The sequence below is a fragment of the Pomacea canaliculata genome, linkage group LG4 (assembly GCF_003073045.1).
Source record: "Pomacea canaliculata isolate SZHN2017 linkage group LG4, ASM307304v1, whole genome shotgun sequence".
NCBI classification, from domain to species: Eukaryota; Metazoa; Mollusca; class Gastropoda; order Architaenioglossa; family Ampullariidae; genus Pomacea; species Pomacea canaliculata.
Window position 1 is genome coordinate 32,436,522 of NC_037593.1, and position 123,755 is coordinate 32,560,276.

At 42.0% G+C, this 123,755-nt stretch overlaps 10 protein-coding genes across 21 annotated transcripts in view; 5 read left to right on the forward strand and 5 right to left on the reverse strand.

Annotated features, from left to right (window-relative positions):
- LOC112562552 (glycoprotein-N-acetylgalactosamine 3-beta-galactosyltransferase 1-like) overlaps positions 1-17 on the reverse strand; it is a 4,938-nt gene extending 4,921 nt beyond the window's left edge. Inside the window, exon 1 of the mRNA XM_025235845.1 lies at positions 1-17. This exon is cut by the window's left edge and continues 244 nt beyond it. The gene's annotated coding sequence lies outside the window, so the exon portion shown is untranslated.
- Positions 18-3,645: 3,628 nt separating this feature from the next.
- On the forward strand, positions 3,646-6,532 carry LOC112562553 (galactoside 2-alpha-L-fucosyltransferase 2-like). The gene is made up of 2 exons (XM_025235846.1): positions 3,646-3,690; positions 4,728-6,532. The coding sequence occupies exons 1-2, from the start codon at positions 3,666-3,668 to the stop codon at positions 5,684-5,686; spliced, it is 984 nt and encodes a 327-aa protein (XP_025091631.1). The 5' UTR covers positions 3,646-3,665; the 3' UTR covers positions 5,687-6,532.
- A 7,502-nt stretch (positions 6,533-14,034) lies between these two features.
- Positions 14,035-32,335, forward strand: LOC112562549. Its single transcript, XM_025235841.1, has 9 exons — positions 14,035-14,922; positions 18,544-18,626; positions 21,603-23,227; positions 24,783-24,935; positions 25,373-25,633; positions 26,486-26,607; positions 27,229-27,325; positions 28,329-28,493; positions 31,136-32,335. The coding sequence occupies exons 2-9, from the start codon at positions 18,553-18,555 to the stop codon at positions 31,369-31,371; spliced, it is 2,733 nt and encodes a 910-aa protein (XP_025091626.1). The 5' UTR covers positions 14,035-14,922; positions 18,544-18,552; the 3' UTR covers positions 31,372-32,335.
- An 11,002-nt stretch (positions 32,336-43,337) lies between these two features.
- On the forward strand, positions 43,338-45,091 carry LOC112563277 (protein ABHD15-like). The gene has a single exon (XM_025237120.1). The coding sequence runs from the start codon at positions 43,454-43,456 to the stop codon at positions 44,561-44,563; it is 1,110 nt and encodes a 369-aa protein (XP_025092905.1). The 5' UTR covers positions 43,338-43,453; the 3' UTR covers positions 44,564-45,091.
- Positions 45,092-55,068: 9,977 nt separating this feature from the next.
- LOC112562974 (tenascin-like) lies at positions 55,069-76,649 on the reverse strand. 4 transcript variants are annotated; one of them, XM_025236622.1, is made up of 17 exons: positions 76,449-76,649; positions 76,193-76,285; positions 72,060-72,274; positions 71,454-71,527; positions 70,932-71,083; positions 70,471-70,623; positions 68,797-69,054; positions 68,080-68,214; positions 67,612-67,764; positions 63,934-64,191; positions 63,218-63,352; positions 62,750-62,902; positions 60,955-61,206; positions 60,044-60,165; positions 59,090-59,186; positions 57,597-57,782; positions 55,069-55,687 (listed from the first exon to the last, which is right to left on the reverse strand). In XM_025236622.1, the coding sequence occupies exons 4-17, from the start codon at positions 71,516-71,518 to the stop codon at positions 55,482-55,484; spliced, it is 2,325 nt and encodes a 774-aa protein (XP_025092407.1). In that variant the 5' UTR covers positions 71,519-71,527; positions 72,060-72,274; positions 76,193-76,285; positions 76,449-76,649; the 3' UTR covers positions 55,069-55,481. The 4 variants fall into 4 exon arrangements, with proteins under 4 accessions (XP_025092407.1, XP_025092406.1, XP_025092408.1 ...); XM_025236621.1 differs by lacking the exon at positions 76,449-76,649 and having other exon boundaries at positions 76,193-76,421; XM_025236623.1 differs by lacking the exons at positions 68,080-68,214; positions 68,797-69,054; positions 70,471-70,623; positions 76,449-76,649 and having other exon boundaries at positions 76,193-76,422.
- A 7,785-nt stretch (positions 76,650-84,434) lies between these two features.
- LOC112561851 (protein HGH1 homolog) lies at positions 84,435-96,548 on the reverse strand. Of its 4 annotated transcripts, XM_025234647.1 has the most exons (7): positions 96,413-96,548; positions 95,214-95,354; positions 90,067-90,222; positions 86,949-87,200; positions 86,152-86,595; positions 85,138-85,328; positions 84,435-84,658 (listed from the first exon to the last, which is right to left on the reverse strand). In XM_025234647.1, the coding sequence occupies exons 4-7, from the start codon at positions 87,163-87,165 to the stop codon at positions 84,440-84,442; spliced, it is 1,071 nt and encodes a 356-aa protein (XP_025090432.1). In that variant the 5' UTR covers positions 87,166-87,200; positions 90,067-90,222; positions 95,214-95,354; positions 96,413-96,548; the 3' UTR covers positions 84,435-84,439. The 4 variants fall into 4 exon arrangements, with proteins under 4 accessions (XP_025090432.1, XP_025090434.1, XP_025090433.1 ...); XM_025234649.1 differs by lacking the exons at positions 90,067-90,222; positions 95,214-95,354; positions 96,413-96,548 and adding an exon at positions 88,013-88,101 and having other exon boundaries at positions 86,152-86,290; positions 86,956-87,200; XM_025234648.1 differs by lacking the exons at positions 90,067-90,222; positions 95,214-95,354; positions 96,413-96,548 and adding an exon at positions 88,013-88,101 and having other exon boundaries at positions 86,152-86,320; positions 86,956-87,200.
- Positions 88,243-94,333, forward strand: LOC112561850 (3-oxoacyl-[acyl-carrier-protein] synthase, mitochondrial-like). Its single transcript, XM_025234644.1, is given in 8 exon segments — positions 88,243-88,517; positions 88,846-89,046; positions 89,592-89,749; positions 90,766-90,950; positions 92,021-92,147; positions 93,150-93,378; positions 93,934-93,972; positions 93,975-94,333. Coding segments are annotated over 8 exon segments (1,317 nt in total). The 5' UTR covers positions 88,243-88,348; the 3' UTR covers positions 94,184-94,333.
- Positions 94,485-101,862, forward strand: LOC112561852 (2-oxoglutarate and iron-dependent oxygenase domain-containing protein 2-like). 2 transcript variants are annotated; one of them, XM_025234651.1, is made up of 5 exons: positions 94,485-94,915; positions 96,976-97,086; positions 98,248-98,341; positions 100,244-100,368; positions 100,508-101,862. In XM_025234651.1, the coding sequence occupies exons 1-5, from the start codon at positions 94,913-94,915 to the stop codon at positions 101,066-101,068; spliced, it is 894 nt and encodes a 297-aa protein (XP_025090436.1). In that variant the 5' UTR covers positions 94,485-94,912; the 3' UTR covers positions 101,069-101,862. The 2 variants fall into 2 exon arrangements, with proteins under 2 accessions (XP_025090436.1, XP_025090435.1); XM_025234650.1 differs by lacking the exon at positions 94,485-94,915 and having other exon boundaries at positions 96,932-97,086.
- Positions 101,410-112,300, reverse strand: LOC112561849 (solute carrier family 22 member 13-like). Of its 5 annotated transcripts, none has more exons than XM_025234642.1 (12): positions 112,143-112,300; positions 109,146-109,368; positions 107,427-107,586; positions 106,850-107,080; positions 106,123-106,319; positions 105,149-105,382; positions 104,814-104,948; positions 103,897-103,985; positions 103,131-103,251; positions 102,714-102,786; positions 102,421-102,565; positions 101,410-101,984 (listed from the first exon to the last, which is right to left on the reverse strand). In XM_025234642.1, the coding sequence occupies exons 1-12, from the start codon at positions 112,210-112,212 to the stop codon at positions 101,863-101,865; spliced, it is 1,800 nt and encodes a 599-aa protein (XP_025090427.1). In that variant the 5' UTR covers positions 112,213-112,300; the 3' UTR covers positions 101,410-101,862. The 5 variants fall into 5 exon arrangements, 4 of the variants coding, with proteins under 4 accessions (XP_025090427.1, XP_025090426.1, XP_025090425.1 ...); XM_025234641.1 differs by having other exon boundaries at positions 109,146-109,371; positions 112,143-112,289; XM_025234640.1 differs by lacking the exon at positions 112,143-112,300 and adding an exon at positions 111,341-111,750.
- Positions 112,301-116,595: 4,295 nt separating this feature from the next.
- On the reverse strand, positions 116,596-120,022 carry LOC112562682. Its single transcript, XM_025236082.1, has 4 exons — positions 119,911-120,022; positions 118,459-118,774; positions 117,979-118,114; positions 116,596-117,581 (listed from the first exon to the last, which is right to left on the reverse strand). Exons 2-4 carry the CDS (start codon positions 118,703-118,705, stop codon positions 117,521-117,523), a joined length of 444 nt encoding a protein of 147 aa, XP_025091867.1. The 5' UTR covers positions 118,706-118,774; positions 119,911-120,022; the 3' UTR covers positions 116,596-117,520.
- Between the last annotated feature and the right edge of the window lie 3,733 nt (positions 120,023-123,755).

Here is a 123,755-nt window from a genome sequence, read left to right on the forward strand (position 1 = left end):
ACAAGCATTTGTGTCATGTCGTGATGTAATATGTAGTGGGTTGCGTCATACATGGCAATGACGAAGTCCGCTATGTATATTGCGTCACCACAGAAGGTGCACAGGTACTCAGCAGAATTGAAGGCCGGTGTCACGTGCTCGGAAGTTCACCTTGCCTCACAAATCCGCCTCTTTAATGAGCATGCTCATATTGAAATGAAAGTTAGTCCTTTGCTTCAACGAAATCTCGTTCTCCGTCACGTGACCTTATGACGTATCCCCGAGAATGTTTAACAAGCGAAACGAAGAAGTGAGCTGCCAGCAGATTGCATTCTGTCAGGCTGCGTTGGTGAGAAAGAGGGGGGACTGGGTGTTGTTGAGCCAGCAAGTGAGGCTATGTTGTGCCAGCCCTTGTCAACAGATGCCGCATCCACAGAAAGTGTAGTGTGTTGAGACGAGGTCCGAGAACCCTGTGCAGCTCATCCTGACTGTATTTGTTCACTAAACATTTTGTCAACAGAAAAAAGCTTGTATGCTGTGCAATCAGAGGGTTAAGGTTATTGCCCTCTTGCGCTGACACTTAAAATATAATTTTTTTTTCTAGATGTACCTGTTGTAAAACGGTGATATGAGGGCACATGTCAAGACAGCAGCATTCTCATTATTTAGGAACCGTATATATATATTTGACATTCACATGAGTTGCTTTCATTTTATGGTAGATGACTTAGTATCCACTTCCTAGATACCTACATACCTTCCTACCTACATAATGAAGCGATTACATTTTGTGTAACCCTGTCTAAAACATTTTCTAAACAAAACTGCTGGTATTTATATTGACAGATTCACTAGGGATGCTCTATGCTGAAATTTTTACTTTAAGCACATGAAAACTCTCATAATTATATCTAAATACCAGCATCATAAGATCAAGGCCAATGACCAACGGCTTAATACCATGAAGAGGGATGATAAAATTTTTATCACAACCAAGATACATTTAAAAGCTATACATGGAAAAAGTTCGCATACACAATCATGACCATGTTCGTATTGCAACAGAGGATACATCTATATAGTGCTTTGAAAAAAAGTCAACAGAAAGAAGACCGAAGTGATGAGAATCAACAACAAGCAGGAACTCCCAATCCAACTTTAAGGAGAGAACATCCTGGAAACAGACTGCTTCCCGTATCTGGGGAGCTTTGTCAACAAAGATGGCGGAACTGAAGATGACATCAACAAGGCCAGGCATGCTTTCAACAGCCTACGCCCCATCTGGAACTCCTGAGCATATTATCCTTCCACAGTAAGACCCGCATCTTAAGCTCCAATGTGAAAGCTGTCCTACTGTATGGTTCTGAAACCTGGAGAGTGACAAACATCAACAAAAACTCCAGACCTTTACCAACCGATGTCTACGCCATATTCTGGGAATAAGATGGCCTGAAAAGATCTACAACAGCAGCCTGTGGAAAAGAACCAACCAGAATGCCACTAGTCAAGACATCAAAAAGCGCAACTGGGACTGGATAGGACACACCCTGCACAAACCAGCTGACACCAATGCCAAGCAGGCACGTGACTGGAACCCTCAGGGAAAGAGGAGAGCTGGGAGACCAAAGCAGACTTGGAAAAGAACAGTAGAGAGCGAGGCAAAGGACCTGGCAACCACGTGGGCCGAACTGAGGGGACGAACCTATTTAAATCTATTCACCAACCAAGTTCCCTGGACTGCTTGCAGACGATTTTTTTTCAGTCAACTGCTAGAACGAGGCTGGTCGGTAGAAAGCTTCCGGTTAACCCACCGTGGTTTAGCGATTGACATCAATGGGTAAGTCAGCAAAGTCTGCAAGACTAACAACAATAAAGAAACACAAAAGGGGTTCACACTGCTGATGGTACAGTGCAACCTTGCAAGTATCAAATCTTTCGATCTCAGTTTTGTTTTTTTTTGTTTTTTTTTTTTGTTTCTCTTCCGCGGGCAGGTAGGTGTATGGACAGAGCGAGACAAGTGGTGAGCGGCTCTCATTCATGCTACAGGCCGCTCAGACAACAGTTTCAATCCACTGAGAGCTAAGATTTGTTCAAGGCACTTTCAAGAAGAATGCATAAAAAAGGTATTGAACTTATTGTTGTCTCGCTTATTTACCTCTTACTCTTCTCTCTCTGTACATGTTTTAGTTCGCGACCATAAGGCTTCGACAATTCTCACATAGCCGATGACATACCATTTAAAAAAAAACAAATTTAGTTATTAACAATCACTGCATTCATTAAATTACTCTAGAAGTGTATTGATTGAATATTCTTCTTGTTGTTTAAAAGCTCGTTGTTTACGAATAAGCCAAGACCAACACCAGTGCTTTCAGTGCACACCAATCCTCCTTCGCCGACACAGATGATTTAAGCCGTTATTTATTGACATCTACACATGGCAGTGGCGACTTCAGACTTCCTTCCTGCAGCTGCTTCACAAAGTTGTGATGTGGAGCTGTCACAGTAGGATTTTCATGCAGTAAGGCCAGTCTGACATGATTGACATCAGGTGTCTCCAGGAAGCTCAGCTTACAATGACCGTTGGCGTGTTGCTCTCACAAAACTTGAGTTGATGGAACGATGTTTGTATCTGCCAAAGTTGGGCCAGGGTTAGATGCGAGATGAGCTTCCATACAAATGTCATAATAACTTTCAGATATTTTTGGATTCAGAACTGTATTGACTTATAGAAGAGTCCGTGTACTGGCAAGGCTGCATTCACCACATCTTTTCAGTGCGCCTCACCTTCCATTGTCTTCCTTTGTCATCACTGGTCAGCGCAGAGTGCGACTATCTCTGCAGTAATGTTGCGCGTTACAGGTGCAGAAATGACAAACCTTTGCTCTCACTACCGATTTTTTTAACAAGACTAGTACTATCCTGAATATGTAACAAGCAATCACCATCCTGAAAGACAATAAAATACTAAATTTTGAGCAAAAATAAAAACAGAAGGCAAGCCAAGCCACACGTACAAGCGGGGTTTATTTATAAGCGAGGGACCAAGGTGATGCTCATATGTGAACACTTCAGTGATAGTACATCTCCATGTTTATGTGCGATTCATATTATTTATTATGTTATAAGAGAGATTTCAGACTAGTGAAGCAAATAGTTTGTGTTCTAAATAGGTAAAAGTTTGGTTAACAGTGCAACAAAGCAATGCACTTCGGGTAGATTGTCCCAACTGTAAAGGACGCCCAGAACCAGGTCCGATGGCGGGGTGTGGTTGCGGCCCTGTGCTCCACTGGGGGCGAATAGGAACAGGAAGGAGAAGAAGAAGAAATATATTGTCGACATCAAAAGTCTCGTTAAATTCTATTTTCTCGCTGCTCTTCAGGAAGTCAGATCGTCTTCTGGTTCGCCGAGACTGACCGCAGAGAACTCCACAAGAGGCCAAGAGTGAGTCTCGGCAGACATTAGTCCACCTATCTACGTCCATGATATTTTTAACTACGACGCACGTGTACTATACAGGTTGATTTCTGAACACGTGACACGTGACACCTGTCTTGCTGTTCACATGGTTGTGCTACAGCCTTTCTATGACGTTTTCTATTCTTGAGAATGACGTCATCTGAATGACGCACACACAGACTATGACGAACAATATTCTTGGTGAGGTCAGCAGAGGTCAGTCTGCTATGAAGAAAAAAAGGAAATGTTTTGGTAAGTTAGTTTTGGTTTAAACTCAGTGTTTGTGTGTGTGTGTGTGTGTCCATGCATAGAACATGTCTTTAATCCTTCAGTGGAACTGACGAGGGACAAGAGCAACTTTAAAGAACTCCGCCTTAGAGTATCTCTTCTCTCTCCTTCTGTTACAGCTTTACAGGAGACTTCTCCTACATTCCACCTGTTGTTCCTCCACAGACTTTGAGTTTTACATCAGGACTCACAGACTGGTATCCCCTCGGGTGGGGCGTGGGGAGCTCTTCTTCTCTACTCCTACTTTCTGTTTAGCCAGATATCACTTTCCACTCCTCTTAAGGATGTTGCTACCCGGGTTACTGTGGGCAAGGCTACCACAATCTGCTGTGTCTGTCTTCCACCTTCTCCTCGGATCTCCCGACAGGACCTTGATGGTCTTCAGACCCAACTTCCTTTTCCCGTCCTTTTTTTTGAGGGACTACATTGTGTTCTAGGAGATAGACTAGGTGTGATCTGTTTTTATGGAAAGTGATCTCTGCCTTTTAAATGATGGTTTGAACAACTTTTGTTGACCATAAAGCAGCCCTGTGTCGTCATCCCCACATTGCTGCTTGACTTTATCATGACGAACTATATGACAGCGATCATTTTCCCTTAATTATAACAATTGTAACTACTCTGGAACAGGATAACAATTATTCCGAAGGGTTAGAATACGTAGTGAGTGCCTGGCTCACCCAGAATCTCGAGTTTCAGATTCTCCTCTCCAGCCTGCAGTGTGGCTTTAGACAATATCATAGCACCCTGACCATCTGGTCCGTTTTCAAACATTGATAATGGATGTATTTGTGTGGACAGAGAATGTTCTTGAGGGGTAAGACTTGTTGGATTAAAAGATACCAAGAGAATAGATAACGATCTCAAACATTTAGTGTGAAGAAGTCAAAGACAACCATACAGCATGAAATCACTACACACGACCGTCAAATAGTCTTCGTTATCGTCACTTCCCAATCTTTATTAGGTTTGTTAAATTTCGTTATTTATTTATTTTGCAGTTTTGATTGTTTGCGTCCTTCTTGCTGTTCTTGCCTGTGAGGTGTATAGAGGACGCCATCATGTCGTGGAGTTCACACTCTCTGCATTTGCTAGCCTTATGAGCGCTCTAACTGTTGATTCGTTGGACAGGCTCAAAGGTTCCAAGGTTCTCTGCGTATTTTCGTCGGGCAGATTGGGAAATCAGATGTTTCAGTATGCGTCTCTTTTAGGGATTGCACTGAAAACGAACAGGATACCGGTCTTTCTGGAAACGTCGTCTGGTTTACGAGATGTGCTGCGTAATACTTCGATAATTGACAATTCTGTCAGATACTCCAGCCATTGCAACGAGAATTTCGTACGGGAGCGCGTATGTTGCAAATCTTTCCCAGGATTCTTCCAGCTGGATCCAAACAAGAATTATAGGATTGGACGCTACCTGCAGTCGTGGCGATACTTCTTTGAACACGAGGCGGAAATACGCCAAGCGATGAAGTTCAAGGACTCTGTAGTGTCCCAGGCTCAGCAGGTGGTTGACAGCCTGCGACAGAAATACAACCGTACGCTGACAGGCGTCCACGTACGCAGGGGAGACTACCTTTATGTAGAACATCAGGGATATAAGACAGCTCCTTTGACATATCTTTTGCACGCCATGGATTACGTCACAAAACGGTTCGGTGACGTCACTTTTGTTGTCTCCTCGGATGACGTCAGATGGTGCCAGGAACAGTTTGCAAACACAAGTGACGTCATTGTGCTGTCGGCCAACTCAACGCCTGCTGTTGACATGATGACTCTTGCGTCACTGGATCACATGATCATGACGGTGGGCACGTACGGGTGGTGGGCTAGTTTTCTGAACCCCGGGGTCACCGTCTACTACCGAGACTTTGTAGATCCGGGTACACCTCTATCAGAAAGTTTCAACCCGAACGGAACGGACTTCTACTGTCCAGTGTGGATTTCTTTGTCGTGAATGACATCGTCATCGTCATCAGTAGTGTTGCTAGTGAGGGCGTCGCCAATACATCCGGGACAGCCGTGTGGTGATTTCACGTACTTAAGACACTACAATCTCATGTCATCGTTTCTTACTTTCAAATATACTAGTTTTTATAATATTTTTATCATCTATACTCTTTATATGATATTTTAAAGAACTTTCCATAACATCTACAAGTCACGATTTTACTCTGTGACATTATGTGGAATTTTAACAGTCCTTAGTCGGAGGGTATTTTTAATAGGAATATAAATATCTTTTATCTTTTCTGGTCCCTTGTGATCCTCTAAACTGTAAAGAAATCCTAGACATTACAGATTAGAATCCCTTTCTCTAATGTTTATATCACTGCTATAATATAATTTCCTTCATCGTGTATATAAACTTTAAAAACTGAAAATTCAAAATTGTGATTAAATAGGATTAGCAACCCACGTGAGGAAGAAGCATATGAAGCAAGAAGGCAAGAGTAACCGCATTCTGCAGAAATCATTGTTTTGTTCCTGTGAACATATATCACTTGACTGATTTGCATTGAAAACAAGTACCTTTGTTTACACACAGCGAGTGATAGATGCTTCTAATTAAAGACTATTGGAATAGGGAATATATCAAATCAAAGCTACAATTGGAAATGCAGGACATTACTTTACATCATCCTAAAAGTAAGAACAATATAAATAGTATGACACAAACATTTAAGCAAATAAGAATTTTCACCTTGACAAAAAATTTCCATTCATGCCTTCATGAGTGGTAATACATTTCTGGATCTCATCTTTGTTCTTCAATTTCTAAATAAAAAAAAATCTTTTTCTACTGTTTGCTGTGTTCACATATAAACCAGGTCTATGATAAATTTGAAGAACCAATGTATTCATAAACTTAAATCGCAAATATAAAATTGAAGAATACTCATAATCTCAAAGCAAATACACACACAGTACTAGCAGTCATTACTCCTACTCAAACTTCAGCTAATATAGAACGCACCAATACTATACGAATTCTTACTGTAGATTTCCATGTCCTGTCGATTCCAGTGTCAACTTACGCGAAAGGTACCAACTGATACGAGTAGATGTTATTCATAGACATCTTATTCTTTGATACACCCTTCATTGTACGTCGCAAGCAGGTCCTTAACCTTTCTGTACTTGGTTGACCTCATGTCCTCTTTATGTGAGACCACAACCCAGATTCTTGGTCCCGAATGTCTGGGCGATAAATGATGATCAGCCTTTGTCAGGTAGTGTTTAAGCCTTTAAGGTATTAATTTGCTAATTTACCTTCATCTTTTACTTTTTTGTGTTCCAGACATTGTCCTAATATAGCTGAATGATTTCCAGTTAGATCACTTAAAGTAACAGTCAGGACTTAAAGATGACTTTTTTAGGGTATGAAACAAGATTTACATTTTTTTAAAGTTAAGTCCAAGAAGTTGAACAACGAAGTCAAAATATTTTTTTTTTTTTGACGTTTGTTCACACCTTGGTTGCTCCCTGACTTCAGACAGTTGTTGTCGCGTGCATTTAATGTATTGGAGTGTGCCTGCTTCATGAGTGTACACATGAATAAAATCAGCCGATGATCTGACTTCTCATACTATCTACTATATTATAAAACATCATGAGCTCGAAGCAAAGAAAACTAATATTTATGACCTAATTCCATTGTACAGAATAAGAAAAATAAATCAAAAGAAAAAAACAGATTGATCTATTTCTGTAATACAGGGATGGCGAACCTTTTTCAGTCCGAGTGCCAATTATTTCAATTTCCAAGCAATAAAAATTGCTGCGTGCCAAGTCGGTCTACTTAATGACGCCGCTATAGAAACGAAGTGCTACAGCCAGTAACCAGTAAGTTTGCTGCGCGGAAAAAATAAAGCTGCTTAGTATAAAATTATAAATTATAAAATAATACTTATTTATTCAACGTTATTATCCTGACCTACAGATTTTGAAGTCTTGGGGCAGGTCAATCAATGCGACTTCTGCTGTTGTGAGGTAGATGATAACAGTTTGTTATCTGGGGTATACCGTGTATTCTTCAAAGTTACACACGCCGCACTTAAATCATCGGTCAAGTGATTTCTCGCATCTGAATTGATATAATTCATTGTAGAAAATAACGATTCGCATGAGTACGTAGACGAGAAAATTGTCAGAATGGATGCTGCTACTTTTGTCAGAGAATTGAAAGTTTGAGACAGGTCATTCCAGACTTGAAGAATCTCATTTTCTGCCAATATCTGAGGTTCTAATGATCCATTTAACCGTTCACCTTCAATTAATTCAAGTCGTATTCGTAAGTCAATTAATTTGTGTTTCCAAATTGCGCTGGACTGAAACTCAACAAGTTGCATTTCAAAGTCATCTAATCCCATCCAAGAAAACATGGTAAAATCCAGAGTTTCGAAATCTACTGTATCTGGATATTTTATAAATTTGAAGGTGTCCTCGAATTTGCGAAACTGTTCAAAACGCAATGAAAATTGCTCAGCAGTTGTGTTAATTATCTCTAAAAACAACCTTTTCTGAGATTCTTTGCCAGTAGTTTCATGAATTTCTAAATCATCATAAAATTTCTTCAGTTTCTGAAAATATTTTAATTCTTCCTCCTCCATGTCACGTTTGTAAATCTTCAACTTTTTCTCAAATGCTTTCAATATGTCAAATGCCTGATCGATAGATTTTCCGAAGCCTTGCAACTTTGTAATAAAAAATTGAAGGCTATTACTTATGATAATTTGAAATTTTGAAAAATCCATCAGCGTTGTCGCGTGCCGCACAAAATCGTTTCGCGTGCCACCTTGGGCACGCGTGCCATAGGTTCGCCATCCCTGTATTAAAGTATAGCTACGCTGTAGCAATTCCCATAATCGGTGCACTTTGCCCTCATGTGATGACGTGATGGTAACGGTTGTGTTGAGGTCTGTTGACACCTCCTTCGCTTGCTGACCTCAAACACCTGTTACAGCGGACAAGTCGTGCACCTGGGCGACTTTTACTTGGTTCACACATGTACGTGCGTTAGTATTAAAAAGGTAAATACAATATTGCAATCAGTTTCGCTATAAAGTGTCTAATCAATACTAATTTAAAGCCGAAAAATATTGTTGCACACTTTCATTAAATACATCTACTGTGATAAACAAGCTGTTTATTTGCTGGTATCACTGGTAACATGTTCAATGACACTATCATACTTGAATATTTTGTTTTACCAACGTGTCATAGTAAGAGGGAGCACGAGACAAAATCTGATCCCACGACCTTTAAATTGCAGCTGTTGAGGTGACAAGTGATAGTTCTGATCAGTGTAACAACGGGTGCCGCTTCTTTGTCAGAATTTGTTTGAAATATAAATAAATATCGACAGAAATACAACGTGTACACAATGTTTAAGGTTAAGCTGTCATTAAAATTCCTGTTCAGCAGCTAAAATAGTTGTTTACTCATACAAACTCAAAACACGTCCACAGTAGTAGCAGACGAGTTGATTCTGTTTCTGTCCTCACACATTGCTAGCTGCCTACACAAAGCTCTGTTTTCAAGATGCTTGGGCACTACTCAAAAGTCCTATCATTTCACAGTTTCTTTGTGTGTGTGTGAGAGAGCCTGTTTGTGAGTGAGTAAATTGAGAAAGTAAATATGTCTACTTCGGTTTGTTGGTATACTTTATGTACTTGTCTGTCTGTCTGTCTGTCTGTCTGTCTGTCTGTCTGTCTGTCTGTCTGTCTGTCTGTCTGTCTGTCTGTCTGTCTGTCTGTCTGTCTGTCTGGTGGTCCTTATCCGCCTGGGTGTATCCCCACTCAGTACGGTGAGAGTACCGCCAGAGTGGCCCAGTGACCACAGGGTATCGGCCTACGGTCAGAGTGTCTGTTTCCATACTCCAGACTTCAACCTATCCACCCTGTCTGTCTCTCTCTCTCTGTGGATGTATAATTATGTCTGTGTTCGTAGCTTGTATAGGGAATCGCGTGGACGTGTATATAGGATCGTTTTTGTCGTCTAAAAGGCGGTTTTGGGCCAGTTCTCTTTGTCGACAGGGATCTGCCATTATCCTTCTAGCAAATCAAGTTTGGTGAAAAATGTTATATTAACTAGCTTTACATATTTCTGAGTTCGGAACTGGTTCAGCGTCGAATCGAGTGATTAGATTTAACGAGCGATAGTCGACACATGTATTGTCCTCCTTCTTAACTAGTAGGACTGGTGAAGAGTATGGTGTTGATTAAGGCTCGAGGTCAAGCATGGCATCTACTTATTTCTCTATCTGTTGCTGGAGTGCAAATGGTACTGGGTATAGCTTTTGTCAAATCACTTTGTCCTCGGTCAATTAAATGTCATGTTCAATAAGCCCTAGAAATAGACCTGGACCAGTGGTGAGCATTTGCTCGTAGCGTTTAGGTAGTTTGCAATGAAGTAAAGCTATGTTATAACAACTTCCATAATAATTCAAATAATTGAAATTTAGCTTTTTTAAAATGAAGCCAGCCTCTACATGTAGGTAATCTGAGCAAGAAGTCCTCAGTAAGTCGTATTCCAGCTCTAGAAGCTTTTGCTGTCTTCTTACTGCGGGGATTATATCCAAAGTTTGTGTGTGTGTGTGACCAGTTATTTTAAACAGTGTGAAGCAGTCACAGGTGTGGAGAAGACGGGGTAACATACAGCATTTGAGTGATGTCTTGTCACGCCTCCCGGTGCACTTTGCCCTCATGTGAAGATGTGATGCTTGGTTGTATTGACATCTCGTTCGCTGGCTGACCTCAAACACCTGTTACCGCCGCCAAGTCGTGCACCTGGGCGACGCTTGCTTGGTTCACACAAGTACGCATGTTTGTTAACAAGTCAAACAAAATACCTAAATCAGTTTTGTAATAATCTAATTAATAGTCTCATTAATATTAATTAAAGGAAGAAAAAGATTAATGCGCCCTTTGATTAATTACAGGACGGTTTCTACTGTGATAAACAAGGTATATATATTTATTTGATGGTATCACTGATAAAATGCTCAATGACACTGTCGTACTTGAATGTTTTGTTCTACAATGATCTACAACAACTATCAGTGTTTGTTTTCTGCCTGCACAACATCTACTTTGAAAATCAGTACATAAACTCGTCTGTTCCGTTTCAGCGGTCGGGAAGTATTGTACAACGATGAGTCTTTTTCAATTCTGTACGACGCAGAACAATGTGTTTAATAAATTGTTAACACCAGTCCACAAACTGTTCTGGTTTCTAACATTCTGTTTGCCTTTCTTTTATCAGGAGATCTTCCTATTATTCTATTCAGCAGGTCGAGATGGTCTGGCAGGAAAGTGTTTCGTCCTAGTTGTGATGTAACTGTCAGAGCTGAGAGTGATGGGAGGAGGAAGAAAAACATAAGTAGGTTGAGAAAACACCCGAAGCCCACTCTGTGAACAGGTGTCTCGATCAGCGAGTGTAATGGATAATAACAGCACTGTGAACACGTGTGACTGTCAGAGGGTGTAAAGGATACAATCTGGGCCCACGACTTCTAGTTGCAGGTGTAGAGGTGACCAGTTTTAACCACTGTAACAATAGGCCCCCCATCCTTGTAAGCAAGTGTTAAAAATATAAATAAATATACGACAGGAAACAAGACGTGTATACAATGCCTGTAATACAGTTTTAAAGTAAAGCTGCCATAAAATCATAAAATTCCTGTTCAGCCACTCAGATGTTTGGCTATAACTAGAGACCTAAAGCATGTTCATTGTGAAAACTACAGAAGTAGGAGATGAGTTTCATTCTATGTCCCTATGTCCTCACCCATTGTTAGCTGTCTATTCGAAGCACAGTTTCCAAGATATTTGGTCACTATAGAAATGCCATAACTCATCCTGGAAACCCCTCGGGTAACCTACCGGTCCCAAGCCCGGAAGAAGGAGGAGGGCTGGGCGTGGGGCTAGCAACCCCACCCTGTAAAACAACACCTGCTACAGAAACCGCAAACACAACACAAGCACAACAAGAGCCTTAACGGGAAGATTCCTCGTCGGAAGGACCATGACGCATGTTGGCGAAAGCCCTCGGGAAGCCAGCTGGCCGACCCATCTTGTCACGGCCAAGGCAAAAACCAGGATAGGGACCTGGAACATCAGAACCCTATACGAGAGAGGGAAATCATCTCAGGTAGCACAGGAAATGAAGAACTATAATATCCAGCTCCTCGGCCTGTGCGAGACAAGGTGTAAGACCCTGACCATGACCACTCAGAAAGAGTAGCTGTACTGATGACACCAAAGGCTGTAAGAGCACTAATAGCATGGGAGCCAGTCTCCCCACAACTCATGTCAGCAAGGTTCAACTCCACAGGAAGAAAGATCACCATCATCCAGTGCTATGCACCTACCAACGCAGCTAAAGAAGAGGAAAAAAAGACTTTTACAACTCCCTACAAACACTGGTTGTTCGTACTCCAAAAAGAGACCTTAAGATCATAATGGGCGACATGAATGCCAAAGTTGGACATGACAACACAGACAAAGAACACGTAATGGGAAAGCATGGTGGACAACCGCAATGAAAATGGTGAGCTGCTCACAGACTTCTGCTTGTTCAGTGACCTTGTTGTTCGAGGCACAGTTTTTCCACACGAAACCATTCACAAGACCACCTGGACTTCACCAGATGGACATACAGAAAACCAGATCGATCACATCACCATTAATCGCCAGTTTAGAAGGAGTCTGCTGGATGTCAGAGTAAAGCGAGATGCAGATGCAGCCACAGACCACCACCTGCTTGTGGCAACCATGAAGATAAAGCTGAGGTCTGTCCACGACTCATCAGACAGACCGCACCACAAGTTCAACGTGCAGTTTCTTGGAGACCGAGGAAAGCATGAAGAGTTCAACTGCGAAGTTAAGAACAGGTTTGCGACACTGGAGGGACTCCTGGAAGAAACAGTGGCCAACCACTGGACAGGATTACAAGAGACGTGGAATAATGCCTGCACACAAGTTCTGGGGAAAAAAAGGAAAACAGCACAAGGAATGGCTGACTTTAGGGATCTGGTAAAAGATAGAGAAAAGGAAAGAGCTGAAGCAGATCAACTTATGTAGACCAGCAGGAAAAAGATGAACTCATAGTCTTTGAATTCTGGCTAGGCAGCAGGTCCAGATGGCACTCTTGCAGGGGCACTCAAGCCAGACCCAACAGCCGCAGTGGAGATGCTACATCCCCTGCTGCAGAAAATTTTGGGACAGGAGCAAGTTCCAGCAGACTGGAAGTTTGGGTACTTAGTAAAGCTACCCCCCAAAAAAGGCGACCTGACAGTGCAGAAATTGGCGTAGGATTACGCTGTTATCCATTCCAAGCAAGATGCGTACCTCAGTTATCCTGAAGAGACTTAAGAATGGACAAGAGACTGAGAACAGGCAGGCTTTTGGCAGGGTAAATCATGCACAGACCAAATCGCTACACTACGAATTATTATTGAACGGTCCATAAAATGCAGTCGCCACTCTACATAATATTTGTGGATTTTGGTAAGGTTTTTGACTCCGTAGACAGGGAAACCATCTGGAAACTGATGCAGCACTACGGATTTCCACCAAAGTTCATTGCCATCATGAAGCAGCTGAATGAGGACTCGACATGCCAGGTGATACACAAGGGTAAGCTGACTGACCCCTTTGCAGTGAGGACTGGAGTAAGGCAAGGTTGTCTGCTCTCACCAACAATCTTCCTGATCGTCATAGACTGGATCATGAGGAGAACAACCTCTAACAGCAACACAGGCGTTCAGTGGACCTTCGCCAGGCAGCTTGAGGATCTTGACTTTGCGGATGACATCAGCCTGTTGTCCCACAAATAGCAACCAGCAAACAAAGCTTACTCAGCTCTTAGAAGAATCAGCAATGACTGGCCTGACCATCAACATCAAGAAGACGGAGATAATTTGGGTCAACAACAAGCAGGAAGCCCCACTACAACTACATGGGGAATGTATTACAGTCTGGCCGTTTCACCTACCTTGGCAACATAGCAAAGATGGAGGTGCACATGAAGATGTAAGAAGCCAAATAAATAAATCCAGGCTTGCATTTGACACACTGCGACCTATCTGAAACTCCAAGGCTTTATCTCTACACACCAAGATCCGCATCTTTAATGTAAAGTCAGTCCTTCTATATGGATCTGAGACATGGCATGTAACAAACACCATCACCAACAATATTCAGACTTTCGTCAACAGATGTCTTCGACACATCCTCAACATCAGATGGCCCGAGAAGATCTCCAATACAGATCTGTGGGAGAGATACCAACCAAAAACCAGCCAGCCAAGATATCAAGAAGCGGAAGAGGGGTTGGATCGGTCACACCGTGCGAAAATTTAACAAGGTGAGCTCTGGGCTGGAACCCACAGGGTGATAAAAGGGTGTGAAGACCCAGAAAGACGTGGAGGAGATCAGTCCACAGAGAGGCAGAGACAGCTGGCATGACATGGTCCCAACTGAAAGGAACGCCCAGAACCGGGTCCGATGGCGGCGTGTGGTTGCGGCCCTATGCTCCACTGGTCGCGAATAGGAACACGAAGAAGAATATAAATGCCATAAAGTTTCCCCGTTTCTTTCTTTATTTTGTGTGTGTGTGCCTGTATGTATATGTGTGAGTGTGTGTGTAAAATGAGGAGGGAAATCTGTTGAGTAGTCCGGTGACTTTTTAATACATTTATGTGCATATATGGGGAATTGTGTGAACGTGTGTGTAAAGGATCGTTTTTGTGTGTATTTTAACTACGCGTGTGTTTGTGTGATTGGATGGTCAGTAAGTGAGAGACAGTGGTTTGTTTCCTGAACGTTAGTAGGTAGTGTTGCTCAGTGTGTTTTGCCCTACGGCGGTGATGTGACTGTTGGTGACGTCTGTTCACACGTTGCTCGCTCGCCGACGTTGACGCGTGCACTTCATGTATTAGAGCCTCCTGTGCTTGGTCCGTGTGTGTGTGTGTGAAGGGTGAGTGAGTATGTGTGTGTGTGAAGGGTGTGCGTGCGTGTGTTGTGCGTGTGTTGTGCATGATGCTGCCGTCGTTGCTGTCTCCTTGTCTCCTGTGTTATCCCCCCTGCCAGATGTGAAAACTATAAAAGGTTCAAATCTCTCCTCCTTCCAGACACTGCTTCGGCGGGACGTCCTGTCAGTGGCAGCGCTTGTAAAGACCATCTGAAGGTAAGTAGTTTAAGTCACTGTCCTACCTACATTTTTTTACTCACTCTGCTTTTGATCTAAAGGTGAATTTTTTAGTCACTCTGTTTCAACTAACTATAGATTATTTATTTTGTTCGATATGTTTGACCTATATGTAGGCTATTTTTGTCACTGCGTTTGATCTATATGAACTTTTTAGACACTCTGTGTTTGAGCTTAATGGGAGTTAGTTCAGTCGTCACTCTGTGTTTAGTCTAAAGGTAAATTATTTTTGTCACGAAGCTTCTCCCATATTGCGTTTGATTAGTTCATGGTTTATCTAGCTGGCAGGAAGCCTGTTATCTAAGAAAAACGGAATAGCTAAAAGAGGTTTAAAAGAGTTATCAACACCTGAGGCATCACGCAGCAACGAGCATCATCCCAGACTCCTTTCCCTTGTCAGAAACACCACACAGACATACACTTGGTTGCTGACACACGTTCTTTCTCTCTACAAATAACAAAACTTCCGTACATGGGCTTCACGTTGGTCAGTATTTCGGTCACCACCCCGGTCTTCAGGCTTAGTGCTTCTCTTTCCTAGTTCTTTTAATTATTTTCTGCATTTACTTTTTTCGATTGTATACTTTCCTGCTGAAGCCAGCCAAAGTACATGATGCAAAGAATTTTCCGGAATACTTAGACAGCTCTCTCCTATAACTGCATAAACTATTTTCTAACACTAGAAGTTACGAAATTCCTTCTCACATCACTCACCCAGGCTCCAGTCTCACAAGATGTAGGTCCTGAATGAAAGTAACTACTAGATTACACAATAATTCTTTATTTCAAACAAATTTTACACACAGACTTCACAGACAGTTCACTTTGATTGTCACAGATTATCCGCAACAGCTTTGAGAAAAAACATTGATACAATGGCGAGAGAAATGTGTGAGCTAATGGTTCACATGAGGAGGGATAGTGAGAGAGAGTTCACTGATACATTGATACAATGGCGAGAGAAATGTGTGAGCTAAGGGGCGTCACACACTTGACTTCGGCTAAAGGTCCGCGTGAAATGCCGAAATGAAGTGCCCCGCGCCAAAACGTCCGGCGGCGAAACGTCTGTGTACCCTTTTGATGGGGTACAATGCAGCGACTTTTGTAGATTCCAAGGTCGGCTAAGTGCGGGTGTGCAGTAGATGATAAAAACAAAACAACAAAAAAAAAAAAAAAAAAAAAAACAAACAACCCACACCAACACAAGGCTAGGTACATTAGATAACGCACCCGACGAAGGAAAGCCAGAATTTCTACAATGACTCCAATGCTACAAGGTTGTTCTCCACTTAAAGGAAGCTGCTTATCTCTACTGTCTGCTCATTCAAAAGGTTTCTGTTTTGCTGACTCTGTTGTTCTGTGGTCATAGGTGTCTTAGTGTCACGGGACGGCTCTCGTCGCTTGGACTGATTCCATCCTCTCCACCCGCGGTCTCGTAGCGGGAAAAGATACATCCAATACATATTAAGAAATGATATATTTACGAAAAAGTTCTATATTATTAGAAGTTAAACGTTAAAGTCCCAGAAGTAACCAAGACCTTCATATCTGACCTTACTTTTAGAACGGAAGATGACCTCTTGTATCAAGTTCACTCACACAACAAGCAGCCCGTACTATCCACAAGCGAATGGCGAAGCCGAACGCGCCGTTCAAACCGTGAAATCAATCCTGAAGAAGGCAGATGATCCTTATTTAGCGATTCTCACATATCGCGCTACGCCACTTCAGCAAGGTATCAGTCCAGCAGAACTGTTGTTCGGGAGAAGACTACGCACCATGGTCCCCACCATACCAGGAAAAGGAAAAAGAAAGGAAGGACTTTCATAAGAAAGACGAGATGCAGAAGTTGAAATATAAACAGAACTTCGACAGAGCACACCGTGCCAGATCAGCCGCTGAGTTGGAACCAGGTCAGCCAGTTTGGGTGAAGCCAACCCAGACACCAGGGACAATCATCAAGTCCCTGCCCAACAGGTCACATGAGGTAGAGACTCCCTACGGTCGCCAACGACGCAACCGCCGTCTCTTGATTCCCAGAGATCCCAATCCCGAGAATCCCAGACCTATCCCAAAGAATCTGTCCTCCCTTATTCCAATAAACCCAAAGTCCGAAGAGGATCCCGACCCCTGGTCTGGTACACACTCAGACGATCCAGATGTTCCTGTTGCCAATCCAGAGCCATGTCCAGGAGCAGCAGCCAGGAAGGTGCCAGCGTCCAAAGTCATCGCTCCTCCAGTTCAGCCTGTCAAGACGACCAAGAGTGGTCGCACCATCAAGATCCCACAGAAACTTGACTTGTAAATGATTGACTCGAATCAAACGCACATAGACTTGAATAGGAAATTCAAGAATATTAAAAGTTGTGTTATAGAGTAAGGAAATTGCAAAATTAATAAATGCACTAACTAGGAAAGTTAGGCTTGAAGGATACAGGCTAAAATTAATGTTAATTAAGTTAGGTTGAAACATTAATGTCCATTTTAACTAAAGAAAGGGAGATGTGACATAAGGCAAGTGTTGGCCTTATTCCGAAATTGTAAGAATCCGGAAAAGGTTTTGTTCCGTTTTGGATTAAATATACTTGGGCGGGAGCCGACATGAAGCTGTCTCTTGTGCGTGGTCTGACTGGAGAGTTTATTGAATGCAACCACTCATAATACCCACAAACCAATAACACCACATGGTCAGAACTCCGAACCTTTGTGCTCTACTTGGATTTGTTATGCTTTTAGTGTTATTGTACCGATCTCTACTTTTTAGAACATCATCGCCACTTTGCTAGAAGAATTTTTCAAGATGCTCGTGATAAAAGTACCACAACAAGCATAAACCATAGTTAAGATCATCAGTCAGACAGATGGATTTAGCTTGTTCATTGCAACACACAAAGGATGCATTGAATTTTAAAGTAATCAGGAAGGTATATAAATAATACATAGTACAGTTTAGGGGCGCATTTTCGCGAGAGGTATACACCTATATGTAAATACTGTAAGGCTTGAAAGCACTATCGCAGTGGGCCAATTTGAGTCTATTCTCTCAAAGTTTTATCCACACTTAAATAAGTGTAGATTTTTTTTGTGCATCAAAAATAAGACATCTCCAAGAAATAAGCTCTGGTGTCTCTTCTGGAGCAAAAAGACCGGCTTATGGTTTAGGGGAACATGGTTCACCCCACTCTTTTAGAACCTGCGGGTTTCTCTTTCTTGTATGTCTTTCGATGTACCTCTCTGCTCTGGTTTGATGTCTGTTCGTAGGTGTGTGATGTGCATTTTGTATCTCTCTTTCTTTGTGTGTTAGTCTTTCTCTTTAAACCTTAGCAGTAGGGAAATGCGCTACACAAATACACTTCTTGTTTTATTATTATTGTTATCTGTAGGTATTATAGCATTGGTGATCGTTCTAAGATTTTAAACTTTGATTCTGTAATATTATTAGTTTTGTGTACTCGTTAAAACTACATAAGTTGTTTAAAAATGTTTTCTATACTTGAAGCGTGAGTTCAGTTAGCAAACAAATGTTAATTAGAAAAACCACGCAAGTAGCCTTCATTACGGGTAGACACTTAATACATCTTTACTTTCCTGTGGCTACAGGTCGTCAACATGTGGACAACAATGATTTTACCCCTGATACTTCTCACTGTGCTCTCTTGCCTTCATGCTCAGAACAGCGGCAGGTATGTCACGTGACCATAGCAAACTAACATATTGTATTAAACTTGTATATAATGTCAGTCTTTGGGCAAAAGTGTCTTAGATACATTTACTACATACTATCACTGGAGATCTGCGAAATCTATATTTATATACAGTAAGTCCGTAAAAAATAATAACAGTAATAGTTAAGTGCGTACTCACAATGTCATTGTTTAACACCGCTCACATTTGAGGTTGTACTCACGGCACAGTTGCTGTCAATGAAGACTGATGCCTCCTGAATCCTCAAATATGTACTTCCCATAAATCTACATAAAAAAATGTCGCTTCTTGGGAACGGGCTTCTCTCTGTACCGCCGTATCTTGGGCCAACAATATCGAATATGTTGAATTCATTCATAAAACCTTCACGGTTCGTATCTCCTCTTAGGATTAGTTGCTCCTAAAATCATTCTTAGTTTCTAGCGTCATTTACTCTTATTCTAGTTTCTTCTAGAGTAATTCCTTGGTCAGCTGCTTCTACGGTCATTTCTAAGGTCCGTTGTTGCGCTTTTTGATAAGTTATTAAACGGGATTAATAATAGGAATTTACGAAAGTGCAAAATTTTGATACAGTAGAACATCGAGGTAATGACCGTCATCGGGCTAATCAAAAATCGCGGATAATCGAAAATAATATAAAAATTTGCGAATGCTACAATAGGTGCTCTACAGTGAAAATGGGTTGCATGAGCCACGTGACATTTGAAGGGAGATAAGCCACGACAACCAGGACATTGCTTGTTCTCAGGAAGAAAGGGAAGGAGCTTTGTCCAGTAACACAGCTAGCTGTCTGTGGCAAATGTTTCAAGCATAGATGGTCTCCAACAGCAAGAACAAAGTGTTTAACAAAACAATCTTTAAATACCTCTCTGTTCATCCATGCGTTGGTCTGATTGAAGTAAAGGACAGGAAAATGGCACAACTGTGTTTTCTTAAATGTCGGTGGATTCTGAGACTTTCCGATGCATACGAGTTTCATTTTCATTTTTCAAGATCACGTGACTGTGCCGTCACGTACTCGTTGGTATTGTGTCTTGTCTTTCCAAATTTGCGTTAGTATTATTATTCGCCTAATATAAACGTTTGCGCTGCTTTTGAAAAAGGCTTTTATATTTAACAAAATTGTCGGTTGTCTTGGTGGGCCGGATCAAATGACTTCGCGAGCCAGACCTCCCCCATCTCCTGCGCTATATAAATCTTTATTATTATTGTTGTTATTATTGTCATTGTTATTGCTGTTATTATTAGCTAGCAAAGGAATTCGTTTAAGATACCTTTTTATTGCATGTGTATATAAATGATTTTACCTTGTACAATTCTTTTTTCTCAGTCAACTTGAAATTTGGTCTGAGGATACACACAGATTGCATGCATATTAGTTGGCCAGTCAGCTTATCAAGATATATCACTTTATAAAATTGAAGTTTATCACTGGTTTTGCCCCAAACTGTGATTTGTGCTGTAGGCTTAGGAATTATTGTCGGATTCAACAGCCAGTATAATATAAATTAGATTAAAAAATAAAACAAACGGAAATGTAGAAACTCTGTATATTTTAAAACCTTTGACACATTTTGTAGAATATTTTTCGGTATTTTTTTTATCTTAGATATACAACGAGAAGACAAGTTCCTACGGTTACGAAAGCATTATCAAACTTTTAAATAATAACCCCAAAACGTGTGGAATAAAAATCAATCAGCCATGTCGTTAAAAATCATATCCTAAATATAAAACGCGATTGAATTGGAATGATAGAATCAGAGAAATATATTCTCCATAAATCTTTGAGCTGGACAGATATGGTCGGTCTCATTAAATCCAAGCCGTCCGTCCGCCTGTGACCGACACATTCAATAATATTTCTTCCTATATTATGTCAACAAAAAAGGAAGAAATCCAAACATTTTGTTAGATGACTCACATTTTAATAAAATTTAATTCCTCAGCAAGGGGATAGAAAAGCATAAATTAGAAGGTTTGACTGGCTGAAGATGTAGAGGGCGCTCGGGAGTGTAGTGGTTAGAACATTCGTTTGTCATCTTCAGAGGCCTAGGTCCAAATACTGAATGTTACATGTGTTTACTTTCTCTGCTACACCTCTAATTCTCTCTTTTACACCTGTTTACATGGCTGACCATTGTGTGTGTGTGTGGGGGGGGGGATTCTCCGATGAGTCTAATTACTTCCCTTTATTGAAGTCCATAGAAGACACAGGACTAGGCATCGTGTTAATAGGGCGTGAGCTCTTATCAAACTTTTTTGTGGAAATACGATTTGATCTACCTAATTCTCTCTGAGTTTCACAACAGAGCTATATTTCAAATCGCAATAAGGTAGAAGGGGCTTTTGTCTCTTTATTTCTAACTTTAATTTTACATTTGATTGATCCTTCCAGTTTTCATTAAATATTTTAAATTTCGACTTAAGTGATAAGAACCTTTTACAAAACCTTCAGTTTCTGAGGGACTTTGAAACTAGTGGAACTTTACAGTCTCATAAAGCTCCGAAAAAAAACTGACTCTCGCATCCATACAGTGCAACGTGTGAGTGAGGTTTTTATAATCGTTTGTATTTACAAGAAGACTGGTTTAATCCAAACTAAAATGGAAAGATATTAAATGTGGAAAGTACTTAAAAAATGATAGTCAAAACATCTATAAGCAACACGTGCATGTATTTTTACGTATTTCAAATAGAGGCACAAACACAAACACACTTAGATACACAAATGCAGACTTGAAATTAAAGAATACATATTTTTTATAAATATATTTTCTATTTTTTTAGATTATTTGTTAAGATGTTTACCACCTCGGACTGGCAAGCACAGACAGACACATAGTCTGTCAGTCTCATAGATGCTAACAGTCTTGCAGACTGGATGATAACATTCTCACAGACACTTTAATAACAGCCTCGCAGAAGTACACAATAATGTAGTTTTCTTGCAGCGCCCCCTCACAACAAGTCCAGCTACAATCCAATGGCATGGACTACGCGCTGTTTGGCTACAACAGTCTCAAGGGATGCCCTTTGACACTAGGATATGACCGGGGCTTTACTTTTCCCATCTTTTCTGCACAAAGTCACGTGACGGGAGACAATGGCGGGCCACGTGGCGTGGTTCAGACCCAGGATGTGTCATGTGACACGTCGTTTACGTCGACGGTGGTAGAGACGCCGTACGACCTGACCACGCTGCTGACTGGCACCGCGCGACTCGGTGCTGATAAGTGGGGGCCTCCCTTCTCGGCCAGCCAACACTTTCTAAAGTTCTCAGCGGAACTGAAACAAAATGTGCTGGTCTTTTCTACCGCTGTGTGCAGTATCTATCACGTGAAGCTGTTACTCTGGCAACCGCCGTCTTTTCATTCATCGTTCGTGGACTGGATCATTAAGCTCAACAACACTGATGACGAGGACATGTACCTGAAGTTCCTTGACACCTACGGCACACACTTCGTGTCACGGGCCCGCTTTGGGGCCTCGATAACAGTCGTGCACAAGATGGAGGATAAGGTTTATCGGCGCCTCAAGGAGGGTCACGTGACGTCAGCTGCTAGCTATGTGGCTGCTGCGCTATTTGGACAACCCCAGACCTTGACCTCTGATCAGCAAAAGGCAGCAAACGAGTTTCGAAATGAAGTGGAGACAACAACGATTGTTGTAGGTGTTCCTCTGTCTTATGCAGGTAACAGTCTGACTTGGTTCACAGCAGCGAAAGATCAACCCTCCGTCATCCACTATGACCTGACCTCTGTGGAGGTTCTCTTCTCAGACACCCTCATGGGTAACTCGAGTCTCATTGGCAGTTATGGTATTGACCACGTCAGGATCACGAACAACATCCTGGCTGTCAAGGCAAAGTACTGTTGGACTCTAAAGAGACAAGACCTGACAGGTGAGTGTCAAGGTAGTTCAGGTAAGACCCTGCTTTCCACAAAGTTGATGGGGAAGTCGGAAGACAGAGCCGCTGAGTCCGCTGACCAGTGTGTTGAGGGATGCTATCAGCTTCCGGGCTGCGTGGCTGCGAGTTTTTGTCCTGAGTGTAGACAGACAAACCTCAGCAACAACTGTCACGTGTTCAGTGCTGGCGACATACAGAGAGCAGTGAGCGACCCCAGGTGGCAGACGACCATTTTAGTTGACAAAGTGGAGACATTTGTAAAACTACAAAACACCACGGTGGTTGTTAGTTCTAGTTCTCAGTCTAACATCTCTACTGTCACCTCCGCACAGGACTGCTTGCCATCTTGTATTGAAGATGCCACGTGCTTGGCCTTCACCTTGACTGACACTTCCGGGTCCTTAATTACATGCACGCGCCACACAGACATACTTCTGTCTTTGACACAGAGAACAGGTGTCGCTGTGTACTTCCTCTCCCCGCTGGTAAAAAAAATTCTCAGAAGTGGACAGACGAGAGGCCTTGCTCCCTCCTCCATGTACAACGACTGGAACAACGCAGCCTGTGTCATCGACGACGAGTGTCGTCGGGAAAACTCGATGTGCTTTATGAACAGGTGTCGCTGTCGTCCAGGGTTCTTCTCAACACTTGACTACACGTGCTCTGCCAGTGAGTATTAAGCTGTTCGGACAGTCTAGTACATTATAACTCGATGTTTTCTTACAACACTCACACAATTTGTTTTTCTTTTGTCGTTTATACTTGAGTTTTTACTTATAAAAAAATTTGGTTTTTTCCTATTAATGATTCAAAAAGAACTGCTTAACACAGCGAGGTAGGTTAGAGGTCAGAAATGTGACCTCACGCCATAAGAAGAAAATGTCCATGTCAGACGTTTTAACCAACGCACATTAAGGGAGGCCACATGTTAGAAGTTTGAGCCAAGTTTTGAAAGTTTGTCTTGAGCCTTGACATCTAACTCATTGCGTTAGCGTAATGTTTACACAAGACAAAAAACCTTTCAGGTTAAGGAAAATGTTTTGACTATTCTCGTACTTGGTTCAAACTTCTTGGAGTTCAGTTTAAAAAAAAATAAACCCTGTTTACTACTCATAAACAAGTTTTATTGTAAGTCTTGACTGTTACTTTTGTTATCTAACTGGAAACCATTCATATACATTAGTTGAATATCTGGGATACAAAAGTGTGAAAATTGTTAAAAAGCAAGTTCACATCCTATACATGTATATATACACATACATATACATATACATATACACATACATATACATATACATATACACATCCTAAAGCAGCACTACCTGAAAAAGGGTTGATCATCATTTAACACTCAGACATTCGTGACCAAGAATCTGGGTTCTGGTCTTCTATACAGAGGAAATAAACTCAACCAAGTCTGGAAGCCTACACAAAGGTTAAGGACCTGCTTGCGACGTCCTCAATATTTTTGTCCCTGAAGAATCTTGTGGTCTGCATTATCCAAGCATTGTAAAAAAAACTCAGTGAGTCGTGTTACTCAGTAATAACTATCAAGGAGACTTCTGTCACACAACAGTCGTCCGTTAAATGTGACCACACAGTTGTCTGGACTGCTTGACATCTTCTACTATAACATTATGTTTAAAAAAAACTCTGTCATACCCCTTTCTGTCACTGAACAGAATCTGGCTCATCAATACCGCCATTAGCCTTGCTACGAAGAACCCACTCTGTAGTTTTTCATACCTCCTATCAGGCTGTGTAGCACAAGATGTGCACTTGGTAGATATTTTTTAAGCCTAAGAATTTATGGCTACGCTTCTGAGATGGACACGTCACCATCTTTTCTGTAACGAAGCCATTGAGATTTTCCTAGAGCAGACCCTGGGATGAGGCCGCAGCTGTAGAACACATGGAAAAACTGAAAACTATAACAAAACTAACGTGTACTGGACATAGCATTCCAGTAGTGACAACTGGTACCAGCAGTGTAGGTCATAACCTGGCGCTAATCCAATGTTGAATAAATTAACAATTAAGAGTCCAGAAGACAATAAAGAAAAAGGAATTTGTGTATTTTGTTATCATAGAAAGATGTATATTTAAGTACTGCTCACAATATCAGGTCTGAAAAAAGCTGCCAAACATAGTTTTATTTCAAGAGGTTGTTGTGTGTGTGTGTATATATATATAAGTAATTACTAACTACAGTGATGTGTATCAGCTTGTAGCCTAGCTGACCTGCACACCACCTTCACGGAGTACCCTGACAGCGGAATAAGGGGACACAGTATCGTGACACGGGATGGAGTCAGTTTGCAGACGTGCAGCAACCTGTGTGTCGGCAACAGAGTTTGTCAGTCCTTCGATTTCAAAGGTGTGTCTGACTATGTACTGGTCATAGTCCTAACAAACTGACCATTGTGTCACGTGATGAGACTAGTTCACTCTCTTGATTTCTCTGTCCACCCCCAACCACTTGAATTGTAGTTTTAGACTTACGTTTGGGGGTTAGTTTCTTTTAACTAATGGTTATATTTGTACAGTTTTGATTACATTTTCTATCAGTCATTCATTAATTTACAACTTAGTGATCAATGGTTATTTTGTATTGCATACTTGCAAACAAATTATATAGCTTTTTGCAGAGAGAAGCACGCCAATATTTTCCAATATAATAAAGAGTATAATCGTCCAACACAAAACTAGATGCTCTGTGGTGTCTTTGGCTCATTACTAACTTACTTCCTGTTTGTTTACTACTATCTACTGATATGATGCTAAGTACTGACCGTATTTCTCTTCACGTGTTAGTCACAGGAGGGCGCTGTCAGCTTCATGAGGTCACCTCGCTCCAGGCTCAATCAGAGTGGTATCCTCAGAGCAGTCGAGGCTGGACCCACTACCAGAGAACCTGCCTGCAGTTTCCCACCTTATACCCTGGACCTCAGTGGTACAACTCACCCTGCAACATCAACGCGGTTTGCCCTGAACCCAACAGTCAGTGTGTGTCGGGTAGATGTGTGTGCAGATCTCACTTCTTTTTATCAGAAAGTACTGCCGCCTGTTACGCTGGTAAGTTACATGCCACTGACATTATTTTCACATTAACTGATCAGCTTATATTTAAATATAATTTTTAAAAAATAAATATGGTCTAAGTGTATTGGAGTAGCTTCAATACCTCACTGTTAGTGAAAACACTTGCATATATTATGAATATTGCTTTAGCTTTATATCCGCCGATCAGATTATGTCATACAAAGCTTGAAGGAAAGAGGAGTTTACAGATCTCAACAACTGATGCAGCTGAGTGGTGGTTGTGGAATGGTGTAAGTAGTGAACTTTCTCCCCCAAACTCAACTAGATACAGGAAGACAGCCGGCAGATACCTTTATCAAAGAGTCCGCTTTGCCCTCAAAAACTCCTCAGAGAGCTAAACTTCTATACCCCTCACAGAGTTAGACTTATATACCCTTTACGGAGCTAAACTGTTTGCAATGCTCATATAGACCTCCTTCAATGAGAACCCTAATCTTAACTGATCAATCACCGCCGAGGACCTTTTGTTCGCGTCAGTGTGCATCTCCCACTTAAATGTAATTCATTGACAGAGTACCAGCTACCCTCTACACTGACATCACAAATACAGTTTATGTTGTCAAGAACTATCCTTGTTAGAAAGTTGGTTTAACAAAGCAGCATAGTCTTCTGTGTAACACTGAGGATAGCACTTGAAGATAATAATGTTGAAAGTGCAGTTTTTATTGTATCAACATGTAGCCCAGTCCCTGTAATGTCAGTTAAACAGTAAGGATTGTACAGGTCTGTAAGCGGTGTGTTTACTGCAGTCTTAGTTAACTGTAATGTAATGAGTAGATATGTTGATTCAATTGATGCTTTAATGAACAAGCATTTGTTTGATAGAGTCATGTCGAGACTGGCAGACAACAGGAGGCAGGTCAGGTGTCTACTCCATTCAACTGGCAGAAAACAGTAACCAAATGAGAGTCTGGTGTGACATGGACTCTGGTGATGGAGGGTGGCTGGTATGTCTCTTTATGATTGTGTAATGTGCTTATGTTTGTTAGTGAGTTAAGCATATGCTTACATCCGTCGGTTTGTGACACAGTAAGGTCATGGACGTGTATTGATGGACTGATGTCTTTATGCCGAGACTCACTCTTGGCCTCTTGCGAAGTGATCCGCTGCTAGTCTCGGCGAGCCGCAACAAAAAAATGTGACTAAACTGGAAGCTATGTCGTCTAATGCCTCGTTTTAGCAGTTAACTGGAAAAAATCGTCTCCAGCAGTCCAGGGATACTAATTCGTGGTAAGGCATAACGAATTGTGGCTAATCCTGAGACAGTGAGATATAGAACAGGTAGTAAATGTTAATGCGGACTTAAAGTCTTTATGTGCTTAGTAACTAAGTTAATAGTCAAAACAGAGCCAGTAAGTATTGTATAACATTATAATATGTTAATGGTCTTAACACAATCAGTGAGTACCGTATAATATTAATGTTAATTATCTTAGCACAATCCTTTAACACTTTTACAAACTTGATTACGAGGCAATAGCTCTCTTAATTTCAGATGTTCGATGAGAAGTGTTTGATGATGTGAGTTCACATGGTTCCAAGGTAACGACCTTGTCTGTCCCGGTCAGGTGTTCCAGCGACGTAGAGACGGTTCTGTTAGCTTCTACAGGAACTGGACGCAATATGAAAACGGCTTTGGTGACATCACCGGGGAGTTCTGGCTGGGCAAGATTTCATTTTAGTATTCCTCTCACTATCTTGCTCGTTTTTCCTCCTGAAATAAAAATAAAAAGTCTGTGGGATTATAAACCAATGAAAGGGTTTATGTCATCTATTGTTTTAGAAATATACATATTGCATTTTGTTTAAAGGTTTGTGTATGTCCTTCATCAAAAAATAATAATACTAAAAAGAATAAGGACGAGAAGACAAAAAAAAAAAGTTAGAAGAGGAACAAGGAAAAAAACGGGAAAAGAGGACGACGAAAAATAAAGCAACATAAACTAGTATTCAAATTTGCTAACATTAAGTACGCTTGAGTATCCTTCTTACTCAACTTGAGTAAGAAGATTTCTCACTACATCGACAGATTGTCATTTATAACAATTGATTTTAAAAGTAGTAGATTTCCAGTAGAAGATAAAATTTTCAGTGTTAAAAAATAACAAGGACACAGGAAAAAGCAATCGCAAATTGCTCCAACCATCGCAGATACGTTGCACAGAAAAAAAAAGAGATTCACCGTAGTATCATCAGTCTTCGTGTCTTGTTGATAAGATTTATTACAATTAATTTTAAGGGAGAACAAAAAATAGTATTTTAAGAAATGATAGGTTTATTTAGTAGGAAAGTGCTTCCAGCTTGCGACGATTTCGTACTATGGGAGGGTACCTGATGGCGGGTGTCACATACATGGAGTTTTCCGAGACAAGATCTGAACCCTAAGCCACTCACTTCAATAGTTTTAAGCGAGTGTTTTAGCCACTACACTCCCGGGCACCCCCTTAGAGAATATTATTATAGCCCCCCCCCCCCCAACCAAAAAAAAAATCCGTAGTTAAGTTTTTCTAAAAGTGGTTGTTTTTAATATATCATCTTTTAAAGATATGTATATATATAGCTCTGCAAAAGAAATGAGGAACCGGATAATCTGTCCTGTTTTAGTCTAATTATGGCAGACAGTGTTTACCATGTTTATCACTTATTGACGTTTCCATTTTTTCCTTAGGGTTATCGAACCTGTACTTGCTAACCAAAGGGAGACAACAGCAACTCCATGTTGAGATCGAAGAGAAGATTGGAGGACGTCGCTACGCTGAGTACTCGTCATTCAGAGTGGAGGGTCCTGAGACAAACTACAGACTGCACGTGTCTGGCTACTCGGGTAATGCAGGTACGTGTGCAGACAATTAGTAAAAAGCGTGACTGTTTGGATGGTTGACTGTCACTAAGCTCGAAATAGAAAATATCGCTGCTTGTTCCAGGGCTGACACAGATACCCCGTGTAGCAACTCTCATCTCCACCTCATTGCCTCTAGCGGCTCACACAGCCATCACGTGCACTCAACTCACGAAGGAAAACCTCGCGTCTCTACAATGAAGAGTCTCTAAACTTTTCCCAGGGAGATTCGTGGAAGCTGATTTTTCTCTCTCAATTTTACGTATATCCGCTTTGCATTATAACTCATTTCATGAGTTCCATCACCCCACTAGAACTCGATGTTCACCTGTGTTGACCTTGACTCGTAGACACGTGGTTGCTGCTCTCTCCAGTCGTAAACACTTGTTCAGACTCACACTACCACCGACCACTCTAGCTGTCATTCCTATAGCAATAGCACTTGTCACACCAACGATGGAGTTGCTGACTATGTATGCCACTCTCCTGTAGTAACTACTCTGAGGAGGCTTCAAGCTGACGGTCCATAGTTACTTGTTTGTGAAGTTTTGTGTTATAAATACTCGATTATTTTACATTTGAATGTTTGCACGGAAACTGCTGAGAACGATTCCTCTCTATCATCCTGTGTTGAGCAGCTCCGTGTCCTCTGGGTGACGACCTTCACTAGCTGTGATTTGTGTGTGTGTGTGTGTGTGATGCATGTGCGCGAGAGTACATCAATACCATGAATGCATTAATGTCGTTGGACAGTCGTTTCATTTTGTAATAATATATTCAAGGTCCAGCAATGCTGTCACTTAAAGTTCTGCTTTAAAAGAATCTAATACACACATGTGCCCAATCTTTGAAAGGATAAAAGTAGAGATGTTTATTGATAAACAATTATGTGTACACAATCGACTGTTTTCACATGCGAGCAGTTTTTAATCTGTTTGCATGCCTTTCTGTTTATCATTGGCAAAGAAAAACGATGTTTCCACCACAAATCAGGGTCTTGGTTGCGCTGCTATTTTCCTGGTCGTCTATTGAATAAGTGGATTTTTTCGAACATGTGACATTTTATTTCGATGATGTCACAACAAAAGATATTAACAGTTGAGGAGGGAGATCATTAAGCGAATGCACGTACTATACCTACATCAACTATAAATAGGATGCCTTTACATCGTCGAATGATTTTGACGATGACAAGGCAAATCAGTAAGAGACTTCATGTGTATCGGTCAACCTCCGTTGTCAAAGTCCATGTCACACCAGATTCTTTGGATCTCGTTGTTGTGGGTAAATCAAATAAATCAAACGCCAGACTTTGCCCCCTACATTGATGCGAACCGTAGGGAAGGAGAAGCGGAAGTTGGGGTTAAGCCATTCACCTGCTTTTACCGAGACACTTGAGCGTAGAGAGGGTGGAAAAGATCACTGCTGTGTTGTAGATTGCCGCAAGAGTAAACTTTTAAAAGACAGGAAAAAAAAAAATAACACGATCTGCTTTCCAGATGGTAAATGCCTAAAAACTCGAGAAACGAAAATTGTGGTTACGTTGTATGTGGTACGAAGAGAGAACTTCATGTTGACAGAAGACTCAACAAAAATGCACCGACATTTTGTATTATGATTTTCACAGACGTGACATGTGTTTACTCAGCCACATTCCAATATTACACCGTGGGAATAAAAGTGAGACACACGTGTCACTGCGAAAGGCAAAACAACTGCCTACAGTGTCCGCTCGAACTTTTTTTGCCAGGCTTCAAGACAAGTTATATATCCTATATATATATAGAGAGAGAGAGAGTGAAAGAACTTTTTTATTTCAATGGGTTTTTTTTTCTCCGTGTTAATGAAGCTGAAATCGTGAAATCCATAGAAGCCCAAAGTGCAAGACTACCACAAACCAAGCAACACATATAGACTCACCCCGACTTCCGACTAGCGCTCCGCAGTAAGAAACCTGCTAAAAACTCATTTGCATGTTGCCATAGATCACCGAGCTTGACAAAATACCCTTATTCTTTTGTGAAGCTTACTAACCTTTTATCTGTTATAATTTTATGCTGTATTTAATGTTAGTATACAGTTTGTATTGTAAAGTACTTGACATTATGTCTACTTAATGTATTTAAAATCAAAATTAGGCAAATTGGGTTCTAAGTAACGCTTAATCACGAATACCTTAGTCTTGAAAACAGAATAGTATATAAAAAAAAACAAACTATTTTTGCACGTGTTTGTCGTGACCTAAAAATAAGATTTTTTTTTTTTGCCTTTTTTTTCGCAAAAAGAAGCAAATTCATTCTCAAGAGTTTTAATTTTTTTTAACATTTGCAGCACGCAGTACTTGCTAATAAGAGCAGCTTCTCTCAATATGTATTCTAGATGCTCATGTAGGGCTGTCTTGAGATGACTATGGTATATTCTAAATGCTCGCTGTACGGCTGTCTCGAGGGGCTATAGTTTATTTTAAATTGAACTAGAGTCGCTTTCTCTTGAGCTGTCATGCGTAGTGTTTGACTCTGCAATGATTACCAACATGGAGATAATATGTTCAAAAATTGTTTGGTTTTGTTTCTTATTCAAGATAACTGCAGTTCCTGTGTGTGTATGTGTGTGCGCGTGTGTGTGTGTCTTTGCAGGTGACAGCATGGCGTTACATAACGGAGAGAGTTTTTCAACTTATGACCGAGAAAACGACAAGGATGCGAGAAGAAACTGTGCCTCTACGTTTTATGCTGCCTGGTGGTACAAGGCTTGTTACAACGCTAACCTTAACGGCCAGTACAATGGGGGTGAAGACGGAGTCGGGTGGTATCACGCGTACAATGATTGGAGAAGCTTCGCATTCGCTGAGATGAAACTGAGACCAGCCTAGCATCTCCTTGTCTCCTGTGGTCTCACTGTTCTGACGGTCAGTCTGCTGTACACAAGTTTCACTGACGAGGTCAGCTCTGTGCAGACTTCTCTTGTCATAAGTGTATTGTAGACTCAGTGTAACCTGTAAACATTGATTGTTTATTCTGATGATGATGCTACATTTTTACTAATCTTAAAATAATTTTCCTTGGATAAATCAATAGGCTTAAAATGTAAAAAAAAAACAATAATTAATTAAATAATTGTTGTTGCTGCTGTTTAGTCCTTATTACTCCTCGAAGAGCATAGGGCCGCAAATGATTGATTAATACAAAATATTTATTGCATGTAGGTCTCAGAAGACATAATTGATTTTGCTTGTATGGTATTTTGATAGTGTTAAACGACAATGATGGACAAAAACAAAAGAACAAAGAAGGAACCATAAAATTAAATTTAGCTTGAAAGTTTGCAGGTAAGCAATGAAACAGAGCACTGCAAGCTATAGAAATTCGTGACTTTTTTAGATTAACAAAATTCTATTTTGAATCTTGTATTTGTTATCTCTTTGTCTTGATTATCAAAAGTCACAAAAGTGTTTCATTCAACAATTGCGATTTTACACTAAAATAATGGACTATCACACATTTAGTTCTCAGACAGACAACGGGAAATTAAGTTTATGACTTTAAGAATAAGTGCAAGTTTTTGTAACTTTAAAGAAGTAGTGTGAATGAAAGGATCACCTCTCAAAATAAACTGATAAACTGGGTGTCCAGTCACTTAATCCCCAGACACTTCATACCAGACACTTAAACCCCGATAAACTGGTATGTTATATTACCAGACCTTAAAGTCAGAAAAATTGCCAAATTATGGTAAGTGCATGATGCATTCTGTAATAAGTTTTTTTATGTTTTGTTTTTTCTATTTCCTTTCAATTAAATATTTTATGCTTGTCTTGAGCAAACTATACAAAGTGAACAGCCTTTTCATGAAATAAAATGTTCATAGAATGAGATATGTCTTTATTCGACTGTTGTTGCTATTATATAACAAAAGACTCACACAGTCGACGGAAAAAACACACAACAGTTAAGAATATTAAAATCCAAACAGCAATTTCTTCATATCTTCGAGACTCCGTCAGATCAGGCTCAAAACAAACACACAGTCCGCTCGCATCCACGTCTATGTTATATTCCACCCAGTCGCTACATCTCTTGTCTGTCTCTCTCTATCTTCATCCCGGAGTCTCCTTATACATTTCAAACTCAATGACAATGACAACGATGACAATAATCAACTGTATTTGTCCCAGTGGGTAATTTAAACATGGGAAGATGATCTATTTACAATAAGTTAAAAATAAAGTAGAAGAAGCTCACTGCAAGGTACAGCGTTACGGTGCACTGGGAAAGGGAGCCAAAGTATATATATACTACAAAACAAACAACAACTTGCATCAAGAATAATCATGTTTGCATCTACAACATCACACACACACCACTGACATTTCAAGTGTCTGTTACTTTTACATGTTGGCAGGGAATAGCGTTTACCTGAGTTTAGTAATACAAATTCTCTCGTTAGTAAATGTTCAGGTATAGACAAAATGCATGAAGCTTTCCTGTTTGTTGATCACAAAAAGAAGCTAAATCCCTCTGTACTACACCAATTATTAGAACAGATGTGGACAATACATGGACAGAGAGATTTCGAAACCAGATACAAACGAAAAAGACTCTCGATAAACGACTGTACAAACGGCCTAAGATTGCTTGACTAACTGGAAAAACTATTTAGCTCACGGAGAAGGTACAGTATTTGTTGGCCACGTTTAACAATGTGCTTGGTGTTTAAAGTCCATTTGAGCTGGCAATCAAAAATAGTTCCCAGGAGTTAAAGAGTTAACATTTTCATCAATTCTACCGTGCACCACACTGGGAGCAACAAAATCATCTTTGACTCTCCTAAAGTCTATATTTATTTCTTTTGTTTTGTCTACATTTAACTCCAGAAAGTCCCCTTCGCATCACTGTACAAAATTTGTTAAGGCATTGCCGCGACCTTTCCTTTGTTCCCTCAAAAGAGTTAGCAATGCAGTATCATCAGAAAACTTAATGAGGAAGCTGTTCTCTGGACTTCTGCAACTGTCAGTGTACACGGCAGGGGTGATAGACAACAGCCTTGTGGGGACCCAGTGCTTGTAACAGCATCAGAATATTACTATTTACATACACCCTCTGTTATCTGCAAGTCAAAACATCCGCTATCCACTGAACCAGTTGATATGGAAGATCAAAATCAGAAATCAGTCTCAGAGCCAGAAAGTATATGGTTTCACTGTATTGAATGCAGAACTAAAATCAGTGAAGAGTAGTCTTGGGCTTATCCAAATGTTTGTACAGTGTGTTCAGAATGAACAACTTGGCATCGAGAGAGTTGAAAGAGATGTTGAAACACTCCTCCCAACATCACAGCACAGTAGTGCCAGACACACGCACAGATCCCATCAGCCCCTGCCACTTGACCCGCCATCACACAGATGTGAGAAATAACTAGGTCAATGTCGGAGACAAGTGACTGTCTGAGTTCCCTAGCTTTATCGGAAAAATCATGGTTCTTAAAACGTGCACAGAAGTTATTAAAAACATTTGGCAAGTCTTGATCGCTCACACCATTGAGTTTGACTGATTTCCTAGTGCGGTCCGTCTTGTGATTAACAGATGCCATAGAGGTGACCTCCTGCCAGGCATGCAAAAGGTCACCGGCACAGTCACGTGACTCTATCTTGTCTTTATTCTCTCTTTTAGTTCATTTGATTGCCTCCCTTACCTCTCTGTCCGCAGATCTTTTAGCAAAGGCATCACTTTGTACTAAATACGGGTTTTCTTATTCAGTGCATGTTTCAAGCTCCTGGTTACCCACGCTTTGTTGTTTGCAAATATGAGAATGGTTTTACTAGGTATTACAGAATCAACACAGAAAGAAATGTAAGAGGAAACAACATCTGTCAGTTCATCAAGGCAATAACATGCGTTACAGAAAACATCCCACTCTGTACAATCAAAACAACCTCGCAAACATTCAACACTTTCATTCGTCCAATGATTCGCCGACTTAACAACAGGCTTCATACGTTCATGCACAGGCCTCCACCCGGGAGCCAGAAATACACTGTGGTGGTAGGAAGTCTCAACAGATGGCAGAGGTCTGGCTTTGCATGCTGCAGGGATGGTGCCATAACATCAATTCAGTTTGGTGTGTGTCTGGGTTGTTGGTCAGGTCACATACTGGTCAGACGCTTTTAAAATCTTAGGTCACAGCTGTTGAAGTGGCCGAGAATAAATTAAGATGCATCTGGTGACACGGAGACTATAGTCTGTTTGTCACATCTGCGATTACCCACCTGGCAGACGCAGCATTTGCTGTAGCGTGAATGTACACAACTGTAAAGAACAGTTGCGGAAATTCCCCAGGAAGGTAGAAGGGGCAAAGGGAGACTGACAACAGTTGGATATCAGGTGTGCAGCTTGTTTCACGCACTTTAGCAATTTTACTGTACCTTTTGTTGAAATACAAACAGACACCCTCCGCTGGATATACCGGTGATGGTTGCTGAGCGGTCGCAGCGATATGGAAGACCAAATCTAGAAATAAACAGCTCGTCGCCTTCATTATCTTTTAGCCACGTTTGGGTGCAAGCATATAGACAGCTCTCACGATCCTCCTTCATACACAGGACATGCGCCTCCAACTCATCCACCTTGTTGGGCCCTGACTGCTTGCTGCGAGCATCACAGACGTAATGGTAGCAGTCGCTGCTTCTTATTCAGTCCATATCTCGGCAGTTTGCGCTGTGTGCCTCCTCTCCTTCCTCTCTTCCTGTTAGACCACTCCATTGCAGTCATTTCTTGTGGAGTGTTCAAAGAGATGAGGGGATGGTCGGAAGAGATCTCAAGGAGAGTAGAAACTCTCCCATAGATGCAAAAAAATAACGGAATTCTTTGTTTAGTTAAATATGCAGACATGGCTCTGATTGGTCACCTGAGAGATGAGAAATCTTTGGCCCACTATACCACACAAGTGCAGGCCCTTTGCGAGTGGTTCCAAAGCAGCTACTTAGAACTAAATGTTGGAAAAACGAAAGAACTAGTTATAGATCAGAGGAAAGGAAAAGCAATGTCCATTCCATTAGTAATCGGAAATGAAGTGGTTGAAAGGGTGACAACATTCAAATATCTTGGAACAGTAATAGACGATAGTTTGAATTTCACTGAACATGTAGGGACAGTGCATAAGAAGGCACAACAACGGTTGTATCTGATCAGGAAGCTTCGTAGTTTTAATGTAAGCGAACACATCTTGGTAGATGTCTATCGTGCGCTGGTAGAAAGCATAATGACATTCAATATTGTGTCTTGGTATGGCCAGACAAGCGTGACAAACAAGAACAAACTGAGGCGCGTCATAAACACAGCCAGCAAAATCGTAGGCTCACAACAGCTAACCCTTTCCCACCTGTACGATTCAGCCCTTGTCCGGAAAGCAACACAAATCATGCTTGACCCCACCCATCCACTCTACCCCCGCTTCGAGCCTATGCCCTCAGGACGGAGATTGAGGGTCCCTCTTGCGAAAAAGAACGTTTATAGAAGGTCATTCATTCCATCGGCCATCTCTGCTCTCAACAAACAAAAAACTATAAGCGACTAGTAGACCGAACCTGACGTAATACCATCTCTGTTATCACTGTTATTATGTAGTCATGGAAACTGGTGTATTGTCCTTTTGATGCGGGCGTGTGTGTGTGGGTGTGTGTGTGCTCACTTCTGTCATTGCTGATGTTATTGTTGATGTTTTTGATTTTCTCTCTGACTGCTTGCATGCTGGAAGACACATCTCCTTTGCTGGACAATAAAGTTATCTTATCTTAGACAGAGCGGCCGCCATCTTGTTGTTGTCCTGACGCCAGTACAGCACAAATCCAAAGGCAGACACTATAGTCTTCACCACAAATCCCGAATTCGTGAACTTTCCCAGAAGTCACATCCACTTCTGTGCATGAAATGAATAGCGAAACTAAAAAACTACACACACCAGATAAAAAAAGTAATAATGAGCACATGGTCTCCCGTCGCTGCACGTGCGTAAGCGCCCTTGACTTTTCCTGCTGAACGTTCTCGAAAAAACTCTTTCCTACATTCTACTCACCGCCATTTGACCTCACTCACCACTCTGCTAGGCGTAAGTTTAGGTGTGCACCTATAAATCTTTCTAGCTCTGCCACCTTCTCTGAGGAAAAACATGCGATGCGGATGCATATAAGGCGCCAAGAGGAATTAATTGTCTCTAATTTTTTCCCTATAGCTATACAATTCATTTATACTTATATAATGCATTCTTTATTTATACAATTCAATTGTATGACTACAGTATGCGTGCAAGCTGTGTAAATATTATTTATGTATAGGTATGTTAGTGCTAAGTATAATGCGCTCACAGCATCGAGTCTCTCTATATATGCTAAATGCATATATTTTTATCACAACCAAGATTCATTTAAAAGGTATAATTAAAAAAAAAGCTCACATACACAATCAGGACCATGTTCGTATTGCAACAGAGGATATATCTATATAGTGTTTTGAAATCTACGACATAATATCTTTAAATTATAAAATGTTTTTCTGTGTTAGGCGCGTTTCGCCTTTAGTCAGCGAGTGTCGCCTGTAGTCAGAGATGTGAAGCATGTGTCACTGCTGAAGTAGCAAAACTCTCTGCTAGAGTAGACTCAGCGAGTGTCGCTGATTATTGTGTTTCCAGCGTGTGTTGCTTATTTGCCAGTGTGTTTACAAGTTAAAACCAATACAAAAGAGACTGAGGCGAGAACAAACAGGGTTTCGCCAGGACAGTTCATGAACTGACCACATTGCCACTCTCCGTATCATCAGTGAGCTGTCTATTGAGTGGCAGTCCTCCCTCAATATAACTTTTGTGAACCTTGAGAAGGCATTCGACAGGGTAGACAGGTACGTCATCTGGTGGCTGATGATCGACTACGGCATTCCACCTAAGCTCATAAACATCATTCAAGGGTTGTATGAAGACTCGTTCTGCCAAGTTATTCACAACAGCAAACTCACTAAACCTTTCGCAATGAAGACCGGTGTAAGACAGCGTTGAATATTATCAATAACAATCTTCCTGATGGTCCTAGATTGGATTATACGCAAGACAACCCAAAACAACGACACCGGTGTCCAGTGGACTTTCACCAAACAGCTAGAGGACCTGGACTTTGTAGATGACATCGGTCTTCTATCTCATCGGTAGCAGCATGCACAAACCAAACTGAGTAAGCTATCAGAGGAAGCAGAGAAGACTAGCTTAAAGGTCAACAGAAAGAAGACCAAAGTGATGAGAATCAACAACAAGCAGGAACTCCCAATCCAACTTCAAGGGGAGAACATCCTGGAAACAGACTGCTTCCCGTATCTGGGGAGCATTGCCAACAAGGACGGTGGAGCGGACGATGACATCAAAAGCAACAAGGCCGGGCATGCTTTCAACAACCTAAGCCCCATCTGGAGCTCCTAGCATTATCCTTCCGCAGTAAGACCCGCATCTTCAACACCAATGTCAAGGCTGTACTGTACTACTGTTGTATGATTCTGAAACCTGGAGAGTGACTAACGCCTTCAGCAACAGGTTCCAGACCTTTATCAACCGATGCCTACGCCAAATCCTGGGAATAAGATGGCCTGAAAAGATCTACAACAGCAGCCTGTGGAAGAGAACCAACCAGAATGCCAGTAGCTAAGACATCAAAAAGCGCAAATGGGGCTGGATAGGACGAACAGCAGAGCACATCAGTTATCATTTTTACAGGGATGGGGAGTAGCTGTAGCCTAGCTACAGCTACTGTAGCCGGCTACAAATTTTGTAGCTTGTAGCTTAGCCAGCTACAAATTAAAAAAAGTAGCTTGTAGCCGTAGCTACATTTTAGAAAGTAGCTGTAGCTTGGCTACATGTTGGCTACTTTCACGACTGTAGCACTCTAGTAGTGTACAAAGTATAATGTCTTTGGGTTGTAGATTTGCATCTATATTCCAGAATGTTCAGCACGGCAGCAATGTAAAAGATAGAATGTCTTTGTGCGAGGGAGGAAATGATGTTCAACAATGTAGCGATGTTCAAAAATGTCTTTATTGCGACGAAATAGAATGTCTGTGCTAGAATGTTCGAGGGGAGGGAGAATAAATAGCAGGGCTGACAGTGGTGTGGGACCTCTTTGTGAATTGGAGAGAGAGAGAGAAGTTAGGCCAGCTGCTGAGGAAAAAAATACTGAATTAAAGAAAACTTCAGTGTGGAATTCAATCTCTGTGTTATTTCTGGTACGACAGCCACTCTACGTAGCCATTTGACGTGTTGCTTACACGACCATTCGTCGACAGCGTGTCAGCAAGACGACGACAGCCACTGCTCTCACTGCTCGGTGTCTTGACAGCCAGACACCCACGTGTCTCGCACGCTCAGTAACCGGAAGTACCGGGTCGTCCATGTGGCGGGAGCGATTTGAAAAACGAAGATGGACGTACCCATCAATTTCCAGCCTTATTTGAAATTTTTTACATTTTGCGAAGCCACAAAATGTGGCTATAGTTTCAAATGCAAGAATGGGTGCGGCAGCACGAAAAAGTACTCAACGAACAAGACGTTACCGGCACCCCTGAGACAACTACCTTCCTGATGTCTGGATTGTCACAGAATGTCAGTGAACTGGACAAATAGCCCACGGTCAAACAAATTTATTTGCGCACCAACACCGTCTTGGCAAGCAGTGCTGCGGTTGAGATATAGTTCAGTCTGGCAGGACTTATCATGACAAAGCTGCGCACTAGGGGGACAGACAGCAACTTCGAGGCCAAAGTTCTGGTCAAATTCAATTCCATGAAGGACTAAAAGAATGTAGATTTGTTTTAAGGTTACCGGTACACTCCAAAAATTAAAATCCATATTTTAAATATCTTTAAGGGTTTTTAAATATAGAGTAACAAAATAACATAAATATAGCACTTTAAAACTGGTTTTGAGTACCTAAAGTGAAAATTGTGACTTTAATCAACGTTTTTGTTTCAAAACGTACAAGCATTTTAAAAACAAATTTACACAATACCATAAGTCATATACCAAAGGTTTTGGGTTTTTTGTAAACTAGAGGCACTGATAAGAAAACTGATGCATAAGGCGTTTTGATATCTCAAGATTTCTAGGAGATATAAAAAATCAGACATGGTACCCCCCGACTCAGTGTGAATGTGGCAATTAAATATTTAGAAAAATGTTAATTTTATCAAAAGTAATGTTTATATCATATTCTCAAATGCATCACTTTGTAGCTTATGCATTTCTAAACAAAATTGCAAAATTGTACTGCTGTAGCACAAGCCAATCTTGAGAAATATGTTTTTATAGTTTAGGACTGGATGTCAAAAACGACAAACAGAGAAATTCAAGCTTAAAGATTTAAAATAAATATATCTTGTATCAGATCATTTTTGAAAAATATATTTCAGTGTTTATATGCTACATTTGACATCCTACTATATAATTAAAGTCTATTCTAGTATGTCAGGACTATACTTTTCACCCTATCAGCTTTTGGAAACAGTTTGTGTTCCTTTCTTTGTTTTCAGTGTCAGTGTTAGAAAAAAAATGCCTTATGATCTGCTTGCCTAAATTAGATTAAGCAGTGTTTTACTTATATTCCATGCAAACTCATTTATTTCAATGGTCTGTTGTTCATTGTCACAGTATTGATAAGAGGTTGACATTTTTCATCACCACATAACCTAACTTATTGAAAATTCCACCAGGTACCTGATACTTAAGCATCTGTTTAGTTTTCATTTCTAAGTAATAGGGAGCAAATAGTTATAGAAAACAAATGTTTATCGGAAAACTTATATAATTTCTTTTGTCACTAAAACAGGATGAGGAAAAAGATCCAGAAATGTTTAATATAATCGTAAAATACGTGTACTTATTGTGTGAAAAAGGCGTGGGGAGGAAGGGTGCAAGGAATGAATGAAAGCATTTATGGATTCACTAAATAAAATTGTCGGTATATCGCAGTTCTCCGTTTTATTATTATAATAAAAACTTTGTAAAGCAAGTAATAGTGTTTAGTGTGTATGTTTGATGTTTGTGTATGTTGCTACAGCCAGCTGGCTACAGCTAACTTGTTATAACATCACGCTTTTAAAAGTAGCCAAAAGAAGCTGGCTACATTTTAAAAGTAGCCCAAAGTAGCTGGCTACTTTTTGCAAAATTGTAGCTGTAGTGTAGCCGGCTACATTTTGAAAAAAAAGTAGCTGTAGCCTAGCCGGCTACAAATTAAAAGTAGCTTGCCCATCCCTGCATTTTTATCAACTTACATAACAAACACGCAGCACCTATCGAAAGTCCCTTCCTATATTATTCACACACCTGCCGAGCTGACATCACAGACAGCTGACAGTGAAGTGACGCACGACGGTAGAATATTCTGGATGTGTGCACCCTGGATACACCAAGCTCTCCTCATTCCCACCTTCCAGTAGGTCTGCCTTCCCGAGATGCCGCCGTCATAATGCGCCCCCTGTCTTCACAGCCACAACAACACCACCACCAGCACCAAAAACAACAACAACTCACACTAAAATCGTCGTTATGCAAATAAGGAGAGGGTTGGAGGCTAAATGTCATAGTTCATGTGTTGCCATGGCATGTCAGCGTCCACCCGACATTCTGTGTCTATCGTCTGTAGTTGTTACCAACCGATCAACTGTAGCTTGTCACCAGTGTGTCATGTCATGTAACCTGACTGTAGCTTGTCACAGTGTGTCATGTCATGTGACCCCACTGTAGCGTGTCACCAGCAAGAAACATGTTTGTGTGACGACGGTGTAGATGTGTACCTGTTGGTCTACCTGTACTTAGCAGACGACAGTCCAACAGATGCTCCGCCGTTTGTGTGTAAAACACGGGAAGTGTGTATGTACAATAATAGTGTCGGTCCTGTGACAGGCAAGTGAGGCACAAGAGGACATGACTGTCATGGCTTCCTGTTGTCAAACAGGTTGACACATTTGCTGCGATTGTGTACAGTGTACAGTGAACACCGTTGTCATGCCAATGACCTGTGGGCTCCACTGACATACACAGGAGCTGTATACTGCTCGATATAACTGTGAGTGTGGGGCCGCGCAGTTTGCTGTGAGTGAACAGTACAAGGGGACTGTAATGTGTCACTAGGGGACTGTGAGAGTGTCACTAAGGGACTGTGAGGGTGTCACTAGGGGACTGTGAGAGTGTCACTAAGGGACTGTGAGGGTGTCACTAGGGGACTGTGAGGGTGTCACAAGGGGACTGTGAGGTGTCATTAGGGGACTGTGAGAGTGTCACTAAGGGACTGTGAGGGTGTCACTAGGGGACTGTAATGTGTCACTAGGGGACTGTAATGTGTCACTAGGGGACTGTGAGAGTGTCACTAAGGGACTGATAGGGTGTCACTAGGGGACTGTGAGGGTGTCACTAGGGGACTGTAATGTGTCACTAGGGGACTGTGAGAGTGTCACTAAGGGACTGTGAGGGTGTCACTAGGGGACTATGAGGGTGTCACTAGGGGACTGTGAGGTGTCACTAGGGGACTGTAATGTGTCACTAGGGGACTGTGAGGTGTCACTAGGGGACTGTGAGGATGTCGCAACAAAGCATTGTACAGACGCACGTGTCATCAGTCAATGAGGAGACAGCGCCATCTGTTGGACACGTGTGTTAACATAGCACCAGCCCCCTTCATGCATACTCTCATAGGTGTGACCTTTCTCTACAGGTCAGGGGTCAATGAATGCACCCAGCAGTGACACCATCATGGAGAGCATGCTTACAGTTGATTGTCTGTTGACTTTGCTTTGTAAAGTAGGAAAACAGCTTTTTCACTCCCTGCTTTCTTCCACAGACCTCAGTCGTCATCTGTGTTTGTAGCCAGGTGGTGATGAGGTGAGGTGTGAGGTGTGATACGTCACAGGTTACTGGCCACACGGTTTACAGTCGTCCGGTCACACTAACTCCTGCTCACTCGTTATTCTGAACTGTGAACTCTGGGGAGCAAGTCACCGAGCTTCAGTCTACAGATTATTTTCTTTTCTGCAAAACATAATGAGCTACACACATAGCAAAGTAGTAAAGAGACTTAGTGGTATCGTGAGTGGTTCACAGTGCCAAAAGCATATCAGGTGAATGCTAAAGTCCAGCCTCTCCTTTCGTGACTTCCCCTCTTACATACTTTCTTACATACACACAAACATCCGAGAGATGGACTATGCTGATTGAAAAGGTCAAGTTCCGCGACCCTACATCTCAGGTCAGGGTTTGTGAGGGCAGTGAGTGAGTGAGGGCAGTGAGCGAGGGAAGTGAGTGAGTGAGGTGTCAGAGCCTGACAGCAGCTCTTTGTGGCCTCACCCAGGCTGTCAGGTGTCACCTGTCACCTGAGTCCTGCCTTCCTCTCATGTGCAAACAAACAAACAAACGAGAAACTTGTTGACAAACAAACAGCGGCTGGTCTGGTCGTACTGTATAGAGTGTAATAGGTCACGTGTGTGGTGGTACTGTATAGAGTGTGGTAAGGTCACGTGCTCCTTGTTGCAGGTCCCATGGTTGTGGGGGAGGATGGAGCGAGCGGGTTGCGGGCGGCTGTGGCGCTGTGTGTGATGTACTGGCTGCTGCTGTCCTACCCACTGACACTGGCTCTCACCTGCCTGGGCACGCTGCTCATCACCGTCCTCATCTACCTCAAGGTAAGACTTGTTGATTGTCCTCATCTACCTCAAGGTAAGACTTGTTGATTGTCCTCATCTACCTCAAGGTAAGACTTGTTGATTGTCCTCATCTACCTCAAGGTAACCCCCCCCCCCCCGTCCATCATTGTCCTCACTGACCACAAAGTCAATGCTTCTCCTCGTCATTTTCTCTCCTTTGCTTGTCTTGTGTTCCTTCATCTGCTTCTCCCTGTCTTCCTTCTGTTAGCACCCTTCTAGCTTCGTTACCACCCGATGTCTCCCTCCCCAGCCCTCAAGGAGAGCCGGCCACGCCCTCTAACCCCACGCCCTGTAAGTTGTCTGGGCCTGCTTGCCTGCCGCCAGGGGGCGCACTTTGCGCGCGAGTACCTACAGCTGCACGACGGAGGGCTGCTGGCCCTGGACTGGGCGGTGGGCAGTCAGTACGTCTCGCCTGCTCACCCGCTGCTGCTGCTGCTGCCGGACCTGACAGGAAGTGCCGTGCAGCTGTCGGCGCTGTGCTGCCAGGCCTTGACCTTGGGGATGAGGGCAGTCGTGATCAACAGACGCGGACAGGCGGGTAGCATTGTCAGCACCCCAAAGCTACCTGGTTATGGAGACACCTCTGACCTCCGTGAGGTCATTGGGTACCTGCAACGCACCCACCAGAGAGCCGCCCTTTGCGCTGTCGGGGTGGGGACCGGGGGAGACGCGCTTCTGTCTTACCTGGGGCAGTTCGGCTCTTCCGCCAGGCTCTCGGCCGCCGTGTGCATCTCCCCATCATACAACGCGGCTGACACGCTCCACGGCCTCCCCACACCCTACCTGCAGCTCTACCTGTCCCACCTGAAACAGGCGGTGCTCAGCAACGCCCAGGTGTTCGGGCCCCTGGTGCAGCGGGCGCGAGGCGCGTGGTCCGTGAAGGAGTTCGACCAGAAAGTGGTCAGCACGTGCGCCGGTTACAATGACCTGGAGGACTTTTGGGAGGACAACGAACCGCTGCGGGAGGCCGACGAGGTCAGCGCCCCCGTGCTGTGCGTGTCCAGCCTCGACGACCCGGTGTGTCGCCCCCAGCACATCCCCTACGACCTCTTCCGCGCGCTGCCCAACTTCTTCCTGCTGACTCTGCCCCACGGGGGCCACGCGGGCTTCCGACAGGGGCTGGGCGGCCTGTCCTGGGCCGAAGCCGCCGCCATGGACTTTGTGCAGGCCATGCTCAGCTTTCAGCCATGCACGTGCTACGTGGCCAACGGCGTTCACGTGGCCACGCAGACCAACGACTTGCTGGACTGGACGCCGGACCCCCTGACCCTCGACCTAATGACCTTAGAGCCTGAAGACACGAGTCGACTTCCTCGGACGCTGCCTGCGGAGTCGCACGGGTGACGTGCGTGCTGGTGACGTGAGGCTGTGTGACGTGACTGCTTCAGCAGCGTGCTGTGACCTGCCTGTGACCTCACACTAACTTGGAGGTAACGGAGGGGTGAGTACCCGGATTATTTGGGACTCCCCCCACCCTGAGTACGGTGCGCCATACCCTGAGAGACCTTCACTTGTGACCCCGACGCCCACCACCTGGACAAGAAGAGGGACAGGATGGACACGCAGGACCTGCCACATAGACTGCAGTGGTCACGTGACGGGACGCCAGGACCTTGACTGTGATGGCGACAAGCAAGTCATTGACCTCTGTGTCACTGTCATGTCACGAAGTTGTATGTCATATGTTAATTGGAGGTGTAGAGGATGTTGACAGACGACTTCCTACTTCTGGGAGGAGCCTGCTGCCTCGCTCTGGTGGTCAAGGTCGTCAGAAAGGTCTTGAGGTCAAGGTCGTCAACATCGAGAAGAAGGAGACGAATGAGAACAGGTGTGACACTGTAGGGAGTCTGTGTGTGAGTGTCAGCTAGGATGTACTAGTCAGTGACTATGTCAGCTAGGATGTACCAGCCAGTGACTATGTCAGCTAGGATGTACCAGCCAGTGACTATGTCAGCTATGTCAGCTAGGATGTACCAGTCAGTGACTATGTCAGCTAGGATGTACCAGCCAGTGACTATGTCAGCTATGTCAGCTAGGATGTACCAGTCAGTGACTATGTCAGCTAGGATGTGCCAGCCAGTGACTATGTCAGCTAGGATGTACCAGCCAGTGACTATGTCAGCTATGTCAGCTAGGATGTACCAGTCAGTGACTATGTCAGCTAGGATGTACCAGCCAGTGACTATGTCAGCTAGGATGTACCAGTCAGTGACTATGTCAGCTAGGATGTACTAGCCAGTGTGTGGATGTACTAGCTCTCTGCTCGCCAGGATGTGTAGAGCCACTCGTGTGTCTGCTGCAGGATACACATTGTGTACAGACTAGGATCTCGTGCATCCCAAACAATAAATAACAACATAAATAAACTATTAACATCTTATCACAAGTACAACTCGTGACTCGTCTGTTTCCTGTCCTCGTTATTGTCAATGTGCGAGTGACTGCGCATGTCTGCATAGTGACTGACATGAACTTCCGGCAGACACTGTGACATAGCAGACACTGTGACACAAACACATGGCAGACACTGTGACATGAACGTCTGGTTGAGGTCAAAAAGCGCAAAAAATCAACTGTTTGCTGTGTCATACGGGTATGTACATCTCTTGTATGTGGGCGAGGTGGTGGGAGGGCGAAGTAGGGGACTGTGTGCGCATGCGCTGTGAAATGGAAACTTCCTGACAGGAGGGCTCTACACGTAACACTTACGGGTGGAAGGTCGCCATGTTTCTCCAAAGTCTTACCCTTCCCCCACCCACCCCAAGTCAGGGTCGTGACACTGTTATCATGACATGGGGTTGCGTCGTCACGTGGTATGTGTCTCACGTCTGTCCTCGTCAGTCAGTTCTGGGCGTCACCCGCAAGTCAGCACGTCACCGTTGTTGACACGGTGATGACGTCTGTTGAGTACGTCACTCTAATGAACATGGCGGGTGTAACGTTGACACGTGTGTGGCCCACCTGTCTGTGCGTCACTCTACTCTATTCACTTGAATGCAGCACGTCACTACTGTGTCATAGCTTCACGAGACTGGAGCAGAGAGCTTAGAGAGAGAGAGGGTGCACTCCTCCTTTGTCCTTACTTGTTTGAAAAGTAGTGACGCAGTTACGTCCCTTCGCTACGTGATGCTACGCGCAGTTGCTACTAGCAACCACTACTAAACAAAGTCGTCGCTAGTAGTGTTTATCTTTGGAGTAAATATCTAGGTGTTTGCGATATCAAATGTCTTTTATCTAAGAACAGATTTTTGTGTCTTTTATTCATGAGAATTGCTTAGATGAGGGCAGTTTGGGAGAGTTTTAATACATGTCTGACAGCTGACTATATTTAAAAAGGATAAATTTAATAAATTCAAACAGCACATCCATGAGCACAAATTTGCATTTATTTCAAATCCATAAAATTCTAATTTATGAATATGAGAAAAGCAGTTAAAAACAGACTTACACATAAATATAAACAAGCCACATTCAGAAGACTTGCTCACATACTGAGACAGAGATTTCTGTTTACATACAGCATGAGCAATAAATTCTCACACAAATCATAATAATCATACTAACAAATCATAATACTACTATTAATAATAATGTACATATTTATGTACATTCATATCCATTATTGTAATAACATTGGTTGACAATTTAAAGATAACAGCGATGCTTACTATGAAATATACAGCAAGCAGATACTCAAAAGGGATCATTCACACATGTCCTTTAAATAAAGATTTATAATATTTTCTTTCACACTGTTCGAAAATAATTGTAAATTACTTTAGCTTAAAAGCTACAAATGAAAAACTTCAACATTTTTTTATTTCTTTTTGTTCCTTTCTCAAAGAAGACACAGAGCTATCTTTCAAGAAAAATGAAGGTGAACATTAATAAATTAATTAATCACACTTCCTTTCAGATCACATGCACCAAGTGGACAACAGAGGTCAATGCTTTTTAGCTCTTCCCACAGAAGTGGAATCAACTGAGATTTAACTTTTTTCCCAGGAATTAACTGGTCAATATTTTTACAATAGGCACACTCTAATATCTTAACTGTCTCTGAAGACTTTTTTTGGGGGGTTGGACAGTTGTACTGACTTTCCTCGAAATGATCCGAGCAGAGAGAGTATCCTTGTCTACACATCAGATGGTGTAAGATGGTCAACATCTTTCCTTCTCGTAAAGTTCATCCATATTTTGCACCTGTTGTAATAATTTTTTCCAATATTAATAACAAATATTTTTATAACACCAGTGACGAATGCCTTAAATGAAAATACTATAACAAATTTAAATAGGTTTGTAATCAGATAAGTGAGAATTCATCACACAGTTTCACAGTATAATCAGTAAAGTCCTTTTAATAATCACAGAAATTAAGCAAACGTGTTATAGTAGACTGCTCTCAACTACAGCACACTTATGGATCGTAATTTGAGAATAAATTTGTAGCTTACCCCTCTTCGTCCTTTGGGAAATTGTGGAAACGTTTTTCTTTTGAGGTTGATTTAAATCTGACATTCTGACAGTTAATTGCAGAACAATTTGCCCACCTTGCCTCAAACGATCGCCTTGTGTCGTGTTGTTTCTTAGCATCCCATTACGAAAGATAACTCTAACCAACGAGTTTTCCCTGCGGTCACGAGTGAACCCTCTCTACATCTAAGCTCTGTGACTGGAGTCGGGTCACGAACCGCGTGCGACTTGACTTCTGTCACGCATGCGCAGACGTCTTGTAACCTGTCCTTTGATGGTGTTGAAGGAAAGTCTTAAGACTTTATTAACCGTGCGTACAATGGAGTACCCTTGAGGTTAACACCGGGGAGACGGACAATATGGCCGACGTGACATTTCTCCTGTGACATGTTGACGTCATTAACCGTCAAGGTTTGTTTGTTTATTGGTGCTTTATGCCGTGCCAGCAACTAGGGCTATATCACGGCAATAAAAGTAATTTTAAGTTTAAAGGTTTCGAGGTAAATCTTCTCCAGTCATTTATCTTTAAAAACAAACCAACATAGTGAGTGAACAGTGAACAAGATCAGGGCTTCTGCTAAGCCTAAATTCTTTGGGGTCCCAGGGACCCCTTCTTCAGATTTTTAAGGGGTCCCTGTTCTTCGCCCAAGTTTGAATGGGACCCCATTGACGAAAATTGAAGGGGTCCTCCGAACTTTTAATGCGTTCTGTACGCAATTTTTTGCGTAAGCAGAAGCCCTGAGACGTGAAAGAAAAATGAAGTGTAAGAAGGGTGGTGAAGCCCAAAAAAGGTCACCAACACACCAGAAATCAAGTGAGAAATATCAGAATGTAAAAACTTAAATTTGTTGAAATAGTCCTATCCTTTTTAAAAAGGCAAAGACTGCTGCCGATGGGACGGACCTAAATAAGACAGATAGAGAATTTGATGTAAAAAACCGTCGTCGGATGGTCCGGAGCTCTGGACAGATAATCAAAAGGTGTGACACATTAAAATTTCCCTTACACCAGGGGCAGCCTGGTGGTAGTTCACCTCGCAAGAGGTGTCCTTGCGTGGCATAGGTGTGTCCTATCTTTAGTCTTGTAAGGACCACCTCCTCCCGCCTTGTGGTGTGACACAAGGGTGGGCGGTCAGAAAGACAGGGAAGAGTGGCGAATAATTTATTTTGACGGAGGGTGTTCCAGAGGTCTTGCCATAAAGTCAGAATGTAGGTTGTAAGTAAAGTTTTGCAGTCAGATGAGATGAGAAATTGTATTTTACCAGGGGACTGACATGCAGCCTTAGCAGCCTGGTCTGCTCGAACATTGCCTGGAATACCAGAATGGCCAGGAGTCCAGATAAAGACAATGTCCTTATTTCGTTGGATAAGTGCTGCATGAATTTTATGAATCTTGACCACAAGGGGGTGGTCAGAATCATTTGAAATGAGAGCTTGGAGTGCAGAGAGGGAGTCTGAAATTATCAGAAAGTTATGCTCCGAAGAGCGGTGAGCATGCTGCAAGGCAAGCAAGATGGCATAGAGTTCTGCTGTAGCGGCTTCTAAGCCGCAAACCTGTTTGGCAAAGTCCTTCCTGTAGTCCAGCGATACGTCACGACACCACAAGGCCTCGCGTGACGTCACGAGATCATGTGTAGGGCTCACCCTGACTCTCACCACACCAGGAAGTCGATGACAGGGCAACACTTTAGTTTCTAGTGAAAGAAATAAAATATGTCAACGATGGAGGTTTTTGAGCCTGGAGCACACGCACGTGACAAAGGTGTGACCTCTCATGACCTACATTTGTCATGTGACTTTCCGATGACGAGGAAGCCGCTGAAAGTGTTGAGGGGGATACAGCCCAGCGTCCTTCTGGGTAAAATAACTTTGAACGGCTGCCGTGGACAGACAGGTGTGGGCTTGTGGGACAGCAAGCTTCTGACAGACAATACCGCCCGACAGATGGCGCTTGTTGCACTGGGCGTGTGACGTCGACTGCTGAGGGTGGCGGTGCATGTGTGCCCCACACTTTGTCCTCAGGCTGTTAGCTGTCGAGGGACAATATCTCACGGGACCAATGATTGTATAACTTTGCTACAGCCATTGTCAGCAACTACACAGTTGGAATGTCAGACATGTTACAGCTGACGGCCTGCCTCACCTTGCTGTACTCCTCCTCCCTGCAAGCTAGTCGCTGGTCACGTGACTAATGTCCATCAGCTGGGCGCCGGGCGCTGAGCGGTCTAACATCAAGCTGTGGAGACCAACATTTAACTGTGGGACTGGCAGTAGGGTCCGAGTTGTTGCCCATTGCACGAGGCCCGTGCCAACAGCTGGGATTATGTATATATAAAGATTATACTGAGGCTGACCGGGTGACACACCTGCTGACTGTAGTGTGTTTACTGTCTGCAGCAACAGGTGATACAACATGCTGCACGCTGCACGACTCTCACCACAACTACTGACAACGTAGACGTGGTGACCACATCGCAGCCACTGTATGGCCATCAGCAGCAGCACCACAGTTTTACCTGTACCGGGCGGTCCGGTGACAAAGAGTGTGGGAGGCGCCGTGTGTAGCAGGTGAACTTGCTCCGGGAAGAGTGTGATGACAGCAGTACAGTGGAACCTCGGTTAACGAACTTAATCCGTTCTGGAAAGTTGTTCGTTATCCGAAATGTTCGTTATCCGAAACAATTTTTTCCATAAGAAATAAAGGAAATAGATTTAATTGGTTCCCAGCCCCTGTTGACTCGCTAATATTTGAAAGTTACAGGCTATATAGGTGGGTTTTAATGAGAACAGTTATAATGCAATATAAATGGAGTTAAATAAACATAAAAACATTAACGAAAGCATTTAAACATCAGAAAACTTGCCGTTTTGACGGCGTGGGTGGAAGCAGGTTTGGGGAGGAAGGGGTGGAATTACTGCTTTGATTCCCCCTCCATGAGCACAGGTGACATTGTAAAATCGAGGGTGACTTCCCTTTTCTGTAGCTTTGAAGTTAAAGGACAAAACCTGTCCAGTGTCTGTTCCTTCTGCCTTTTTTGTTAAACTCTTCGGTAATACGACATCACATATCCGACAGACGCATGCCACCTTCATACTTTGAAATCATTTCCTTTTTCAATTCATTTGTTGGCCGCTTCCTTGTCATTACCTCACTACTATTAATTGCTCTTAATCTTCTTTGGAGCCACGATTGAGGATTATCTTATTAAAATAAAGCACAAAAATCACTAAATAAGAAGGATGCGCATAGATAAGGAACGACTGATCGTAACTGTGTCTCAAGCGCGAATGATGACATGCTGGTCGGTCACGTGTGGTTCACGTGGCTGTTCGTTATCCGAAATTTTGTTCGCTATCCGAGACAAACTTTTAACGAAATTTTTGTTCGTTAACCGAAATATTCGCTATCCGAGGCGTTCGCTAACCGAGGTTCCACTGTATAGCACTCTCCTGTCCACCACACGGCCTGACCCAGGGTCTTGACACTCACACGTGGAGGACACGTGCATGGCACACTCACTGTTGTCGCCGGACCGCAGAATCTACTCAAATCAATCAAAAATGAAGTTCAGATTCTTCTTTAAGTCGTTAACATTGAAATAAAATCTTTGTGAGCACCTGTAGATAAGTAACAAGCTATAGAATGTATTGTGAAATCAATTACTTTTTCCTTTTTGCCTTTCTTTTTTATTGTTTCCACGAAACATTCGTCGTTGCTGTTTTAAAGATTTAAATTAAAGGGTTCTGTCGTCTTAATAACCCAAACTAAGACATACTTACACAGTTGTTTACAAGGACAGTAAGAGCTGTTGACATTTCAATACTTAGTCACTACAGCAAAGAGTACAACTCAGGATGAAACTTTGCACATTTTTGTAGAATGTAAAATACATGCAAACAGCTGGCACTGTCAGGGTTACTAGAAGATAAATAATATAACCTGATAAAAGTGATAGAAATGATATTTTTATTACTGTGACATACATTAAAAATCATGTAACTGTGTTTAATTAAGCAACCAAGTGCTGTGCACCCTACACAAGACAGACCTCGGGACTGTTTGCAATGTTTACTGATATTCTACTGAACACGACAGACATGTAAGGTGCTTCCTTCACTTGAGGCTAAAGACACATCGACAGTCGACATTATCTTTTTCTCCTGCTGTGTCAAGAACACCATGTTGTCAGGAGAATTATAGTATCAAGTGTTAAACCTACAACTGACCATTGCAGGACACCACATCTCAAGACAAAAGCATGTAAGTATATTGCATTCACACACAGTCTGGGTTCGGTCCATGAGACAGGATCACTAGTAGGACAAAGCAACAGGAATACCAGAAGAGTGGAGAAGTCTGTGTAGAGGTATACAATAATCTACACTACAGTATCAAATGCAGCTGACAAGTGTAACAACCAGAAATTGTTTTGCCGCCATGTTAAAGATGAAGACAGTTTAGAATGGTTTCGGGTATCTCTTGTAAAAACTACCCTGGGACTCCAGTGCATGTCTATGAGGGAGCTGTGCAGTGTCTACACCGTACAGTCTGGGGTTCACTCGTGTCTGAGAATTAGAACCGCAGTATGAGTGGCCCACCTGTGTTCTCATAAGGTGATTAACTTACCTGTAGACTTCCTTTGACTACTCGCACCGACAGACAAACATGGAGCGCATGTAGTCAGTCCTCTAGCCAACTAAACACACCTGGCAGTTCACATCTCAATCACCATGTTTGTACATATTGTAATTTCTCTGTCTGCCTTTTATCGCCTTGTTTCAAATTTATGTATTTTTTAAATTTCTGCCACGTAGTCCGAGAGCTCGATGTCAAACAACACAACTCTTGCTTTTTCTGTTGCCCTCATCAATAAAGATTTGTCATTTATCTACACATGTAGGCTATAAATAGGACGATCTCAGTTATTGCAGTTTCCCGAAAATGGAGAAGAAATTGTCTTTCCTGTCTCCTGGCTCGTTTGCTGTTCAAGATAACTAAAGCAGTTCATTTTATTTGAAAGCAAAGGACAGTTGAAGAGGTTTTGCCTCTTAATTTGTAAAAATTGACTTTGTAAAGTGTGAAATACATGCATTCAGGTAAGATTTATTTGGTCAAGAGTATGTTTGGTAGTTGATTGTTGTATTTGTTGTTGGTAAGCAACATGTTGCCGCCATTTGCATGGGTAGGGCGCAGCTCCTTTATCTTGTCTCATTCTGATCACCGACACTTGTGAACAATGTCTGTAGGTTGTTGTCCCACTGACAGAAGCAGGACAACAAGGACTGCAAACCCTTCACGCTCATGACTTTCAGTCTCTCACAAGCTGCAGTGTTCAACCATCCACATGTTCCTACTTGAACATATCCCATAATAGTGCATGGTCCTCGCTTTTTAATCATTATACGCTGCCTTATTATAGCAAGAAATTCTTACATTTAAAAAAATTCCTAACGCCCCTGTCCATAAAAATTGAAAGATAATTAGTGTTGTCTGCAATCGTTTCCTACTTTTAAGTTTCTTTTGTAAACTGAAGAAATTTAAAGACGGCCTACTAAGATGGAGTAGTTATGATTATTTGTTTGATCAGCAAGACAAAAATGTGTTCCTCTCTCTGTCTTGATATTTACAAAATAGTCTGAAGTTTATGTTACATTTGTTCATCTGATTGTCTTGGTGTGTACACAGTTATTATTATGTTACCGGTGTGTTTGTGTTTGTGTGTGTGTGTGTGTGCATACACTAGGTTATCTTGTTTCATGTTAAGAACTTTATTATTTTACTTTGTTATGCTCTTTGCATTAGGACACATAAGTGATTTCTATTGGTTAGGTGTGTCGTACGCCGAGCGAGCTCTTGATGGTCTTTGTCACCCGGGGTAGAAATCTTTGAAGCATTGTGTTCCGGCCACTTGACGAGCTCCAGACACTTCAGCTCGTGTTTCTTCACCATCTGAGTTGCTATGGTAGCACAGTTATATTCTGTGTAGAATGCCAGGCCTCTTCCCTCTTGCGATTGTCAGTAAGACGACACACAGTACATGTTATCAACCAGGTCAAAGGTTATCTGTGAGGGCCACACTTCAAAACTGCGATTGATAACCGAAGGGGGAACATGGAGTGCACGCTGGACAACTTCACTGATGTTTGAAATACTTTCCTTCAACTAAACACTAGTCCTCCCTGCTTTAGAACATTAGAGAATGTTCTTGTTCTAGAAATCCACTGTGATGTTGCTAAATGATGACAGATGTGTTTATTTAACTCTCCTATAATCTCAGTGAATGTTTACAAACATGTTTAATGGACTGTGATCAGTGTGTCAGGGAAGCGTGTGTACACGGCACGACACCCTGTCGAAGACTGTCCTTCCAGGCAGCTTGGAGGGAGGCCGGCATCCCGGTGGCCACAGGAAGAACCGACTAACGAACCTCTGAGTTTCTTTCTTCCCGTGTATCAAAGTCAGGTGTTTGTAGAGGAAACAAGTAGAAGTGAGATAAACATGAAGACCAGTACAACAACTGCACACCTCAGTAAACTTCAGCAAGGACGGGTTTGATTGTACAGGTTACAGAAATATTCTTTTCTTGAAAGCTGTTTATTAAGAGTAAAGAGTGTGTGACGAGTGAAGAAAAAGATATAAAGGAATCGAAAGATGGAAAAAGTGAGTAAGGACAGACAGACAGACAGAGTGTGACGAACTTCCCGCGGACATGCGCACTCTTTCAAATAAACAACAGGAGATGGCTTCAGTTTAGGACAAATACTTATTAAGCAAAGCGTCACGTGACATTTTAGAATACAACACAGCGAGGCAGTGCAGGCAACAGTCCCTCCAGAGTTTAGTGGGGACCAAAAACTAGCAACCTCCCTCTTGAATATTGTAACAGAAAGTTTCTCATGGAAGTTGTACACAGAGAATACACAGGTGTCACCAGGTGCAAAATCCAGGACTCGGTAAAGTTTGACAACATAACACAAAATAAACTTGAAGCCTTTTAAACACCAAATAATTAGAGAATGTAGCAATCTGAGTCATGGTCAGTCCTCGTCAGCAGGGAAATAATGAACAGCAGTGTTGGATACAATCAGTATCCGTGTTTTGCATCATTGGGAAAATGAAACTCTCGGATGATTGCCATCTTTTTCACACTGAGTCAGCTGCCAACATTGCATAAACTATTAGATGTATAGCTACAGGTCATTACATGTCTACTATAAACTATCAGGTGTATAGCGACAGTTCATGACAAGTTTACTATAAACTATCAGGTGTATAGCTAATATGTAGTTCATGACACGTTTACTATAAACTATTAGGTGTGTAGCTAATATGTAGTTCATGACACGTTTACTATAAACTATCAGGTGTATAGCTAATATATAGCTCATGACACGTTTACTATAAACTATCAGGTGTATAGCTAATATATAGTTCATGACACGTTTACTATAAACTATCAGGTGTCTAGCTAATATATAGTTTATGACACGTTTACTATAACCTAGGCACAATTAAATGCTGAATTAATTAATTAAACTTAGACTTTACGTTTGTAAATATGTTAGTTCAAAGCACATCCAAATGTGAAAGAAATAATACAACACGTGTATAATAGAATCACCAGGTAATATACTCAAAGTAAACCATCAAACTACAGTATTCTTCACTAGGGTCAGATGCTAGACTATTGCGAAAGATTAATGTACACTGAGCTCACATGGAACCTGTAGTGAACAGTGAACAGTGGACTGGTGGTGTAAGCAGTGGGTACAGGAGACAAGTGGTGTTAGTACCATTCTGGCTTTATCTTCATCTCCGAGAAAGTCAGGGGGCCGATCTTAGCCCAAGTCATGAACCTTCTATCAGGGCTGTTGAGGTTAACGTGGCTGACACAGTCATTCAAGTACCACCAGGGGCCCTTAGTGGATGTCACACAGCCGTAATCGTTTCGGTCATAGGTATGAAAGATTTTACCGCCATCTAACCAATCTCCTGTAAACACACAAACACACACAATTGTGTACTAGTAGACACACAAAGTCCTAAGCACAAATATATCATCACTACAACACATCTATAAAAACTTTTGTTATTAAATGTGTTATTTCTGTGTTGTTCATCATAACAAAGCCAAACACCACGCAACACAAATACAAACAGAGTTTTTTAAAAATTCCTAATGATGCTTAGCCCAGCATATCATCCAGAGCATAACAGTTTTTAAACAGAAGAATGTCTCAGCTAAAATATGTAAAAATGAATGAGTATCACTAACTCTCCCCTGTGGGACCCCGGGGTATGCTTGCCTAGCGAGCACGGTAAGAACAGGGTCCCTGCCATCCAGCCAGGCATGTCGTAAGAGGCGACTAAGGTGGACACCTCACCTAGAGGTACAGTAGGTTGTGGTAGGGCTAACAACCCCACCATGTGAAAAAAATCATGTTACAGAAACTAAAACCAGAGAACTCGTCACAGATGGCGGAGGTAATGAAGCACACCAGGAGACTGGACTAATGACGGACGACAGCCAAACCTGACAGTGGATTTACTGAAGCCGAGGCAAAAGTTGAGGGTGGGGTGCTGGAACGTGCAGACCTTGTACCAGACTGGCAGGATGCTCCAATTAGTCAAGGAGTTTGACAACTACAACTTGGACATCCTGGGAGTCAGTGAGGTCAGATGGACCGGCACGGGAAAGAGGAGACTAGCGTCAGGACATACCATCTTGTTCTCAGGAAGATCAGACGCTCAGCACTCTGAAGGAGTAGCTCTACTCCTCAACAAGAAAACGGAAAAGGCACTGCTGGAATGGAAGCCTTATGGACCTAGGCTTTTGAGAGCAAGATTCCATTCAAAGTACACCAAGCTGACAGTGCTAGCCTGCTATGCACCAACAGAAGTCTCCGAGGCAGAAGACAAGGATGCTTTTTACGATCAGCTCCAAGCAGCCTCAGAGAGCGTTCCAGCCCACGACATGTTGCTCATCATCGGCGACCTCAATGCCAAGCTGGGAAGTGACAACACCTGCAGGGAGCATGTCATGGGCAAGCATGGAATTTGTACCATCAATGACAACGGAGAGAGACTGGCAGACTTTTGTGAAGAAAACAACCTACTGATTGGAGGCACACTCTTCCCACACAAAGACATCCACTAGTCAACGTGGACATCACGTGTTGTCACACCGCCACCTATACATGCAGGAAAAAGCTAATGCCTTCTCAGAAACAGCTGGAAACCTTGGCTTGAAGGTCAGCACAAAGAAAACGAAAAGTATGAGAGTGAACGCCAGAGTCCAAGACAGCATCAAACTCAATGGAGAAGAGATTGAGGAAGTTGACAGTTTCACCTATCTTGGGTCCAAAATGTCAAACACCGGGGATGCGGAGGTGGAGATGCGAGCCCGACTGTTGAAAGCCAGCCAGGCCTTCGCCTCACTCAGGAGCACATGGAAGGCAACAAAACTTCAGTCAGAAGATCAAGCTGAGAATATTCCAGTCAGCTGTGATCAGCATCCTCCTTTACGGATCCGAATCATGGAAGATGACCAAAACCATCTGTAACAGACTTGATGTCTTCCAAAACAGATGCATCAGGCGCATACTTAACATCTTCTGGCTCCTAAGAACACACACACAAACACACAAACAAATCCCAGACAAGAAAGAAACCCGCGGAAATGTCTTTTCCTTTCTCTGTTTCCCTAATCATCACACCTGTTGTTTCAAGTTACATCAAAGGAAACGCACGCGATAGGAGGCGCTGTCAGCCTCGCACACATGCACACAAACCTACACACTCACAAATGTAGTCATCCACTTATTTCTTAACCAGCCAGACAGGCAGCCTGCCAGCTAACCTGCGTCTCACTCTTTCTTACTGTTGAGTGGTCAGTACGTACCTGCGTCACCAGAGTAGCGCCACACGTCAGAAATTGCGTAGTAATCTGACTCCTCCAAAAAGAAAGACCTGTATTGTGCCCAGTAGCGTCTCCCGGACTCAGCCACCAGGTCCACTCTCAAGAGCATACCATTTGGACTCCATGACAGTTCTCTAAACCTTGACAGTTCGTAAATCGCGTGCAGGCCTGAGACAAGACAAGGCAACGACCTCATGTCAACAGACAAGTCCAGCAGTGAAATATTTGTGTTGATCTTGCTCAAGTTCTCATGAACACAGACATGTCGCTGGTCATTACCTGTCCTATGATGTCATAAAACTGTTGACATTATTGCTAGACTTCAGATGATAAAAAGGTAAATCACAAACTGAGTTTTCAGCTCTGTTGTTATTACTACCAATAATAAAGTGTATTCTCCATGTAAGTACGAGGTCCATGCGCTGTATACAAACAACAACAAATGTACAGTCATCCATACAGAAACATTAGGATAAACATCAGAAAGCAGACATGAACATAAACTGTACAACAGATAACACCAGCACTGGAGGAAGAATTAATTAGTGGGTAGAGCTGTACTCCTGATTACAAAATATATTTCTGAAAGAGAAAGGTTTTAAGGAAGTTTTTGAAGGCTTCAGATGTCGGCACAAGGCGAGGAGAGGGAGGACATGTCAAGCAGTGTGACCTGAGTAGGAAACTGAGAATTTGCCGGTCTAGTGTAGGACACAGAGAAGAAGCAACACAGACTAGGTGGTAAAGTGTCAGTACACACACATACAGACACACAGGTGCAAACTCAGATATATAGAGTTGTTTTTACACACAAAGCGATATAGCTTTAAAATGGTATGACACTATGATTATGACACATATACACAGGTGTTTATAAGACCATTCTTACAGACTACATGTAGACTAATATAAATAAATAGACAGGTTGAAGGACATTTTTACACACTATATCCTATATCACAACAAAACAAAATTATAGACTGTAATACAACTACACGAAATGTTAAAGCTCCTGTGCTTTAATAAAGTTCGGAACCTATCCACACCCTGCAATCAGATAATCCTACAGAAAACAAAACAAAACAAAACAAAACAAAAACAAACCACATGGTATGTCACAGTGATTTATTTCCTCGCAACCTTCGTGTTTCTTTCTATTTGAGACTTTGTCAACTGAGACACTACAGGATCATCAGCCATCCATTCATTCCATGACTAGCATCATCATTATCACAGCAAACAAAGCATGCTAAGGAAACAGTACACAAAATAGTGAGCAATAAGCATCGTAGGACAAAATTATAATAGAACAACAGAAACAGCAACCTGTGTATTGACCAGTGTACATCACACAAACAACACAATAAAACACAATACTGACTACAGCCTGACTTTGAATGTAAAACAAATGTTGAGGTTACAGTTATGCAGGAGGAGGGATAATGCCAGAGAATGCAAGAGATATGTCAACATCTTACCCAGCCAGAAGTCTCCAGAGATGTCACCAAAACCGTTTACATATTCTGTCCAGTTCCGGTTGAAGTCAACTGTGAAGTCACGACGTCTCTGGAAGACCTGCACGTGACACAAGTTCACAGGTCGTTACTATGGTACCAGCATGCTCGACAGGATTCAGCACTAATTACAGTTTAATGAGTTGACAAAGGATGAGTCATAACTTATAAAATATAACAGCTTGTGACTTTATTAGCTGTTGTTATGATTATAATGTCAACACTTCACGGTTACGATAAACTATGTGAACATGATGTAATAGTATATAGTGTAGTATATAGTGTAGTAGAAAGTGTAGTATATAGTGTAGTATACAGTGCAGTATATAGTGTAGTATACAGTGCAGTATATAGTGTAGTATATAGTGTAGCAGAAAGTGTACTATATAGTGTAGTATTCAGTGTAGTATATAGTGTAGTATACAGTGCAGTATATAGTGTAGTATATAGTGTAGTATATAGTGCAGTATATAGTATATAGAACACAATGTACACTTTCCTGGCTGTAAATGTGTGACATCAAGTCGCTGTGATCAATTACATGGCAACATAATAAACATTACAAAAAGCATTTTATTTCAACTCCTTATCAAACCTACAGTCGCTGATCCTGAAGCAGGAATGGATGCAAGGGGTTAAAGGATGCGACTACAAACAACCGACACACACACACACCAACACACTAGATGTAGGTCTGTCTACAACCACCCTCAACACACGGAGTCTACCAGCGAGATAGACAAACTGTTGGAAACAGAAGGTGGACAAGCATCTCTCCTGCTTCGTGTTGAAAATGTCGAGAGAGCTGTAAGGATGTGACCCTGGGTACAAGTGGTGTCGCACTGTTGCGAGCAGGATACAGTGTGCAGGTGAGATGCTACCTGAGTCGTACACACTGACAAACACGACCACACGTACCAGCCAGCCGCCGCCCGCAGTGTCCATATCACACCACACTGTGAGAGCTCCTTTGTTGTCTGCTAGCTCAACGGTGTAGACACCACTCTTTGCGCCAGTCGCCTGCCAGTCTTCACATGACCCTATTTGTACACAAACAAATCATTCCACTCGTAAGTGATTGTTACAAAGGGCGCAGTGAACTTCGTACAATGACGGGAACAATGGAGGACAAGTAGGGCAATAACCATGACAACTTCAATAGTTAATAAGACAACAGTCAAGGTAAAGACTCAGTCCCTCAGGCAAACAGTTTCTATGTGCATGCATCACACAGTTCACACTGCTCTGATACAAGACAGTCACACTTGCTGACCGCCGGTAACACTAGCCATCCCATAATTTTAGCTCTATGTCTACCAGTATCTGACTGCCACGTGTACATATCTTATTCCTCCTCCTTAATATCACTTCTGCCTCCTCATCTTCATAGCCACTTCCTCCTCTAACCTTTACAATCAGTTTAGTTATAAAGTAATAAAGTGACAGTTAGTAACGACTTTCACTAGAGTAGACAACAAAGATATGTGGTAGTGGCGGCTGTGATGTTCTTCATCGACACATTCCCCTCTGTGGTGCACTAGTGCTTTAACCCTTAAAGTGATTAACCCAATGTATCTGAGGTTAACTGCCATCTTACAATTGTTAGAAAGGAAGAAAACCGTTCGCTCGTGGACATGAATAAACACTGAATGCTAAACTCTGTAAATCCGAAATATTATGTAAACATTGAGATGAAAGTTGTTTGATGAAAATAATTACTGTAAACAACTAACTAGAGTATCTTTACTGTAAGAAACACACAAACTGACGGTAGACAACGTGTGTAGACAAGCTGAGTACTACTCATCCTTCTACTGCTTCTCACTTACTTGCAACACGACACTTCTTCTCGGTTTCATTGAAGGCAAAATGGCATACACATCGTCCTGACAAACAATCGCTGTATGGGTCAGGGCAATCAATCTTGTTGTGGCACACTAAGTTGTGCCAGGTATGGTGTGTGGCAAAAGTGGACTTGCAGGATTTCTGGTAGTGGGTCCAGCCTTTACTCGTCTTAGGATACCAGTTGGAGGGAGAGTCATGAGCGGTGACATCATGAAGTCGGCATTGACCTCCACTGGCTGGAACAGAAGGTAGAGAGACAGAGACATAACTGAACATGATGCAAAACATTTTGAACACAGAAGAGTGAAAGCAAGTTATGTGAACATTTCACTAAAGGTGATTGTGTTACTTCAAGGTTTTCAGCAAAAGGCGCGGTACGTAGTTGTTTATTTGTGATTGTTTACTGTTGTCTTGCTAGGAGCATGCCTGTCACACACTTGTTTGACAATAAAAATAAAGTGGAATGTTTTCTCCATTCCTGCTGTGCTCCCCCAGTGTTGTCAGTCCATGGTCCTGATGCTAGAGTCCTGGATGTCTTGTTGTCAGTGTCAGAGCTGCAGGGCGAGCTGAGGAGGTCTGGCACTTATCTATCATTAGCGATGACAAGACATCTCCCACAGATGACAGTGTAGTTTCCTAAATAGCATTCTCTTGATAAATGTGAGATAAGTGTGACACGATAACCACTATCCAAGTTCTACATATTTCTAGATCGTTGTATCTGAGCTAAAGACTTTAAAATAGTCACGATACTTGTTTATTGTTTAGCTAAACCACTTGTCATTCAATGTTCACGCAACAACAACTGTATGCAAGGAGTGCCAGATAGATAAAGGTTAGTTCCAAGTTGGATTAAGTAACAATAAATAATAAGCCTATATCACGGCAAGCAGCCAGCCCTGTAAACAGATGCCACGTGCAGAGAAAGATGAGCGTGCCCGAGACGAGAAATGAACTCAGGGCAGCCAACCTTCACTGTATTGGTGACAGGCGTTAACCATTGCGCTACCGGACCGCTGACAGAAGAAGGAGACAAGGACAGCAAAGGAAGAGAACGATGAAGACGACTGATGACTAATAAAAACAAATGAAGGAAAGGCAAGGAAAACTTAGAGAACAAGAACTGAGAGTGTCGGTATTCAGCAGAGGAGGACGACGAAGGAAGGAGCAATAAACGGAAAAAGTGGAGGAGTGGTTGACAAAGGACAAGCACGATGTGGACTGTGTGAGTATTGCTCAAGGTGAGGTGTGTCTTCAGTGCCAAGTGAACAGATTCCTTGATGGACAGGTGCGGAGGTAGAATAGAAGAGTTGTATTGTCTAGCTGCTCACGAAGTAAATAAGATCATTGGTGGACGATTCAGTGATTCTACCTTTACACTTTCTTCCTACAGAAACTAACAACTATCAAAAGTTACTTATCACATTAGCAATGTTATAATCCATGTAATTTCACTCACTTTGTTGTATCCTCACTAAATGTATTAATCACCTTTTGTATTCAAAATGTTTGTAGATTATGGCGCGTGAAGTTTGCTGTGAAAATGTGTTTGTAGTCTTTATGTAGGCGACTACAGATGGTAGAAATATACAGACAACATATTTCAACAGTGTTGCCATTGTTTACGGGTTTCCGTTGATTTTGTTGACAAAGCGTGCTATTAATAGAACAGAGCGCAGGACACGTGAAGCAGACTTTAGCAGTTGTAGAGTGCACAGTCACCTGCCATCTCTAACATCATGTTAGTATACCAATGTTTCAAGCTTTTCCCATACAGACCTTTGAAGTCAAAGGTGAGGCAACGCTTGTCAGTCAGGCACCTGTCCTTGCAGGCTTCCACAGTGAGTCCATCCGGGCTACCAATGAGGTTTGCACGTAGAGCGCTGTCAGGATAGTCTGTGAAGCTGTCCTGCATGTCGTCTGGGCTACAAGCTAATGTAAACAACTGTGGTAAGCAACTATTTACACACTGTTTAAGTTGAAGTTAATTGTTCTATATTTACAGTCATTTCCAACAACATCCATAATCAAGTGAATACATTTCTAATTTGTTTTCAGCCCAGGTGTTGTCTTTCATCCTTTCTTCCTTTTATTCAGTCTATCTACATGCGGCTATGTTGTTTTACAATTTATTTCTTTAAGAATGCGAAAATCATATAAAAGCTCTTCCGTCCCTGACTGTAACAAGCCGACAACAAAGTGGAGTTTGTTGCTGTCAATCACACCACAGAACCATTGTCTACTCACTGTCAGTACACGTGTCCTGTGTGGTGTAGAAATACCCGGGTTCACACCGACAAACACGTTTGTAGCACTCGGCGTGGTGCACATCGCAGTCGTCGTCAGTGGAGCAGCTTGTGTTGTGCCACTTCTTCAGCTCGCCTACAAGACAGTCACACTTGCTGACCGCCGGTAACACTAGCCATCCCATAATTCTAGCTCTGTGTCTACCAGTATCTGACTGCCACGTGTACATATCTTATTCCTCCTCCTTAATGTCACTTCTGCCTCCTCATCTTCATAGCCACTTCCTCCTCTAACCTTTACAATCAGTTTAGTTATAAAGTAATAAAGTGACAGTTAGTAACGACTTTCACTAGAGTAGACAACAAAGATATGGGGTAGTGGCAGCTGTGATGTTCTTCATCCATACATTCCCCTCTGTGGTGCTCTAGTGCTTTAACCCTTAAAGTGATTAACCCAATGTATCTGAGGTTAACTGCCATCTTACAATTGTTAGAAAGGAAGAAAACCGTTCGCTCGTGGACATGAATAAACACTGAATGCTAAACTCTGTAAATCCGAAATATTATGTAAACATTGAGATGACAGTTGTTTGATGAAAATAATTACTGTAAACAACTTACTAGAGTATCTTTACTGTAAGAAACACACAAACTGACGGTAGACAACGTGTGTAGACAACCTGAGTACTACTCATCATTCTACTGCTTCTCACTTACTTGCAACAACACACTTCTTCTCGGCTTCATTGAACTTGAAGCCTGGACGGCATAAACATCGTCCTGACAAACAATCGCTGTTTGTGTCAGGGCAATCAACTCTGCTGTCACACAATAAGTTGTACCAGGTGTCGTTTGAGGCAAAAGTGGACTTGCAGGATTTCTGGTAGTGGGTCCAGCCTTTGCTCGTCTTAGGAGACCAGTTTGAAGGAGACTGATGAGCGGTGACATCATGAAGCCGACACAGACCTCCACTGGCTGGCACAGAAGGTAGAGAGACAGAGACATAACTGAACATGATGCAAAACATTTTGAACACAGAAGAATGAAAGCAAGTTATGTGAACATTTCACTAAATGTTATTGTGTTACTTAAAGGTTTTCAGCAAAAGGCGCGGTACGTAGTTGTTTATTTGTGATTGTTTACTGTTGTCTTGCTAGCAGCAGGCCTGTCACACACTAGTTTGACAATAATTATAAAGTGGAATGTTTTCTCCAGGGCTTCTGCTTACGCAAAAAATTGCGTGCAGTACGCATTAAAAGTTCGGAGGACCCCTTCAGTTTTCGTCGATGGGGTCCCCTTCAAATTTGGGCGAAGAACAGGGACCCCTTAAAAATCTGAAGAAGGGGTCCCTGGGGCCCCAAAGAATTTAGCCTTAGCAGAAGCCCTGATTTCCCCATTCCTGCTGTGCTCCCCCAGTGTTGTCAGTCCATGGTCCTGATGCTAGAGTCCTGGATGTCTTGTTGTCAGTGTCAGAGCTGCAGGGCGAGCTGAGGAGGTCTGGCACTTATCTATCATTAGCGATGACAAGACATCTTCCCACAGATGACAGAGTAGTTTCCTAGATAGCATTCACTTTATGAATATGAGATAAGTGTGACTAGATAACCACTGTCCAAGTTTTATATATTTCTAGATCGTTGTACTTCAGCTAAAGACTTTAAAATAGTCACGATACTTGTTTGTTGTTTACATGAATCACTTGTCATTCAATGTTCATGCAACAACAACTGTATGCAAGGAATGTCAGATAGACAAACGTTAGTTGCAAGGTGGCTTAAGTAACAATAAATAATAATAATAAATGTGTGATGTGCATAGTTCACACTCCTGCTCCTAAGTAGCCTGGTCTTAGCGATTGATAGAAGAAGGAGACACGGACAGCAAAGGAAGAGAAGGATAAACACGACTGATGACTCATAAAAACAAATGAAGGAAAGACGAGGAGAAATCAGAGAACAAGAACTAAGAATATCGGTAGTCAGCAGAGGAGGTAAGAAGCAATAAACGGAAAAAGTGGAGAAAGGAGTGGTTGAGAAAGGACAAGCATGATGTGCAGTGTTGTCCATAGGAATGGGAATCCCATGGGAAACGTCCCATGGGATGGGATGGGATAGGACAGCACACATTTGTATTTCCCATGGTAGTCGATACTTGATATTGCAAAATAAATTTACTGTTATTTCATTCATCAAGGATTTAAATCTTTCCTCTGAATCATCTATTGTATGTGAAGTAGCAGGAATTATAGAACAAAAGCCGAAAAGTGGTTTTCAGTGTTGTCCATAGGATTGTTAATACCATGGGAATCCCATGGGAAACGTCCCGTGGGATGGGACGGGATGGGACAGGCATAAATTGCCATGGGACGGGATGGGATGGGATAGAAAAATATGTCCCATGGACAACCCTGATGATGTGGACTGTGTGAGTATTGCTCAAGGTGAGGTGTGTCTTCAGTGCCAAGTGAACAGATTCCATGATGGACAGGTGCGGAGGTAGAATAGAAGAGTTGTATTGTCTAGCTGCTCACGAAGAAAACAAGTTCATTGGTGGACGATTGAGCTATTCTTCCATTTGTGACTTGTATTCAGTCGTAATGAAAGTGGAAGTGTGTAGTAAACACAGGAGTTTATCTCTGTCTATGTGGTGTAGTACATTGACACTCACTGCAGTAGTAACTAGATAGTCGTGGGTTCACTGTGATCCTACCTTTACACTTTCTTCCATGTCACGGATCAGTCCGTGCCTCCTTTGTTTTTCGGCAATCCCGTCTGAGTTTGGTGAAAGGAAGTAGAGGGGGGAGCGGGGAGACGTAGCCAGCCCTGTGTGTGTGTTGCCCCTCTGCCATGGACAGGCAACTGAGTAATTAGTTGACGGATGTAGAGGTCGTGAACCCCACGTGAGTTTCGGACCTCACGTGCGGCAGGAAGAATGTGAGAAAAAGCATGCATGAGTGAGTGAAATGTTCACCAAATTGGTAGGGTTTGAGAAAAGTATTGAGTCGAGCATCCCCGTAAGAGTTGTCAACTAAGACAGACGAATGTAATTTGAGATAAAGAGAGTGCGGAATCAGTATAATTCCTTGCCTAGACAAGGTATGTAAAGTGATGTTTTAATATCTTTGTCTACCTCCATGTGATGTAATAATATGTGGTTGTTGAGATATTAATTAGCCCCATATGAATATTTAAAAGAATATAAGCGTTTCAGGAATTACCGGCGAGGAGGAAGTGCCGGAAAGAGGAATTATCGATAAAGAGAGATTCTGAAAGCAGCCGCCAAGACGGGTGATACGGGTACATGTGTGAGTACCAACCAAGGAATTGGTGTTGGGAGTTCCTTGCCAAGGAACGGAGCTTATGTAGAGGGTCGAGTAAGGAGGACCCGCCGAAACGGATCTCTAACGACCGGAGGGCCTGGGAGCCTGGTATCGTCTACCAGCATTGGTGTTATTTTTCATGAGATACGTCCAGTGTTGTGTGAGGGAAGTTGTTCGCAGGAGGAACATTCCTAACGCTGAGGATCGAGAGAGAGAGTATCCTACATCAAGTGGCAGATGACAGGACTGGAAAGAGTAAGCTACACGAGGAGAAGTAAGTGAGGATGTTTACCAAAGGACAAACTAGTTGTGTATTTTGAACTATTTTGTTAACAGAAGGAGAGACTTGCGTCTACTTAAAGGAACTTTAGAGAGATTGAAAGTTACTCTTCGTGTGTGTGAAAGTTAAAGATTCTGTGACATTTTTGAATGTATTAACGTGCTTAGAAAAGTTGTAGTTGGATTTTGTTAGCAGTTTAAGAAACTGCAGAAGACCTGCCTGCGAGCGGTCTTGGATTAAGTTAACAGTTTCATTGAGTGTGCTGTGTTCATTGTAGTTGTGTGCGGTGTGTATGTTGGACGTTTTGTGTGTATATTAAACGGACGTCCTGAGCTGAGGAGATCTCGTATTGTTTTCTTATTCTTAAAGAATGCGCACGTCCGACATCAGGTCGTGACATTCCTACAGAAACTAACAACTATCAAAAGTTAATTAGCACATTAGCAATTTTATAATCCATGTAATTTTACTCACTTTGTTGTATCCTAACTAAATGTATTAATCACCTTTTGTATTCAACATGTTTGTAGATTATGGCGCGTGAAGTTTGCTGTGAAAATGTGTTTGTAGTCTTTATGTAGGCGACTACAGATGGTAGAAATATACACAGACAACATATTTCAACAGTGTTGCCATTGTTTACGGGTTTCCGTTGATTTTGTTGACAAAGCGTGCTATTAATAGAACACAGCGCAGGACACGTGACGCAGACTTTAGCAGTTGTAGAGTGCACAGTCACCTGCCATCTCTACCATCATGTTAGTATACCAATGTTTCAAGCTTTTCCCATACAGACCTTTGAAATCAAAGGTGAGACAACGCTTGTTAGTCTGGCACCTGTCCTTGCAGGCTTCCACAGTGAGTCCATCCGGGCTACCAATGAGGTTTGCACGTAGAGCGCTGTCAGGATAGTCTGTGAAGCTGTCCTGCATGTCGTCTGGGCTACAAGCTGATGTAAACAACTGTGGTTAGCAACTATTTACACACTGTTTAAGTTGAAGTTAATTGTTCTACATTTACACGCATTTCCAACAACATCCATAATCAAGTGAATACATTTCTAATTTGTTTTCGGCCCACGTGTTTTCTTTCATTCTTTATTCCTTTTATTCAGTCTATCTACATGCGGCTATGTTGTTTTACAATTTATTGCTTTAAGAATGCGAAAATCATATAAAAGCTCTTCCGTCCCTGACTGTAACAAGCCGACAACAAAGTGGAGTTTGTTGCTGTCAATCACACCACAGAACCATTGTCTACTCACTGCTAGTACACGTGTCCTGTGTGGTGTAGAAATACCCGGGTTCACACCTACAGACACGTTTGTAGCACTCGGCGTGGTGCACATCGCAGTCGTCGTCAGTCGTGCAGCTTGTGTTGTGCCACTTCTTCAGCTCGCCTACAAGACAGTCACACTTGCTGACCGCCGGTAACACTAGCCATCCCATAATTCTAGCTCTATGTCTACCAGTATCTGACTGCCACGTGTACAAATTCTTATTCCTCCTCCTTAATATCACTTCTGTCTCCTCATCTTCATAGCCACTTCCTCCTCTAACCTTTACAATCAGTTTAGTTATAAAGTAATAAAGTGACAGTTAGTAACGACTTTCACTAGAGTAGACAACAAAGATATGGGGTAGTGGCAGCTGTGATGTTCTTCATCGACACATTCCCCTCTGTGGTGCACTAGTGTATTAACCCTTAAAGTGATTAACCCAATGTATCTGAGGTTAACTGCCATCTTACAATGATTAGAAAGGAAGAAAACCGTTCGCTCGTGGACATGAATAAACACTGAATGCTAAACTCTGTAAATCCGAAATATTATGTAAACATTGAGATGACAGTTGTTTGATGAAAATAATTACTGTAAACAACTAACTAGAGTATCTTTACTGTAAGAAACACACAAACTGACGGTAGACAACGTGTGTAGACAACCTGAGTACTACTCATCCTTCTACTGCTTCTCACTTACTTGCAACAACACACTTCTTCTCGGCTTCATTGAACTTGAAGCCTGGACGGCATAAACATCGTCCTGACAAACAATCGCTGTTTGTGTCAGGGCAATCAACCCTGCTGTCACACAATAAGTTGTACCAGGTGTCGTTTGAGGCAAAAGTGGACTTGCAGGATCTCTGGTAGTGGGTCCAGCCTTTGCTCCGCTTAGGAGACCAGTTTGAGGGAGACTGATGAGCGGTGACATCATGAAGCCGACACAGACCTCCACTGACTGGCACAGAAGGTAGAGAGACAGAGACATAACTGAACATGATGCAAAACATTTTGAACAAAGAAGAGTGAAAGCAAGCTATGTGAACATTTCACTAAAGGTTATTGTGTTACTGAAAGGTTTTCAGCAAAAGGCGCGGTACGTAGTTGTATATTTGTGATTGTTTACTGTTGTCATGCTAGCAGCATGCCTGTCACACACTAGTTTGACAATAAGTATAAAGTGGAATGTTTTCTCCATTCCTGCTGTGCTCCCCCAGTGTTGTCAGTCCATGGTCCTGATGCTAGAGTCCTGGATGTCTTGTTGTCAGTGTCAGAGCTGCAGGGCGAGCTGAGGAGGTCTGGCACTTATCTATCATTAGCGATGACAAGACATCTTCCCACAGATGACAGTGTAGTTTCCTAGATAGCTTTCTCTTGATAAATGTGAGATAAGTGTGACACGATAACCACTATCCAAGTTCTACATATTTCTAGATCGTTGTATCTGAGCTAAAGATTTTAAAATAGTCAGGATACTTGTTTATTGTTTACCTAAGCCACTTGTCATTCAATGTTCACGCAACAACAACTGTATGCAATTAGTACCAGATAGATAAAGGTTAGTTGCAAGGTGGATTAAGTAACAATAAATAGGTATAATAGTTTAGCTGCACACAAGTAAACATTCCGGGACCTCAAGAAGTCAAAGTAAGTCATTGGGTGGAGGGCTGAGTACCACAGACTGTGCAGGTATCAAATGATATTAGCCTCGGTTCATACTTTTGTTATTTATGTCTTTATGCCAGTTCACCTGCAACTGTTTGAGCATCATTTCAGGCCAGTACACCAAAGAAAACAAGTTCATTGGTGGACGATTGAGCTATTCTTCCATTTGTGACTTGTATTCAGTCGTAATGAAAGTGGAAGTGTGTAGTAAACACAGGAGTTTATCTCTGTCTATGTGGTGTAGTACATTGACACTCACTGCAGTAGTAACTAGATAGTCGTGGGTTCAGTGTGATTCTACCTTTACACTTTCTTCCTACAGAAACTAACAACTATCAAAAGTTAATTAGCACATTAGCAATGTTATAATCATGTAATTTCACTCACTTTGTTGTATCCTAACTAAATGTATTAATCACTTTTTGTATTCAAAATGTTTGTAGATTATGGCGCGTGAAGTTTGCTGTGAAAATGTGTTTGTAGTCTTTATGTAGGCGACTACAGATGGTAGAAATATACACAGACAACATATTTTAACAGTGTTGCCATTGTTTACGGGTTTCCGTTGATTTTGTTGACAAAGCGTGCTATTAATAGAACACAGCGCAGGACACGTGACGCAGACTTTAGCAGTTGTAGAGTGCACAGTCACCTGCCATCTCTAACATCATGTTAGTATACCAATGTTTCAAGCTTTTCCCATACAGACCTTTGAAATCAAAGGTGAGACAACGCTTGTCAGTCAGGCACCTGTCCTTGCAGGCTTCCACAGTGAGTCCATCCGGGCTACCAATGAGGTTTGCACGTAGAGCGCTGTCAGGATAGTCTGTGAAGCTGTCCTGCATGTCGTCTGGTCTACAAGCTAATGTAAACAACTGTGGTAAGCAACTATTTACACACTGTTTAAGTTGAAGTTAATTGTTCTACATTTACACGCATTTCCAACAACATCCATAATCAAGTGAATACATTTCTAATTTGTTTTCGTGTTTTCATTCATCCTTTCTTCCTTTTGTTCAGTCTATCTAAATGCGGCTATGTTGTTTTACAATTTATTGCTTTAAGAATGCGAAAATCATAGAAAAGCTCTTCCGTCCCTGACTGTAACAAGCCGACAACAAAGTGGAGTTTGTTGCTGTCAATCACACCACACAACCATTGTCTACTCACTGTTAGTACACGTGTCGTGTGTGGTGTAGAAGTACCCGGGTTCACACCTACAGACACGTTTGTAGCACGTGACGTAGGGCGCATCGCAGTCGTCGTCAGTCGAGCATCCTACATTGTGCCAAGTCTTTGGCGGACATTCAGTGCCTTGGCAACTAGAATTTGTACTTTTGATAATTCTTAATAAATCATTGTTATTAATTATTTATTGTATATATACTATTTATAGCACCTCAGACATCACATGATACATCAAGTAAGACATTAAATGTTAACATACATAAAAACAAACAGAGAGACAGGGCGCTCCGGGAAGTGAAGCCAGCAGTGTGAGACAATAGACTATGGTGAAACATGTCACTAAAACAACAATTCTTATTTAAATGTTTGTCATTATTTACATATTATTTAGACGACTAACAAACGATCAGTGTTTCAGTTTGTTATTGACTACATAAAAAGCTGATTGTTAAACCTTTGGCATGTATTGTAAGCCAAAAGTCAAGAAGAGTCAACACGGTTTACCTTCCTGTCGCCTTCGTGAACACGAAAGGAGCGAGTGAGAGTAGAAATATAAAGAATCGCAGCATTGTATCCACCTGTTAAGCACATGCAACAACGAGAAGTTTCGTGAGTCTTTCTCGTGTAATATTTCTTTATTATATTAATTTAAATCAGAAAAATATTTACGACTTAGAATATAAAAAATTCATAATAAAATAATTTTCAAGTATCACTCGTACAAACATACACAAAAGGAAGCGATCCCTCAAAACTTAAGACTAAAACTAGGTTAGTGTGTCTGGCATGCATGAAGACAGAAAGTACAAAAGACACAGTGTCAAAGGTGACAACAAATAGCAATCAACAAAGGTTTATAGGAAAGACAGCCTATTCAAGTGATAGGAAGCTAATAAATAAGAGAAAAGGTCAGTAATGTAACTTGTTACAACACAGTAGGTATGCTTCTCCCTTTGATACATTATTTCATAAAGAGTGTACAGACAAAAAGTGACTAGTAGTGTCTAAGAAAGTGTAGAAAGAAGAAAATACAGGAAGACAGAACAGCTTATAGCAGAGAAAGGAAAGCTGAAAGAAATCTGCTAACAGTAAAGAAACAAAACTACAAACCTTTAAAAATCAAGTCTCTAGAAAATGCAGTCAACAAACCAAAGGCCTTCTGGGAGGTGATGAGGAGATACAGAAGACAGCCTGTAGTGGACCAAATCAGTGAAGAGGGTGGGTGAAGCACTTCTAAACAACACTAAATAAAGGGATGATGGATGTGGATGGTCAAGATAACCCTTGTGAAAGTACCAGTAGTCCAAAGCACCTGTATGTCCAACCTGTGGACAATCAGATCACAGAAAAGGTCAAAGAGGCAATTAGTTAAAAACTGTTAATCAGCAGGCCCAGATGGTATTGTCAATAATATATTAGACGCTGCATTCCCTGTTATTACTCCCTTGCTAAACTGTTCAATGCTATGACCCAAGGAATGAACTCAGTCTATTACTATCCCACTATACAACAAAGGTGACAACAACCAGTCAGGTAACTACCCAGGTATCTCTCTTACTAATACATTTAGGTAAAGCCTTTACATGCTCTCTAAATAAAATATGAACGCAGTGGGCAGAAAGCAGCCAATTCAATGACAATGACAAAGGTAATTCCTTATTAATGAGAGGTAAAATAAGTAAGAAAATGCATTTTCCATTTAGCCTCCACCCTTTACAGGGAAAGAACTAACTGAAGTAATTGTAAGTATTATGAGATTAAGGTAAGGTAAGTGGAAGCTGAATATGTACAAAAGTGGTGGTTACAAAAAAACATATATTTACAAGATTTCCTAGACTTAGGAGGTATCTCTAGAGGCCTCATCTAATTTTCTTGAATGTGCTGAGGTGGAGTTCATGAAGTTCAATTGCCTAAGATGGAGAGGGAGGCTGTTCCAGAGTATTTCATATTTTATTTAAAAATGTCTAGAGACTAGAAATGGAAAGAGTAAGTTTTGGAGAAGTTGTAGTGTTCTTGGAGGAAAATAGTAAAGACAGTGTATGATACTGTTTACCCGTCAGTATTTTGTACATGAAACTGCATTTGTTAAGTTTAAGTCTGTTTCTGAGAGGAAGGACGCCTTGACAGGAACAATGAAACACAAGCAGGTTTGTGTCGGTTTATCCTATTTTCACACTGTAGGCGGCAGTAGAGAACCAGTTATCCCAGAATATGGAGCTACACGTAGCATTGATACACTGTCAGAAAGCCCACAATAGTGTGCAACAAGCAATACTACTACCCGAGCTATCACAACCACGTATGCAGAGTAAATTATAGAGGATAATAAAAAGCATGTACCAAGTGTCACAGACAGAAATCAAGGCCTTTGTACAAGAAAACATTGTAAAGTCGCCAAGAATCACGCACTGACCCACGTGGCTTGTGATAGTGTCCGGCAGTCATCCGCTCACACTAACAGAACAGGGAGCCTGTCCTGTCTCAACAGACCCTAGTGGTCGCCACCCGGCTACTGAACCTGCACCAGCCCCACGGATTTCTACTGACTCCTGGTGGTCACACCTGGCTGCTGTGTCCACTCACAGTACCCGCCTTACAGTCCACCCTAGTCTAGTGGTCACACCTGGCTGCTGTGTCCACTCACAGTACCCGCCTTACAGTCCACCCCTAGTCTGTGGTCACTCCTGGCTGCTGTGTCCACTCACAGTACCCGCCTTACAGTCCACCCCTAGTCTAGTGGTCACACCTGGCTGCTGTGTCCACTCACAGTACCCGCCTTACAGTCCACCCTAGTCTAGTGGTCACACCTGGCTGCTGTGTCCACTCACAGTACCCGCCTTACAGTCCACCCCTAGTCTGTGGTCACTCCTGGCTGCTGTGTCCACTCACAGTACCCGCCTTACAGTCCACCCCTAGTCTAGTGGTCACTCCTGGCTGCTGTGTCCACTCACAGTACCCGCCTTACAGTCCACCCCTAGTCTGGTGGTCACTCCTTGCCCAGACTTCCTCTCACCTGTCACAACCACCCGCTCCTCTCAGCGTCTCGGGTAGATGCACCAAGGGACGCTACGCTGTGGGGTTCACTACACTGTCTCCCAGGGGGCGGGAACCAATGGCCAGCGCCCACAACATCCACGTGACTAAAGCGCCTGAAGGCTTTTCACCCAAACTGCGGACTGGGTGGGGAGGGGCCATGAACACAAACATGGCTGACACGCCACAGAGAGAAAAGGAAGGGTAAGATTAATGATAAATATGTGAACTTTAAAAGAAAGTATTCAAGAAAATAATGGAGCCTGTAATCAGTGCAGTGAAATGTGTTATTAGACCAGGTGTTGACAAACTATAATTAGTATTTTTTTAAGGACAAGCAGATGCTGAGAAGAAAATCACAAAGATATCAAGACATAGCTATAAGGCTATCAGGAGAGAGCTAAGATGGCGTCTGACATAACCAAACATTTCATCAGACGTCAGGTCGCTGCTGTCATCTTCCCGTGATGCCGTGCGTGTGCACGTCAGACAACGCACTGTCTGCTCGTCACCGTTGTAACGACTAGAGGGGAGATCATCTTGTGAAGAATAATAAAGAGAGGAAGATGCCTTCTTGTGCCTCTTTGGTTTTGTATATTCTCCTATGTTTTCTCTCCATCTCTATTGGTTTTGTTTCTTTGCAATCTAAGATTACACTGTATCCCAGCAACAACGAGAAGACTGCTGCTGCCTCCTGCTGCTGGTGGATTCCTACATCATCACCAACCGCCCTAACGGCAAGTCGCCTTCCTTCTTTCAACACAGACGAGCTTCCAGTGGGTGTGGAAATAACAAAAATACTCCAAACTATTATCACAACTAGTCAATGGAGGAGCATGCTCTCAGTGCTTAGCAACAAGAAGGAAACATGGACAGCATACGAGGGACAAGAAAGCAAACGAATAACGTATGAACTAGTAAATAATAAACAACAATACTAATGTTGAATAAAAACAAGTACAGAAAAGAAATACATTTTATCTTTCTGCAGCTCAGTCCATCAGGTAGAGTCCACAAAGCCCGTCACACACGAGCAAGAAAGGAGCAGAGAGCTGTTCAATCATGTGTATTTATTAATATTTATTATAGATTATCCTGGAACTGACCCGAGCTCTGTGTGTAGATAGACGATGACAAACTAAATGGTTGATGCACAGTGGCTGACATCTCACATGACCATGACCCTACAGCCAGGTGGGGTCAGATCATCAGGTAAACGCCCAATGTATAACACAACAAACAATATAGCACAGTGGTGATGGTGGACAAAGGATTCTTGTCACGTGACGCTGATTGTCCTACTAACAACCTCTTATCTCCCCTGTCAACAGCTGCTGACTGCGGCATGAAAATGAGGTAAATATTCAGAGCATGTAGATCACGTGACTCTTGATGATCTTCTGGAATGTTTTGATATCTCACCAAGCGTCGCTCGACAGTTCCTACCTGTCATCGATGTTGTCAGGTGTAAGAGGGCAAAGCGGTTTACGCCGAGGCAGCAGCTAAGACCACGTGGCGGCAAAACTAATGACACATTCAGAAAAAGAGCCGCGACCCCGAGACGAGACCTGAACCCAGTAAAGCTGCTTCTCATTGTATTAGTGACTGGTGCTAACTGGCCACGGCACTCGTGTCAAGTACAGAGAGGCAAGTTTGGACAAAAACAGTAAATTAATAAATAGTCAAGTAGGCACAATGTCCTCCATGTCAGCGTGCTTGACAAGGTCGGGTGGCTGCGACCTTTGTCTTTACAGCAGGACGAGCATCTCCGACTGCATCAATAAGTAGTAACAGTTGCCATCTCCACACCTGACAGTCTACTCGAGGCTTCAGGTGTGGATGACTTGCTGTCGACCTCTTGTAACTATTTCCATTTGCTCAGGTAACAGACGACCTTTGACGGGGATATGCCGTGTACATGTACTAACCAAACTTAATATTTGAGAAGCTTAATGACAGAAATAACTTACTTTACTTTAAACACACAGTGAGTTAAATATCTCACCCATAGGTCAAACATAAAATAACAAAAATGTCTTCAGGTCGACGATAGAGTCTCTAATATAAATTCTCTTCACATAAAACCAGCGGACTAAGTAAATTCACCTTGAGAGGGAAGACAGTTACTAAAATAACTGACATTTACATCAAAACAATGTGAGTAAAATAATTAACCGCAGATCAAACACATCATGATTAAAATAACTCACCCGGAGATGGTCTTTGTGAGAAAGCTGTTAGTGGCAGGATATCCCGAGGAAAGCAGCGTCTGAGACGAGGAGAGGTTGACAACTGCTGGTAGTCTGCACGTGTGGAGAGGGAGATATACCAGGAGCGAGTGAAGAACCAACGACAGCAGCGATGCTGGCAACATGAGCGTGCAAGCCCCTCCCCCACACATACATCAAGTACAGGAATGAAGACAGCGATGCTCACATGAGTATCCAAGCCCCTCCCCACACATACCTAAAGTACAGGAGGCTCCAATGCATGATGTTCACGTGTCTACAGGTCAGTGAGGTCAGGCAGCGGGTCAGGTGTCAACAGACGTGGACGACAGTGAAAACCTCATCACCGGAGAACGCAATGGACTGGGCAACCTGCCAACAGAAAATACCGGAGTGAATTCCGTTCTCCACGTACTGACGACTAAATCACACACACAAACACACAAACACACACATCACGAAGCCTTGACACAGACACACAAACATGAGCGTGAATACACGTCTTACATCCCAGCAACACGCAAGGTACGAACACACGGACACACAGACACACATATATAGAGAAGCACGCACACAAATGTATAAAAATACATTTCCTCCCTCAGTTACTCTCTCTCTCACACACACAAACACACAAAGACAGGGTACAGTCAGGATATGACAATGGTGTCCAAGTGTCTGAGACACAGAGCTCTGGCAGCAAGCTGTGGATGAGGACAGAGAACATCTCATGAAGCTCATCCTTACTTCTGTAGTTTACACAATGGTTGTGGTGTTGTTGTGTAGCCAGGTGTCTCAGTTATCTCAGGTGTAAAACACAAACTGTCGGCAGCTTAGTATATTTATTAGGTATTTACAGACATTGCTTGTGTACACATCTTATTTACTCTCTTTATTTATATTTACATTGTTATCACAAGAGGAGCCATGTTGAGGATAATGAATATGAAGGACAATATACTTTTTTTGGACGTTCAATTAATATTCATTCGTTCGTTCACACCAAACCTTCTATAAATACTTCATTTGTCATTTTTAAAATCAACTTGCTGCTACATGTACAGGTGCATGACCTGTCTGTCAACAAGTCTTTGAGGTCAGGCAGCGAGCAAAGTGTCAACAGACAACAGGACCGACATCCAACCACCACGTGCATTGGCAGCGTGACAAGAATTCACTCACATACCACACAGATGCATGACCTGTCTGTCAACAAGTCTTTGAGGTCAGGCAGCTAGCCAGGTGTCATTGGTGTCAAGAGACAAGTTAACAGCACCGACATCCCACCACCACGTGAGGTCAAAGTGCACTGGGCAGCGTGACAAGAATTCACTCACATACCACACAGATGCATGACTTGTCGGTGTCAACAAGTCTTTGAGGTCAGGCAGCGACCCAAGTGTCAACAGACAACAGCACCGACAACATCAGACCACCACGTGAGGTCAAAGGGTACTGGGCAGCGTGACAAGAATTCACTCACATACTGTATGTATTGCATCGTCTTCTCCAGACCACTGAGTGATGATACACACTGAATGACTAAAATACACACACACACGCGCGCGCGAGCACAGGCACAACTACATACACATGATCCAAACACACGACGCTCCCATGCATGAAGTACTTGTGTGTGTGTTTGTGTGTGTTTGTGTGTGTTTGTGTGTGTGTTTATGGAAGATATTTGTGTGTTTATGATTTTGTTCTTGATTTTTTTTCTCCTACTCTGTACAGTGAAAAGAAGCCAAACATATTGATACTTTCTCTACATGGACCTTCTGTCGTGATATGTATGACAGAGGACAGCGGGAAAAACGCTGTCACCTCTTAGAGTTCATTCAGGGGAGGCCATTTCACAATGTAATAAACTGGGGAGTTACTGCCCCTGACTTTCTATGCCCGAACTTTGTTTCTCGTGAAAGAAAAAATGAATAGAGCCATCGAGTGAAGCAATTGTATTCCTGTGTTCGCTCCATGCAACACGACGTTTTGTTGTTATCCTTGAAACCTGTTGGAGCGTGACGTAGTGTAACGGTCGTGATGAGCGGGTGTCGTGACGTCACTTGTATCCGGGGCAGCGTGTGTGAGACTATCTGTGTGATAAATAAACACGTTAGAAACAGTCTTGTGAAGAAGATAGTGTGTTAGTCACGTATGTCTGTAACTTTTAATTACAACGATGTGGCGTCATTGTTTTTAAAGGGATGCTCAAGGTTTGTGATTAGGTTGTGTGACGGTCAAACGTTTCAAAACTATATTTAGTTACAATTACAGAGCACGAGAGCAACACAGGAGAAATAAAGGATTCGTTCCTCACTTAATTACCACTTATTAGCACTATTTCGGTCGCCGATGTTTATAAAAATTGAAAAAAATCCAGTGAAATCGACCCTTGTGTCCTTCCGCCGAGTAACCGCGATAGCTTCCCGAGATGGACGACTAAAATTGTCTCCTTATGACGTCACTCTCCTTATGACGTCAGTCTCTGACATGCAGTGTCTGTGGTCATTGCGAAGATTTTGTTAGATTAGTGATATCCAGACTAATCTACAATCAAGATGGCTTGCAGCATAACACGTCCCACTCTCTGGACTCCCAAAGCTTGTTCGTACTGGGATCGAGTCTTTCTATGGGTACGACCCACTCCTTTTGTATCGCCTTGTCTTTCGGAAACTGATGAAAAGAAACTTTTGAATCTTTTCCCATCTTTTCGTGGCAGTCGGTGTCATGTGATAACTAGTATAGGGCTATAGTGTTGGTGTCTCACTTCTGCTCCCTCCACGAAACAGGCGGACGAGCTGGTAAGGAGACTGTCAGAAGGTCGAATGGGTAAGTGTAGGGTGTGTTTGCGGTGAGGTATGTCGAGACGAGTAGTCGGCCTTTGGCGGCACTGGACCGTCGGGTGGACAAAGGGCCAGGAAGTCTTACCACTGTTTATCTCCCCTGGAATCAGTAAGCCCATGACCACGGACCGCTTACATCACGACGGACAGATCAAAGTCAGGTTGGAATGCGGGATGGTAGGTGTCGGTGTAGGGGATCTCTCAGAGTAGTGGAGAGCATTGTCAGCCTACGCCCGTTAACTATAGAAGTCCGCGACGCACCTGAAGCAGGACAACAGCGCTGGACACAGGAGTGAATAGGAAGCCAGACTGGACGGCGCCGGAGTCGCCGATCGTGTTGCTAGTGAGAGGGGGGTAAAGAGGGGGTGTAGTTTGGGCTGGAATAAGCCCCAGTGACCACCTGTCTATCATGCGTTAGCTATGTATGATTGCTTGTAGCTAGGTGGAAGAATGGTTGAAGGTAAGACTGAAGTATGTTTGACCAATCGCGAGAAAGGAGGATCCTCGCAGATGAGGATTTAGTAGGGTGATCGGTCAAGACTCGTGGTCTTTTCGCACTGGTGCTCGAGGAGGAAGGTTGTAGCCGAAATCTGTTCAAGGCTGTTCAGATTCTCTGCTGTGAGTTCGTCTGGGAATCGTGACAGCTCCAGCACAACCGACTCAGAGGTGTGGAAGACCTGCTCTGTCGCAGAGTGTACGACGCTTCATCTCCACTATCTGTTAGTCCGCAAACAGTAGAGGGAGGCTGGTAGATAAGTGTCGGTCCTGTAGGCGCTGTTAAGCTTGAGACAGCAGTCCGGCCTAAGGGACGTGAGACAGACACGTGGTGGCACGTGGTGGTGCCAGAGTCTCAGCGCTTGCGAGGGAGTCAGCTACGACCGACGGAGCATCATCAACGGATTCTCAGACGTCAGCATCGGAGGGGGCCCTCAAATGACTAGAGACTTGTGTGTAAGGATAAGTGGCGTGTGGTGTGTGCAGTGTGTAGTTGGATTAAGATTAGTTAAATCGTGGCTCATTAGTTAGAAGACTAGAAGAAGGAGAACAATTAGAATAACGGGACACCCTAGATAACGACCATATGGTTATATTGAAACTGTATCATTTTGCCATAATTTGTATAATCCTCTCGATGATTAATAACCTTCTTTTATACACTAAATTGCCTTGAGTTGCTCATTGGGGTATGCGTGCAAAAAAGCGAAAGAGAGGTAGGAGAGGAGGAGTTCAGTGCCGGCTGAGGAAATACGGTCTAAACGACAAATGTCAATCTCCACCACTACTACACCTCAGCACCAATCGAGGTGCAAATGGTGGGAAAAAGAACGGTGACCTAAATTTTAATGTGAATTTTCCTTTGTCAAAAAGCGGGCAACTTTCAATAGAAACGAAAAACGTGACAAGTCTCTGTGTTGGTCACTTAAATGTGCAGTCAGTCTGCAACAAGGCTGTGGACATTCATGATTTAGTGCTGGATAATGACTTTGATGTATTTTTCTTGTCAGAGACATGGTTAAAAGAGATAGGTGATGAATCAGTAATCAAAGACCTTACGCCACAGGGTTATACATTTGCACAAAATCCCAGGAGTGGTAGGAGTGGGGGTGGAGTTGGAGTTTTATTTAAAGTACATTTGAAATTTACAGTGTTGAAGAGACAAACACAGTACAGGTCCTTTGAGTACATAACAGCAAGACTGACATTAGCCAAGCAGACATTAGAGATCATTTGTTTGTATAGACCTCCTCCATCGAAAAAGAATCAGCTTTCCGATTCTCTGTTTCATAAGGACTTTACTATGCTGCTGGACAGTTTACTCACAAAGGAGAAGATTCTTATTTTGGGGGATGTAAATTTTCACTTTGATAGACCTCAAGATAGTGATGTGAAGCGGTCGATTGAGGCTTTAGACAGCCGTGGTCTTTGTTAGCTGATTGATAAACCAACTCATAGACTTGGACACATTCTTGACTGGGTTATCACTCGTGCGCCATCAGTCACTGGTCAAGTCAGCTGTTGTCGAGGATTTTTTGCTTTCAGACCATTTTGTGCAGTCCTTGGTGACTGATCTTTCTCGACCAAGGCGTAGAAAGACATCTGTTTTGTGTAGAAATTTGAAGAAGGTTGACCTGAATGCTTTCAGAGATGACCTGCTTCTGTCAAAGTTGTTATTAGATCCTCCCACAGATGTTGATGAGTTAGCAGAGTTATATAATCAGACTTTACTACAGCTGCTTGATAAGCATGCGCCTGCAGTCAGCAAAATTGTTGTAGATAGACCAGATTGTGCGTGGTTTTGTGAGGGGGTGAGTGAAGCCAAGAAACAGAGACGGCTGGCAGAGAAAAAGTAGAGGAAGACCAAACTTGAGATTGACAGACAGCTGTATAAGTTAGCCAGAAATAAATATGTTTGTGCTGTAACAAAGGCTAAATCGCTATTCGTGCAAGAGCAGCTAGAGGCTGCGAGTGGAAATCCCAGAAAGACTTTTGACATTGTGAACAGCTTGTTGGGTAAGAACGGAACTAGTCCGGTTCTTCCTGAGGTGGATGTCAAGTCAGCTGCTGATCACCTGTCTTCCTTCTTTGTTAATAAGATAAAGGAAATTAGTGCTGGACTTGAGAGTGCAGTTTGTGAGTTGCCAGAGTGTGAGGCAGATTATTCTGTGCCATTTGCTGGTGTTCCGCTGACTTCTTTCACGTGTATTGATGAGAGTTACTTGAGGAAACTTGTAGCGAGGTCAACTACAACTTCATGTGCCGTGGATCCTGTACCAACTAAATTTAGTCTTCAACTTCTGGACATTCTATTTCCTGTCATCTTGGACATTATTAATGCCAGTTTGAGAGCAGGATGTGTTCCACGGTGTTTTAAACAAGCTGTTGTGAAGCCCTTGCTGAAAAAAACGAACCTGGATCCCTCCGACTGTAAAAACTATCGTCCAGTGTCAAATTTATCATATATTTCCAAGCTACTGGAGATGGTGGTTGCAGAGCAGCTTATGACCCATTTTATTACTTATGGCTGCCTAGATAAATTTCAGTCAGCATATCGTCCTGGCTTCAACACAGAAACTGCTCTTCTTCGTGTGACAAATGACATTCTGTGTAGTGTCAACTCTGGCAACTTAGTGCTGTTAGTATTACTTGACCTGAGTAGTGCGTTTGACACCATCAACCACCGTCTGCTGCTCCAGAGACTGTCGTCAGAGGCTGGTATCCAGGGCGCTGCACTGCAGTGGATTGCCTCCTATGTTGCCGAGAGGTCTCAGAGAGTGATTGTCGGCTCTGCAAGCTCTGAGGCAGTTCCTCTGGTGTGTGGCGTACCACAGGGCTCCGTTCTGGGTCCATTATTATTTTCGCTGTATGTTTCACAGCTTGGACGGGTCATTGAACGCTTTCAGATGGGACGTCAGTTCTTTGCGGACGATACACAGATTCTGAGCAGTTCCAAAACCCGGCAGTGGCTAGGAATGCGCTTCAACGACTCTCAGAGGTAATCCCAAATTTCACTAAGCTTCACCTTACATTAAGCATCAAATATTCCAGCATCCTTATATAAATATTACAGCTTATCCATATTCACTTCACATATTCCTTGAAATTACTTCCAATGACACTTTCTACCATTCACTTCCAATCATAATCTAAGGTTATCTGCTAATTATATAGAACAGTTACAGTGTTTTAAATGTCATTTATTATTGTTGGTTAGCACAGAGAGTATGACCTACTTAAGTTGTGATGCTGCACAATAAATGTCCTCTATTATCATGATGATATTATCAGCATATATCTTGAAGTCCTTCTTTGCAAAACAGTCATGACACAAACAAGTCACTATACTGCGAAAGGTCAAGTTCACAACTGAGTGTACTTCATCCCTAACAGACCTATACTGCTCACAATAAATACTGATGTTGAGAGGTCTGAATTTTGTAGGGTTATGGACAACGCAGGAAAGGAGACTGCATGTCCCCTTTTCTAAAGATGCTTGACAAACAGATAACCCCATGTTGACAAGCCATGCTACACTGCCCTGTGACACCTGCACTTTGCCCATGAGATTCAGCAGTCGTTGTAGCAGGAGACTAGCACAAGGTCTGAAGCACCACTGTAGGGACGATAACATTGATCCTCTTCTGGCCCACCTCAAACACACGCCACTGGTGGTCACTTACAGTCTTCACACACTAAAAACCCTGTAACTTGCACGTTACTCTGTCTTACAGTTCAACAGATATCTTTCAGCAATTAACGCATGAAACTCACCTCCGTGCCAACAAAATATTATGATCCTTTTGTCTTTATTTCCATAACATTTAATCATTTTATAAACTGGTGCTCTGCTAACTTTGTATAACTATTGTGAAAGCATTGCTGAATGTTTTATGTAGACCATGCTGAAAAAATGACAATAATGATAATAAAAGTAACACACTGCTACCAGGCTACTTGTTGGTAAAGCAATTTGCTTAAAGAATTCCCAAGATTACTTTCACGTGCATTCTGTTGTCACTCGCCTGAAAGATAACATTCACATATATGTTATCTATTGATTGTCACATGCCTGAAAGATTGCATTCATGTGTATGCTGTGCTACTTGTGAACCACCAGAGGGATTCTTTCAACACATTTTATTTCATGTCCTTGGACTAATGTCTTTCTGACATCAACTAGATCAGTGATGCCCAACCTTTTTCGGCCTGCGGGCAAAATACATTTCCGACATGCGTGTCACGGGCCGCTTCGCCGCACAAATACAAAAAAGAAAAAAATAGAGCAGATACCATTTTTATTAGAAACAAGTTGTACTTACCATTAATTATATGGTAAGTAGTGGGATATTTGAAGTTGTTTTCCCGAAACCAACTTCTGAATGTACGGCTGCATCGTAGAAACACCAAGTCGGAGCACTGAATCGAAATGTTCGTCCATCGAAAAATAAAAAGATTGAGAGACGCCCCTACGTAGGGATACATACTTCTTCTTCCCTTTTTTCGTTTTCTTTTTTTTTTTTTTTAGGTTTTTTAATTACAAACATGCCAATTTCCTGCACTGTGGGCAGAAGTTTCGTGGGCCGTAGGTTGGGCATCCCTGAACTAGATAATGCCTATTCTTTAAACTGTACAAAGAAACTCATAGTTCAAAGGCATGTTTCTGCAAAAATAACTTTACAAATTGATATGTTCATGCCCAAAACACATACTGCCTACACAAAAAGGGAAGTCTAGTAACTCAGCTGTCACTTTTGAAAGGCTTATTTTAGCACATGTGGACACAAAAAACATGTGCAGACAAGGTATAACGTCTCAGCACATTTTGAGAACGATGATAGTTTGCCCAGAAGTGTCCCCTACCCACTTTGTCATATTTTTGATAACCCTAAGGATTTTCCTCAAACTTCTTTGCTATGTCTAAAGGAATTTCAACCTTATGAAGATCCTCCATGCCTTCCTGGGGCTCATCAGCAATGAGTATGTCAATCAAATCCATTAGTGTGCTGAGGTTGTCTTCTACTTTCTCCCACTTGTGCAACTCACGGAGAATAACATACGCATTCTTCTCTTTAAGGTATGCTCGCCCAGACCTGGTGCTGCTCAGCTAAACAGAAATATAGACAATCCAGTTATTTCCCTTAAGTGTGGCTCTACACATATTTCAGTTACTAGGGTCATGCTTGATTTTGTACCTATGTCCAGTAGTGTTAATCGATGATACATATGGTTGTAAGAGAAAGAGCACAAGACTTTAAAAGCCACTTAACATGCAATTTCATGGTTTGCAATAAGCAAAATATCAAATTATTTTCTGCTCTTGTTGATCTATCAGGAAAAAATATCCATGCATTTCAATATTATTTATGATAACTTTTCACTATAAGAATTATAGTAAGTTATCATAAAGATTTGTAATCAATGAAGTTCTCATGACTTTGTATAAATTTTTTTTTTTAGTTTTGCAATTCTTTGTTGATTTTAGAACAAAATCATCTGACATTTCCACGACAGTGAATTCATTCACACTACCACATATTTATTTCACTCATGCATAAAATTAATTTTTTAAAAAAAATTAGTTACTTTTGTAAGTGCTTGGACAAGCATCTTACGACTCTCAGGATCAGGTTCACGAGTTTGTGTTGGTGGAAGATACTGGAGATCTGGTGGCAGGCGCTCCATGTCATCCTCATCAAACTCCTCTGGGCCAGCCAATGGAAGGAGCAGCCGAGGCAGCAAGTCCACTTCAGGTCCCAGTAGAACAGAATGTAAATCTGTATGTAAACAGCAATACTGAATATAAAACTGCACACCTCAGAAATAAGATGGTAAACAGGAACAACTAATGTAACTCTATCAATAACACTTTCGAGTGTTAACAGAAAGACAAGGTGTAGACAAGACCCAGTGACAGTTTCAGTTCATGCTAACCCACATCTAGCTCATGATCTGTGAATGACTATTCTATCATTGTCTGTCCTATGTATTATGCTGTTTGTTACATTGCCTTTTCATATCATATCTTTTCTGCTGTGAATGGAAAATTTCTACTGTAACATTTGCTTGCTCTAATGGACAAATTTCTTATGAAACAGTATACGCATCCATACCACCATAAAATACATTTAAATTTTGGGTCTGAATCTATGCCAAGCCTACACTACATCCAACTTTCAGGCCAGACAACTGTGCCCATTTATTAATGTACCAATACGGAAAATTTAAATGGTTTTTTCATGGGATGAAGTCAAAAGTTATAACCGTTCCAAACCCCACTACCCCTAAATAAAAGGGAAATCACAAACAATGCCAGAAATAAAGAACAATAAACCTAATCAGCCACCCAAGCAAAGTTATGCTGAAAGTGATATATAATCCCATCAGCATTATTTCACACTAGGTAGAAGCACATTTGAAAAGATCTTTGTATGTTGCATAAAAATAATTATTATTAATAATAAATAAATAATAAAAAAGTAAAGCATTTATATTACCAACCTTCTCCTTGACAACTGCTGCATAATGAAAAGAACAGACCAAGTCTGTTTTCAAATATAAAACACTATGTTCATAACCATTTAATAAACCTCTAATTACCATATTCAAAGCAGCAGTTCTTCACAATTCCAATGATGCCACGTCTTCTGATAACAGATGGAGCAAAGGACATGAAAGGCAGCAGGTTCTGAAGCAAATCCTCGTGGTGCGAAACAAGTTCCTGTCTCACATCTTGCACCTGTGCCAGATTCATTAGCACAGCTGGTAGCTGGTTCATATTAGTATTTTTGTTAAAATCAATGTTACTGATGGCTTGAACAAACCTTTTCAATCCCACCTCCTCCACCTTTAACACAATCTCTGCCACTTTAACAGCACCATTTATTGATCGAGTTAAGTTTGATAAGAGCCCACACATAGCATCAGCTTGGTCATAAGTATGGTCCAATGCCAGCCGAAGTAATTTTACAGTGATGTCTGTAAAGCCATCTGTTTGTACTAGTGAACTTGTGACAGTCTCATCTGCTGTCACATTCACTAGACCAGTGGTTCTCAAAGTAGTGGTCCGCGGGCGTAGGTCAGGTGGTCCGCGGCTGACAGTCGTCATATGTCAGCAAAGTGATGTTTAAAGTGATGCATTCCTCGCATTAACATTTTACTTACAAAGAACGAGGTATACGTAGTTTTATGTCAACTACTGTCACAGACGGACATTTAGTTTTGAATTGTAATAAAACAAATGCGGCAATTTAAATTTGAAATTCATAGTACAGAGTGATTTTTAGACCTTGGTGGTCCGCCATAGTTTTTTACTTAGGCTTTGGTGGTCCGCCATAGTTTTTACTTAAGTAAAGTGGTCCGCGGTCCGAAAAACTTTGAGAACCACTGCACTAGACAACTCACAGCATCCTTTCGAACCACATGGTCTTCATCTGCTGCAAATGAGAGAATGGCTTCCACAAATTTTAACTTCTCACCAATCAGAGTTCTCCCCTGTGTATCCCCAGTCATGCCCAGGATGTAACTGATTGCAAGTCTTTTCACATCCGGGCGAGCACAAGGTTTGAGTAGAGGAAGTAGTTCCTTCTCAATATATTCATCAGAAATCTCCATTTTTAACTTAAAGCGGCCTTAATTAAACCAGGCACCTACACAAACAAGCAAAAAAAAAGCAATGATTAAAATTACCTTTTAGCAAATAGAAGTCAGAAAAGTAATTAAAAAATTAAATATAAACAAATTAAGCATTTTTTTATGTGCACAATATTTTGAACACCGATAACTGTGATCAAACTGCCACCTTATCAAATCTATATCACCAACAACACTCTCATATTTATAATAAACCATACAGCATGGTACATGCTAACTAAGCAGTAACAGATGAGGCCTACTATATAAGTCATTAACATTCTGGCTTGGCTCTTGCATGCACGATGCCAACTTATTAGTGTTTAGCCTGTTGTCTGGACCAATCAAATCAAATGTGTTCTTGTTTGTCTATACTACGTGTAAATTTAAGGTGGATTTGAGGTAAAACTTTTTTTTTAATCCTTTTAGTGTCTAAGCATGAAAACACAACAAAATTAATCATTATGATTGTAGCAGTAGCACAAGTGTACTGATTGATAGAGGGCTAGCTGTCCTCCATGGACGTTTTGATGACATCATACCATGGACGTGTATTCGAAACGGCGTATTTAAAAGCAGGTATCAACCGATCATCAAGAACGTAGATAAAATCCCCAGGAGATTGCTGGTATCCACATGATATAGCGAGATTGCATTAAATTGTTAACACATTGACAGTTCTGCGATAATGAAAGGATTTGTACATAGAACTACATTGCCAACGATGGACAAATCAGAAAACCATCTACACACATTTTATAATCCCTCCATTTATATGTCAACTGCATTTTATAAACACATATCAGTAAATGATAAACAAAAGACTTGCTTGTTATTATCCAACACGTAAGCCAAGAACCTCACATGGGTTTGTCTCAAACACACTGAATGACTTCCCTTGAATTTGATTAGCACGCAGTAAATACTTTTAGGTTTGTTTGTTGTTGTTTTTTAGGGGAAATGGTCTTTTGCAGTAACAAATAATTTCAAGTAGTTTAATGTTTTAATAAACTGCTTGTTTGTATTATTTATGTTTAGATAACGTATGTTATTTATGGTTGGAGTACAGTTGCCTCGGTTTAGTCCTATGGTTTCAGCAAGAGAAAAAAATTCTAGTCTGCATTGACTTTATACTGTGTTTGAGAACTATGTGGTTCTATTAACAATGATCAGTTTGCATTTAAGTTTAATATTTTGCAGGTGTTTCTCAAGTGATAGGAGGAGAGTGGTTGTTACCGGCGTGGGCTTGGTTACTTGTCTCGGGGTTGGTACGGAGACAGTGTGGCATCGTCTGCTAGACTGCAGGAGTGGATTAACCCACGTCAGGGGCAAGGGTGTGCAGTGAACACTTTTTCTTCTTAAGTGTTAGCTTTGTTTGACATGGCAAATCGTGTACAGACTTATCCCGATATGCATACAGATTATGCCATACTGTGTTTACGATGTCTTGAGTGTTAGCTATATAAGGCATGGCACCTCGATCATGTATTCAGATTTATCCTAATATGTATTCAGACTGTCACACAGTATGTACGTGGTCTTAAGTGCTAGGTTTGTCAGACACTGCTTAACCTAATATGTGTACAGATTATGCTATAGTGTGTTTATATAGTCTTGCTAGTTCTTCATGTCAGACTTACATATATACATTCCCACGTGCAGGCTATGACCAGATTCCCTGTAAGGTGGTGGGATATGTACCTCACGGGATTGGAGCTGGGGAGTTCAATAGAGAGGTGACAGTACCCAGTGCACGAGACAGGGGGGTGTCACAAGCGGCAGCTTATGCCTTAGCAGCGGCAGAGGAAGCTTTGACTAGTTCCGGATGGAAACCCCAGAAGGACGCACAACTGGAGAGAACAGGTGTGTGTGCATTTGACCTTTGGCTAAATAATGTTTTGTGTGTGGATGCATGAGTACTGTAAATATAATGGTTAATTCCTATTGTAGTGAATATGATATTTGTTAGAGAGGAGTGAAGATATGCAAAAAGAAAAAAGGGTTACACTTCAATGTACATTATCATTAAATGTACTTAACATATTAATGTGTGTTTTGTGTATGTGTGCATTTGTGCATTACATTATGCTATATCACTAAATGTTTGAAGTGTAGTACATTACACCATACTGTATCACTAATTAAGTGTGATAGGTATGTGTAGACCACATCATTGTAGTGTGCGCATATATGCACCATCACTAAATAGTATGTATGTGTACATTACATAATACGTACAGCAGCACTAAATGTTATTCATGTGTATATCACACCATATAGTATCACTAAATGTTATGCATATGTACATTACAGCGTATAGCGTCACTAAATGTTAGGTGCACAGATAACTTTGAAGATGACAAAGAACATATAATTCTATATATAGATTCTAATGTGATATTTTACAGGTGTGTGCATTGGGACAGGCATGGTATCGCTAGAAGATATTGTTGATGCTGGAGAACATGTGCGTGGTGGCCGTTACCGCAAAGTGAGCCCCTGGTTTATTCCTGAGATCCTCATCAACATAGCTGCAGGCCATGTCAGTCTAGCCTATGGCTTCAAGGTATGGAGGCCATGCCTGTCTATGACTTCGAAGTATGAAGGGCATATCAGTCAATGACTTCAAAGTATGCAATGCATTTCAGCCTAAACCTATGGCTTTGAGATATGGAGACAATGCCTGTCAGTCTGTGGGTTCAATGGACAAAGACATGCAAGTCTAACCTAACTCTTTCCCAGCATTATTTTTTCTCAGAAGCGAACTTTCTCACAACCAGTTCCTGTTTCGCACACTGTAATACAAACATTGTAGTGTCACAAAACACATCACGCTTGGCATAAATGAATAAATAAATAAGGGAAGAATTAAACTGTTGGTACCTTCAGGAATTGTTTTACTAGGAATTACTTCCCTTAGGCAGCTGAAATCCTAAACCAATCAAGTATTTTGAAAGTAGGCAATGAGTCAGTTGGTTGAGCAACGTGTTTGAGATGGTTGCTGGTTACTCAATTTGACGTGGATTTGTACTCCAACAGCTGAAAATGACAAGATAATAAAAAGTAATATTTGAAGCATAATGTATATTCTAAAATCCATTTTTTGTCACTTTATGTTTTTATATAGTGTGTAAATAATTTTATTTATATTTCTGCCTCGTAAGCTACTTTCATGACAGGAGCTCTCCATTCTATACAGTTTCAATCTTTTTCTGAATTTAGTACAAGAAAACAAAAACTTTATTTCTTGCAATTAACATCACTTGAATGTTTAAAAAAAATCTCTTTGAGACAGGGTTTCAATAACAGTTGTCTGTATTGTAAGTTAATAGGAGTAAATGTTGGAAAGCATTGTACTTGGTGCCACCACTCTGGTGCCAAATGACTAATCGCTTTGCTTTTTGTACATAGGGATTGAGCTAAGGCTTCAAAGTATGGAGAAATGAAGTTGTTATTTTAATGTCATCTTATGTTGGAATGAAAGGGCTTGATATTTGATACGTGGCACCACTGTGGTATATCTTAAAAAAATCCACAGCTTATTTCGAAAAATTCTTCTTGCACTTGTTTCCCTGTTGACAGGGCCCCAACCACACAGTGTCAACTGCCTGCACCACAGGCCTTCATGCTATTGGTGATGCCGCCCGTTTCATTTGCCATGGTGATGCAGATGTCATGCTTGCTGGTGGCGCCGAGTCATGCGTTGGACCTCTTGCCATGGCTGGCTTTGCTCGCATGAGAGCACTCAGCACCAGTTTTAACGACAGGTATGCACTCTGCATATGCCATCATCATTAAATAGAAACAAGATATTAATGATTCTGACAGCTTGGTTTAATTCTTATTAAATTATTCATGATAGTTGACAAGAAGGTGGCCATAGAGCCTTGAAAGCGTTGCGCTGCAATAGCATAGTTCTAATTTTGTTTCAATAAACCTTAGTAGCTGGTTACATCATTAGTGTCAAGGGTGGAATCTTGCAGCAGTCTGGCCAAGAGGATGAGGGCTGTATTTCATCGAGGAGCAGACATTCACATTTTTCTGGACATACTGCTCTTTTAAAAAATGATGGCGATGTGAGAAGAAAGCTCATAATTTTTCACTGTTTTCAAGCTTACCAACCACAAAATCTATTTATCATCATTACAAGTTATGCTTATTCTTATTGACATTAGAATTTACTGTCTACCTTCACTTGAAATTTGTGTTGCCAAATACAAGTTGCCCATCAGAGGTAGTGTTGTGGTTTAAACACTCGCTTGTCACCATTTCAGTGGGCGGCTCAGGGTTCAGATCTTATTTTGGGACATTCTGTGTATGTGATACCTGTCCACAGGGCTGGGTGCTGGGGGTTTTCTCCAGGTACTCCAGTTTCCTCCCCACTCCCTCTACCCCCCATAGTGCATAATTGCTGCAAGGTTTTAGCATTTTCCTACTAAATAAACCAACCAATCAACCAGAGACAAAAACAAATGTTTTTCCATTTTGCAACATTGTGGATGAATATTCTTGCCTTAAATAAAGTGATCGTTTGAAAGCTGACAATAAAATCACCTCTGGAAAAGTTAGCAGCAAAAAGCAACCCAAGTGAAGCCAGGTACCATGATCCAGTTATTACATATGTAGCTTTTGCTTTTGTTAAGCATGAACAATTTATTCAGTGTGCGCTATGTAAAAAAATCCTGTTGATATTCTATTCAGTATGTATAACTGGTCTCCATTGTCAGTATGTATTGTTGTCTTTGTACTAATGATTGTTCTGTGTATTTTTTCATGACCTTGATGTATTTAACAGACATTGATGTTTGCAACATTGGCACCACTGACAATTGTTTAGTCCTCAGGAGGCCTCACGGCCATTTGATGCCAAACGAGATGGCTTTGTTATGTCAGAAGGGGCAGGGCTGCTTGTACTTGAAGAACTTAACCATTCTTTAGAAAGGGGAGCTAATATCATAGGTGAGGTAGGTACACACCAGTCACTTTTTTGTTTTATGCATTGTAATATTTTCAGAATTTGGTAGTTTAATGTGTTTGATGCACATGACATGTTTCAAATATTTATGAAACATAATGATGTCACTATGTTACTTGGCACATAAAATAATTTGTAGTACATCTTTACTGACAAACATGATATTGTTGCCTTGCCTATATATTGTGACTACATCAAGTAGATCATATATCACTATCCCATTTCAAATAATAATAGTAAATTTTACTTACATAGCACCACATCTCAGCCCTGTGGGCAAGGTCATGGCAAATAATGATTATGATAGGAAGAAACTAGAGGAATAAACCTAAACTACAGGAAAAGAAAAGGGATGGAGCACAAGAGGGAACAAAATTTGATGCTGTTTAATTAGCAACTGATTGCATGTACCTTGCTGTTATCCAACAACTCTTTAAAATCAAAATCAATGCACAAATTTCACAAAGTTCAGAGTACGTTATGTAAAAAAATCCTGTTGATAAAAGAAATGGAAGACCAGAGTTGTCCGTGAAGTCTGGTTTCAAATACACCTTTTTATTATTATTAATGCTATTGTCAGATGAATTTTTGGGAGTTGCAATCTTCAATACTGGATCAACTGATGATACCTATAACTTTAACGTGCCCCAGTTTTTTTGGGACCATATGTGCATCTATAAAGATATGTGTAGAGCATATTTAGACATTTTCTTGAGGAATTATACTGAGGCTATAGGTAGTTTTCATCACTCTAAGCCTAGAATTTTGCTTCCTGTGAGCATTGACACTTTGGGGATGTGGGTGGGAGAACTGCTAATGTACAGTGCTTTGTTGTGGGTATTGTCTCATAGGTATTTTTAGTGTTTGAACTCGTAATGTATAGCATTTATATTTATTTATGTGAAGTCATAGGTATATTAGTGTTAGAGCTTCTAATATACAGTCTTTGTTTACTTTTCCTTTGCTTTTGTTTTGTTGTTATATGTACCAGATACTAGGGTATGGCTTATCAGGTGATGCCCACCACCTTACATCACCATCCAGTACAGGTGATGGTGCTTATCGTTGTATGAGGGCAGCACTGTGTGACGCAGACCTTGACCCCTGCAAGGTTGGTCATGTGAATGCGCATGCCACCTCAACACCTCTTGGTGATACAGCAGAGAGCCGGGCCATCCTCCAGCTACTAGACAGACATGCTTTTGTGACCTCGACAAAAGGTACATAACCCTTGGTTAATAGCCAAAAGGTACATATTTTGTCCCTCCAGTGAGCACAGTGCTTTTGCTCATTTTTGCACCATTGTATCACTGGATGGGAGATGCCTGTCTCTGATGTTGTGTTAATACTGACATATTATCATGCATCACAGTGTCTCTGATGTGTTTTTGCTGACACACATCACAGCCTCTGATGTTGTGTTATTGCTGATACATGGCCGCAGTGTGAAGAGCCTGTAGGCTTCACCTACATTCCTCAGGAGGGTGTAATCAGAGTTGTGAGGTCTGTGTTCATTATATCAAAAGCCTCTACTAGAAACAGAGAAAATGTAATCAAAGTTCAGAGTTTTTATCAGATGCTGCGAAATATTAAGAATGCATAGAAAACCAAAACTGTCCCAAATTTGTGGGTGTGAGAACTTCTGATGTACAGTGCTTTGTAGTGGGTAAATTCTCATAGGTGTTTTTAGTGTTTGAACTCCTAATGTATAGCATTTATATTTATTTGTGGGAAGTCACAAGTCTGATTTTTACTTTTTTGTACTTTCTGTACAGGTGCTTTGGGACATCTTTTGGGTGCAGCAGGCAGTGTGGAGCCATCCTGACACTGTTGGCTTGTCAAAGAGGCCAGATTCCACCCACACTGAATCTCCTGAAACCAGACACAGGTTGTGATCTTAACTATGTCAGAGACACAGTCCAGGACTGGCCAGTGCCTTTGTCAGGCAGGAGAATAGCCTTGACAAACTCTTTTGGTTTTGGAGGAACAAATGCCAGCATATGTGTAGCACAGTTCACCCAGTGAAGAGAAGTACTTTCTTTGTTAAAAGAAAATAGAAATAAATATGTGAACAGACTGCTACAACTGTGGAATGTATTTACTTAAATTTGAGCTCACTTACTTTAACTTTAACTGTCGACTTCAGAAAATGTGCATTAAAAGCTCTTAGTTTCCTGTGTCTGGAGCGCTGCAGTTGAAAATCTGCAAGAAACAACTGTTGTACAGGGTCTCAGTGATGTCAGTTATAGGACCTATAGAGCACACAAAAATGCATCTAAAACTACCTTTATTACTGTCCTCATCTGCAAGAGGTGCCTGATGCCATAAATCACATAAAACTGCTGTAGATTGACTGACATCAGCTCTTCTTTCCTACAATTTTAAAGTTGATAAAAATTCAACAGAAGATAATTTTTTTGTACGCGAGTACACAAAATTCATAAGGCATGGTTTGGTGAATGATCCTTCTTGTAGGTTGGACCAACTATTGAACTCACTCTTATGTCCATTCAAGCTATTCTCTCAGCTCTATGCTTCAAATGAACATTCAAGACATTTATTTCCAGAAATTCTGCAGAATAATTTTCCAGGTTTACATTCAACTATAGTTAACATTTTTCTGCCCAGTGTGTGTGTATGCATGTAAAAAGGAGTATAGGTACTACAATTTTAAAGAACTTACCACTTGAGCTTCTGGGTTTTTTTTTTAATTACAGATGCTTATCCTGACAATGTAAATCACAGTCTGGCCTTATGGTAGGATTTTGCGCTATACAAGCATCTTCTTATTACTATTACTTATATCAGTCACACCTTATGCTAACATAAAAGAAAAGATTTAGTATTGCTACTACAACATAATGCTACTGCCACAGCCAGTCCTGCACTGCACTATAATACTAACACCACAACCACTACTACTCTACAACATGCTTCTAACACCAGCAACACAATAACCATCATGCTTTCTAATAAAAGACCGAAAATCTGTTGGATATAACAGTTCAAAATCTCAAGACAAAAAAAATCAAAAATTAGACTGTAAATGACATACCACAGGAGAAATGGGGAATTTGCCCATTTCCTCACAGATGAAGGCATACTCCAGATTGGTCAGTCCTGCTCCATACTGGACATCAGGGTCAGACTCCAGAGGCAGAAAAAGATTCTAAAGACCTTGTGCACGTGCCTGCACCTTGAGGGTTAACATGAAGTGTAATGAGGGTTAACATAAGCTGTAATGATTAGCATCTCTCTCTCTCACACACAAACAGAGACCCTGTCAGTTTTGATCTTCTTTCTCTTTCTCTCTTGGCATTCCCTTGATCAGACCATAAAAAAACAAAAACAATCACTAGAGTATACTGCTAATACCACAATCACTACTACCGCTAGAACAAAATGCTAGCGCTACACTCAGGCTTATTGTGCATGTGTTAGGCTTGTTTATGAAAATACCTTGTCTTCTTAGACTGCAGACATGTCTGTGATGTGTCTAGGGGTTGGGGTGGGTGGGATTGAGGAAGTTTGTGCATGGTGCATTTTTCAGTTTGTGAGTAGTTATGTAAAGTGTAGTGAGTTGTGAGCTAATCTCTGCTTGGGAAACAATGCTGCAACTATCTCATTATCATCATTATATATATATATATGAGACTCATGGAAAACTGCTGCTGTTTTCACTTTAAAGGCATATTGCAATGATAAAATCTCTTTAGACAGTTTAATTTCAGGAATCCTTCTAGAAGTACTTCACCCACCTCTTTGTCAGTTCATGTTAGTTTGTGTCAATACAAAAATTTCTTGTTAATTTGTGCTTGTACCTGGAAGTTTGGGGAGTTTTAATTATTCTATGATGTCAGACATTTGGACATTTATATATGAAGTGATGTTTGTTTTCTGAACAAAGAAGGGACAGAAAAGAAACAACAGCATTCATTTTTTCATAACATTTATGAATAGTCAAGCTCAGGAATATGCAGCACCACAGCCTTGGACAAGAGGACATGAATGTGCCACACCAGTGGTGCCCAACCTTTTCCCTTCCGAGGGCCGCACTCGACATAATATAAAACAGGCCACAAGGCAGTTTTGCCAGAATCATGCTGATGTTAAAATAAAATTAAAGTAGCAATATACCAAAACAATCTTGTGTCCGGTTAAAATGAGTGGGCCACACAAGGAACTTTTGCGGGCCACATGTGGCCTGCGGGCCATAGGTTGAGCACCCCTGTCCTAAACTGTCTCATGACTCACCTGCAGCTCCTTAATGTGCCTGGAGAAACTACATAGATCCCCTTTCCCCTGTGTTAGGATTTCTTGTTCTAGGGGTGCCACTTTATCTTGGATAAAGGTCACAACTCTTTTGTGAATGTCCTGTGCCCTCAGGGACAGCCCCTCCACAGAAACTGGCATAAGTGCTGATGAGCCTGTGGAGTTTTGTGCATATGATCAGCAGTCATACTTTTTCTGTTCACAAGCATTTTTATGACAAATGTTTAGACTATGGAAATATATAACTGATTTTAGGGACTATGACAACATGATCCAAATTGAATGAAAATTCTGTTTATTACTGAAGTAAAATGAAGTCCTACTATCTAAGCATATAATACATGGATCATAAGCCTTGTTATCACTAAAAGGTTATGTTTGTTAGCAGATTCCTGCTGGTATAACATATTGTCATAGTCTGGTCACTAATGTTTGTTTGTGTGTACTGAACCATAAATGAGTGAAGTTTATCACAAGATACTAAGTCCACAGTTCTGTGTAATGTTTGTTTACCGGCCATCTGCGGACTTGTTTGCATGTTTCAGATTGAAGCAGAAATTGCTAGGAGAAGGTCTTTAGGGTTTGAGTCCCTAAGGCGAGAAGCTGAGATCAGGGAAAGGTTCACTCCACTTCACAAAGAAGTTTATTATTTGAAGGTATGAGTGATGGATAGAATAACGTGATACTTTGGCATGAAACACAGTGATAAAGTGATAGTGTGATAAACACGCGAAAGTGTAGGTGTTGACCGAGTGTACCTTACTACCCACCCTCAGTTAACTTCACAAAAAAGTCTATTATTTGAAGGTAGGACTGATGTAAAGAGTGACATAATACTATGACATGAAACAGTGATAGTGTGATACACACATGAAGGTCTAGGTGTTGGCCAAGTTTACCTTACTATGATGATGATGATGGCGATTTGTAATGTGCAGGTATCCATTCCGAAGAATGCTCATTGCGCAGAAAAAAAAACCAAATGAAGAACAAAAAAGTGAACAAATATATAAAACACCAGGAAAAGTAAAAAATGGACAGAAGTGTTTCTTGGTAGTTTAAGACTGGCTTGAAAGAAACAGATGGGTTTTCAGTTTCTTGCGGAACGTGGTAGGTGAGGTGATGGTGGAGAGTGACGATGGCAGAGCATTCCACAGCTTAGGTGCCGCGTGTTTGAAGGCCCTGGCTCCAGTGCGCTTCTTGTTGGTGTCTTCCACTGCAGGGAGACAGAAGCGTGACTGGGAGCCTGAGCGCAGGCTACGTGACGGCTGGTACGGAGGAACTATTTCCTGCCTCACTGACTATCCTTCCTCACACCCATATCCCCCTCCCTCATGGGTGGTTCAGTGGCACAACGGTTAGCGCCTGACACCAAAACAGTGAGGGTTGGCTGCCCTGGGCTCAGATCTCTTCTTGGGCATGCTGTTCTTTCGCTGTATGTGGCTTCTGTTTACAGGGCTGGCTGATATAGCCTTAGTTGCTGATGGCGTAAAATACCAATCATCCTCCCCTCATATATACCTAGACACAGGCATAGAGGCAAGGCTGCAGGCACTGCTTGAGGATCAGCCCAAAGATGGATTAGTACCACATCAATGGGTGTTGTACAAGTCATCATAGTCAATCAGCGACCATATCACTAGTTGTAGAAGTCCTCATTGTCGGTCAGTGACCATATCAGTTGTTGTAGAAGTCAATATTATCAATCAGCAACCAGATTAGTAGTTGGATGCTTTACAATGTTGTTTGTTGTTTTCTGTATGCTGTCCTTGTACACTATCAGGTATGATATATATCAATAACTATTTAATGTGTAGGAGGATTATCTGGATCAAGACTTCCTGCATATTGTGTTACAAGCCAAGACAGCCACCAGTATCCAGTCTGTTTCACACCTGATGGAAACACTGGGTAAGCCACCCTGTGAAGTTACTTATCTGGACAGATGGTTCCATATTTGGCTTGTAAAGCAGATGTTGACCAGATTGTTTGCCAAATGTCCATGTACAGTGAAACATTGTATTATTATATGTCAGCTACTTAAGATATTGTTTTCTTTTTTTGTGTATGACAATACTATCATAGACAATTATTGCTAAAATTGTTCTTTGCTCAATGTCTTTGTCCACATAAAAATTTCCATTTTATTGCATTTCTTATGCCTGTTGTGGTGATGTTAGACTTTTATCATATTCAGAACAGATCCCAGTAACTAAAGCTTCATTTGAAACTTTAGCTTTTTGTGTTGATTGTAAAATAAATTATAAATGATGTGTTCACTGTTACCTGAAATTTATTGCTGGAAACATCAAGGAGATGCTACTGCCAATAGCCTAGGCAGTTCTAGGGCATCGCTACTATCAACAACCTAGAAAATTCTAGGGCATCATGGGAAGAAGAAACAACTACAGGTCATGAACGACATCCTAGATTTCTGTGACCAAAGGAAATTAAAAGAAGTTTCCAAACCCAAAGAAACTTCCAGATATAAAGAAGTGAACTGTGCCATCATGAAAGGTATGAAGGCAGCTAAGAAGAACTGGACTGAGAGACAGTGACAGTCAAAAGGTCAACCAACTACGAAGGACCCCTCACTAAGACAGATCAACACATGACCTCAGTCGTCAAAGACAGCAATGACCACCTCCTCACAGAAAGCAATGCTGTACTCAACTGATAGGCAGAATATTTCAAAGACCTGTGCAGCTTCAAGCTGAAGACAAATGTTAACATCATTCAAAAAAACCAGACTAGAAACAGCAAACCTGCAGACTGGAAGAAGTTGAAGGAACTGTACACAGTTTGAAGGGAGGTAAGTCGCCAGATATCAGTAATGTGCCAGCTGAGGTGCTTGGGCACAGAGCCAGAGTCTAGGAACAATAAGAATGACCCAGAGAATTAATGCAGTCACTAGTCATACCTCTCCCCCTTAAAAGTGCCGAAACTACAGGCACTTAAGCAAAGTCATGATGAAAGTAATACAGAACTTCATCTGCACCACTGCAGAGGAACTGATAGGAAAAGAATAGGCTGGCTTTTGATCAGTAAGAAGCACAGTTCAGCAGATCTTCAGCCATCGGATCCTTATAGAGATGCATCTTCAGCATTAGTGTGACCTCTATCACAACTTCATAGACTTTAAAATGGCATTAGGCTTTGGCATTTAAGATCTTGTTGAAGTCATTGAAGGATGGCATCTCCACAACAGACATCCTCATCAAGATCACAACAGCACAAGTGGTTATTGCTAAGCTGGAAAGGATCTGGCATAGCCATAACATCAGGTTTACTGCAAAGTGCAATCTGTACAAATGCCTTGTAATACCAGTCCTGCTTTATGGATGTGAAACATGCAATCTGCTTTCCAACACAGAAAGGAGAATCTGGACATTCAAGAGCAGCTGCTCTGGATCTCATACAAAGATCATAAAACCAATGACTTTGTATGACATTAATAACTGGAGTGGTTGTCCTGTGCAGGACCTGCTCAGTAAATGCCCAAAATAGGTGGGAGTAGCAGGCCCAGTCAACTGCCATATCTATTCATGTGCTCCCCACAATATCAAGGGATGAATGACTGACTGATGACTGACTGCAAGATATTGAAATTAAAAAGATAAATGTTTACTAGTGATCCAGCATGTATGATCGAGTTCTTCCCCTTTGTATATGGATAAAGTGATCACTGGCAAGACTATGTCTGATAGTTGTTTGTGTATAGGAGGAGGAGTTCAGACTATTTTTGTCATTTGTGTTTAGGAGGATGGGTACAGACTGTATTATTGTTGTGTATGTGTTCTGTTCTCTGTGTAGGTGAGGGTCTATTCAGACTGCCTGTGTTCACAAAGCAGTTTTGTCACCTGCTACTAGATGAGCTAGATGCAATAGAAAAAAGTGACTGTCCCAAGGGACGACCAAACAGCATGAACAAATCTGGGGTAAGTTTATAAACACTTGAAAATATTTGTGGCACGCATGCATACATACACAACCTGACATTTAGATATACAAATCCAGACACATGAAGATATTGTAATTTTGCAGATTCTTCTCAATGAAGATATTGTAATTTTGCAGATTCTTCTCAATGAATATGGATTTGACACCTATCTGCTAGGCCCTTTGAGACAGCAGTATCTGGCCCCTGTAACTTCACTTCTCTTTCCTAATTCTGGAGGCATCTGCTTGGACTTGCCCAAAGCTTTCACTGTAACCTATGGATCTGGCCACGACCTTGACCTCAGCTGTCACTTTGACAACAGTGAAGTGACCTTGAATGTGGCCTTGGGTTATGATGGATTTTCTGGAGGTCATTTAGTTTTTGGAAGAATGAAGGATGAGCTAGCCTCACAGGATAGTCTCAAAACTCCGCTTCATGTAGAGCATCGAACTGGCTGGGGAGTTCTTCATCGAGGAGGACATATGCACAGTGCTGAGAAGCTGCTTGGTGGTAAGCGGTGCAATTTGATCATGTGGATGCGGTCTTCTGCTGTGGGCAATGTTACCTGTCCCATGTGCAATCAGCCACCACAACTGTTGCCAACTCCTGGTGCAGATGATGGTTTCACAATTCAGGATCAAGGGACACAAATAACTGTTCCAAGACAACGTGAAGTGGATGTATGTCATGCATTATGAAAGTTGTTCTTTAAGATGTGTTGCGACATTATGGAATGATTTTTATGAGTTTCTGTGACATAATAGAGGGTGTGGAGAGCCTAGTGGTTAGAGCAGCAAAGTCAGAACCTAAAATTATGAACACTAGCCAAGTCGGATACCCAGTTGATACAGCATACTTCCTTCAGTTGATACAGAATACTTCCTGCAGCTGATGCAGCTGTGGAGTGGGGACCTGATTGTGTACAGGGTTGGGGAATGTGAAGCAGTGAGGGAGAGAAGATCCATCCTCACAAAAGCTTGCTGTCAGATAATAAAGGGCTTTAACATCTCACTGCCCTATAACCTTATAGTTGCAAAACTATTGTCTCTTTTTTTATTACATGGTGTACATAGAACATTTCTGTGAATGGACTGGTAAGTAGAAATGTCTAGCATAAGGTAAACATGATTCATACTAACCTAATAAAAGAATGAAGTAAACATCCAATCTTGTAAAACAATATCATTTTCTATTCTGATATAAAGCATTTTTGAGTGAATTCATGATGATGACCATAATGAGCAATTGTCTGCGTACATGTATAAGCTCAGATGTATTGGTTTGTTCAAGATATAGCTTAAGGCCAAGATTATGTATAGAGCACAGATAAGACACACTTGAAAACATATTTGTCTGTTAGGTACACAGCTGTAAACTCATGAGAACAAAAAAGCCATAGCTGATTATAATGTGTGTCCTTCTTCATTTCCTGGACCATACCATATCACAAGGAGTTGAAAAATATAAACATCTTATGTCAATGGAAAATGCATTACAGTTTTGTTGTAATATTCTCTTGCTGAATGGAATGTGTGTCCATGTCACTCTCCTGTGGTTCTGAGCTCATGCTTGGTTCGTTGAATCTGGAACTGCTGGTCTGTTTGTGCAAGGTTTCTGTGTACAAATCCATAAGAAATATTGCCATATTTTTTGTTGTCATAACTAGTGTCTCAAGTTATTGTATACCTGTTTTGTTTTTGTATAGTTTTAGCTCTTGCTACTGTTTGCTTGATTATTAAAGCCAGTTGTTACCTGAAAAGTAGTGAATGTGACCTAAGCTGACTCAACCAAAGGCAACATGATCATTTACTCATTTAATACCTCTCTGAAGCAGTATAACAGATACTGCATTACATAAAGTACCGACATTCATGTAAATTTGCACCCCAGCTAGTACTGCAACATTTGCATTGACATTTAATGCTAGTACTGACACATTGTGGAAGATGCTACACCCGGAACAAAGAGCAGGTAGTGTAAGACTGTATGTCTGTAACCATGTAGTGACTATAGAACTAAGGGCAAGTAGTGGAAGACTGTATCTCCATACCATTGTAGTGGCTGTTCTCAACATCCTGGACAGTGTCTGGAAGCTGTTGATTGTGAGTGTCAGGTAGGAGAAGGAGCAGTCCACCACCAACAAGCACCATGCAGCCAAAGAACATGACAGGCACCTTGACCTCTGACCCAGTCCCCTGATGATAACAGCATCTGTTTTTGAATCATTTATATGCACATACTTTCATCGCCACAAAGTCTCTGTTGTGATAAAAAAAAAAAAAAAGATTAAGACATCTCTGCCATAATGCAGTTGTTCAAAAAAAAAAAAAAATAGAGACCTACCAGCTGGTTAATCTGGGGGGCAATGACTCCGCCAAGGCGTGCCCAGAATGTACATGTTCCCATTCCGATGTTTCTGCAACAGCAGTTGCATTTTGACAGCATTATCTGTTTTAGTCACTGGAAGTCTGTCAAGGCTGATGCACTTTCTTTTAGTCTGTATATCAACAAAGATATACTTTCCTTAATTTGTATGTCAAGGCTGATGTTTAGTTTTGTCTGTATGTCAAGGCTGATATAATTTCTTCTAGTCCGTGAAAAGCACAGTAAAGGCTTGTTTATGCCTATTTAATTAATATTTACTCCACATAATTTGTAGACTAGTTTTAAGCCATTATAAGTAGAGTCAGTACAAAATGACACTGTTTTTGAGTTAACTGTTGGGTACAGTGTTAGATGTTGACTGTAAAAACTGTTTACCTTATGACTGTTGGGTACAACTCAGTTGTGTACACGAAGATGACAGAGAAGAGGCCAGCGGTAAAGAAGCGACCAGTGATAGCAAGGGCAGTAGACACATCCTCTAGTTTGACACCACTACCTGTCGTGAAAAATAATTTTATATACAAGAGTGTGGTCCAGTAAAGCCTCCTGGTTAAGACATGTTAAGATCCACCAAAATCTGGTCATAACTGAGAGGGGTTGTAGAGCGATCAACCAGACTGCTTTGGTTCCATGAATTCATGAACCACCACTTAGAGCCTATACATTCAAGTTTATTTTTTCAAAATGTTGAAATAAAAACTCATTAAAACCATATCATAGCCATACGGTCCTTTTGACTTTCACTTGGTCATGCTTATTCTGCTCTTGTTGTGCTTGACTGAAGATTTATAGGAGAACTAATTCTTCAGGAAATTTTTCAACATGTCTGCAAAAGGAAGTCGGATTTGGGAGGTAGTTGTAGATGATGTTTGTATAGTGAAATACATCTCCAAAACTGTCTGGAGTCTTAGCTAAGAGGGTGGTAATAGGGAAGGTCTTAATAAGGAGGTTTTGCTATATTATGGTAAGGGTGTTGCTTCTGGGAAGGTAGTTGTTAAAGCAAGGGAGACTCTGTGGGCATGAGGCACACCATCCAAGCCCTGAAATTTATGTATCTGCTAGATTAGCATCACTCATAAATGGTATCTACTGCACTGGGATGTATAGTATGAATGGTATCTGCTATATGAACTGTACTGACTTGTTGTCCTGCGTGGAATGGCAGAGGCACTGATGCAGCACGCAGCAGCTGAGAAAAAATAGACCAACAGGGGACGCTTTCGTCCGAATCTGGTGAGGGATATAGACTGGATGTTATCATTATCCAAAATGGAGCATTGTACAGTGTAGGGCCATTAAGCCTCGGTGATTGGGCTCCAAACGGCTTAACCGTGGCTTCAATATTTTTGATAATGCATAAATTACAATAATGAAAAAATAAATGTTATGAGAGTATCTAAATATTTAATCCACGGTAGTTCATAGCATGTCAATCACAGACATTCGAAATGCCAAAGTGACAGCTGCCAACACCTGTCTCGAGTGTTTGTACCACTGTTACTCTCTGTCTTTCCTGTGTCTGTATCACTGTTACTCTCTGTCTTTCCTGTGTCTGTACCACTGTTACTCTCTGTCTTTCCTGTGTCTGTATCACTGTTACTCTCTGTCTTTCCTGTGTCTGTACCACTGTTACTCTCTGTCTTTCCTGTGTCTGTACCACTGTTACTCTCTGTCTTTCCTGTGTCTGTACCACTGTTACTCTCTGTCTTTCCTGTGTCTGTATCACTGTTACTCTCTGTCTTTCCTGTGTCTGTACCACTGTTACTCTCTGTCTTTCCTGTGTCTGTATCACTGTTACTCTCTGTCTTTCCTGTGTCTGTACCACTGTTACTCTCTGTCTTTCCTGTGTCTGTACCACTGTTACTCTCTGTCTTTCCTGTGTCTGTATCACTGTTACTCTGTCTTTCCTGTGTCTGTATCACTGTTACTCTGTGTCTGTATCACTGTTACTCTCTGTCTGTCCCTGTCACTCAGTCTTCCCAGTATCTGTCTCTGTCTCACCACACCTATCCTCAGTGTGTCTGTTTTCCCTCCTCTACCAAGTTTGTAGACAGTCACCTGTTCATGATTAACACAGAGGCAGCATAAGCTATGAACTCCACTAGTCCTCCGATGAAGAAATTCAGGTACATGTTGCCAGGCAGCGATGTGACTTGAAATGTCAGGCCATAGTAACCTGTCGAGATGGACAGCCTGAAACAGGAGCAAAGTCATTTCTGCTAGCTCAAGCTTATTAACAGTGAGTGTCATTCATCCTAGATAGGGACAGGTAGGTACAATCATGTAGTGTAGTGTACTGACATCATAGCCCGGACTGTCCAAATGCCTCCCTGTACTCACTGAGTGTAGCTGGTGACAGTGGTGACAGTGGTGACAGTGCTACCATTACTTACCAAAGGTAGAAGAGGACGAGTGAACGCCGACGTAGGTGAGGTGTGCGCACCAGGTGCCAAATGTTGTACCTGCTTCGGGGGGATGCCGCTGCTGTGGCAGCCTCCCTCTCCACCAACTGCCAGACGTCTTTGGGGAAGGGGATCTTGTTGACCTTGGCCACATGCCGGGCCAGCGCTTCGGCCTTGTCGAGGCGGCCATTGAGGACCAGCCAGCGCAGGGACTCCGGCAGCACGCTGTAGGAAGATCCACAGTCCTCGTCAGTCAAAGATACACTACAGCACGATATACAGCTCTACTTAGTTAAAAGCAGGCTTCAAAAAAGATTCGCAGCCCTTGTCAAAGACGCGCTGTAGAAAGTTACAGCAGCCCAGTCAGTGGTGAGCTACATGGTATGACAAACATTGTCAGGTAAATATTGGACTGGACTTGTACTTATTATCATCATTGCCTCGGTGGGAATATCTCCTAATGTTCTTGACACGACAAACACCATGGCAGAAAGCGCTTTTGCAACCATTAGGTCCAGAAAAACAAGGTGGAAATGCTTACGTGTCAAGGATGCAGCCAAATAGAAACTAAAATAATAATTAGGCCGGTCACAGTGCTGGCCTTCATGATGCTTCATCAGAATTATGTTCTTTTGTCTACCAGGCTGAGGGGATCAGCTCTCCTTAATTTTATGTCTGTGTCGTAGTCATACGTCTATGTGGTTGTCAGCATTTGATCTTCATATTTGTGTTTTGCTTCTCCTTTTTTGCAGTTGAATCGTATCTAATGTTTTCTACTAAAAAGATGCGAGCTGATTACATCCATTGGTTGGGTTTCCCCTCTGCCAGTAGACAGACCCTTTAAATGTGCGGTACATGGAATTGAAGACCGTTATACTGCATTGTAGAAAAACATGTTGTACTGCAGTTGGTTCTCAGTGCTGTACTTTGTAGCGCAGGTTAGACACATGGCCTGACAGCCTCACCAGATGTAGAAGACGACGAGGGCGCTGGGCACGCTGATGACCAGCTGAAGGTGGCGCCAGTTGCGCAGCAGGCGGGCCAGACCGGGCAGCACCATGACAGCGGCGCCCCAAGTGCATTCCATGGTCGCCCCCACAGCTGGCCGCTGGCGTGGAACAAACATCTCCATGGCAGCAATGTAGGTGGACGTCTGCAGGCCCTACAGAATGAAGGCAGAGTGGAGAAAGAAAAGAAAGAAAAGGGCTAGTCAAACGAGTGAGTGCTACTACCTCTTCTTATTTTTCCATTTTCTTTCTCTCTTGTATAGGTGACCGTGTATAGTACTACACCAGAATATACTTGCGGAAAAACAGACTTTTTTTCTTCCAGAAGATCTGGTTTGCCGTGAACTGCCTGACCACCCCCACTCCATAAAAAAGCAGCATCACTATGAGTGTCATGTCACTGTCAGCATTACTGTAAGTGTACTGTCATAATCAGTGTCACTATGAACAGCATCCCTCTAACGGCATAAAATCCATGTCACTCCAAAACCACCAATGCTAGGACCACCTACTTCAGCGACTTTTATAATATGCATTGTATACTTTAACTACTCCTACAAATAATAACGAATACCTTGCAATACCTCTACGCTTAGGCACACATCGCGCAGTACCTCCGACCAACACAAGCCCACAACCTACCAACGCAGGTAAAACATTTTGCTGGACATCGCGGGCGACTCACCTGCATCAGCACTCCTTGCACGAATCGGAGGACGGCGAAGATTGGGTAGGTGGGTACAAAGGCCAGCCCCACCCCCACAGCCACTGAGGTGTACAGCGTGCCCAGCATCACGGGCAATCTGCCCACGTGGTCAGCCACGTGACCAAACAGGATGCCGCCCAGCATGACGCCGCAGAAGTAGATAGTGGTGGCCAAGCTCCCGAGGGACTTTCGCTCACAAACCAGATCCCACTGTGAGGGGGAGGGAACACAGAATCAAAATAATGTACCTGCGTGAAATGGGGGAGCCAGCGGTCGACACTTTATGCAACCAGTGTGACGTCACAAACTGGGTGGAGCTTTAAATTTAGTCACATGACTTAAAAAAAAAATAATGTGATATCATGATTGGACAGGAAGAGTCACGTGACATACAGAAAGCAAAAGGTCATCATATTTATTTCCATAACCTCGCCCAGCATTGCTGTTGCGATGAAAGCCGAATGCACTCTGATGCCACTCCGTACAAACCGAAAAAAACCCTCTTTACCTAACATCAGTTTACTCCCCTCCCTGTGTCATTGGTCTTGCGACTGACCTCTGACACTATGGTGTGTTCTCCGTACATGGCCATGTACTCCCACCTGTCTCGCCCATGTTGACACGTGACTGTGACGTTGTCGCCTGACGCCAGAAAGAGGCGCGAGCTGCACGTGCCAACCGGCGTTTCCGCCAGCACCGTCATATTGTTGTATGTGCTGGAAGAAAACAAGTCAACCATCAGGAAAACTGAGTCGCTTTGTTTGACTCTGACGAGCTCTGTGTCACGTGGCAACGTTTAAAAACCAGTGACAACATAGCATCTCAGTATTGTTAATGTTTTATTATCATACTTCCTCAGTAATAACATGAATGTAACCTCAGCTTTAATTTTATAGTTTAATGCTTTACTTTTAACATATCTAGGAAGTCTTCGTAGAAGTGGTGGCAGGAATAAAAGTGATAAACGACGTGTTAATAGTGTGCAGGCTCACCTACTCAACGATCTTGAGATAAACTTTACTCCAGGGTAGTATGTGGTCAGCTTCATGCGACCCCTGGTGGCGAAGGCTGCTTGAGTGATTACTAGTCTTCGCGGCCTGTATATTAAGCTCACTGTCTGTCCGGCTCACTACGAACTGGCATCACTGGATTGCTGGCTGACGATTTTTTAAACGAGGCATGATACTACAAAGCTTCCGGTTTAGTCACATTTTTTTGTTTAGGCTCGCCGAGACTAACAGCGGAGAACTTGGCAAGAGGCTAAGCGTTGATCGTGGCAGACAGACAGAAATCCGCCTATACACATCCATGGGCTCACTATTTCACTTCTGACACCGCCCGTCTCTCCGTGACACAGTGACACAAACTTGTTTATACGTCCGTGGTATGACCTCCGACTTCTGTGCCCACGCTGCCTCGCGGAGCAAAAATGACTCCAGGTGTCCCCCACTTCGATGACCACGATCACCTACGACCACATGCTACGTGGACCCTGGTTTTCCTCGTCCGCGTTTGGTGGATATTTTCTACCTACTGTCCATGTTTCTGGCATTCTAGCTGGGAAAAGAGCTGTGTCCAAGCTCCTTACAAATTCACTGATATTAATAATCCGCGGACATTAGGGATTGTGACGAAATGTTTATTTAAAGTGTTGTTCACTGAACGTTAGGGGTTGTGACGAACTGTGAGTGTTTATTTAATGTGTTGGTCACCGAATACTCGGGCCAGTTCGTGGCCTTTGAAAGATTTGATGTCAGGAATTGAAGACTTGTGGTAACTGTTGTACTTTAGAGTAAGAGTGATTTGGTAAATAAAATTTGGCAGTTTGAAGTTTTGGTGACTTGACTCCGATCTGATTAATGTTCTTTGAACATTTGAAGTGGATGTCGATTAGTAATCTAAGGTTTTCACCAGCGAGAGTGAGCTTTACTTTAATTAGATATTGTGTGTATACGCGGAGCATAAGTCAACAACTATACCAGCCATAAAATATAACTGACGCCGTTTCTACAACATGGGATTGAAATTGCATTAACAAGACGATGCATACAATCAAACCGTACTCCCAGACTGGCACACACAGCTGTACACACTAACCACGCACAGCTGTACACACTAACCACGCACAGCTAGTCACATTGGCCATACACAGCTTTACACACTAACCACACACACAATTCAGGTCGCTAGCCCTGGTCCTTGACTTAACTTTAACCCTAACCTTAGCTCTACCTACATGATTCTACTACGGACAGAACTGTGCGTGTATACCTACATGTTTCTGCTGTCGTTGTGACCCTGCATTGTGTCGTTGTCTGGTGCAGCAGCAGACGTGATGTGACAAAGGTGAGTGGGGGAGGTGCCATAGAAGGCCATGATGACATGGTTGAACACTAAGGGAATGTAGTTGGTCGCCAACATCGCCAGCATCAGGAACTGGAACCTGTTCCGCCTCCCCAGCTGTGCAATGAGCACGTCGAGACTACTGGCCGGCCTTGCTGCTGACACAGGCAAAAGAGACAAGTCCAGTCACAAAGAACTATACAACTTCGGTGTCAGCTGTGAGACCAGTTTTTAAAAATATGTTTTCATCAAAATGACGATGTACTGGTGTTTGTGGCTGACGACAACGTACTGATGTTTGAATAAGGGTTCCGCACTCAGACATCACGTGTCGAGGGTAGCAAGCGTTCGTGCGCTCTGTGTGTTGAGCGCTCATGCCTCGTGTCGTGTGTAAAAATGCTGACCATGCACTTTCTCGGGGCGAGTGTGATTCGAGAGCCTGTGCGAGACAAGGTGGAATGGCAATGGTCAGACCAGACTTTCGTCAGGGGAGACTATCATCTGCTCTGGACTTGAAGACCCTGACCATGACCACACACAAGGAGTAGCAGTACTGATGACACCAGAGGCTGCAAGACCACTAATAGCATGGGAACCAGTCTCCCCACAACTCATGTCAGCAAGATTCAACTCTAGAACTCTTCAACATCCACCTGGACTTCACCAGATGGACATACAGAAAACCAGATCGATCACATCACCATAAATCGCCAGTTTAGAAGGAGCCTGCTGGATGTCAGAGTAAAGCGAGGTTCAGATGTAGCCACAGACCACCACCTGCTTGTGGCAACCATGAAGATAAAAAAGGAAAAGGAAAAAAAAGGAAAACAGCACAAGGAATGGCTGACTTTAGGGACCTTGCAAAAGATAGAGAAAAGGAAAGAGCTGAAGCAGAAGACCAACCAATGTCAAGACCAGCAGGAAAAAGAAGAGTTCAGAGCAAAGTACTGAGAGATGAACTGAGAAGGGATGAGTGCAAGAGGCGACACGAAACAGTTCGCACACAGGATGGCAGAAGAGGGAGAACAAGCAGCTGGGCAAAATAACACGAAGAGACCATACGAAATTACACTAATTCTGTCAGGAAGGAAAAGCACACATGCATGGAGGCCAGTAAAGGATACGAATGGCAGCGTCATCACCGGGGATGCACAACAAAGATCTCGCTGGATGGAACATTTTGATAAAATACTTAACCGACCACCAACAGCTACTTTGGACATTGCCCCAGCTGCCGAACAGCTCCAAGTAAACACCAACCCACCAACCAAGGCAGAAATCATCAAAGTCATCAAGTCTTTGAATTCTGGAAGGCGCTCAATACAGACCCAACAGCTGCAGCAGAGATGCTACACCCCCGCTGCAAAACATTCGGGAGCAGGAGCAAGTTCTACCAGACTGGAAGCTCGGCTACCTAGTAAAGCTACCCAAGAAAGGCGTCCTGACACAGTGCAGCACTTGGCGTGGGACTACTCGACTGTCCATCCCCAGCAAGGTGCTGACCAGAATCATCCTGGAGAGACTGAAGAATGCCCTAGACAAGAGACTGAGGCAAGAGCAGGCAGGCTTCCATGCTGAGGCCACCTAGTGACAGTTGTTCTTTTGTTTTCTCCACAGGTTTTTTTGTACGCGTTTTTGACAGTTTTGACAGTGTTATCATCTTTGTCGCCCTTGTCATCTTTTTTCGTCATAACTTCTTACATTCTTCATGTGATCTTGTCAACTTCATCCTAGTTCTTGTCGTCGCTGCTTTTCTTTAATCTCGTCACCTCTTCTTCGCCCTTTCCGCCCCTGCGGGTGCGGAGTCTCAACCGTTCTACGTTTCGTCCTTCATTTTTTTGTTCCGTCATCTTCGTCGTTCGGTCCTGCGTCGTGTGGTCAGTGAGGCAGCTGGGACTGTGGACCAGCAAAGGGTCCCTGCGCACATCGGACAGACAGTGTGGTTGTGGTCAGTGCAAGAGAGTCGCGTGAGGCCACAGAAAGTGAAGGAGACAGTGTCAACAGAGTTCACAGTGCTCGACATCTAACGTCAGGCCCTAAGGCCTCAGGGGCAACAACTATAACAGTGCTGTGTTTGGTTGGCTTTTCCCCCCACTGATATTTTCTCTTATTAACATCCCTCGTTACCTTTTCTTTTCTGCGTGGCTGAGCGAGTGGGTGTGTGTTCGTGGCGGCTGTGCGAGCGGTGTCGAGCGTGCACCTGGCGACGCCGAGGGCGATACGCGATAACAGCCGGACAACACAGCACTGCAAAAAATGTGCCCGAAACTGTCAAAACATGTAGGGGATAGGTGTGCATGCCTGAATGTGTGGGTGGACGGGGAACCTTAATGCACATTATGTACTTGCACACACTTCCATTTCTCAATGTGTGACGTCACTGTAGGCCACTTGGCTGATACTAGCAGGTTGTCGTGGCCGTGCAGTCGCTCAAAACGTATGCAAACACACGCCTGTGCACACCTTGTGTAGACATACAGCAATGTAAAGAAACTCACGCTACACCACCACCAAGATACCCTGTGATAAGTATACTGACTAATTCACTGTAGTAGGTACACGCTACAATCTTTTGTCACCGACACGCTGTGATAGCTACCCACCACTCCACCTCAACGTGTGTCGTATGAGGCCTGAAAGGTAAACAAGAAATACAGTCACGTGACCTTACTGAATGGGGAGCAAAAGTCAGAGACATGGCTTTGGTGAGGGCGTTGCCAACGACCTGCCCCCACCTTCTAAGAAGTCAAGTACTCAACAGTTGGGTCTAAAGAGGCTAGGGTTGCGCCGTTGTTCCAAATATACAAGACTCGCTTCTTCACCAGCAAGAGATAGGCTTGTCTTGCTGCAAGGTGATGCTGACGGACGTGACAATCTGACCGCTTGCACAGACAGGTCAGGGGACAACAAACGTCAGAAGGCAACTTACCCACGACCATGTCCTGTCCAGCAGCCTCGTCTCGGTCCGCACGCTCGTCGCCGCCTCCTTCCAAAGCCATTTTGGAAGACGGGGAGCTACCTGCCCCTTCTCCCTGACGTCAGCAGGAGGTGCGGCCAGGATAAAAATGCTACTCTCTTGATTTTCTCTGGATGGGACTGTTTGAGAATGAATTCCGGAAGTCTCGGTACATTTAACAGGCTACTTTTTCTCCAGGAGACCTTTGCGCCTGAAATTTAATGTTCTTCGGTTCAGTAACATTTTATCTCTACGATCTTAATGGTTTACAAAAATATGTAAACTGTGTAGTACAGTGCTACTGAATGTGTCACATCCACTGTGTAGTACAGTGCTACTGAATGTGTCACATCCACTGTGTAGTACAGTGCTACTGAATGTGTCACATCCACTGTGTAGTACAGTGCTACCGAATGTATCACATCCACTGTGTAGTACAGTGCTACCGAATGTATCACATCCACTGTGTAGTACAGTGTTACTGAATGCGTCACATCCACTGTGTAGTACAGTGCTACTGAATGCGTCACATCCACTGTGTAGTACAGTGCTACTGAATGTGTCACATCCACTGTGTAGTACAGTGCTACTAATGTGTCACATCCACTGTGTAGTACAGTGCTACTGAATGTGTCACATCCACTGTGTAGTACAGTGCTACCGAATGTGTCACATCCACTGTGTAGTACAGTGCTACTGAATGTATCAATCAGATTAATGAAGGGTAAAGGAACAAACACAGGTAAAGGCACCAAGTGTGTTGTGAAAGGCAATGGAAGAGAGCGGGGGGGGGGGGGGAATTGGTGTTTTACACCGTGTCAGCAACTAAGGCTACATCACGGCAAGCAGCCAGCCCTGTAAACAGATGCCATGTGCAGAGAAAGTACAGCGTGCCCGAGACGAGAAATGAACTCAGGGCCGACAACATTCACTGCAGTGGTGACAGGCGCTAACCGTTGCGCCACCGGACCGCTGGCAATGGAAGAGAACACAAATGCATAAAAAAGAACTACATAAAATAAAAAGCATTTAAACTTAATTGCAGTTAAAAGTGTGTCAACGTGAGACAAAGGTGTTTAGCATAACATCCGACTACCTTCAGAAGTTTGGTTGTCGGGAAACATCACCCACTTCAAAACACAAAACTCCAAAAAACAAAAAACATAAAGACTGACAGCAATTGTTAGATGCACTTTTGTAAAAGTGTTTTAATACTCAATGGCATAGGAAAATGCTCGACTTGGGTTGGGGCAGGGGAGCGACCTTCACGTTCTTCCCTTCTGTATCGAGGGGGTGGCTGCCCCTCATTGTCCCCCACATCCAAACACCCAACACACTGTATTTATCCAACATCAGAGCTTGAAAGTCCTTCATCACAGTGTAGGTCGTGTGACTATTCATCAGCCACTATGACACATCCACCAACATCATCGTCACCCTGTGTTGTCATTCAACGGATGCAGGTAATCCGGGGAACTTGACGCCTCACCTTTATGTCTGGAATCGGTGTTCAGGGTCTCAGACTGAATCAATTTGTTACCTGGAAAAGCTGATAAATTATTGATCATTTCTTGCCTGTGAGAGGTGTGTGTGTGTGTGTGAGAGAAAGCTGCTACTCTTTAAAGGAGTGTTCTGGTGAGAAGAGGAGTATCCAGGCATTTGAGGGCAGACTTTACAAAAGGGATGAGCCGAGTCTCCCCACACAGTGTTTCTCCCATTTCCACAGAACATGAAGACCAATAATGTTTCTTTCCGCATTAATTTCCTCACAATGAAGGACAAATCATGTAAAATCATGTTTTCTTCTGCCTGATGTACCAAAACTGACAGTGACCTTTGCTCTTTTATCTATTTTACCTACCATTGACTCTTTTAAGTGTGAAATCAAACACTTTGTATGTCTTTGACTACTGCTCGTACAGTCTACGACAACCAGTTCTTTATCTCCCACTTTATATCTTTGATTAGTCTATCCTGTTGACATCTCTTTGTTGATTACTTCTTGTTGCTTCTCTCATCTCTGTGTCTTCACTGTCTTTTGAACCTCATCTTCATCGTTGTCCATCTCTCTGTTCCTTCAGGTACGAGACATTCACTTGTGCCTCTAGTGATGTGCATGTTCCTGTATGAATGGGATTCTGAGCTGTACAAGTTGTTTTTTTATTATTATTATTATTATTATTATTATTATTATTATTATTATTATTATTATTATTATGAAAGTTATAAGGTGCAAGTCTGTGCGTGGGTTGGTTTGCTGGCTGGAGAGGTAGTTTTAAGGGCTTTAACATGTATTGATGTTTGACTTTATGAGTATAATGCGTATTTAAATTTTGCTTAACTAATTGAACTTAAAAACACAGTACAATAATGTGAATACAATTCATTTTATTTGTTAAGCAGCAACAAGAACACAAAATATTACAGTTTGCCGATGACACACAAATCTTTATGGAGGGCGACGAATTATCTTTTAACAACACTTTAGTTACAATAAATAAATACAGTAAAATGTCAGGACTGCAGATACATTTTGAAAAAACAGAAGCTATCTGGTTAGGTAATAGAAAAAATTCCCCTATAAAATATTCCCCACACCTGAAGCTTAAATGGAACCCATCAGAATTTAAAATATTAGGGATATGGCTAAGCACTTAGTTAGGAACATGTTACACTCTAAAGTTGAAGGAAAAATATGTTGAAACGGGGAATTTAATGAAATCCTGGCTTAAATGATTTATTACACCAATAGGAAGAGTGGCTGTGCTAAAATCATTAATACTATCAAAATTAATTTATTTATGGATACTGCTGCCCAATCCCCCTATCCAAGATATACAAGAACTGCAAAAGCAATGCTTTAACTTTGTGTGGGATGGAAAACCTGATCGAATAAACAGGAAAGTTGTAGTGAAAACTGTTCGTAATGGTGGCTTAAGTATACCTAACATTTATCAGTATATAAAAGCGCTAAAGTTAATATGGATGAAAAAGTTAAATGTCACTGAACACCAATGGAAAGATGTAGTGATAAAGATATACCCAAAACTCGTAGATATAGATAAATATGGCCCAAATGTGTACTATGACACACAACATAAAAATAAATTCTGGAAAGATGTATTAAATGCCTATAAGGTTAAGCCAGAGACATCAGAGGAGGTGATGGCAGAACCAATACACTTAAACAGTAGATTTCAGCTTGACAAGAAGGTTATTTTCTTCAAAAACTGGGTTAGTAGGGGGTTATATAGCATTCAACATTTTTATAATGAATCTGGTGTACTTCTGTCCCTGGGTGAAAAAATGTCAAGTATGGAACAACAATAGATATAGTTACATACATGGGCTGTGCAAAGATAATTAAAAAAATTTGTTGTCATTGGGCATTACAATTAGGAACAACACTGTACAAGAAACATCAAAAAACTATTAAGCTAATTAATTCCATAAAGAAAGGTTCCAAATATTACTACGAAATATTGACAGAAAGTACAATCAGATGTTGCCCAAATGTTGTGAAAGGTGGGAAAATAATTACCCTGCAATATAATATTTTGCAAGGTTGAAGGAATAAAAGATAGTAAACTGAGATGGTTTCAGTGCAGAATTACCCACAGAATTCTGGGTACAAACTCCCTGGCAGAATATATGGGTTAGAAGTTAATAATAAATGCACTTTCTGTGGCAACGAAAGGGAGACAATTGAACATCTATTTGGCGCTGTAAGGCAACCAAACTATTTTGGACAAGCCTAGAAAAGGCAATAAAGGAAAAATGCTCTAAAAATAATAAATTAGCAGTTAACAAATCTGTAATACTATTTGGATATGAAGCAAACTGTCCAATAGATAAGACGTTAGAGAATATACTACTAGAAGCAAAGTGTTTATCTATAAATGTAAAATAGAGAAGAAACAGCCAGACTTAAGAGTTTTTATTCTACAGTTAAATAGAAAATACAAGATCGAGGAAATTAGTGCACTTGTTAACATGAAATTGCAGGAATTTATAATACATTTATAATAATTTATAATACGCTGGGCTGATTATATGAATTTTTTGAGTTTATCTGGAAATATATAATTTCACGACTTATAGAAAACATAAAGAGGAAGGCATCTCTTTAAGGTTTTAACTTGAGCTGCTAGATACAATGGTACAACTCCACCATTAACTTTTAGATTATCAAGTTTCTGGTACACAACAGTACATACCTACTGTGACTGTGAGCGTGTCAGTGTGACTGTCAGCGTGTCAGTGTGACTGTGAGCGTGTCAGTGTGACTGTCAGCTTGTCAGTGTGACTGTGAGCGTGTCGGTGTGACTGTCAGCGTGTCAGTGTGACTGTCAGCGTGTCAGTGTGACTGTGAGCGTGTCAGTGTGACTGTCAGCATGTCAGTGTGACTGTGAGCGTGTCAGTGTGACTGTCAGCGTGTCGGTGTGACTGTGAGCGTGCCAGTGTGACTGTCAGCTTGTCAGTGTGACTGTCAGCGTGTCGGTGTGACTGTGAGCGTGTCGGTGTGACTGTCAGCGTGTCAGTGTGACTGTCAGCGTGTCGGTGTGACTGTGAGCGTGTCAGTGTGACTGTTTTTGAAAAGAGCATGATGTAAATTATTTTGCGAATTCTGCTGGAATATTCTAATCTCATACAAGTTTCAATATCTGGTAGCACTCGGAGAGAAGTTTTAACAAAATTTATAAGAATAATCTAATTTCCAACATCAAAGCAAATTTGGTGAAAAAAATTAAGATCAAAGTTGTTATTGTGTACATAGTGAACATTTATATATAATTATTTTGTCTTCGTTTACTCTCTGTGTATTTTAGTTCTTGAAATATACTGTGCATTTATTACATATTTTATTATTGTGTATAATACAGTTTGTTCTACATGCCCTCTGAAGGTTCTGAGTAAACATTTTTGGACTTTGAGCTTTGATTCTACATGTTTCAATATGGTTTTAAGAATGTCTGACAGAACGAAAGCTAGGGTGGAACAACAACTTTTTTACCTTATTGTTGACAAATGATAAATCTTTATTTACGAGGGTAACAGAATAAGCAAATGGGTGTTTTACATCTAGGCCTATATGAGAAACGTATGATACATTTTAAGTTTCAGTTAGTGCATCGCTATACTAAAAATGTCACCTCACAACATCAGTCCTTTACTTTTGTTTTAAACGTGAACTTTACCTTGACCCCTCGATCGCTGAATACTATAGTTCGATCGTTTGAAGTTACACATCACTTCGCAAAAGCGTGTCAAAGGCGTATCCAACAACTTCATCTCGCAGTGGCTTTGCGAACAATTATTCAGCACCCGGGGTAAGCAGGCAAAGCGTTGAACTACGGACACTGAGAATCTCCTTGTGGTCTAGCGTTGGCTACCTCGGGGTGTACCTTCCACCTGAATAATCAAAACAAAGTTTGTCCTGGGTCGTGTGTATTATTCTTCAAATGGCTTTGCGTTTTCTTCACGCGGATAAGTGCAGAGCGAGAGAAGAACGAGTGTCTCAGCGAGTACACGTGTGTCTGTCTGTAGGAGTGTGCAGGCGTGTGTCTTGGGGGAGGGAGAAGTAACAATGTTGACATTGTTTGGTGTATTACTATTGCAGGCATTCTCATTTACATGAGATTAACTTAAACTGTCTGTGTGTCTGTCAGTCAGTCTGTCTGTCTTTGTGTCAGTCTGTGTGTCTGTCTGTGTGACTGTCTGTCTGTCTGGCAGTGGCTGTCCTGGCCTGTGTTCGTCTTTCAGTTTACTCAATGTTTTAAGTTTCTTATCATCACAGAGCTCTCCTTACCTTCCTCTCAGGCAGAAGATCACTGTCGCAATGAGGAGTCCTAAACAGACTCCCCCTGCGAACCACCCACCGACGTTACGTGTGCACGTGGTAGCACAGTCAGCGACGTCAGGTGGGCTTGTTGTTGTAGCACCGCCTGTCACAAAGTGATGGATTCATGTAACAACAAATCCTGTGAAATTCCACCTACCAGCATGTGGAGAATTTGTGCCTACAATATTACAGAAATCCACACATACATTAAAATACTGCGATGACTGTTTACTGTGTGGAGACTACGGCGTCCGTTATGTGTTTACCTAGAAATATTTGTCAGACACACAACTGTTGCAGGAAGAACTGAACGCTAAGCCACTGATACATCAAGTGTCAACTACACACAACTGTTATCACACATCTCAGACGAAATACGGTTTTCTGTAGCAACACGTGGAGTGACTCGAGTAGTTAAATATTTGTAGACAAACAAGACAAGCTTACCATCGTTGTTACCTGAGGTCGTCACGTGGTCAGTGGTCAGCTCTAGAGGCCCCGTACTGTCTTTGTCAGGGAGGTCTGTGGGGAGACCTATGTGCCCTGGATGGAAATGTCCTTGTGGAAATGTGGTGGAAATGTCCTTGGGGTCGTCGTTTCTATTTAAATTGATTTCCACCCCTCCTGGGGTGATTAGCATCTTAAGCTCTCCTCCCCTCAGAACTCGTGCCGTGATAGAGCATTCTCCTCTCATGTCGCCCTCGCTGTCTCTCGACAATGTCTTTATTGTGGTTGTACTCAGAAGCTGTGTTTTTGTTTCATTCTTGGAAAAAAACAGAATTGAAGATTTGTAACAGCCGACTACATTGTAGTCGACCAAACGATTTCAAAAAGTTAGGGGACGATGTTTACCTTAAAAGACAATTGCTACCTTACTTTGTGTTGTGTTGTGTTTGTGTTTGTGTTGTGTTTGTGTTGTGTTGTGTTTGTGTTTGTGTTGTGTTGTGTTGTGTTGTGTGTCTTCTTTCACAGAGAAACCGTACAGGTTGTCAACATCTGTCATTGACTCTATTTAAACTTTATCATTTTAGCCAACAATCAGTCATAACTATTTATTGAGCCAACTGCAATAAATTATTATTATTTATCATCATCATCATCATCATCATCATCATCATCATCATCATCATCATGTACCTTTGACTTTTGCACGTGTAGGGAAGGGGGGAAAGGACATGGAGGGAATAATTAACAGTATAAAGGAGAGATGTAAGAGGTGTGGAGGAAGTCAGGGGTCGTTGAGGCCACATTTACTGATTAGTGATCATGCTGCCATTAATTCCAAGCAGTCTGTTTGTTCTCAAGTCTTTGGGCCGACAAGGTTCACTGTCCTGGTGACTGCGGTTATTGCAGGATCGAACCTACTGCTGCATGGTTCCTACTTTATAGCCAGGCACTTTGTTGTATGATATGTACTTTCATGTATGATGTTAGAGCTCATCAAAACATAAAACCCGTTTTCTTTACATTTGACTAAAAGGAAATACAGCTCAGTTGCTTGAAACGAAAATTCGAAAGGATGCGAGTTTATTTCTGAGATTTATTTTGTTTAAAAACGAGAGAAAAATAGCGATTCTCATATTACTTAAAGCTTAATTAAAACCGATGACTAAATGTCATCGCCTTCTATCTTGTAGTTAATATCAATATATCAGACATTCAACATACAAAGCCGACAGAAAAATACTTATTTTCAACTGCTGTGTGTGGGGAAGTGGCGTAGGTTGGGTTGAACTGAGCAACTTAATTAATCTCTGATGGCAATGATAGCTTGGGAAACCTAGTTACAAAATCTATTAAAAAGAAAAAGTGGCAGTTACAATGCAAGATAGTTCACTGGAGGCAGCACTGCAAGTACAAGATGACATTTAGTTTGGAAAGCTCCGTGGAAATGCTCACCTGCAGGACCTGATACAGGTCACACCTGTATCGTCCATTAGCTGAATACGCCTTGGTGATGTTGCAATGAGCTGACACTGTGTCTGTACCTGTGTCTGTACCTGTGTCTGTACCTGTGTCTCCACCTGTGTCTCTACCTGTGTCTCTACCTGTGTCCACCTTCACATGGCAGGACGACTCGTTAGCGGGGTCTGCAATGTGTTACTGTCTTATAAACCACATCATCAATTTGTTGGCAATTTTAATAATAAAATTATATCTTATATTACTACTGCTTTCCTGGCTACAGCACCACGTATTGAGAGAAGAGGGTGAAGGTGAAAAAATAAAGAGAAAATACAGTTAACATACTCAGTCGACTGACCTTACGGAATAACGACCACGGTAAGTACACAAAACTCTACACAACATTCTCTTGCAATTTATCCATGTCTCTATTTGTCTGTGTACTGTTAGTTCTGTTGTTGTTTTTTTTTCTCTAGCTTTAAATCTGTGCGACAGACTTGTTGCAAAATATTGTCCCAAGTCTCGCCGACCTTACTCATTCACGTGGAGGAGAGAAAAAGAAAGATATCATTGTAAACACTTTGGAAAGCAGGCAAACTCTCGTCCAGCTGGTTGAAGGTAGGGTACTTCAACAAAATGTACTTTTACACGTGTTAGTTTTATTATGCATAACAAAAATGCTTAAAAGTGTGTATTTCTAGGACTATTATTTCAGATGCCTTCACTTACATATCAGGTCCACTTTGCAAGTTGTTTTTTCTTTAGTTTCCCGGACTGCACAGCTCACGTTGTTCAGTTTGGATAAGGAACCAGAACTGACTGTGAGCACACTTGATGATGCAGATGTTCTTTTCGCTGAAATATTGTAGAGATTATTTAAATTTGTGCATGTTTCTTGCTTTTCTTCGTTTGAAAATGGTGGACACCGTGTGACAGGCTTTCCATTTATACTCCATTCGATGCTGTTCTCTTTACTTAGGCAACCACACTTTAGAATAGCGGTAGAATCTCGATGTACCTCGAGGTCTTGATTTTCACACAGACACGGGACAGCACCTGCACATGAGAGAACAAATACCAATGTCAATTGTTTCAATGTTACTGTGGTTCCTCATCACACGAGACATTGGTCCCGGGGAGCTGGGCAGACAGGAGACAGAACTGTGCCCACCCACTGTCGGGGGAAATGTGTGTGTGCCATGTTGACTCGTCTGTCCAGTAAGTAACGACACTCGGCTGACGAGGACAGAGTTGTGAGAGGCACCAAGAGTGGCCAACTACGAGCAAGACGACTACGAGAAGCTCATCTCTCGCTCCAGACGGCTGGCGACATTTGCCGAGTATCAAAAGCCACAGACCTTCAAGAGATGCGGAAAATAAAACATTTTGCTGCAGAATGCACATCAAAACCTGTGCAGACCATTGAAGAATCGACAAAATTAGGCGACGATGACTTTGTTGCTGTCAATCAAATGCATCCATGGAGTGGACTTCAGTGGACTTCAGTGGTTAACGTGCGAGGGCGTGGCATCATCCTCATTCTGGAAGCAGGCGCACAGGTCAACATACTGCGATACCATCTTTATGGTCGACTGAAGAAAACACGATATAAGCCTCCAAGGCTCATCTAACAACATACTGTGGTGAACGACTTTTCGTCATCGGTAAATAACACGCGTACTTGCATCACTCAGGACAACAAACATGACAGGGAGTTCCAGGTTGTCAATATAAGCATCAAGCCGATCTTGGCTGTCGCGTGTCGGCGATTGTGTTGTATAGTCCGTGTTGTGTGTCCGTACTGTGTTGACCTGTCGGTGGGTGTGTCCGCGCGGAGGAGGGGGACCAAGGGACAGTTCACGCGGCCCTAGTACCCTGACTCGCGGCGCTGTCGTCTCTTCTTTTCGGGACCGGACCGCACCCCCCCCCCTTCCTTTGACTTTTCTCCCCCCTTTCTTCTTTACCCAAGGCCGGCGTTAGGGGGTGGCAAATGGGGCGGCCGCCCCAGGCCCCGCTCTCGAAGGGGCCCCGCGCTTCAGCCCCGAGGTAAAGTGACCAGACGCTTTTGACCTCGTGTCCCGCCTGCTCATAAAATGTCCGGGCTGGACGCCCAATGTCTCGCTTTCTGGCAAGTCCTTCAATGTCCCGCTTGTCTTTAAAAATACCGTACACTGATTCTTATCCGCGCCTTTGGTTTTGGCTTTTGCCTTTTGGCGGTGTCTTGTTGATCCCGACTTCTTATTTCTCAAGAAAGTCGTCAGGGCAAGACAGAAGTACCCCGCTACCAAAAGGTGTGTCACCAGCACAGTTGCTGATGAACAGGTGTCTGAGAACCAGACTGCCACCTACAGACGTCTACCTTAGACCAAGCATGCCGAACCAGCAGCAGTTCCAACAAGCATCCAACAAACAGCGAGAGCATCCAGCCAATGACAACAAGACGGCCTCGTCACAACCCCCAGAAACTGTCCGCATGTAGAAGGACAAGAACAGCACCTGGAAGTCAGCCACTGCGGTCTCCAGGGATACCATTGCTCAGTCAAGCGATCACAAACGAGGCAGAAAGGACAGAGAAGAAGACCACAGACCAATGAGCAGCGACCAGCGCTAACGATCTCCGTACAAAGATGACGGGGGGAGCGACTGTCTTCCATTGTCATTATGTAACGACTGACCACACACGGACCTCTGTGAGAGAATAACTGAAGTCCAAAGATTGCTTCAAGATGAATTTTCTTGTATGAGCACTATGAACACTACTCCTAACACCCTTTCCCCACCATGCTAGTCTTTTGTCGCACCCTTCCCTCCTCTTCTTCTTTCTGCAATATCATGATACTTTCAGTTCTTGTTATTTGCTTCCTCATTGCGTTTTCTGTATTTTTTATTTTATGATTAGTTCTGTTGTTTACTTTTTCATAGGTCGTATGCTATTTGTTTTCCTGTCCGTCGTATGTTGTCCATGTCTCGTTCTTGGGCGCTAGGAGCATGCTCCTTAAGAGTGTGAGTATGCGCTTTACAAATTTTGCATTTATTCTTATTTTTATATTTTAAAGCCATTACAAATTATCAAGAGATCTGCAATAATAATTTACATTTAGCGATAATTATTAATTGATATTTATCAAAAGTATGCTTTAATTCAATATTTTATTGTAATATTTTAATGTAATTTATAATACAATAAAACCTCCTTAACTCCTTGACGACTGAAATGCAGGTGAAGTGGTAATTTAGTAATTTAGTGAGGTCGTGACTGGAGGAGGTCTCAATAGGGAGAGCGACCAGTCTGCCTGGATTCCAGCAACCATGACTTCAGACATCTTTACATTTATTTTCATTCATTTCAATGCTCAATAAACCTCTTCAATCACTATCACATTTGCTTTTCTTGTTCTGTTCGCCTTTCTCTCGATAATTTTTGCTTATTCTGCCAGTTGACCGATGATTTAAAGGGGAAGTAACTGTACAGGCAACAACGAACAATCAGTAAATAAAAAAACATTTGTAACGTCTTCTTAAAAAAGTGAGATGGTGAAGAATGCGAAGAAATGTCGACAAGGACACTTTGCTCTCAACCTAATATGTTTACCATCAGACATATTTTTGCAGATGAAGACAACAAGTGTGGCTCTACTCACCCAGACTTCCGGTTATCAAACACAACAGTAAGAGCAGGTGGCTGAACATGGCTGGTGAGGCACGCGGCGCCAGGTGGAGGAGACAGAAGACTGCAGGCCACAGGTTTGAACTCTGGCTTCAAGCAAGGTGGTAGTTATACACACACGTTCCCTGTCAAGACAACAAAGCCGATAAAATATTGGTTCTCTAGGGGAGTC

Bases quoted from the DNA above. Each gene is read 5' to 3' on its own strand.
- LOC112561851 (XM_025234647.1), bottom strand. From the start codon at position 87,165: ATGGAGATTTCTGATGAATATATTGAGAAGGAACTACTTCCTCTACTC. The intron at 85,329-86,151 runs GTAATTAGAGGT...GTTTACATACAG, and splicing joins GAACTGCTGCTTTGAATATG to ATTTACATTCTGTTCTACTG. The intron at 84,659-85,137 runs GTAACTAATTTT...ATTTCTGTTTAG, and splicing joins TTGTCCAAGCACTTACAAAA to CTGAGCAGCACCAGGTCTGG.
- LOC112562974 (XM_025236622.1), bottom strand. From the start codon at position 71,518: ATGCTGCGATTCTTTATATTTCTACTCTCACTCGCTCCTTTCGTGTTC. The intron at 67,765-68,079 runs GTGAGTAGACAA...TGTTTACATCAG, and splicing joins ACAGGACACGTGTACTAGCA to CTTGTAGCCCAGACGACATG. The intron at 64,192-67,611 runs GTCTGTATGGGA...CTTCTGTGCCAG, and splicing joins TCTCACCTTTGATTTCAAAG to CCAGTGGAGGTCTGTGTCGG.
- LOC112562549 (XM_025235841.1), top strand. From the start codon at position 18,553: ATGTGGACAACAATGATTTTACCCCTGATACTTCTCACTGTGCTCTCT. The intron at 18,627-21,602 runs GTATGTCACGTG...GTTTTCTTGCAG, and splicing joins CATGCTCAGAACAGCGGCAG to CGCCCCCTCACAACAAGTCC. The intron at 23,228-24,782 runs GTGAGTATTAAG...GATGTGTATCAG, and splicing joins TGACTACACGTGCTCTGCCA to CTTGTAGCCTAGCTGACCTG.
- LOC112563277 (XM_025237120.1), top strand. From the start codon at position 43,454: ATGTCTCCCTCCCCAGCCCTCAAGGAGAGCCGGCCACGCCCTCTAACC.
- LOC112562682 (XM_025236082.1), bottom strand. From the start codon at position 118,705: ATGAGAGGAGAATGCTCTATCACGGCACGAGTTCTGAGGGGAGGAGAG. The intron at 118,115-118,458 runs GTAAGCTTGTCT...ACTTTGTGACAG, and splicing joins GACCTCAGGTAACAACGATG to GCGGTGCTACAACAACAAGC. The intron at 117,582-117,978 runs GTAAGGAGAGCT...TTGATTATTCAG, and splicing joins ATCTTCTGCCTGAGAGGAAG to GTGGAAGGTACACCCCGAGG.
- LOC112562553 (XM_025235846.1), top strand. From the start codon at position 3,666: ATGAAGAAAAAAAGGAAATGTTTTG. The intron at 3,691-4,727 runs GTAAGTTAGTTT...TTTATTTTGCAG, and splicing joins GAAAAAAAGGAAATGTTTTG to TTTTGATTGTTTGCGTCCTT.
- LOC112561849 (XM_025234640.1), bottom strand. From the start codon at position 111,551: ATGTGCATTAAGGTTCCCCGTCCACCCACACATTCAGGCATGCACACC. The intron at 105,383-106,122 runs GTGAGGCTGTCA...ATCTTCCTACAG, and splicing joins CTCGTCGTCTTCTACATCTG to CGTGCTGCCGGAGTCCCTGC. The intron at 102,566-102,713 runs GTAGGTCTCTAT...TGTTATCATCAG, and splicing joins CCCCCCAGATTAACCAGCTG to GGGACTGGGTCAGAGGTCAA.
- LOC112561852 (XM_025234650.1), top strand. From the start codon at position 96,967: ATGTTTCAGATTGAAGCAGAAATTGCTAGGAGAAGGTCTTTAGGGTTT. The intron at 98,342-100,243 runs GTAAGCCACCCT...TTCTCTGTGTAG, and splicing joins ACACCTGATGGAAACACTGG to GTGAGGGTCTATTCAGACTG. The intron at 100,369-100,507 runs GTAAGTTTATAA...GTAATTTTGCAG, and splicing joins ACAGCATGAACAAATCTGGG to ATTCTTCTCAATGAATATGG.